Source organism: Brachionichthys hirsutus, chromosome 16, assembly GCF_040956055.1.
Source record: "Brachionichthys hirsutus isolate HB-005 chromosome 16, CSIRO-AGI_Bhir_v1, whole genome shotgun sequence".
Classification (NCBI taxonomy): Eukaryota; Metazoa; Chordata; class Actinopteri; order Lophiiformes; family Brachionichthyidae; genus Brachionichthys; species Brachionichthys hirsutus.
In genome coordinates this window covers 10271040-10390363 of record NC_090912.1, presented here as the reverse complement: position 1 = coordinate 10390363, position 119324 = coordinate 10271040, and the positions used below count along the sequence as shown (strand labels likewise).

The window sequence follows — 119324 nt, the reverse complement described above, 5'->3', positions numbered from 1 at the left end:
GCAGGCACACGCCAACAGGGAACACGTGTGTGCGTCCGCGGCAGCACGACGCAGGGTGCTACAAGCTGTTTCCACAACAACAACAACACAACAGTCATCATTTAAAGCATTCACAGAGACTTGTCCCTCCTTTCAAAAGACTTTGACTCTTCATCAGGAGCCTTTCGCTCGTGGAGATTAAGACATCATTCGACATTTCTTATTGCCAACACATCCAATGAAAAGACTTTCAATTTGTTCATCCATACATTTGTAATTCCCTTTGCAGACGTAAAACCATCATTAAAACATGACTCAAATGTTCTGCTTCAAATATTGTGGTATTTACTAAACCAACCTGGTTTAGCAGCAGTTTTGGAAATTATACATAAACAGTTGTAATAAGTGTATTTTTAGGGACTATTTTAATCTGTGGATGAACACACTTTTGCTGGCAAACTGAATATATGGCAACATCGGCCGAGCTGGTGAATATTTTCATTTAAGATCATTTAAAGGAACAAATCTTTGCTGGAGAAAAGGTCGTCTAACCTCTGACCTTCATGCTGTGAGGCAACAGCACTAACCGTTGCACCACTGTGCTGCTTGGGACATCAATTTGTATTTTATTTCCACTCAGTCAAAAAGAGGCGTGGTTTATTAATGTAGGATTAGCATTCCTGCTAACCTGCTCCGAGGCTCAGGATCATGACTTGATTTTATTTAGATTTTCAATTCATATTATTTTTGACACATTTGCATATAATTAGCTAGGATAGCAAAACAAGACAAATAGAGTGGGATTAGCGGTCGAGCAGAGCCGGATTAGGATTACCACCGTGCACGGATTGGAGCCTCGCCTCGGACACATTAACCATTAACTCTATCAATAAGGATTTAAATCAGGATGTATTGATTGATTGGAGAGCTCTCTACTTAAATGCTGCAGAGAACACAGAGGGCTACGGTTCTGACCCTCACTCCAATCCACTCCGGATTGGATTGCCCCAAATTATGTGTCTGTTTTGGAAACAGTTCCAAAGAATGTGAGTCATCAGCACAAAGTCGACATCCATTAGTATTAGTAGTACTGCTGCGTAATACTGCTGTGTGTTTTGTGAATTTCATTTATTTGTTGTTTTATTTGTAATATACTCCCGGTCAGCTGGTGTGCCCCCCCCCCCCCCCCCTCCCCTTCCCTATTTCACAAGGATGTAGGAAATAGGTTCCATTTGCAGAAGTCTATTATCACATGGATCTTAGCAGGATGTTAGGAAGGCGTTTAGTTCGTTGGGAATGTTAAATGCTAGTTTCATTAGTTGATGCTAGGAATGTAGAGGATCAGCTGACGTGCCGCCACTCGGATTTCTAGCGTATAATATTTTCCAGCATTTTTTTGAACACCTACTGATAAAATATTGCTGACACGACTATTTCAGGTGGCAAAGACAGCAACTAGCCTCTTGCAAATGGCACACAGACACACATAATCGAGTGCACTTCCCACTGCTGTGGAAATGAGTAAAGTCCAAACTCTCTTCTCATCCAGCGTCTTCACAAACACGTTTCAGGACTGCTGCTCATTTCACTGTTTCGTTGAGGCTCTTTCAAGAACTTTTCCACTTCCTGGGAATCCACTGTCACATTCTCGAGTCTGACCTCCTCCACTTCCTCTTTGCCTTTCTCCTCTTGCTCCTTTAACTCCTTTACGACCTCGATTTTTGTCTTCTTCTCTTGCTCCTCCGTTGCATCTTCCTCCTCGTCGTTCATCTCTGGGTGCTCCTTGCAGACGTGCGTCATGGTGTCATCTGTCACTGGGATTTTATCACGCGTGCACTCCGGCACTGAGGGTTTCTTTCTGATAAACAGGAAGTTACAGGTGGCCAAAACCACAGCCGAGAGGACCACCTCAGTCCCTGCTAGCAGGAAAACAAACATGTAGTTTTTGGTGGCGTCGAGAAGCCGGCCTGAGACGACACAGAAAGAAGAGCGATGATAACACACAGAAATCACGCGAGCTTACATGCACATTTATAAACGCCCTCTCTCCAAGAAACCACATGGCCTACAATATTTACATCAGATTTGTCACAACAAATTGCATTGATTTTTGGTCGTGACATTTCTTTTGTTTGATTGCAGGAGCTCATTATTATTTATGCGTGCTTATATTTTGACGAGATATACTGTTTATGATTGTTGCAGCATGTAAAGAGAACACTGAACTCAGAAAGCTAGTTAGACGGAGCAGTTTAAAGGAGGTTGGTGACTGTAAGGTCGTGGTAGGAGAGAGTGTAGCCAGCCAGCGTAGGCTGGTGGTGTGTAAGATGACTCTAGTGGTGAAGAAGAGGAAGAGGACGAAGGCAGAGCAGAGGACAAAGTGGTGGAGGCTGAAGAACGAAGAGTGTTGTGTGACTTTCAGGGAAGAGGTGCTTCCAGAAGACTGGAATACAACAGCTAAGGTGATCAGGGAGACAGGTAGGAGAGTAGTGGGCGTGACTTCTGGAAGGAAAGGAGACCTGGTGGTGGAACCAGGAAGTGCAGAAGTGTATACAGGAAGATAGGTTAGCTAAGAAGAAGTGGGACATTGAGAGGACAGAAGAGAGTAGACGGGAGTACAGGGAGATTATTGATTGTAATTGATTAACTGTTTTACTGAAACGTTATCCTTCAAATTGAGTCCGGAAAAAAAAAAGGAAATCCCCTAAAACGGTCTTTTCCCTGAATTGCACCGGATCGAACGCACCAACGTCAGCCAAATTGGCCACTTCCGCCTGTCGTGGTCAGGTAGTTGCTGCGATTACCGACCTGCACCAGGGGGTCCAACCAGCACAGCAATGGCCTCCATGAGCAGAACCAGCCCAATGGCACTGGGGAACTTCTTAGTACCAACTATTTCCATCAGAACCTCAAACTGCAGCGCCCCCACCATGCCGTAAGAGATGCCGAAGAAGATGCAAAAGACCATCAGTGAGGGGTAGTCCCTCGCCTGGACACAAATACAGCATGCAATGTGAAGGAAGGCCAAAACGTTTCAGGACTGAGCTTTACTGTTCCAGTGCTTAGCAACCATTCACCTACCTGTGATCCAACAAGGTCCGTAATCCCATTGAAGAGCATCGCAAAACTGAAGAGGTAGACACATCGAGGCCGCACCCATTTCAGTCCAGCAATCACACCACACGTGGGCCGTGCAAAAATGTCAACGAAGCCCAGGAGAGTTAACAGCAGAGCTGATTTGGTGTCCTCATTCCCAAGTTCCTTAGCATAGCTTACAACAAAGACGGGAGGAACAAACAGCCCCAGAACCATGATGGACGCTGCCACAGCGTAGATGACAAAGCCTCGATCTTTAAACACAGAGAAGTCCAGCAGTTTGGTCCTGGGCTTCTTTGCCTCTGCGCCTTCGTCTTTGTCTCCTTCTGGGTCTTTAACTTTGAGCGTCTTGGGGGCGACCAGGGGCTTCATAAGAGCCCCACAGACACAGCAGTTGAGTAGAATGCCCCCCAAGATGAGGAAGCCCCCCCTCCAACCATAGTGGTACTGGAGGACTTGGCCCAGAGGTGAGAGGCAGCACAGGGCCACGGGGCTCCCTGCTGCAGAAAGCCCATTGGCCAGAGGACGCTTCTCACTGAAGTAGCGGTTGAGCATTATTAGAGACGGTTGGAAGTTTAGGGCTAAACCCAGACCTGCAGTGAAAGGAGAGGAGGGGTCACCTGTGTTACATTTCTTATACATGTCTACAACATAAATTGATACATGGTGGCCGCCATGCTTTGACGTGTGCAATGCATTCTGGGTTGATGACGTCAAATGGCTGCCGAGCTACGCACAGCAAACATCACAAGTGGACTGAAACGCTTTCCACCGTTGTGGTGCCACAGAGCTTCACAGTCACCCATTCACACACACATTCACACACACATTCACACACACATTCACACACACCCATTCACACACACCCATTCACACACACATTCACACACACATTCACACACCCATTCACACACACATTCACACACACATTCACACACACACATTCACACACACATTCACACACACCCATTCACACACACATTCGCACACACATTCACACTCCAGTGATCACTGGACGACCTGCTCTACCAACCCTAACCCTAACCCTGAGCCACAGCCACCCCATAACATAACAACAACAACAACATAACATGACAACAACATAACATGACAACAACATAACGACAAAATAACACAACAACAACAACATGACATAACAACAACATAAAATACCAACAACAACATGACAACAACAGCTTCTTCAGCTACGGAGGACCAACAGTCACAGGAGTCCGAGAGTGAGACAGAATCAGAGTTCACAATGGAAGAGGCACCAACACAACACGCCTGTCAAGCAGGTGTTCAGTTTTCACCCCGTATGAGACACGCCAGATGTAGCTGCACAGTGGCGAGCTAACGCACGCTCACCAATGACGGACCACAACTACTAAAATTATGATTAACTACTCGGTTAAACATTACCAAAAAAAAGTATTTTAGAGCTCCAAAGGGGGAGAAGGCCAAATGAGGAGGAAGAAGAGGAGCCGACAACCTCCAAGAAAAAGAAAGCCTTAAAACACGGGTTTATCTACGGCTGCTCTGCTAACGAAGCAACGACGCCTTCAGAACGTCTTCGGTTGCTGAGCCCGGCTTTAACAGTCAGATTGGTTAGCTGCTCTCACTCAATGTCCAGAGGCCCCCTACAGGATACTGGACGCCGAGGTGAGACAATCTCAGGGTCACACAGGAGCATGCAAATACACACACACAAGACAAGAGGAACACATTCACTGATGTGAAGGGTGCTGGACATTCGGATTAACCCAAACAAACTGCATGGTCTGAGTTCAACAACACTCAGCTTCAGTGACATTTCATATATCATTGTTGAACTTCACCCAACTTTACACGATCTTTTAATAAAATATATTTCGTCAATGTATATATATTGCGTGCGTGTCTGTCTGTCTGACCTGTGACGACTCCTGCAGAGAGGTAAATGTGGATGATGCTGGAGGAGAACGAAGCCATGATCATCCCCAGAGAGGCGAAGAGCCCCCCCACCATCATGACGGGCCGGCAGCCGAAGCGGTTGACCAACACGCTGCACACGGGGCCTGCAACACAACAGGGTCAGGCTGCGGGTGAGACGGAGCGTCAACCAGGAGCGCTGGAACGCTTACCGGCTGGAACGAACTCATGTCGAGACTTCTTCCACTTCAGGCGACGCCATAAACGCTCAGTTTGTTTTAGTGATTGCTGCTGGGCTGTATTCAGTCCTTCAGCGATTAGTCCTGCGGAGCAGCAGCCTACCTGTCTGTCTGCTGATAGTCCTGCGGAGCAGCAGGCTACCTGTCTGTCTGCTGTTAGTCCTGCGGAGCAGCAGCCTACCTGTCTGTCTGCTGATAGTCCTGCGGAGCAGCAGGCTACCTGTCTGTCTGCTGCTAGTCCTGTGGAGCAGCAGCCTACCTGTCTGTCTGCTGTTAGTCCTGCGGAGCAGCAGCCTACCTGTCTGTCTGCTGTTAGTCCTGCGGAGCAGCAGCCTACCTGTCTGTCTGCTGATAGTCCTGCGGAGCAGCAGGCTACCTGTCTGTCTGCTGTTAGTCCTGCGGAGCAGCAGCCTACCTGTCTGTCTGTTGATAGTCCTGCGGAGCAGCAGCCTACCTGTCTGTCTGCTGCTAGTCCTGCGGAGCAGCAGCCTACCTGTCTGTCTGCTGCTAGTCCTGCGGAGCAGCAGCCTACCTGTCTGTCTGCTGTTAGTCCTGCGGAGCAGCAGCCTACCTGTCTGTCTGCTGCTAGTCCTGTGGAGCAGCAGCCTACCTGTCTGTCTGCTGTTAGTCCTGCGGAGCAGCAGCCTACCTGTCTGTCTGTTGATAGTCCTGCGGAGCAGCAGCCTACCTGTCTGTCTGCTGCTAGTCCTGCGGAGCAGCAGCCTACCTGTCTGTCTGCTGCTAGTCCTGCGGAGCAGCAGCCTACCTGTCTGTCTGCTGTTAGTCCTGCGGAGCAGCAGCCTACCTGTCTGTCTGCTGCTAGTCCTGTGGAGCAGCAGCCTACCTGTCTGTCTGCTGTTAGTCCTGCGGAGCAGCAGCCTACCTGTCTGTCTGCTGCTAGTCCTGTGGAGCAGCAGCCTACCTGTCTGTCTGCTGTTAGTCCTGTGGAGCAGCAGCCTACCTGTCTGTCTGCTGCTAGTCCTGTGGAGCAGCAGCCTACCTGTCTGTCTGCTGTTAGTCCTGCGGAGCAGCAGCCTACCTGTCTGTCTGCTGTTAGTCCTGTGGAGCAGCAGCCTACCTGTCTGTCTGCTGCTAGTCCTGCGGAGCAGCAGCCTACCTGTCTGTCTGCTGTTAGTACTGCGGAGCCGCAGCCTACCTGTCTGTCTGCTGTTAGTCCTGTGGAGCAGCAGCCTACCTGTCTGTCTGCTGTTAGTACTGCGGAGCCGCAGCCTACCTGTCTGTCTGCTGTTGGTCCTGTGGAGCAGCAGCCTACCTGTCTGTCTGCTGTTAGTCCTGTGGAGCAGCAGCCTACCTGTCTGTCTGCTGCTAGTCCTGCGGAGCAGCAGCCTACCTGTCTGTCTGCTGCTAGTCCTGCGGAGCAGCAGCCTACCTGTCTGTCTGCTGCTAGTTCTGCGGAGCAGCAGCCTACCTGTCTGTCTGCTATTAGCCCTGCGGAGCAGCAGCCTACCTGTCTGTCTGCTGCTAGTCCTGCGGAGCAGCAGCCTACCTGTCTGTCTGCTGTTAGTCCTGCAGAGCAGCAGCCTACCTGTCTGTCTGCTATTAGTCCTGCAGAGCAGCAGCCTACCTGTCTGTCTACTATTAGTCCTGCAGAGCAGCAGCCTACCTGTCTGTCTGCTGTTAGTCATGCGGAGCAGCAGCCTACCTGTCTGTCTGCTGCTAGTCCTGCGGAGCAGCAGCCTACCTGTCTGTCTGCTGTTAGTCCTGCAGAGCAGCAGCCTACCTGTCTGTCTGCTATTAGTCCTGCAGAGCAGCAGCCTACCTGTCTGTCTACTATTAGTCCTGCGGAGCAGCAGCCTACCTGTCTGTCTGCTGTTAGTCCTGCGGAGCAGCAGCCTACCTGTCTGTCTGCTGCTAGTCCTGCGGAGCAGCAGCCTACCTGTCTGTCTGCTATTAGTCCTGCGGAGCAGCAGCCTACCTGTCTGTCTGCTCTTAGTCCTGCGGAGCAGCAGCCTACCTGTCTGTCTGCTGTTAGTCCTGCGGAGCAGCAGCCTACCTGTCTGTCTGCTGCTAGTCCTGCGGAGCAGCAGCCTACCTGTCTGTCTGCTGCTAGTCCTGCGGAGCAGCAGCCTACCTGTCTGTCTGCTGTTAGTCCTGTGGAGCAGCAGCCTACCTGTCTGTCTGCTGTTAGTACTGCGGAGCCGCAGCCTACCTGTCTGTCTGCTGTTAGTCCTGTGGAGCAGCAGCCTACCTGTCTGTCTGCTGTTAGTCCTGTGGAGCAGCAGCCTACCTGTCTGTCTGCTGCTAGTCCTGCGGAGCAGCAGCCTACCTGTCTGTCTGCTGCTAGTCCTGCGGAGCAGCAGCCTACCTGTCTGTCTGCTGCTAGTTCTGCGGAGCAGCAGCCTACCTGTGCCGTAGAGCATGGCCAGCAGGATGGAGGAGATCCAGGCAGTGTCGCTGTATCCCACCCCGAACTCCCTGGTCAGCTCTTTGAAAAACACACTGACTGCTTTGGGGAAAGCATAGGAGAAGCCAGTGATGACAAAACAGCCTGCCAGCACCGCCCAGCCCCACCCTCCATCTGGGGCCTTCACCCCGCCTGCATCCACATCCAATGCCACGCCTCCCATGACGCTCTCGGGCTGAGTCTTAATGGAGGCCGACAGAAGCTGGAAGAAAAATGAAAGTGACAGTTCATATTAATTTGATACTGGCCACTAGCATCAGTCGGCTACAACGTTAGCAACATATACGCTAAAGAGAACATTCCTGATTACAAACATTACTTGGAAAATCAAAAACAAAAAACGCATACTCAGATGCTCGTGGAGCTGCGTGTCGGAATGTAGAGAAGTGATTGCTGACAGTCTCGCGCAGCGACGACGAGTTCCTTCACTAATCTTCACACAAGACGATTCCAGAGTCCTGTTGAAATGTCGCTTTGCTGAGCAGGGGAGGAAGGATTTCTGGGTCGCCAGCCGACAGAAACTGAGACAAAGAACCAAAGGTTCATGACCCGTTTCCACCGGTTCGGAATCAGAATAATAATAATTCCAATATTCAGTCGAAACGAAATAATTTAGCTTCATTCAAATAGGCAGTTGTTTAATTCATGTTCTGTACAGTAATTATCATACCACGTGATCGTCAAGTGAAATCAACAACTCTCAATTTAAAAGTGTAAATTGTTTAAATTGACTTTCAGGTTAAAAATGAAAACGCATATTAGATGAAAGTAAAGGTGAATTGAAAACACTTATTGAATTGAATATACATTTTGTTTGTGTGACATTTACATTAACTTTTATTGATCATCCATCCATCCAAAAATGGCTGGATGGCTATTTTAGCATCAGATGGAAGCCCCATAATCCTGTACTTGACCCCTGTGAGCTGGACTACCTGTATGTTGTGTGTAGGTAGCATGTTCCGACAGGCTTCATGCTCTCTCTGGCACCATTATCTTCAGGGCCGGGGGGGGGGTGACAACATTAGCATGCACTTCAGCTGACAATTTGAAAGACAATCGGCTCTCCTCCCCATTTCCCATTTTCATGTTGAAATAAGGTTCCTTAAAGCTTAACAAAGTGATTGTGAGGTTTTTTGCGTGAATGTGACGAAGAGCCGAGAGTATCATCTGAATGCAGCAACACGTTAAACGTCCAGTAAAATCAATACATAGTCATTTCAGGCCTTGGATCGGTCAGATTTAGAATACAATCTGTCTGGAGCACCGTGTCCTGAACAGATGAACCCAAACACAGATTCCAGCCGTCTCCTTGGTGTCCGTCAGGATTTACACGGCAGCAGCAACGAGCCTCAACCTCAGCCAACTGACTCAGCTTCACGTATGTGCAGGAGTCCAGGCGAAGGCCCGGAGCCTGTTGTTTAACACGTCTGGATTTCTGCAGACGAGGCCATGAGCTACCGTTTGGACAGCATCGCCATTCTCTGATTTACTTCCTGTCGAACGGCCGAGGGAACGAGCTCTCTGGGCAGAAAGCAAACTGGCCAGGAAAGCTCGTCGTTCAGTGTCTCTGGGTAACAAGATCTCAGGGATACACTGACGGGAATGTGATGTGTAAATTATTTACATCCACAACCCTGTGTTTCAGACTCCCCAGGGAAATATGCTGCCCAAGCCGCACTGAAAAATAATCTGTTTATGCTGGGTACATTATTCAGACTGTCACTCTGCTCGCCCACGCTGGTAAAAGCTCATACCATCCGATACCCGAGATGTGAGATCCTGGACCCGTCTGTGGCAGACGGACCGATAGACTGGAGCTCCTGGACCCAGCAGCAAAACAAGCGGACGCCGTAATCAATGACCAGTCTACAGCATAGTAGTATTACTGTGTCCGACTCGCTGTACTACTGCAGTACTACTGCAGAACTGCCAAACCAAGGGCCATAACTCCAGTTAAAATAGTTTTTCAGCAGTTTTGTTTTTTTTACAGTACATAATAAAGACTAAAATCACTCCTTTCAACTTGACCAGTTCTGTTCTGGGATAAAGTTATGACAAATCAGTTTTTCCTTTTCCTGGCTTTGATGCTAATTTTGCTTGGATCATTTGGACCAGACTTGTTGAAGTTTAGTGAGATGTTTCAAGCTTCTGAAGGCCTAAGAGTCAGAAATAAAAGTAAGAATGCATTATAGACGGATAGAAAATAGACTGAAGTAAATGGATTGAGTTTCCAAAATGCATTAAGAGGATAATTTAGGAAACGGTTGTTAATAATTCATGTGAAGGTCAGATGCAGTTGTGCGGCTCAGGTGGTTGAGCGGTTCGTCCTATGATCGAGAGGTTGGCGGTTTGATTCCTGGCTCCGGCACATGTGTACACTGTTGTTGTGTCCTTGGGCAAGACAAGGACACAACAAGTCCTGGACACAACACAAGTGAATGTCGGTGGTGGTCAGGAGGGCCGATGGTGCTTCTGTCAGTCTGCCCCAGGGCAGCTGTATCTAGCCCAGGGCGGCTGTATCTACCCCAGATGAGCTGTATCTAGCCCAGGGCGGCTGTATCTACCCCAGATGAGCTGTATCTACCCCAGGGCGGCTGTATCTACCCCAGATGAGCTGTATCTACCCCAGATGAGCTGTATCTGCCCCGGGGCAGCTGTATCTACCCCAGATGAGCTGTATCTACCCCAGGGCGGCTGTATCTACCCCAGATGAGCTGTATCTACCCCAGGGCGGCTGTATCTACCCCAGATGAGCTGTATCTACCCCAGGGCGGCTGTATCTACCCCAGATGAGCTGTATGTACCCCAGGGCGGCTGTATCTACCCCAGATGAGCTGTATCTACCCCAGGGCGGCTGTATCTACCCCAGATGAGCTGTATCTACCCCAGGGCAGCCGTGGCTACAACAGCAGCTTCACCTCCACCAAGTGTGGAGTGAATGAATAATGCACAATGTGAAGCGTCTTTGAGTGTCCAGAAAAGCGTGACATAAAACCAACGCATTATTATTATTATTATTATGATTATTACTATCATTATTATTATTATTATTATTATTATCATTATTATTGTTATAGTCATCATTATTATTATGATTATGATGATGATGATGATGATGATTATTAGTATTGTTATTATTATTATTATTATTATTATTATTATATTACACGTCTCCGTGAATGATTCTGTTGATAAATTTATTTGAATTAAAATAAAGATGAACACATTCTTACCTGTTCTGATAGGACGCCGCGGCTCTGTCACGACATGCGCCCGCTCGTTTCGGGTCCCACTCCACGATGAAAGGGTTCACGCGTGTCTCCGGCTTTGAGGGACCTTCCCCGGTCGTTCACCGGCCCCGTGGAGCTGCTCAGCGGGACGCGATGAGGAAACAAACTGTTGCGTCTCTGAGCGGTGATGCGGTTCTCGTCTCCTCCTCCAGCTTCCTTCCTCAGCAACGTTGGTCTCTGCGCGTCTGCATGCAGACCGTCAGTCCGGCAGCGACCAATCAGCGCGTCGCTGTCTGACGTCACGGGGCTATTGTTTTGTAAGGCAGGTGGAGAGCCCCGTGTTGATGGGAATTTCGCTTTAAATATCAAGTGTGAATGTCGGTCACATGCTGTTGTCACCGGGTTCAGTAGTCCCTAGAGGGACTTCAGACCTGGTTCATTACTGCACCCACTCACCCCAGAGTTAGTCCCTAGAGGGACTTCAGACCTGGTTCATTACTGCACCCACTCACCCCAGAGTTAGTCCCTAGAGGGACTTCAGATCTGGTTCATGACTGCACCCACTCACCCCAGAGTTAGTCCCTAGAGGGACTTCAGACCTGGTTCATTACTGCACCCACTCACCCCAGAGTTAGTCCCTAGAGGGACTTCAGACCTGGTTCATGACTGCACCCACTCACCCCAGAGTTAGTCCCTAGAGGGACTTCAGATCTGGTTCATTACTGCACCCACTCACCCCAGAGTTAGTCCCTAGAGGGACTTCAGATCTGGTTCATTACTGCACCCACTCACCCCAGAGTTAGTCCCTAGAGGGACTTCAGATCTGGTTCATTACTGCACCCACTCACCCCAGAGTTAGTCCCTAGAGGGACTTCAGATCTGGTTCATTGCTGCACCCACTCACCCCAGAGTTAGTCCCTAGAGGGACTTCAGATCTGGTTCATGACTGCACCCACTCACCCCAGAGTTAGTCCCTAGAGGGACTTCAGACCTGGTTCATTACTGCACCCACTCACCCCAGAGTTAGTCCCTAGAGGGACTTCAGACCTGGTTCATGACTGCACCCACTCACCCCAGAGTTAGTCCCTAGAGGGACTTCAGATCTGGTTCATTACTGCACCCACTCACCCCAGAGTTAGTCCCTAGAGGGACTTCAGATCTGGTTCATTACTGCACCCACTCACCCCAGAGTTAGTCCCTAGAGGGACTTCAGATCTGGTTCATTGCTGCACCCACTCACCCCAGAGTTAGTCCCTAGAGGGACTTCAGATCTGGTTCATGACTGCACCCACTCACCCCAGAGTTAGTCCCTAGAGGGACTTCAGACCTGGTTCATTACTGCACCCACTCACCCCAGAGTTAGTCCCTAGAGGGACTTCAGACCTGGTTCATGACTGCACCCACTCACCCCAGAGTTAGTCCCTAGAGGGACTTCAGATCTGGTTCATTGCTGCACCCACTCACCCCAGAGTTAGTCCCTAGAGGGACTTCAGATCTGGTTCATTACTGCACCCACTCACCCCAGAGTTAGTCCCTAGAGGGACTTCAGATCTGGTTCATTACTGCACCCACTCACCCCAGAGTTAGTCCCTAGAGGGACTTCAGATCTGGTTCATTACTGCACCCACTCACCCCAGAGTTAGTCCCTAGAGGGACTTCAGATCTGGTTCATTGCTGCACCCACTCACCCCAGAGTTAGTCCCTAGAGGGACTTCAGATCTGGTTCATGACTGCACCCACTCACCCCAGAGTTAGTCCCTAGAGGGACTTCAGATCTGGTTCATGACTGCACCCACTCACCCCAGAGTTAGTCCCTAGAGGGACTTCAGATCTGGTTCATTGCTGCACCCACTCACCCCAGAGTTAGTCCCTAGAGGGACTTCAGATCTGGTTCATTGCTGCACCCACTCACCCCAGAGTTAGTCCCTAGAGGGACTTCAGATCTGGTTCATTACTGCACCCACTCACCCCAGAGTTAGTCCCTAGAGGGACTTCAGATCTGGTTCATTACTGCACCCACTCACCCCAGAGTTAGTCCCTAGAGGGACTTCAGATCTGGTTCATTGCTGCACCCACTCACCCCAGAGTTAGTCCCTAGAGGGACTTCAGATCTGGTTCATGACTGCACCCACTCACCCCAGAGTTAGTCCCTAGAGGGACTTCAGATCTGGTTCATGACTGCACCCACTCACCCCAGAGTTAGTCCCTAGAGGGACTTCAGATCTGGTTCATTGCTGCACCCACTCACCCCAGAGTTAGTCCCTAGAGGGACTTCAGATCTGGTTCATTGCTGCACCCACTCACCCCAGAGTTAGTCCCTAGAGGGACTTCAGATCTGGTTCATGACTGCACCCACTCACCCCAGAGTTAGTCCCTAGAGGGACTTCAGATCTGGTTCATGACTGCACCCACTCACCCCAGATTTAGTCCCTAGAGGGACTTCAGACCTGGTTCATTACTGCACCCACTCACCCCAGTTAGTCCCTAGAGGGACTTCAGATCTGGTTCATTGCTGCACCCACTCACCCCAGAGTTAGTCCCTAGAGGGACTTCAGACCTGGTTCATTACTGCACCCACTCACCCCAGAGTTAGTCCCTAGAGGGACTTCAGATCTGGTTCATTGCTGCACCCACTCACCCCAGAGTTAGTCCCTAGAGGGACTTTAGATCTGGTTCATTACTGCACCCACTCACCCCAGAGTTAGTCCCTAGAGGGACTTCAGATCAGGTTCATTACTGCACCCACTCACCCCAGAGTTAGTCCCTAGAGGGACTTCAGATCAGGTTCATTACTGCACCCACTCACCCCAGAGTTAGTCCCTAGAGGGACTTCAGATCAGGTTCATTACTGCACCCACTCACCCCAGTTAGTCCCTCTGATGGGTAGAAAGGTTCCCCTTTGTGTGTTCATATCACCACCTGGATCCGTGTGACCGTGAAATAATCCAGGACTAAATAAACTAGGGTGCGGTTGCTATGGAGATAAGAACAGTGCGTTCAGTGGTTCGGCCTTCTTGCCCTCTGGAATAATATACAAGTTTGTAAAAACTACTGGGGGCATTCCTTGATGAAACATCACATCATGGGCTTCCATTGTTCCTCTGATCTGTGGATGTGGCTTTGTACACGTACTGCGGGGTGGGTCGTATGACCTATTGTGTGTCTGCCCCACAGCATCACTCAGTGGTTCAACCCCTTTGATCCCATGAGCAAATTCATTCCAACACGTATGCGCTGAATCTGTAATCTGGGGATCGGTGTAATCCTTGTTTTGGACATATGTTTGGAGGTTAATGTATTCAATAGTAGTGGTACGTTTAAAAAGCTCAATGCAACAGGTAGTAGTATTTTTATGAGCCAACCCACAGGTGTCTCCAGAAAGATCCAGAAGAACCAGACAGGAAGTGACATCGTTCCCAGACGAGATGCGGACCTGCTCCCGTGGAACCCTCCCACCGACTCCTGACCGATTTAAAGATAAGGTCACATTTCATGCGTACTAATGTTTCAGGTTGATGTCGATTGAAGTTTATTTATTTCGAGCATTCACAAAGAAGAATATAATACACGCGAGTAAATAAATTCCAAATCAAAAGGAGTGGGGAAGAAAAACTTGTGTAATCCCTCCCCCATTGTCATCATCAACTTTACATTTTAAACACTCACTCCCGTCCTTCGACTTCAAACTCAGAAAATAAAACAAAAATACAAAATAAACACAATGTTCATCTGAATGTGGATCGAAGACAAACCAACCCCCAAACCCCTCCCCAGCTTCCCGAGGTGGCCAACCAATCAATAAACACAACCAATGCAAGTACTTACTCATTTATTTACACAATTTGAAAATACACAACAGTGGCATTACAAACGAGGAGCAAAGATCTGTGTGGAAAGATAGATTTCCCATGAATCCACGGAGAGAGAGAGAGAGAGAGAGAGAGATGCATTGTGGGACATGACCAAGCATCTCCACTGCACAGTTAAAAGAAGAGTTGGGACAAAAAAAAAAAAGAAAATGCTCTCCTGGGCGGAGCCTCTCATCAGTGACATCATCACTTCTTTTTGAAACCTACGAGTGAAGCACGTCTCAGAAACCAAGCTCTGGGGCGAGGCTTCCTCATTCCTCCGTGCACTCGTTCCCAAAGGTCAGCGGCTATTCACAACATGTACAGATCACCACTACAAGCCCTCCGATGACACGCAGCGTCCTACAATACTCGATCAGAATTAATTCCTGGGCTCCGCCGCCCAGGTCCGTGTGGAGCAGGGCGCGGCTCGCCGCTCCGGTACCGTGACGATTCTCCGGAGCTCCAGTTGCTACCTGGACTCGATCACAGCGGGGCTTCAGTTCAACTCAAGGAGGACGCGTCTCTTTTTTTTTTGTCTTCCTTGCACTGACATCACCATTTAAAAAAAAAAAATCACAATAGAGTGTGGAACACCAACAGTTTAGTGCTACACTTCCATAAAAGACACTAAAAGACCTAAAAGATGGGGGTCAAGATGGGATCTGCCGTTTTCAGCCGAGGCTCCAAACACTTCCGCTTCCGCTTCCCCCCCCCCAGGGCTGCAGAACGAACCGTGCCTGCAATTTGATTTCAGTGACGCCCCACCCAACGAAGCGGCTTCACCACAGCTCACTGTGGAAATCCCGTTTCAACATTTTGGTGCCATCAGACGAGGGTCTGGCCCCGACGAGAAGACAAAACGTCGCCGTGGCGCTCGGGCATCCTCTCGGCTGTGGCTCATGATGTAAACGATGAAACAAACCGCCATCCCGCCGGCAAAGACGGCGAGGCGGATTTCACGCCGTGCTTTCCTAAGGATTAGAGAGACAAAAGGGGCGGGTCCGGGTGGGAAACGGCTGCACACGGAAGGAGACCGTCTTACGAGTGAAGCTCAGGAGGCAAAGGAGTTCAAGACGTGAACGGAAATGACCCATCAGCACCTTCACCCCCACCATCAGAACCAGCACAAGCCCACGACAGAACCACACAAACACAAAGCCACGCCACGATGCAGCAGGTTAGAGACGTCTGGACAGACGGACCTGCCGGCTCGCCCACCCCCAACGCACAAAGAAAAGGTTCCGCCTGCTTTTGGATCACTAATGTCCTGCTTCCAGAATACCAGAGGACAACAAACTCACCTCTAAAGTCCTGTCTGCCCCGTTTCAAAACAAGGGGGCTACCCCCCCCCCCCTCCCAATCTATTTTACACTTAAACCTAGAACATCTACAAAAAAGGGGTGGAAGGATTCTTAAGACACTAAACTACTGGGGCGCCGCTCTTTAACAGCGCCACGGCGGGTCGCCCGTCTTCCTGTCCCACACACCATTTTGACATCGAACACACCCCTGGGAAGCCCCGCCTGCTGGAAGAGGCTTGAACGCTAAAGACAAAGACAAGTTGAAACGCCAAAGGAAAGGGGATCCATGGCTTCATCGACAAGGAGGAGCGTTTTCCACGTCTCCCATGTGAGGAGGAAGGAGGCTGGGCTCCTCCCACCCGGCTCTCACACAAACACACACGCTTCTTTGTGCACGTCTTCCTGGGTAAGTGCACAAGAGCGCAGCGGGACTCTCGAGCAAACAGTGGTAGTCTGGTGTGTGCGTGTGTGTGTGTGTGTGTGTGTGTGAGCGTGCTGCAGGTGGGGTTTGGAGAGGCCTCCGTGGTGCTCAGGTGGATGACAGGGTTTCACCGTGGAGCTGCAGACTGGAGGCCGCTGGGCGTGACCCGGGACAAACCCTGCAGAGAAACATATATTCACTTTAACGATGACATCATCAACCAGAACTAGTCTCCGCCCATTTCCTGTCTCTCTGCAGTCAAAGCAAGCAGACGCACGGTTTGAGTTGATTTTCTAAATTCTAAATAAAACACAAGTTTCAAATTCCCCAAATACCTAAAGTATTTGAAGATGTATGTACTGGCCATTTTGTGTTTTCCCCCAAATACAACACCAAAAGGCTGGAACCAGCACTCTGGTGGACGCTTCATGTAGCGGGCGGGAACAGGAAGCGTTCCCCCAGGAGACGGCCCCCTTCATCGCCAGGGCTCAGATCTCAGAGGCCTGAATCCGTGCGACACAGACAGGAAATGACACGTACATGCACGCTTCCTGCTGCAGCGCTCGGTTCAAAAGGAAACACCTCCAGCCTGAGTAAGCAGGTCGTCCGTAGAGATTTTTAGTTTCGCAGGTTATCTGGCTAAATCCCACTTCGGACGATGCAGAATCTCGGACGATGCAGAATCAAAGATGCTGCAGCCTCACTCCAGACGCACAAGCAGCCTCGTGTAAACTGAAGAGATGTGATGCAGCTAACCTGCTGCTTTCTCCAGCCCCCCCCCCATGCTGGTCTCACTGCTTTCAATGAACAAGCAGGTCCCACAATAACAGCAGCAGAAATGTCTGGTCAGATTCAGATTTATTACTGCGTGACTCAACAACATGGGAGTCGCTGATGAGCGGTGACTTAAAGGTACAGCGGCACCCTAGAGGGACTTCAGATCTGGTTCATTACTGCACCCACTCACCCCAGAGTTAGTCCCTAGAGGGACTTCAGATCTGGTTCATTACTGCACCCACTCACCCCAGAGTTAGTCCCTAGAGGGACTTCAGATCAGGTTCATTACTGCACCCACTCACCCCAGAGTTAGTCCCTAGAGGGACTTCAGATCTGGTTCATTGCTGCACCCACTCACCCCAGAGTTAGTCCCTAGAGGGACTTCAGATCTGGTTCATTGCTGCACCCACTCACCCCAGAGTTAGTCCCTAGAGGGACTTCAGATCTGGTTCATTGCTGCACCCACTCACCCCAGAGTTAGTCCCTAGAGGGACTTCAGACCTGGTTCATTACTGCACCCACTCACCCCAGAGTTAGTCCCTAGAGGGACTTCAGATCTGGTTCATTGCTGCACCCACTCACCCCAGAGTTAGTCCCTAGAGGGACTTCAGATCAGGTTCATTACTGCACCCACTCACCCCAGTTAGTCCCTCTGATGGGTAGAAAGGTTCCCCTTTGTGTGTTCATATCACCACCTGGATCCGTGTGACCGTGAAATAATCCAGGACTAAATAAACTAGGGTGCGGTTGCTATGGAGATAAGAACAGTGCGTTCAGTGGTTCGGCCTTCTTGCCCTCTGGAATAATATACAAGTTTGTAAAAACTACTGGGGGCATTCCTTGATGAAACATCACATCATGGGCTTCCATTGTTCCTCTGATCTGTGGATGTGGCTTTGTACACGTACTGCGGGGTGGGTCGTATGACCTATTGTGTGTCTGCCCCACAGCATCACTCAGTGGTTCAACCCCTTTGATCCCATGAGCAAATTCATTCCAACACGTATGCGCTGAATCTGTAATCTGGGGATCGGTGTAATCCTTGTTTTGGACATGTTTGGAGGTTAATGTATTCAATAGTAGTGGTACGTTTAAAAAGCTCAATGCAACAGGCAGTAGTATTTTTATGAGCCAACCCACAGGTGTCTCCAGAAAGATCCAGAAGAACCAGACAGGAAGTGACATCGTTCCCAGACGAGATGCGGACCTGCTCCCGTGGAACCCTCCCACCGACTCCTGACCGATTTAAAGATAAGGTCACATTTCATGCGTACTAATGTTTCAGGTTGATGTCGATTGAAGTTTATTTATTTCGAGCATTCACAAAGAAGAATATAATACACGCGAGTAAATAAATTCCAAATCAAAAGGAGTGGGGAAGAAAAACTTGTGTAATCCCTCCCCCATTGTCATCATCAACTTAACATTTTAAACACTCACTCCCGTCCTTCGACTTCAAACTCAGAAAATAAAACAAAAATACAAAATAAACACAATGTTCATCTGAATGTGGATCGAAGACAAACCAACCCCCAAACCCCTCCCCAGCTTCCCGAGGTGGCCAACCAATCAATAAACACAACCAATGCAAGTACTTACTCATTTATTTACACAATTTGAAAATACACAACAGTGGCATTACAAACGAGGAGCAAAGATCTGTGTGGAAAGATAGATTTCCCATGAATCCACGGAGAGAGAGAGAGAGAGAGAGAGAGAGAGAGAGAGAGAGAGAGAGAGAGAGAGAGAGAGAGAGAGAGAGAGAGAGAGAGAGAGAGAGAGAGAGAGATGCATTGTGGGACATGACCAAGCATCTCCACTGCACAGTTAAAAGAAGAGTTGGGACAAAAAAAAAAAAGAAAATGCTCTACTGGGCGGAGCCTCTCATCAGTGACATCATCACTTCTTTTTGAAACCTACGAGCGAAGCACGTCTCAGAAACCAAGCTCTGGGGCGAGGCTTCCTCATTCCTCCGTGCACTCGTTCCCAAAGGTCAGCGGCTATTCACAACATGTACAGATCACCACTACAAGCCCTCCGATGACACGCAGCGTCCTACAATACTCGATCAGAATTAATTCCCGGGCTCCGCCGCCCAGGTCCGTGTGGAGCAGGGCGCGGCTCGCCGCTCCGGTACCGTGACGATTCTCCGGAGCTCCAGTTGCTACCTGGACTCGATCACAGCGGGGCTTCAGTTCAACTCAAGGAGGACGCGTCTCTTTTTTTTTTGTCTTCCTTGCACTGACATCACCATTTAAAAAAAAAAAAATCACAATAGAGTGTGGAACACCAACAGTTTAGTGCTACACTTCCATAAAAGACACTAAAAGACCTAAAAGATGGGGGTCAAGATGGGATCTGCCGTTTTCAGCCGAGGCTCCAAACACTTCCGACACCCCCCCACCCCCCCCCCCAGGGCTGCAGAACGAACCGTGCCTGCAATTTGATTTCAGTGACGCCCCACCCAACGAAGCGGCTTCACCACAGCTCACTGTGGAAATCCCGTTTCAACATTTTGGTGCCATCAGACGAGGGTCTGGCCCCGACGAGAAGACAAAACGCCGCCGTGGCGCTCGGGCATCCTCTCGGCTGTGGCTCATGATGTAAACGATGAAACAAACCGCCATCCCGCCGGCAAAGGCGGCGAGGCGGATTTCACGCCCTGCTTTCCCAAGGATTAGAGAGACAAAAGGCGCGGGTCCGGGTGGGAAACGGCTGCACACGGAAGGAGACCGTCTTACGAGTGAAGCTCAGGAGGCAAAGGAGTTCAAGACGTGAACGGAAATGACCCATCAGCACCTTCACCCCCACCATCAGAACCAGCACAAGCCCACGACAGAACCACACAAACACAAAGCCACGCCACGATGCAGCAGGTTAGAGACGTCTGGACAGACGGACCTGCCGGCTCGCCCACCCCCAACGCACAAAGAAAAGGTTCCGCCTGCTTTTGGATCACTAATGTCCTGCTCCCAGAATACCAGAGGACAACAAACTCACCTCTAAAGTCCTGTCTGCCCCGTTTCAAAACAAGGGGGCTACCCCCCCCCCCCCTCCCAATCTATTTTACACTTAAACCTAGAACATCTACAAAAAAGGGGTGGAAGGATTCTTAAGACACTAAACTACTGGGGCGCCGCTCTTTAACAGCGCCACGACGGGTCGCCCGTCTTCCTGTCCCACACACCATTTTGACATCGAACACACCCCTGGGAAGCCCCGCCTGCTGGAAGAGGCTTGAACGCTAAAGACAAAGACAAGTTGAAACGCCAAAGGAAAGGGGATCCATGGCTTCATCGACAAGGAGGAGCGTTTTCCACGTCTCCCATGTGAGGAGGAAGGAGGCTGGGCTCCTCCCACCCGGCTCTCACACAAACACACACGCTTCTTTGTGCACGTCTTCCTGGGTAAGTGCACAAGAGCGCAGCGGGACTCTCGAGCAAACAGTGGTAGTCTGGTGTGTGCGTGTGTGTGCGTGTGTGTGTGTGTGTGTGTGTGTGAGCGTGCTGCAGGTGGGGTTTGGAGAGGCCTCCGTGGTGCTCAGGTGGATGACAGGGTTTCACCGTGGAGCTGCAGACTGGAGGCCGCCGGGCGTGACCCGGGACAAACCCTGCAGAGAAATTCCCTTTGCAGACGTAAAACCATCATTAAAACATGACTCAAATGTTCTGCTTCAAATATTGTGGTATTTACTAAACCAACCTGGTTTAGCAGCAGTTTTGGAAATTATACATAAACAGTTGTAATAAGTGTATTTTTAGGGACTATTTTAATCTGTGGATGAACACACTTTTGCTGGCAAACTGAATATATGGCAACATCGGCCGAGCTGGTGAATATTTTCATTTAAGATCATTTAAAGGAACAAATCTTTGCTGGAGAAAAGGTCGTCTAACCTCTGACCTTCATGCTGTGAGGCAACAGCGCTAACCGTTGCACCACTGTGCTGCTTGGGACATCAATTTGTATTTTATTTCCACTCAGTCAAAAAGAGGCGTGGTTTATTAATGTAGGATTAGCATTCCTGCTAACCTGCTCCGAGGCTCAGGATCATGACTTGATTTTATTTAGATTTTCAATTCATATTATTTTTGACACATTTGCATATAATTAGCTAGGATAGCAAAACAAGACAAATAGAGTGGGATTAGCGGTCGAGCAGAGCCGGATTAGGATTACCACCGTGCACGGATTGGAGCCTCGCCTCGGACACATTAACCATTAACTCTATCAATAAGGATTTAAATCAGGATGTATTGATTGATTGGAGAGCTCTCTACTTAAATGCCGCAGAGAACACAGAGGGCTACGGTTCTGACCCTCACTCCAATCCACTCCGGATTGGATTGCCCCAAATTATGTGTCTGTTTTGGAAACAGTTCCAAAGAATGTGAGTCATCAGCACAAAGTCGACATCCATTAGTATTAGTAGTACTGCTGCGTAATACTGCTGTGTGTTTTGTGAATTTCATTTATTTGTTGTTTTATTTGTAATATACTCCCGGTCAGCTGGTGTGCCCCCCCCCCCCCCCCCTCCCCTTCCCTATTTCACAAGGATGTAGGAAATAGGTTCCATTTGAAGAAGTCTATTATCACATGGATCTTAGCAGGATGTTAGGAAGGCGTTTAGTTCGTTGGGTATGTTAATTGCTAGTTTAATTAGTTGATGCTAGGAATGTAGAGGATCAGCTGACGTGCCGCCACTCGGATTTCTAGCGTATAATATTTTCCAGCATTTTTTTGAACACCTACTGATAAAATATTGCTGACACGACTATTTCAGGTGGCAAAGACAGCAACTAGCCTCTTGCAAATGGCACACAGACACACATAATCGAGTGCACTTCCCACTGCTGTGGAAATGAGTAAAGTCCAAACTCTCTTCTCATCCAGCGTCTTCACAAACACGTTTCAGGACTGCTGGTCATTTCACTGTTTTGTTGAGGCTCTTTCAAGAACTTTTCCACTTCCTGGGAATCCACTGTCACATTCTCGAGTCTGACCTCCTCCACTTCCTCTTTGCCTTTCTCCTCTTGCTCCTTTAACTCCTTTACGACCTCGATTTTCGTCTTCTTCTCTTGCTCCTCCGTTGCATCTTCCTCCTCGTCGTTCATCTCTGGGTGCTCCTTGCAGACGTGCGTCATGGTGTCATCTGTCACTGGGATTTTATCACGCGTGCACTCCGGCACTGAGGGTTTCTTTCTGATAAACAGGAAGTTACAGGTCGCCAAAACCACAGCCGAGAGGACCACCTCAGTCCCTGCTAGCAGGAAAACAAACATGTAGTTTTTGGTGGCGTCGAGAAGCCGGCCTGAGACGACACAGAAAGAAGAGCGATGATAACACACAGAAATCACGCGAGCTTACATGCACATTTATAAACGCCCTCTCTCCAAGAAACCACATGGCCTACAATATTTACATCAGATTCGTCACAACAAATTGCATTGATTTTTGGTCGTGACATTTCTTTTGTTTGATTGCAGGAGCTCATTATTATTTATGCGTGCTTATATTTTGACGAGATATACTGTTTATGATTGTTGCAGCATGTAAAGAGAACCCTGAACTCAGGAAGCTAGTTAGACGGAGCAGTTTAAAGGAGGTTGGTGACTGTAAGGTCGTGGTAGGAGAGAGTGTAGCCAGCCAGCGTAGGCTGGTGGTGAGGAAGATGACTCTAGTGGTGAAGAAGAGGAAGAGGACGAAGGCAGAGCAGAGGACAAAGTGGTGGAGGCTGAAGAACGAAGAGTGTTGTGTGACTTTCAGGGAAGAGGTGCTTCCAGAAGACTGGAATACAACAGCTAAGGTGATCAGGGAGACAGGTAGGAGAGTAGTGGGCGTGACTTCTGGAAGGAAAGGAGACCTGGTGGTGGAACCAGGAAGTGCAGAAGTGTATACAGGAAGATAGGTTAGCTAAGAAGAAGTGGGACATTGAGAGGACAGAAGAGAGTAGACGGGAGTACAGGGAGATTATTGATTGTAATTGATTAACTGTTTTACTGAAACGTTATCCTTCAAATTGAGTCCGGAAAAACTAAATAAAAATCCCCTAAAACGGTCTTTTCCCTGAATTGCACCGGATCGAACGCACCAACGTCAGCCAAATTGGCCACTTCCGCCTGTCGTGGTCAGGTAGTTGCTGCGATTACCGACCTGCACCAGGGGGTCCAACCAGCACAGCAATGGCCTCCATGAGCAGAACCAGCCCAATGGCACTGGGGAACTTCTTAGTACCAACTATTTCCATCAGAACCTCAAACTGCAGCGCCCCCACCATGCCGTAAGAGATGCCGAAGAAGATGCAAAAGACCATCAGTGAGGTGTAGTCCCTCGCCTGGACACAAATACAGCATGCAATGTGAAGGAAGGCCAAAACGTTTCAGGACTGAGCTTTACTGTTCCAGTGCTTAGCAACCATTCACCTACCTGTGATCCAACAAGGTCCGTAATCCCATTGAAGAGCATCGCAAAACTGAAGAGGTAGACACATCGAGGCCGCACCCATTTCAGTCCAGCAATCACACCACACGTGGGCCGTGCAAAAATGTCAACGAAGCCCAGGAGAGTTAACAGCAGAGCTGATTTGGTGTCCTCATTCCCAAGTTCCTTAGCATAGCTTACAACAAAGACGGGAGGAACAAACAGCCCCAGAACCATGATGGACGCTGCCACAGCGTAGATGACAAAGCCTCGATCTTTAAACACAGAGAAGTCCAGCAGTTTGGTCCTGGGCTTCTTTGCCTCTGCGCCTTCGTCTTTGTCTCCTTCTGGGTCTTTAACTTTGAGCGTCTTGGGGGCGACCAGGGGCTTCATAAGAGCCCCACAGACACAGCAGTTGAGTAGAATGCCCCCCAATATGAGGAAGCCCCCCCTCCAACCATAGTGGTACTGGAGGACTTGGCCCAGAGGTGAGAGGCAGCACAGGGCCACGGGGCTCCCTGCTGCAGAGAGCCCATTGGCCAGAGGACGCTTCTCACTGAAGTAGCGGTTGAGCATTATTAGAGACGGTTGGAAGTTTAGGGCTAAACCCAGACCTGCAGTGAAAGGAGAGGAGGGGTCACCTGTGTTAGGGCTGTTTGGTGTCTCTCAGGGTCTAACAAATACAACCATAGAAACCATTGATGAAAAGATATAAACACTTCCTTGCTTTGACGTGCGCAATGCATTCTGGGTTGATGACGTCAAATGGCTGCCGAGCTACACACAGCAAACATCACAAGTGGACTGAAACGCTTTCCACCGTTGTGGTGCCACAGAGCTTCACAGTCACCCATTCACACACACATTCACACACACACATTCACACACACACATTCACACACACATTCACACACACACATTCACACACACATTCACACACACACATTCACACACACATTCACACACACATTCACACACACACATTCACACACACATTCACACACACATTCACACACACACATTCACACACACACATTCACACACACATTCACACACACATTCACACACACATTCACACACACCCATTCACACACACATTCACACACACACATTCACACACACATTCACACACACATTCACACACACATTCACACACACATTCACACACACATTCAGACACACACATTCACACACACATTCACACACACATTCACACACACATTCACACACACACATTCACACACACATTCACACACACATTCACACACACATTCACACACACATTCACACACACCCATTCACACACACATTCACACTCCAGTGATCACTGGACGACCTGCTCTACCAACCCTAACCCTAACTCTGAGCCACAGCCACCCCATAACATAACAACAACAACATGACATAGCAACAACATAACATGACAACAACATAACGACAAAATAACATGACAACAACATAACGACAAAATAACACAACAACAACAACATGACATAACAACAACATAAAATACCAACAACAACATAACAACAACAGCTTCTTCAGCTACGGAGGACCAACAGTCACCGGAGTCCGAGAGTGAGACAGAATCAGAGTTCACAATGGAAGAAGCACCAACACAACACGCCTGCCAAGCAGGTGTTCAGTTTTCACCCCGTATGAGACACGCCAGATGTAGCTGCACAGTGGCAAGCTAACGCACGCTCACCAATGACGGACCACAACTACTAAAATTATGATTAACTACTCGGTTAAACATTACCAAAAAAAAGTATTTTAGAGCTCCAAAGGGGGAGAAGGCCAAATGAGGAGGAAGAAGAGGAGCCGACAACCTCCAAGAAAAAGAAAGACTTAAAACACGGGTTTATCTACGGCTGCTCTGCTAACAAAGCAACGACGCCTTCAGAACGTCTTCGGTTGCTGAGCCCGGCTTTAACAGTCAGATTGGTTAGCTGCTCTCACTCAATGTCCAGAGGCCCCTACAGGATACTGGACGCCGAGGTGAGACAATCTCAGGGTCACACAGGAGCATGCAAATACACACACACAAGACAAGAAGAACACATTCACTGATGTGAAGGGTGCTGGACATTCGGATTAACCCAAACAAACTGCATGGTCTGAGTTCAACAACACTCAGCTTCACTGTGACATTTCATATATCATTGTTGAACTTCACCCAACTTTACACGATCTTTTAATAAAATATATTTCGTCAATGTATATATATTGTGTGCGTGTCTGTCTGTCTGACCTGTGACGACTCCTGCAGAGAGGTAAATGTGGATGATGCTGGAGGAGAACGAAGCCATGATCATCCCCAGAGAGGCGAAGAGCCCCCCCACCATCATGACGGGCCGGCAGCCGAAGCGGTTGACCAACACGCTGCACACGGGGCCTGCAACACAACAGGGTCAGGCTGCGGGTGAGACGGAGCGTCAACCAGGAGTGGAGGAACGCTTACCGGCTGGAACGAACTCATGTCGAGACTTCTTCCACTTCAGGCGACGCCATAAACGCTCAGTTTGTTTTAGTGATTGCTGCTGGGCTGTATTCAGTCCTTTAGCGATTAGTCCTGCGGAGCAGCAGCCTACCTGTCTGTCTGCTGCTAGTCCTGCGGAGCAGCAGCCTACCTGTCTGTCTGCTGCTAGTCCTGTGGAGCAGCAGCCTACCTGTCTGTCTGCTGCTAGTCCTGTGGAGCAGCAGCCTACCTGTCTGTCTGCTGTTAGTCCTGCGGAGCAGCAGCCTACCTGTCTGTCTGCTGCTAGTCCTGTGGAGCAGCAGCCTACCTGTCTGTCTGCTGTTAGTCCTGCGGAGCAGCAGCCTACCTGTCTGTCTGCTCTTAGTCCTGCGGAGCAGCAGCCTACCTGTCTGTCTGCTGTTAGTCCTGTGGAGCAGCAGCCTACCTGTCTGTCTGCTGCTAGTCCTGCGGAGCAGCAGCCTACCTGTCTGTCTGCTGTTAGTCCTGCGGAGCAGCAGCCTACCTGTCTGTCTCCTGCTAGTCCTGCGGAGCAGCAGCCTACCTGTCTGTCTGCTGCTAGTCCTGCGGAGCAGCAGCCTACCTGTCTGTCTGCTGCTAGTCCTGCGGAGCAGCAGCCTACCTGTCTGTCTGCTGCTAGTCCTGCGGAGCAGCAGCCTACCTGTCTGTCTGCTGCTAGTCCTGTGGAGCAGCAGCCTACCTGTCTGTCTGCTGTTAGTCCTGTGGAGCAGCAACCTACCTGTCTGTCTGCTGCTAGTCCTGTGGAGCAGCAGCCTACCTGTCTGTCTGCTGTTAGTCCTGCGGAGCAGCAGCCTACCTGTCTGTCTGCTCTTAGTCCTGCGGAGCAGCAGCCTACCTGTCTGTCTGCTGTTAGTCCTGTGGAGCAGCAGCCTACCTGTCTGTCTGCTGCTAGTCCTGCGGAGCAGCAGCCTACCTGTCTGTCTGCTGTTAGTACTGCGGAGCCGCAGCCTACCTGTCTGTCTGCTGTTAGTCCTGTGGAGCAGCAGCCTACCTGTCTGTCTGCTGTTAGTACTGCGGAGCCGCAGCCTACCTGTCTGTCTGCTGTTAGTCCTGTGGAGCAGCAGCCTACCTGTCTGTCTGCTGTTAGTCCTGCGGAGCAGCAGCCTACCTGTCTGTCTGCTGCTAGTCCTGCGGAGCAGCAGCCTACCTGTCTGTCTGCTGCTAGTCCTGCGGAGCAGCAGCCTACCTGTCTGTCTGCTGCTAGTTCTGCGGAGCAGCAGCCTACCTGTCTGTCTGCTGTTAGTCATGCGGAGCAGCAGCCTACCTGTCTGTCTGCTGCTAGTCATGCGGAGCAGCAGCCTACCTGTCTGTCTGCTGATAGTCCTGTGGAGCAGCAGCCTACCTGTCTGTCTGCTATTAGCCCTGCGGAGCAGCAGCCTACCTGTCTGTCTGCTGCTAGTCCTGCGGAGCAGCAGCCTACCTGTCTGTCTGCTGTTAGTCCTGCAGAGCAGCAGCCTACCTGTCTGTCTGCTATTAGTCCTGCAGAGCAGCAGCCTACCTGTCTGTCTACTATTAGTCCTGCGGAGCAGCAGCCTACCTGTCTGTCTGCTGTTAGTCCTGCGGAGCAGCAGCCTACCTGTCTGTCTGCTGCTAGTCCTGCGGAGCAGCAGCCTACCTGTCTGTCTGCTATTAGTCCTGCGGAGCAGCAGCCTACCTGTCTGTCTGCTCTTAGTCCTGCGGAGCAGCAGCCTACCTGTCTGTCTGCTGTTAGTCCTGTGGAGCAGCAGCCTACCTGTCTGTCTGCTGCTAGTCCTGCGGAGCAGCAGCCTACCTGTCTGTCTGCTGTTAGTACTGCGGAGCCGCAGCCTACCTGTCTGTCTGCTGTTAGTCCTGTGGAGCAGCAGCCTACCTGTCTGTCTGCTGTTAGTACTGCGGAGCCGCAGCCTACCTGTCTGTCTGCTGTTAGTCCTGTGGAGCAGCAGCCTACCTGTCTGTCTGCTGCTAGTCCTGCGGAGCAGCAGCCTACCTGTCTGTCTGCTGCTAGTCCTGCGGAGCAGCAGCCTACCTGTCTGTCTGCTGTTAGTCCTGCAGAGCAGCAGCCTACCTGTCTGTCTGCTATTAGTCCTGCAGAGCAGCAGCCTACCTGTCTGTCTACTATTAGTCCTGCGGAGCAGCAGCCTACCTGTCTGTCTGCTGTTAGTCCTGCGGAGCAGCAGCCTACCTGTCTGTCTGCTGCTAGTCCTGCGGAGCAGCAGCCTACCTGTCTGTCTGCTATTTGTCCTGCGGAGCAGCAGCCTACCTGTCTGTCTGCTGCTAGTTCTGCGGAGCAGCAGCCTACCTGTCTGTCTGCTGTTAGTCCTGCGGAGCAGCAGCCTACCTGTCTGTCTGCTGATAGTCCTGTGGAGCAGCAGCCTACCTGTCTGTCTGCTATTAGCCCTGCGGAGCAGCAGCCTACCTGTCTGTCTGCTGCTAGTCCTGCGGAGCAGCAGCCTACCTGTCTGTCTGCTGTTAGTCCTGCGGAGCAGCAGCCTACCTGTCTGTCTACTATTAGTCCTGCGGAGCAGCAGCCTACCTGTCTGTCTGCTATTAGTCCTGCGGAGCAGCAGCCTACCTGTGCCGTAGAGCATGGCCAGCAGGATGGAGGAGATCCAGGCAGTGTCGCTGTATCCCACCCCGAACTCCCTGGTCAGCTCTTTGAAAAACACACTGACTGCTTTGGGGAAAGCATAGGAGAAGCCAGTGATGACAAAACAGCCTGCCAGCACCGCCCAGCCCCACCCTCCATCTGGGGCCTTCACCCCGCCTGCATCCACATCCAATGCCACGCCTCCCATGACGCTCTCGGGCTGAGTCTTAATGGAGGCCGACAGAAGCTGGAAGAAAAATGAAAGTGACAGTTCATATTAATTTGATACTGGCCACTAGCATCAGTCGGCTACAACGTTAGCAACATATACGCTAAAGAGAACATTCCTGATTACAAACATTACTTGGAAAATCAAAAACAAAAAACGCATACTCAGATGCTCGTGGAGCTGCGTGTCGGAATGTAGAGAAGTGATTGCTGACAGTCTCGCGCAGCGACGACGAGTTCCTTCACTAATCTTCACACAAGACGATTCCAGAGTCCTGTTGAAATGTCGCTTTGCTGAGCAGGGGAGGAAGGATTTCTGGGTCGCCAGCCGACAGAAACTGAGACAAAGAACCAAAGGTTCATGACCCGTTTCCACCGGTTTGGAATCAGAATAATAATAATTCCAATATTCAGTCGAAACGAAATAATTTAGCTTCATTCAAATAGGCAGTTGGTTAATTCATGTTCTGTACAGTAATTATCATACCACGTGATCGTCAAGTGAAATCAACAACTCTCAATTTAAAAGTGTAAATTGTTTAAATTGACTTTCAGGTTAAAAATGAAAACGCATATTAGATGAAAGTAAAGGTGAATTGAAAACACTTATTGAATTGAATATACATTTTGTTTGTGTGACATTTACATTAACTTTTATTGATCATCCATCCATCCAAAAATGGCTGGATGGCTATTTTAGCATCAGATGGAAGCCCCATAATCCTGTACTTGACCCCTGTGAGCTGGACTACCTGTATGTTGTGTGTAAGTAGCATGTTCCGACAGGCTTCATGCTCTCTCTGGCACCATTATCTTCAGGGCCGGGGGGGGGGGTGACAACATTAGCATGCACTTCAGCTGACAATTTAAAAGACAATCGGCTCTCCTCCCCATTTCCCATTTTCATGTTGAAATAAGGTTCCTTAAAGCTTAACAAAGTGATTGTGAGGTTTTGTGCGTGAATGTGACGAAGAGCCGAGAGTATCATCTGAATGCAGCAACACGTTAAACGTCCAGTAAAATCAATACATAGTCATTTCAGGCCTTGGATCGGTCAGATTTAGAATACAATCTGTCTGGAGCACCATGTCCTGAACAGATGAACCCAAACACAGATTCCAGCCGTCTCCTTGGTGTCCGTCAGGATTTACACGGCAGCAGCAACGAGCCTCAACCTCAGCCAACTGACTCAGCTTCACGTATGTGCAGGAGTCCAGGCGAAGGCCCGGAGCCTGTTGTTTAACACGTCTGGATTTCTGCAGACGAGGCCATGAGCTACCGTTTGGACAGCATCGCCATTCTCTGATTTACTTCCTGTCGAACGGCCGAGGGAACGAGCTCTCTGGGCAGAAAGCAAACTGGCCAGGAAAGCTCGTCGTTCAGTGTCTCTGGGTAACAAGATCTCAGGGATACACTGACGGGAATGTGATGTGTAAATTATTTACCTCCACAACCCTGTGTTTCAGACTCCCCAGGGAAATATGCTGCCCAAGCCGCACTGAAAAATAATCTGTTTATGCTGGGTACATTATTCAGACTGTCACTCTGCTCGCCCACGCTGGTAAAAGCTCATACCATCCGATACCCGAGATGTGAGATCCTGGACCCGTCTGTGGCAGACGGACCGATAGACTGGAGCTCCTGGACCCAGCAGCAAAACAAGCGGACGCCGTAATCAATGACCAGTCTACAGCATAGTAGTACTACTGTGTCCGACTCGCTGTACTACTGCAGTACTACTGCAGAACGGCCAAACCAAGGGCCATAACTCCAGTTAAAATAGTTTTTCAGCAGTTTTTTTTTTTTTACAGTACATAATAAAGACTAAAATCACTCCTTTCAACTTGACCAGTTCTGTTCTGGGATAAAGTTATGACAAATCAGTTTTTCCTTTTCCTGGCTTTGATGCTAATTTTGCTTGGATCATTTGGACCAGACTTGTTGAAGTTTAGTGAGATGTTTCAAGCTTCTGAAGGCCTAAGAGTCAGAAATAAAAGTAAGAATGCATTATAGACGGATAGAAAATAGACTGAAGTAAATGGATTGAGTTTCCAAAATGCATTAAGAGGATAATTTAGGAAACGGTTGTTAATAATTCATGTGAAGGTCAGATGCAGTTGTGCGGCTCAGGTGGTTGAGCGGTTCGTCCTATGATCGAGAGGTTGGCGGTTTGATTCCTGGCTCCGGCACATGTGTACACTGTTGTTGTGTCCTTGGGCAAGACAAGGACACAACAAGTCCTGGACACAACACAAGTGAATGTCGGTGGTGGTCAGGAGGGCCGATGGTGCTTCTGTCAGTCTGCCCCAGGGCAGCTGTATCTAGCCCAGGGCGGCTGTATCTACCCCAGATGAGCTGTATCTACCCCAGGGTGGCTGTATCTACCCCAGATGAGCTGTATCTACCCCAGGGCGGCTGTATCTACCCCAGATGAGCTGTATCTACCCCAGGGCAGCCGTGGCTACAACAGCAGCTTCACCTCCACCAAGTGTGGAGTGAATGAATAATGCACAATGTGAAGCGTCTTTGAGTGTCCAGAAAAGCGTGACATAAAACCAACGCATATTATTATTATTATTATTATTATTATTATTATTATGATGATTATTACTATCATTATTATTATTATTATTATTATCATTATTATTGTTATAATCATCATTATTATTATGATTATGATGATGATGATGATGATGATGATTAGTATTGTTATTATTATTATTATTATTATTATTATTATTATTATATTACACGTCTCCGTGAATGATTCTGTTGATAAATTAATTTGAATTAAAATAAAGATGAACACATTCTTACCTGTTCTGATAGGACGCCGCGGCTCTGTCACGACATGCGCCCGCTCGTTTCGTGTCCCACTCCACGATTAAAGGGTTCACGCGTGTCTCCGGCTTTGAGGGACCTTCCCCGGTCGTTCACCGGCCCCGTGGAGCTGCTCAGCGGGACGCGATGAGGAAACAAACTGTTGCGTCTCTGAGCGGTGATGCGGTTCTCGTCTCCTCCTCCAGCTTCCTTCCTCAGCAACGTTGGTCTCTGCGCGTCTGCATGCAGACCGTCAGTCCGGCAGCGACCAATCAGCGCGTCGCTGTCTGACGTCACGGGGCTATTGTTTTGTAAGGCAGGTGGAGAGCCCCGTGTTGATGGGAATTTCGCTTTAAATATCAAGTGTGAATGTCGGTCACATGCTGTTGTCACCGGGTTCAGTAGTCCCTAGAGGGACTTCAGACCTGGTTCATTACTGCACCCACTCACCCCAGAGTTAGTCCCTAGAGGGACTTCATATCTGGTTCATTGCTGCACCCACTCACCCCAGAGTTAGTCCCTAGAGGGACTTCAGATCTGGTTCATTGCTGCACCCACTCACCCCAGAGTTAGTCCCTAGAGGGACTTCAGACCTGGTTCATTACTGCACCCACTCACCCCAGAGTTAGTCCCTAGAGGGACTTCAGATCTGGTTCATTGCTGCACCCACTCACCCCAGAGTTAGTCCCTAGAGGGACTTCAGATCTGGTTCATTGCTGCACCCACTCACCCCAGAGTTAGTCCCTAGAGGGACTTCAGACCTGGTTCATTACTGCACCCACTCACCCCAGAGTTAGTCCCTAGAGGGACTTCAGATCTGGTTCATTGCTGCACCCACTCACCCCAGAGTTAGTCCCTAGAGGGACTTCAGATCTGGTTCATTGCTGCACCCACTCACCCCAGAGTTAGTCCCTAGAGGGACTTCAGATCTGGTTCATTGCTGCACCCACTCACCCCAGAGTTAGTCCCTAGAGGGACTTCAGATCTGGTTCATTGCTGCACCCACTCACCCCAGAGTTAGTCCCTAGAGGGACTTCAGATCAGGTTCATTACTGCACCCACTCACCCCAGAGTTAGTCCCTAGAGGGACTTCAGATCTGGTTCATTGCTGCACCCACTCACCCCAGAGTTAGTCCCTAGAGGGACTTCAGATCTGGTTCATTACTGCACCCACTCACCCCAGAGTTAGTCCCTAGAGGGACTTCAGATCTGGTTCATTACTGCACCCACTCACCCCAGAGTTAGTCCCTAGAGGGACTTCAGATCTGGTTCATTACTGCACCCACTCACCCCAGAGTTAGTCCCTAGAGGGACTTCAGATCAGGTTCATTACTGCACCCACTCACCCCAGAGTTAGTCCCTAGAGGGACTTCAGATCTGGTTCATTGCTGCACCCACTCACCCCAGAGTTAGTCCCTAGAGGGACTTCAGATCTGGTTCATTGCTGCACCCACTCACCCCAGAGTTAGTCCCTAGAGGGACTTCAGATCAGGTTCATTACTGCACCCACTCACCCCAGTTAGTCCCTCTGATGGGTAGAAAGGTTCCCCTTTGTGTGTTCATATCACCACCTGGATCCGTGTGACCGTGAAATAATCCAGGACTAAATAAACTAGGGTGCGGTTGCTATGGAGATAAGAACAGTGCGTTCAGTGGTTCGGCCTTCTTGCCCTCTGGAATAATATACAAGTTTGTAAAAACTACTGGGGGCATTCCTTGATGAAACATCACATCATGGGCTTCCATTGTTCCTCTGATCTGTGGATGTGGCTTTGTACACGTACTGCGGGGTGGGTCGTATGACCTATTGTGTGTCTGCCCCACAGCATCACTCAGTGGTTCAACCCCTTTGATCCCATGAGCAAATTCATTCCAACACGTATGCGCTGAATCTGTAATCTGGGGATCGGTGTAATCCTTGTTTTGGACATGTTTGGAGGTTAATGTATTCAATAGTAGTGGTACGTTTAAAAAGCTCAATGCAACAGGCAGTAGTATTTTTATGAGCCAACCCACAGGTGTCTCCAGAAAGATCCAGAAGAACCAGACAGGAAGTGACATCGTTCCCAGACGAGATGCGGACCTGCTCCCGTGGAACCCTCCCACCGACTCCTGACCGATTTAAAGATAAGGTCACATTTCATGCGTACTAATGTTTCAGGTTGATGTCGATTGAAGTTTATTTATTTCGAGCATTCACAAAGAAGAATATAATACACGCGAGTAAATAAATTCCAAATCAAAAGGAGTGGGGAAGAAAAACTTGTGTAATCCCTCCCCCATTGTCATCATCAACTTTACATTTTAAACACTCACTCCCGTCCTTCGACTTCAAACTCAGAAAATAAAACAAAAATACAAAATAAACACAATGTTCATCTGAATGTGGATCGAAGACAAACCAACCCCCAAACCCCTCCCCAGCTTCCCGAGGTGGCCAACCAATCAATAAACACAACCAATGCAAGTACTTACTCATTTATTTACACAATTTGAAAATACACAACAGTGGCATTACAAACGAGGAGCAAAGATCTGTGTGGAAAGATAGATTTCCCATGAATCCACGGAGAGAGAGAGAGAGAGAGAGAGAGAGAGAGAGAGAGAGATGCATTGTGGGACATGACCAAGCATCTCCACTGCACAGTTAAAAGAAGAGTTGGGACAAAAAAAAAAAAGAAAATGCTCTCCTGGGCGGAGCCTCTCATCAGTGACATCATCACTTCTTTTTGAAACCTACGAGTGAAGCACGTCTCAGAAACCAAGCTCTGGGGCGAGGCTTCCTCATTCCTCCGTGCACTCGTTCCCAAAGGTCAGCGGCTATTCACAACATGTACAGATCACCACTACAAGCCCTCCGATGACACGCAGCGTCCTACAATACTCGATCAGAATTAATTCCTGGGCTCCGCCGCCCAGGTCCGTGTGGAGCAGGGCGCGGCTCGCCGCTCCGGTACCGTGACGATTCTCCGGAGCTCCAGTTGCTACCTGGACTCGATCACAGCGGGGCTTCAGTTCAACTCAAGGAGGACGCGTCTCTTTTTTTTTTGTCTTCCTTGCACTGACATCACCATTTAAAAAAAAAAAATCACAATAGAGTGTGGAACACCAACAGTTTAGTGCTACACTTCCATAAAAGACACTAAAAGACCTAAAAGATGGGGGTCAAGATGGGATCTGCCGTTTTCAGCCGAGGCTCCAAACACTTCCGCTTCCCCCCCACCCCCCCCCCAGGGCTGCAGAACGAACCGTGCCTGCAATTTGATTTCAGTGACGCCCCACCCAACGAAGCGGCTTCACCACAGCTCACTGTGGAAATCCCGTTTCAACATTTTGGTGCCATCAGACGAGGGTCTGGCCCCGACGAGAAGACAAAACGTCGCCGTGGCGCTCGGGCATCCTCTCGGCTGTGGCTCATGATGTAAACGATGAAACAAACCGCCATCCCGCCGGCAAAGACGGCGAGGCGGATTTCACACCCTGCTTTCCTAAGGATTAGAGAGACAAAAGGGGCGGGTCCGGGTGGGAAACGGCTGCACACGGAAGGAGACCGTCTTACGAGTGAAGCTCAGGAGGCAAAGGAGTTCAAGACGTGAACGGAAATGACCCATCAGCACCTTCACCCCCACCATCAGAACCAGCACAAGCCCACGACAGAACCACACAAACACAAAGCCACGCCACGATGCAGCAGGTTAGAGACGTCTGGACAGACGGACCTGCCGGCTCGCCCACCCCCAACGCACAAAGAAAAGGTTCCGCCTGCTTTTGGATCACTAATGTCCTGCTCCCAGAATACCAGAGAACAACAAACTCACCTCTAAAGTCCTGTCTGCCCCGTTTCAAAACAAGGGGGCTACCCCCCCCCCCCTCCCAATCTATTTTACACTTAAACCTAGAACATCTACAAAAAAGGGGTGGAAGGATTCTTAAGACACTAAACTACTGGGGCGCCGCTCTTTAACAGCGCCACGGCGGGTCGCCCGTCTTCCTGTCCCACACACCATTTTGACATCGAACACACCCCTGGGAAGCCCCGCCTGCTGGAAGAGGCTTGAACGCTAAAGACAAAGACAAGTTGAAACGCCAAAGGAAAGGGGATCCATGGCTTCATCGACAAGGAGGAGCGTTTTCCACGTCTCCCATGTGAGGAGGAAGGAGGCTGGGCTCCTCCCACCCGGCTCTCACACAAACACACACGCTTCTTTGTGCACGTCTTCCTGGGTAAGTGAACAAGAGCGCAGCGGGACTCTCGAGCAAACAGTGGTAGTCTGGTGTGTGCGTGTGTGTGCGTGTGTGTGCGTGTGTGTGTGTGTGAGCGTGCTGCAGGTGGGGTTTGGAGAGGCCTCCGTGGTGCTCAGGTGGATGACAGGGTTTCACCGTGGAGCTGCAGACTGGAGGCCGCCGGGCGTGACCCGGGACAAACCCTGCAGAGAAACATATATTCACTTTAACGATGACATCATCAACCAGAACTAGTCTCCGCCCATTTCCTGTCTCTCTGCAGTCAAAGCAAGCAGACGCACGGTTTGAGTTGATTTTCTAAATTCTAAATAAAAACACAAGTTTCGAATTCCCCAAATACCTAAAGTATTTGCAGATGTATGTACTGGTCATTTTGTGTTTTCCCCCAAATACAACACCAAAAGGCTGGAACCAGCACTCTGGTGGACGCTTCATGTAGCGGGCGGGAACAGGAAGCGTTCCCCCAGGAGACGGCCCCCTTCATCGCCAGGGCTCAGATCTCAGAGGCCTGAATCCGTGCGACACAGACAGGAAATGACACGTACATGCACGCTTCCTGCTGCAGCGCTCGGTTCAAAAGGAAACACCTCCAGCCTGAGTAAGCAGGTCGTCCGTAGAGATTTTTAGTTTCGCAGGTTATCTGGCTAAATCCCACTTCGGACGATGCAGAATCAAAGACGCTGCAGCCTCACTCCAGACGCACAAGCAGCCTCGTGTAAACTGAAGAGATGTGATGCAGCTAACCTGCTGCTTTCTCCAGCCCCCCCCCCCATGCTGGTCACACTGCTTTCAATGAACAAGCAGGTCCCACAATAACAGCAGCAGAAATGTCTGGTCAGATTCAGATTTATTACTGCGTGACTCAACAACATGGGAGTCGCTGATGAGCGGTGACTTAAAGGTACAGCGGCACAGATCAGACACACGGCAAAGCTAACAGACACATCGCCAGCATTTGGTTTGAGCGTCGTCACAACAAAGACTAAATGTCTCCCGATCCGACCTGCAGAACAATAAACTACAAACAGGGACAGACAGAAGTAGAGAGCGTCTCCATGGGTTTGATCCAGCAGGACCTGCTCAGAGGCGGGTTCTGTTCAGTTCAGAACCAGAATCATTTTAAACGCTCCATGTTTACACCGGCGTGTCGGCTTGCAGACGGCCACACTGGGGCGCCGTTGCGCCGCCGCTTTGTTCACTGGAAACGAACAAAGGGCAGGGTTATGGCGGAATAGAGCACAGGGTGCGTCTTCGCGTTACCTGCGAGGTGGACATGCGCGACGTGTCCTGCCGTCCCGTCAGGTCCGAGGAGGAGATGTTGACGGGCGCCCCGCGATGAAGACGCATGCTCACCTTCCTCTCCTTCTCCAAACCTGAGAGACAAAGGGTCACATGACAGTGACACGCCCGTCTGAGATAAGGAACACGATAAACGAAACACTCCCTTTCTTCGCGTCATTGCTGGAGGTGTGTACCTGTGTGTGAGGCGGGGTTCAGGGGTGAGGGGGCGGCGGCTTCCTGTGCGGCTCTGGCTCTCCCCGAGGCGGACGCCATGCCCCTGGCGCCGGGATTCCTGCTGTGCCTCAGCCTCTCCTCCCGTTCCCGACGCTCCCGCTCTGCATCCTCCACGCCCCTGTTGGCACCCTGGCACGCACACACACACGCAAAAGTTCTCATTTAAAATGTATCGATGCATTTCAGAATCCGGCCTCAGTGATCACGTGGCGGTCTTGTGCGTGTCGTCGATAACGGCTGGAGCTGATGGCGGGTCCTTTTTATCGACGTGATAAATCAAGTGGATCTTTCTCTGAAACTTGAAAGGGTTTTTGCAGATAAAAAACAGATGGAACTGGGAGGCGTCACTAATGTGCCATCACGATGACATCACTGCAGTGGGCGTGACCTGATCAGTGTGCGCTCTGGCTTTTTATTGTGTTTTGTTGCCGTTGTCTTTCATCTTTCTGCGGTGTTTACAGTTTACCGTGCTTCTTGTGAAGATTTACTGCTGTGTTCTGTAATCTGCTGCCATTTCTTTGATTTTTGATTGTTCAAAATAGCAGCAGTGATCCTTTGAGAGTGTTTTTTTCTCTTGTTGTATATTGTGCTGCTATTTTGCAGAAAGCATGTGACTATTTCCTGGTGATTGAAGATATCATGTTACTGAAAATATTTGTTGCTGGTTAAATTTGAACAAAAACTCTTCTGTGGTACTTCAAATAAACAGAGGCCAACTTCGACTTCAGTTCAACGGTTCAGGTGTGGATTCAGTACGATTTGGTGAAGCTGTACGGTCTGGCTAACTCAGGGGTGGGCAAACTTTGACTCGCAGGCCACAATAGGTTCTAACATTTGACAGAGGGGCCGGACCAAGAACAGATGGATGGAGTATTTGTGTGAGCTAATATAAATGACACACGAAAGCTATTGCATTAAAGGATTTGGCCTTTTACAGGTAGCATTACAGGGAAAAGGTCAAACGAATGAGGTTTAATTATTATACAATTTTATTTAATGATATTATTTGGACAAGTTTGGCGGGCCGGATTAAAAAGACCAACGGGCCGCATATGGCCCCCGGGCCTGGGTTTGCCCGTTTCTGGGCTAACTTGTAAAATTGTTGTAAAATGCAACTTACAAACTTGAGCATGTTCCAATCAAAGACGTAGTCGTAGGAGAAGCCCTGTCTGTGGAAAAGGTTCCTGAACAGCTGGCGGAGGTAAGAGTAGTCGGGCTTGTCGTCGAACCGCAGAGAGCGGCAGAAGTTTAGGTAGGTGGCAAACTCCGCTGTGGAGGACAAAGACGAATGATGTACAGTAAAGCTAAAGGTTACACAAACCGTCAAACCGGAATGTCGGGAGCAGGTGAATGTTGCGTTATTAAATCCAGCTGAACTTACACGGATAGCCTTTGCAGAGGACTTCGATGGGAGTCGACATTTTCTTCTCACTGATGCGTTCATACTTCTGTCTCTTGGTGGCAGCTTTGAGGCCCTGCCAGGGCAGAGACCCCAGGTTGAAGTACATGAGAACATAGCCCAGTGACTCCAGGTCGTCTCGTCTGGACTGTTCTGTAGAGACAGAGTGGACAAAGATCAAGAGCCATGAGGGTCCGTCCACTCACGAGGACGGGGTTGTGTGGAGGCCACAGGGACCAGCCGTACCGATGCCCAGATGCGTGTTGATGGAGGCGTAGCGGGCAGTGCCCGTCAGGTTCTTGTTCTCGCGGTAGGGGATGTGCTGGTGTGTGCGGGCGTCGCGGTATTTCTTAGCCAGGCCGAAGTCAATGATGTAGACCAGGTTGCCCTTCTTACCCAGCCCCATCAGGAAGTTGTCTGGCTTCACATCTCGGTGGATGAAGTTCTTGGAGTGGATGTATTCAATGCGGCTGATCTACAAGCAGGATATGCCGTCAGGATTCACGGACAAACGTGGCGCAGGGAGAAATCATGGATTCATCCGTTTATTTTTCAATATGATGTGGATGAACCGCAAGACATAAGCAATGTTTGAGATTCATGGGTTCATTTTTTGACGGCTGGATGGAACTGGATGAATAAACATCAGAAGATGAGCCATGGTCTAATTTAGATCCACCAAATTCTGAGAGCGATCCGGATACCCGTCTGGATACAGAAACAGATTTTGGCGCGACAGGGCTCAATGGCGACTGAAGACAGCAAGAAAAAAAAGTTACCGGTACATGTTTGTGGGCAACCATCAAATGGTTTCGGGCAGGCAGGTTTTATCTGGTGGTCGCCCGACCCTGAGGGGTCCGATATGAACCGTCATGGAAAATGTCTTCTGGTCCTGATCCAGAATGAGGTCAGGAACAAATATTACATTTTAACATTAAAATGTATCAACTCTGACTCACTCTGACTTTTCATGGTTGGTGTGTAAAGATACCAAGAACAATCTAGAACCTTTTGGTGCTGATCCAGATCACCGTGTGGATCCAGATCCAGTTAGGAGGGGAGTGACTCAGAGTACTCTTTATTTATTTTTACTTTTGTCAGTTTGGGGTTTATTTCAGTGACCATTGTGGGTTTCTCTTTCATTAACAGAGCGGTACCAACGACATCGTCCACAGGTGAAGACTGGAGTCGGACTCGCAACGCCCTGGAGCTTAACGGACAACAAACTAGCCGGCCTTTGCATCCATCCCGGTCGCTGCTGCGTTTCCTCACCATCTGGTCGGCCAGAAGCAGCACCGTCTTCAGGCTGAACTTGCGAGAGCAGAAGTTGAACAGGTCCTCCAGGCTGGGTCCCAGCAGCTCCATCACCATCACGTTGTAGTCGCCCTCAGCCCCACACCACTTTATGGTCGGGATGCCGACTGGAGGCGAGCAGAGAGGAGGAAGACCCCCGAATCACATTCTTTCACTGCTAATGTATTATTACTTTAACATAATGCATCCTGATAATCAAATACTGCACGGCTTTTTAGATAAGTGGATTATTAAACACGGGATTATTTTCACTTGAGTTTATTTGCATGGTTGATCATGAGGAGGAATCGTAGGAAACTAAGTAACACAATAATTAGATACACAGTCAGTTGTGATTGTGCCTTTAAGGACGGGATCGCTCGATCCAGCTTTGTGAGAGGCTGTGATGCAAGCTAATGGAATGCTACTGCAGGCAGCAGGAAGGCCTGATGGCGTCCGTCCCCCCCCCCCCCCCCGAGCCTGACAGGAGGAGCAGTTTAATGCACAGGCCAGCTGGTGAGCGGCTGAAGCTGCCACGGCGGAGGCGCCTCCGGCAGCCGCAGATCTACACACGGCAGCAGCTATTTATATAGATACAAACGAAAACGCACCTTAAAGGCCGAGGCAGCACCACGCCCTACGAAAGCGAACGCTGGGACAAACATTCAGAAGGCGTTCTGCTTGCAGAGACAGATCTGCTCATGGGCGCGTTCGGGCATGCTGGTTCCAGTGGCAGTCGGTGCTGAACGGAACCTTCAGCTGGGACGACGCCACAAACCACCGGGCTGGCAGAACAACGCGTCTCTGCGCTAGTTACGCGAGCACCGGAGCAGCATGGACGCCAGTGTCAGCTTGCTCTGCAGCCGACTGGCGGGGTACATCCTGGACAAGCCGCCAGTTCATCACAGGGACACACAGAGACAGACAATCATTCACACCTACGGGCAATTTAGCGGCAGCAGTTCACCTAATTAGCACGTTTTTGGTGGTGGGAGGAAGCCGGAGAAAACCCGGAGAGAACCTCTGCAGACACGGGGAGAACATGCAAACTCCTCACAGAACGGCCACAAGTCGGATCGAACCTGTGACCTTCTTGCTGTGAGGCAACAGCGCTAGCCACTGCGCCACCGTCCTGCCCCTTTTCCTCACATTCACATGCAACGTGCAGCCAGAGGGAGCAATCATGGCTTCGGCGTCTGGCCCAGGGACACTTCGGCATGTAGACAGTCAGAGCTGGGATTCGAACCACTGACCTACTGATCACTGGACCACCCACTCTATCAAGTGAGCCACATTCTTTCTGAAAAACCCCGAGAGTTATGCCAAAGCCATCAAAATTGTCCCCAGGTAGCAGCAGGAACATGATGAGCGCTTCATTCTCAGGAGCTCCACCTCAAACCGTTCTTTACATCACCAACAACACCTGGCTAACTGACCGGGCGTGCGTGTGTGTGTGTGCGTGTGTGTGTGTGTGCGTGTGTGTGTGTGTGTGGTGCACTAAAGGCGTGCGCCGTACCTCCACCCTGCATCATCTTGTAGATTTTGCTCTCTATGTGGAGCTGTGGGTGTTTGGTCTTCACACATTCCAACTTGATGGCCACTTCGTCTCCAACCGAGATGTCAGTACCTGGACAGACAGGCAGAGACAGACAGGCGGACACAGGCGGAGAGGTCAGACGCATACGATCATCGTGCTTCAGATGAAATCCAGCCTGACGACACGCCGATCGGACGCAGCACTAGCAGCTGGTGCAGGGAAAGAAGGTGAATCAGCGGCCCAGAGGCCTGCTGCAGCACAACGGTGACTCACAGGTGAACACAGCGTCACCGCACGAACCCCCCACGCACTCAAACGGCACGGGGCAGCACCAGAGCAACGTCCTGTCAGAGCGGGGAGCAACAGAAATGGTTCCAGTCCCGCCCGGACTGAAACGAAACGGCATCAGGGAGACAAAATCCAACCGACAGCATCGTCAATAACAATCGGGAATGTCTCGTCTGTCCAAAGAAGAAGAGACACAGACCTTCTCGTGGCCAGAAGACTTCAGAATGTCACAAAATCCTCCTCTTATGATTAACCCCTTCAGTACCAGCCGCCGACGTACGCCGAGTACCGGTGGTTCTCGCTCATTTTGCCTTACATTTTCAAGACCCACAGAATATTATGGCCTATGGCTACGCAGCCATGCTGCATCAATATATGTGTGCGTGCGCCACACAATGATGATCTAAAACAAGTTGGCAGATCAAACACCATCCATAAAACTAATCAAAAAGCATCGATCTGCCCCCCGGCTGGCGAATAAACCCGTTTCTGCCCGTCTGTCGGGAGGACTTCAAAGGGACAGTTCGTCCTGCAGCGAACAGGAGAGGACGTGTGTTCTGCAGCCGAGTCACTGTATGTTCTGGCGTTTTCCGGCCTCAACTTAACTCATGGAACTTGTTGCAAGTTATCCTTCAAGATGTTCAGCGCTAGTTCAAGTCAAATCCCGCTATAAACAGGAAACTTCCTAAACAAATAACACGAGGACTCGTGGAATAAGGTTTTAACCTGCCACAAAAAAACGCATCTAACATGACCCGCTCTAGTTTTGGGGAAATGTCTGAAGAATGAAAACATTTGGAGACTGTAATTAAATACCATTTCCTCTTATTTAACATCCTGGCAGACACAGACGGCTAACAATGCTATCCCAAACGCTGCAGCAGCAGCCTGGAGGAGGCGAGAGCAGTCAGACAGGCTCCTGGTTCAGGACAGGAGCCTCAAACCTCCCCTGGTTCCGAGGGACGCGTCAACTCTTTTCTCCTCACATGGCGCTGCAAGTTTACACCTTTCAGGGGGGCAGAAACGGAGATGGTCATCACGACTCTCTCCGGATCAACCCCCCCCACCCCCTTTTTTTGTCCACCTACGTTGCACATATTAAGTGTCTTTGTAATTTATTGTAATTTATGTAATCTATTGTCATTTTGCATCAGTGGTGTAATTTATTTTAGATTTATTGTTAGTTTGCATCGGTGGTGTAAAATCATTTTATTTTTCTAATGTTACTTTGCATCAATTGAGTTATTGAATATTGGTTTTATTTTTATTTGTATTGTTAATTGTGGATGATTTATGTACGAAGGACTTTCAACGGAAACAAGACCGCAAGGGCTTTTTTGAAATGCTCCTCTTAGACAGGATGTTTGACTGTACTTGTACCGTAATACATGCTACGGTGTGACTGTACTTGTACTGTAATACATGCTACTGTGTGACTGTACTTGTACTCTAACATTCTATCTAATAAATATATTCATCATCATCATCACAACAGAAGTTAAAAGCCCAGGATGGGCATGCTTCCTGAATGACAGTAAACATGGATTCCGGTGACAATTGTCACCCAGAATTTGAACGTTTTACATCAAATGATGTCGAGATATCTCAGGCGAAGCGGGACAGACTGCCTGAGAAAGACATGCAGACCGGTCTCCAGCCTCGTGGACAACATGACCTGGATGCGATCACACAAAGCTAATTCTGTCGCGCTCGCTTTTGTTCCCCGTAGCGAGCCCACACTTCGCACATGTGCTGGTGCTTCCTGTGCCGTGTGTCGGCACATTGTGCGCTCCACCATTTTGCAGGCGACACCTGGTGAGCACGTCGCACTGACAATAGAAACAAATGTGTTGGTTCTACAGAAATAACCAGTCGTGGTGCGTTGGCTTTAATCCTCTCACAGAAACGTGATCCACACAGAACATTGTGTCAGGAAAATTAAAGCAGACACAAGATTGTTTTTATTTCAATCTTTGTTTCCATCCGAAGGTCATAAACACCTTTATCGACACCTTATCCCCCGCAGACGTCAGTCAGCCTCCAGTTAAATCCGGCTTTGCATTAAGGACGTGCTTCTTCCTCGGACATGCTCCACTTATGCAACGTCTAGCTCGATGATGTAACGCCTGAACCCAAGTCGAGAAATACATGCTGCTCTGGTTACCTGAACAGTAGCAAAAGGTACTGTACTTTTCCTCCCCATTACAGAAAGACAAGACATTTATTAAAAACTCTCATGCAGCTGTGTTGCTAATTTTATTTTCAAAAAGACTGTACGCTCACGATTAGGGCTGGTTATCACGGCCAATTTCCCAGAAGCGATTCGATTTCGATTCATAATACTGGGATCAATATAGACATTAGAAAATATATACACTATATATACACAAATACTTACATGAATATAAATAAATATGACATTTCAGCAGTAAATAGATTAACCTACTCTAAAATAATGGAAATGGCCCCATTGTGTTAATTTCTTTTTTTCTCAACCGTCCTAAGGGAACAACAGAGTATTAAACTGCTTTTAAGTGCAAACAAATAATTTGGTTTAAGTGTAAATTCAGTTTAAACTTGACCTGCAACAAAGTGCATGAAGGCATTTCTTAAAGTGCTAAAATACTAATATTCTAACTAAACTATAAACAAACTGTTAAACCAGTCGTGCTACTGGGACAGTGTGGTTGGTTCCGGCACACGAACGAGCCGCCTGAAGTCTTCGCTTTCTACTAGCGAGTACGGGCGTGACTCTTTACAAACCTCTGTTGCCTTTATAGCCCGCCGAGAATCGGGTCGTAAGGCAAAGGGAATCCTTCATGTGCTTTTGTTTTTCCCCCAGACGCCTTGTTGTTACACGATTTTGCAAAACTTTTAAAGGAAATCGATTAAATTGCTTTTTCTTTTAACCGAGCCTTAGTCACGATCCTGCTACAATAAAGCGCTTGTTTTCTTGAGATCCACCTCATCTTGCAGACCAATCGGCAGCAGACATGGCACGGGTTCGGGGTCGTGACGATGGCAACAGAAGCAGCCGTTTGTTGGTCCCAAAAAGGTTAGCGGTGGAGACGTTGCTAAAGCTTCAGCTATGTGCAAGGTGCTACACAATGAAAGAGCACAGAGCCGCACCAAAGCTTCGTCTCCATGGAGATGAGTCCTGTTCTCCTGAACGGGTACTCTCCAGCGCCACCAGTATCACAAAACGACCGCTCTGATTGGCTAATGTATCCATATCCTACGACCTGCCAAGTATTTTATCAAGTGTCTTCCTTTTTCCAAGAAAGACTTGACGGCTTGGTTCTGTGCAACGACCCGACGCATCGGCTTGTTTCAACATGAACGCAACACGCTGGTCACATCACCATCAACACAACAGGAAATTACAGAACGACTCTCGCCACTCACCCAGCTGCTTTGTGTAAACGGGGACACGTCTAATTTAATGATGATGACAGGCGAGAGCAACTACCGGCAGTTAGAGAACAGAAACTGTTCTACCTGCTTGGTGTATTTACCATTAGCAACCATTAAGCTTCCTTGTGTGACTAACAGTCTCACACTGCGGGCAGAAAGCACATCCAGGATGAGGCGAGAGCGTGGGAGAATTAATACGCCGCCTCTCCCGTCGAATGTCGGGACACTGACTGCTCAATCAGTACGCTGTCAATCATTTTATTTACACGATACAATATTTGAAAAGGAAAATGAACATTTTTATATACCGTCTTCAATGTTTCCATCGCGCTCTGGGCGAGGCAGAGGGGTTTTACTGAGGGCCCATAAACAGGCTGTCAGAGGGCAGTGAACAGAGCAGCTGGACATCGGTGGAAGGGTTAGGGTTAGCCTGCGTGTCACCTCACACGGAGACCGATGCGAGTTTCGTCTGCGTCAGACACGACCTGCTGGATTGTTTTCGGTCAGCGTGGCTGACTTGGGGACCGCTGTAACCGGACGCAAGGAGGTTTAGCAGCGCAAAACACTCAGCGGTGTACCGCCGCTCTACTCAGACAACACACGGGTTCGCAAACACTTTTAGATCGAGTGTTTTACATTTCCATCAAAATCAATGTGCTGCCCTCAAGCAAAAAAAAACGCAGAGAGTGAAGCCGAGGTCTCACACAAATATCGACCTACAACACTACCCCCCCCCCCCCCCCCCCCCAAAGAACGCCAGCTCTGACAATAACAACTCCACCATGCGTCACATTCCTGTTAAAGAAACTTGCTTGAGTTGTGAACTCCATCCAGTAAGGCCTTAGTTTCCTGCAATACGTAATAATAATAATAAAGCATAGGTTTTATAGGCACCCAAAGACGCTTTACATTGAGCATTATTCATTCACTCCATACTTGGTGGTGAAGCTACTATTGTAGCCACAACTGCCCCCCGGGGTAGACACAACTGCCCCGGGGGGGCAGCCACCACCACTTGAGGTAAGTAAGACTGGAGGCGACTGCCCTCACCTGAGGTACAAGCAACACTGTGGTCGGGACGCATGACCTCGGCGATACCGTCCATCTTAGACGCCCTTTAGTGAGAGCGTACGTAAACACAACACAATCAATAGCTACATGTAAATCAAACGACGTGATCCAGGCTGCTCCCAACCAAAGACGAGCTTTATTTCATCCACGTCAGTTTGAACAATTTAAGCGCGAAGTGTGGCCATTCCAGATGTTTATTATCTTGGTTTTTGACATTTTCCAAACTAAACTGCATAAACCTCTCGAAGCAATTCTCATTTTCACGAACACGGATGTTGCCAGGAGGCTCCTGGTAATCTGATAACAGGAAACTTAACGGCCATTTACGTTCAGGGACAAACCATTTGACCACTTCCTGGACTCAACACTAAGGTCTGCGGCCTGGTCAGCCATTCTCATCACCTAACCCCGAGTAACCGAGACATTAGCTCGGCTAGCTAATGTCATAAAGGGTTTAGCTGCATTACCCGCAACCTTGTCATCTCCCCGCCTCGTTTTAATATTCACTTTACAAGCACAATGTTACGAGTCGCGCAAAAAAAACAAAACTGTACCAAGTATTGGAAGGAAACAGACGCCCGCTTTGCGACACAGGCTGTTAGCTTGGTAGCTAAAGCTGCTAACACAGAACAGCTGATCGAGCTCGTCAGAAAACCCGGAAAGGCAACCAGCTGGAAAAAAGCCACACAGCTTCCATCTTAGCAGGAAGAGCCAAATAAATGGAAACGAACGCGTCCTCCGGTTCACACTCACCCAGGTAGATGTCTCCGAACGAACCGCTTCCGATCTTCCTGCCCAGTCTGTATCGGTTCCCCACTCTCAACTCCATGTCAAGCGATCTGCCGTTCGGCTAGCAAGCACCCTCGCTAGCTCCAAAATAGCAACAAAAAAAAATGTGAAGTTCGAAGCTCAAACTTGTTTAAAAAAAAAAAAGGAGAGGAGACGAAATATCGGGCACAATAAAAATATTTCCGAGCGACGAGCCGCGTCCTGGGTGAGCCCTCTCCGGACGGTGTTAGCGCTCACAATCTTTCGCCCCTTGTTTTAAAACAATAGTAACGCCATACCGCGGTAATACGATGCTCGTTAAAAAGATCCGAGTGTGTAGTTTATGCTCTCGCTGTTTCAGCGCGGACACGCTTTAATTCACCGCGGATGAAGACGGATTTTGAAAAGGCTCCATTTAGGATTACGCGCTGTCTCCTCGCTCGCTTGCCTTCTCCGCTGATCGCGAACGTGTCTGACGTCACTTCCGGCTGGGTGGTGAGGGAGGACGCGGGCGGAGAGCCTCTCAGCGCAGAGCTGCCGGGAGAGCCTTTGTTATATGAATGTCAGTATGGAACGCTTAAAAAGCCCCCGGACGACATGTTCAATCTACATACAACCACATCCCTCTAAGAAAGAAAACTAGAACGTCAAATATGAAGACAGATTCTGACACAGTGATGGAATGAATACAAAATACAATATCAGCTGCTCCATGGAGGGTTAATGGCCGCCGTGTTAGCCTTCCGCCATCGCCGTGTGTGTGTGTTTCCTGCTCGGGGACATTCTCCTCCTACTAAGAGACTCTGTCCTTACACAACAACAAACGCGCTCCTTTGTCCAGATGCCCCAGCCTACCCTGCTGTAAACAGATTTCCGCACTGTTTCGTCTAAAATAAACAATAAACATGCGTAACGGCTGATTATGTGCACAAAATCTAACTCAATATTTACATCTCTGCATTGTTCTGTATTACATGTTTAAAACATGACTTGTGGTTTTCTATGATATGGAAGAAATTCATATCAATTGCATTTGACATAAATGAACAAAATAATACATGTGCGAAACATTAACACGTGTTACTTTAGTTTTTTGTTGTTGTTGTTTTACGTCATGGAAACTGTGCTTTTATTGTGAAAGGCTGGTTTGTTTATCTGGCGTGACTTCCGGCAGCGGAAACCTGTCTCATTGTTTTTTCGATGGTTTCTCTTGAACATGGCATCGCACGTAGACGTCAACAGTGAGGACAAGACTGATGCCACCAGGTACACTATTGTACTGTACACCAATATATTGTACACTAATATACTGTACACTATTGTACTGTACACGAATATACTGTACACGAATATACTGTACACCATTGCACTGTACACTATTGTACTGTATACTATTGTACTGTACACTAATATACTGTACACTAATATACTGTACACTATTGCACTGTACACTATTGTACTGTATACTATTGTACTGTACACTATTGTACTGTACACTATTGCACTGTACACTAATATACTCTACTGCAATCGACCAGGGCTGTTATTGTTAGCATGTTGTGATAGTGAACATGCAGTCGGGTGCAGGGCTGTTATTGTTAGCATGTTCTGATACTGAACGTACAGTCGGGTGCAGGGCTGTTATTGTTAGCATGTTGTGATACTGAACGTACAGTCGGGTGCAGGGCTGTTATTGTTAGCATGTTGTGATACTGAACGTACAGTCGGGTGCAGGGCTGTTATTGTTAGCATGTTCTGATACTGAACGTACAGTCGGGTGCAGGGCTGTTATTGTTAGCATGTTCTGATACTGAACGTACAGTCGGGTGCAGGGCTGTTATTGTTAGCATGTTCTGATAGTGAACGTGCAGTCGGGTGCAGGGCTGTTATTGTTAGCATGTTCTGATAGTGAACGTGCAGTCGGGTGCAGGGCTGTTATTGTTAGCATGTTCTGATACTGAACGTACAGTCGGGTGCAGGGCTGTTATTGTTAGCATGTTCTGATACTGAACGTACAGTCGGGTGCAGGGCTGTTATTGTTAGCATGTTCTGATACTGAACGTACAGTCGGGTGCAGGGCTGTTATTGTTAGCATGTTCTGATACTGAACGTACAGTCGGGTGCAGGGCTGTTATTGTTAGCATGTTCTGATACTGAACGTGCAGTCGGGTGCAGGGCTGTTATTGTTAGCATGTTCTGATACTGAACGTACAGTCGGGTGCAGGGCTGTTATTGTTAGCATGTTCTGATACTGAACGTACAGTCGGGTGCAGGGCTGTTATTGTTAGCATGTTCTGATACTGAACGTGCAGTCGGGTGCAGGGCTGTTATTGTTAGCATGTTCTGATACTGAACGTACAGTCGGGTGCAGGGCTGTTATTGTTAGCATGTTCTGATACTGAACGTGCAGTCGGGTGCAGGGCTGTTATTGTTAGCATGTTCTGATAGTGAACGTGCAGTCGGGTGCAGGGCTGTTATTGTTAGCATGTTCTGATACTGAACGTGCAGTCGGGTGCAGGGCTGTTATTGTTAGCATGTTCTGATACTGAACGTGCAGTCGGGTGCAGGGCTGTTATTGTTAGCATGTTCTGATAGTGAACATGCAGTCGGGTGCAGGGCTGTTATTGTTAGCATGTTCTGATACTGAACATGCAGTCGGGTGCAGGGCTGTTATTGTAATAAAAGTCCTCTCAAGCCACAGAAAACACTATGAAGCCACCTCCATGCTAATTAGAACACTGACTATGTGAAATATAAAACACTGTTAACCAGATGGGTGAATCTGATCTTGCCACCTTGTCCAATCACCAGGCTGGAGTCTTGTGTGGATCAACCAATGGATTCAGAGAGCATCCATGAAGTCATCCAGTTCATTCCCTCACCGCTACCAAGTTGGTGACGCTACTACTGGCTGGTCATCATTTTATTTTGACCATCCATTGATCTACAATATCATAAATGTCAAACAAATGTGACATTAAATCTCTTCATAGTTTCTCAGAGCCTAAATTTGTCTTAAATGGCTTCTTTTGTCCAACCAACAGTTGAAACCAAATACTCCTCTTTTACGCTCTTTTAGAAGAAATTAAGCAGCACATCCTCACATCTAAGAAACTGTAATGCATACATGCTCAAGGTCTAAAATGACAAATTATGTTCCACAGTCTGAAATGATTTGTGCCGTTGATGTCAGGAGGTCATACCCATCTCTTTGACCCGTTCTTCCTCTCAGCCAGACATTATGATCTCGACACCACCGAGCCAATCAGCTACGGTCTTCAAACTTTGGAGGAGATATTATCATGGAAAGGAAGCGAGGCAAATCCCTTCAACGTGGCAGCCGTCCCTCTCGTGCCTCGGGAGCCTCCTCTGGCCAGCTGTCCATGTCGGACCTTGGTGTCTCATGACATGATGGGCGGCTACCTGGATGACAGGTACAGCTAAAATGTCACTGACTCCACCAGACTAAGCACATTAAACAGCTCCAGGTAATTCTAAATATTCCTTCCACCAACCAACCTAGTTGCTGCTTCGCTAAAGGACACTTCACTGTGTTGAAGGTGAACATGTCGGAGAGAATGAAAAAGAGAGGCAGATTTCATGGTTGGCAGTGAATGTTTGGGTTAGAAAACGTCTTTAGACATTAATGGAATTGAATGAGTTAAGTTACAGAGCAATGTTTGCCACTGATGTTCCTGCTAGTTTGCACATAGAGCACATCGGTGGACGCGATCATGGGATGGGGGTTGAGATCAGAAGTCACGTTCTTCCTCGTCAAACAGTAAAGACACATTTATTAATGGGGGCATTGACACAATAGATCTGGTGTTGGGAGGCTGACTGCAACAAGGCTGGACCATCCAGTGGCGTGCACAGATAGACACCAGGTGGTGCTGCAGCACCTGCCCCTTGCCCTCAGTATCAAGCACGTGCCCTCTGCGTCTCAACTTTGTTGTTTTTTATTTAAACATTAAGCCACATGTGTCAAAATCAAGGCCAGGGGGCCAAATGTGGCCCTCCAAGTCATTTTTTGTGGCCCCCGAGAGCTGTGTGCAGACATTTTTTTTTGTAAAATGCTGCATCTGTCACATGTTCTTAACAGCCCACATTTGTTGGTTGTTCTGCAGTTCTGCCCCTCTCAACTGTGACAAAAGAGTTTTGAACAAAGTTAATGCCATAACTTGTGTTGGATGATATTTTTTATTCATTTATTATTTAATATTATTTACTTGAATAAGTTTGATTATTGATCGATGGAGTCGTGTGGTTTTCTTAACCTGATCAATTGAAAGGATTTATGTTATAATAACAGCAATAATCTATCCATATATTTTTACAACTATACAAGTGAATATTAAATGTTTGTAACTTAAGTAGTGAACTGATCAAATGGAAAAATTCAGCAACACGACAATAACAATAGCAACACGCTGCAGTCAGGAAATCAATAATCTGCTGGAGGTGACTATTGAAAGTTATTTGAACTTTTTTGTTTTTTCCAGCATGTGCTGAAATGTTGACCCCGGCTACATATGGAGCTCAGGATCAGCACTAGACAGCTCCATAGGTAGCCGGCTACATATGGAGCTGTCCAGTGCTGATCCTGAAGGCGAACTTCAGCACTGGACAGCTCCATAGGTAGCCGGCTACATACTCTAAATGGCTGCGCATGCCCCTGGGTCTCCACGCGTTTTGTTAATTCTCTAGACAAAATTCAAAGTGGAGAAAATTTATGAAATACCAGAAATCCTCTCCAACCGTTTCTGTCTAGTGCTTCAAAATAACAACACAATGGAATGTATGCTACGGCTAGTCAGTGTTTATCCCTTTATGCATTATCAACAGACAGACGGATTTTCTTTATTTCCTTGATTCTGCTGTAGACGTCTGTAGTTTGGGTTGCATTTATGTCTGAAGACATGTGTCTTCCAGCGGCTGTGTTGAACGTGCACCCATAATGCCTTGTCCTGCTTTCTCCTGTCATCTAGGTTCATTCAGGGGACAGCTGCAGAGTCACCATTTGCTTTCTACCACTGGCAGCTCATCGATATTTTCAACTACTTCACACACAACTTGGTGACTGTTCCTCCTGCCGTGTGGACCAACGCTGCACATAAACATGGAGTCGTCGTTCTTGGTGAGCAAAGAGGCACAAAATGACAGCACCAATTGTTAATATAGATTTTAAATGGTATCTTCTTCCTCTTTCGGCCGGTCCCGTCAGGGGTCGCCACAGCAAATCAACGTTCTAGTTGATCGTATGCTTAATTCTGCAACGTTTTACGCTGGATGCTATTCCTGCCGCACCCCTCTGCATTTATCCGGGCTTGGGACCGGCTCAAGGAGACACTAGCGTGCTATCTCTGAGGCTGCATTCGATTTTAAATGGTATATTGCTTCACAATTCAATGGAACAGCAATTTCAATTCATTTTTATTTCTATAGCGCCAGATGAGAACAGAAAGTTATCTCAAGGCACTTTACAGGATTAGCAGGGAAAGACAGAACCCAACTAGACCCACAAGAGCAAGCACTTTTGAGATGGAGGCAAGAAAAAACTTCAGTTTAACAGGCAGAAACCTTGGACAGAACCTAAGACTCATAGTGGACGCCCATCTGTCAATTTCACGTGTGTCTTTCTTTGTGTGTCTTTATGTGTGTCCTCAAATGTAAATGTATTGTCTACCCAGGGACTTTGATCACAGAGTGGGAGGACGGAGCAGCGACATGCGAAGCCTTCCTGAAGGACGAGGAATCTTACCGAGAAGTGGCCGATAAACTCGTGCAGCTCAGCTACTGCTATGGGTTTGATGGCTGGCTCGTTAACATAGAGAACCCCCTCAGTGTGAGTCACACACTAGACTAGACAGAAGTAGCTGCTTACCCAGATGTGCTTAGACACAGTTGACGAATAGTGTATAATAATGATAATTTGAATTAATTTGCTGCATTTTAGTTTGCTCCGCCCCCTCCACAAAGGTTGGTGGAAAGTGGATCAGTAGTTTTTGTTAGGAAAAATGTAAATGTCAGGTGAAAGAAAATTCTGGATGTTCCTGTTTATTTATGAATCCACACTGAAATGGTTCCTACCAGAACCAGGACCGGGAACTGTCCGAGAGTGTCATGCAAAGCTTTTGTTCTGGCCTTCCACCTCATTTTGCATAATCCTTGCAACAAACAAATGTAAAATCTACTTGCTAACAAACATCTAATTTCAGAAAAAAATGAGTGTGGATTCCTGTGGGGCTTTATCTATCTCACATTGCGCCCAAATCGAGAGGATCACAAAATTAATGTGCAGATTCTCCATCTCAAGATGAGACCGAATGTTTCTATGAATGTCATGATTTGCACTACAAAAACTACAATCTGACCAGCAGCAGATCAGATAGGCCTCGTTTTTAGCATATCTGATCCACGGAAACGCTTTTTTGCAAAAGGTCTGACAGCATGAAGAACTCAAAGTCACACATCTGGAAAAGCAGAGCGCCATGGATGAAGTGGTCCCCGGGTGGAGCTTCACAGAGTTCATGCTCCGTCTTTTCAGTTTGTGGAGGTTTCGGGACCAAAATATTTGATTTATATTTAGGAACCAAAAGTATTTGGTTAGCTTTCTGTGACAAAATACCGGGTCAGGGTTTGGTAACAACGCTACACTAAAAATCAGGTACTCAAAGTAGCTGGTCAGGACTCGCAGACACTTTCACCAGACCGTGCGTTCCTCTGCGTACAGGAAGGTGCGGTGAAGAACATGCAGTTGTTCCTGCGCTACCTGACAGACCAGATGCATGGGCGAGTATCTGGCAGCCTGGTCCTGTGGTACGACAGCGTGATCGAGAACGGCAGTCTGAAATGGCAAAATGAACTCAATGAGTCCAACAGGTAGAGACGCTTTCTTCATGGGCTTAAAGCGACCCCTGACTGTTTTGACAAATGGGTCTAAAAACACAAGAATGTACCTCTACTACGTAAATACGTAGACAAAAATATATAATTACGAATTTACCTCTACTACGTAAATACATAGACACAAATATATAAGTATTTCTTATAAGATATAAAATCTGTTTTGTTTGGGGGACGCCAATGTTGTTTACGTCGCAAGGCATTCTGGGTGTGACGTGAAACGGCTGCAGCGCCGAGCTCACTGCTATTGATTAGCATGGCAGAGATCTGCTAGCAGCGATCAGCTCCTCCGTTCAGCCTTTACAGTCTGAACCACAGTGTCAGAGAAGACGCGAGGACAGTGAGGAAGAAAGCAGAGATGAAGATGGAGATGAAAATCGACGGTGTGTTCTCTGTGGCGTCTGCGTCGCCATGCCGACAATATAAGCTATTGAAGAGTTATTGATTTAAGAATGTACGTTAAATGACTTTATTCACAGATCTCCCTTCTATCACATCACATCGAAATGTTGATTAACGCAGCGCTTACCGTATTCACGTTCTTGTCTCCTAACTGTGGTGGGGCGAAGGAGAGATCCGTCTTCAGGGCTGAAAGCTGCTTTCCCTCCGGCGCCAAGTCCTTAAATTGACTCCACGCTGGTCAAAAAGTGTCCAACAATACTGAAATAGCACGCCAAGCTTGTTGGAGAGACGTGGCTTTATTATCTCGCTGCACATTAACAGAAGTCTTTGTTTTTTCTCTTTTTCTTTTCTAACTTGTCTGCATTTGTGCTCCACAGTGACGACGTACACAACGTCAGTCTCTGTTAGAGCTCTATGCTTTTTATTCTTATAGTGATTGTGACCGTCACCTGCACTCTTGGCAGACTAGCCTATTCATATTTTATTAGTTTTATTACCTGCTTTCGGCCGTAGAGGGCTGTGCACACCGCAGTGAACATACAACATGGACAGACAAAAAGTGACAAATACACAGTGTTCTGAAAAGAGAGTGCCATGGATTTATTTGTGCTCCTTGATTCTACCCCTTCCACCATCACCAAGAATTGTCCCAGAACCCCAGGTTCACATCCGTCTCTAGAGGAAAGTATGGATCACCAAATTCTCAGATCTGAGGAAAAAGAGAGAGAGCATAGTGAGAGCCACAAACACTGACCCAGCAACCTCCACCGATCTGTGGGCGGAGTTAATCTCAAATCGGGCTTTGATAGGTGCTGGAGTGGTGGACCTGGCATGCATGAAACCTCCACCTAAGAAAGGGGCAGTCATCCCGGGCCCATCAATGGCAACACGAGCCCCCCAGACCACCCCAAGCTGCGACAGCACCCCAAAAACGATGTCTGTCTATGTATTTACGGAGTAGAGGTAAATTCTTGTATTTTTAGACCCATTTGTCAAAACAGTCAGGGATCGCTTTAAAATGACAAGTCCTTACATGGTCAAGCATTAATCGATTTCTAACAGCTGGAACATTTGGTTGCTGTTCCCAGTACGAATCTGTCTGATACTTGATCTCTTCTGAACAGGATGTTTTTTGATGCGTGTGACGGTTTCTTCACCAACTACAACTGGACGGAGCAGAGCCTGGAGTGGATGAGCGACTACAGCGGGGTCCGAGGCCGCCGGGCGGACATCTACGTTGGGATAGACGTGTTTGCCCGAGGCACGGTGGTGGGAGGAATGTTTGAAACTAATAAGGTAGTCAGTGCAGTCCAGGCTTTAAAGGGGACACATGATGAAATATATCACTTTCCCCATGTTTCTACACTAATGTTTGGTGGTTTGGGGTCATTGCCAACTCAAAAACCACTAAATTAAACCAATCCAGCGTAGTTTGCGTATTTTTGTTATCAAGTATTGAAACACGTCTGGCAGCATTCTCTTCCCCCCCCCCCCCCCCCTTGTGATGTCACAAGATGTGTCTGCGCTCTCTCCCGTGTCTGCGCTCCGCACGTCCACGCTCTACCTGCGTCTCCTGCATTAGTCGAAGAAGAAGAAGAACAGAGTAGATAAAGTTTATGTTTTGTGGTAATGTTCTGCCGAAAATTGTCAAAGGTTTAGGTTTTAGTGTGTGCTAAAAAAGCCACATCACCGGTTTCCATGGTAGCGTGCAGTTTCGCGCGCGTCCGCTATGAAATTAGTTTCGTTTTGGACAGAGTTGTTTGAGACAGGAAAGAGGGACGTTGTCCTGCAGAAGCTGTTTGCTATTTGGACCAAAGACTGTCACAGATATTTCAGTTTCTGGGAACTGCGTTAAGAACATGTGCTCTTTAATGATTGTGTTAAGCATCAGCAGATTACTTCCTGCATGCATCCTCTTGTCTTTTTTGTCTGCAGGCACTCAAAGTCATCCGGAAGCACAGCTTTTCTGCTGCCATCTTTGCTCCAGGCTGGGTGTATGAAACCCAGAAAGCCAAAAGTGAATTCCGCGACAATCAGGACAAGTGAGCTCGACACAGTATTACCATCATTACCTCAGGAAGGAGAAGGAATGTTTGTAATGAGGTCGATGAAGAGATTGAGGAAGGGAGGTTTGATCTTTGTCTCCAGGTTCTGGGCCCTCCTCTCTGATGATCTGTATGTCCACGGACTAGCCTCATCGCTCCCCTTCACATCCTCCTTCTGCCAGGGCTTTGGGAATACGTTCTTCTGGAAAGGACAGGTACTTAATGTGTGTCGGGGGGGGGGGGGTTCTGCAGCCTCAGCCAATTGGTGTGGGCTGTAATCAGTCAAAAAGGGTTTGGTGCAGCTGTCCAAGATAAACTGCTAACGAGATCATTCCATGCTCATTAGCATCCAAGTGCTGACGTCCAATCATTTTTAGTCAAAACTTTATTATTGAATTATTGCGCATCTTATATAAAACAACTTTAGATTCCCAACAGGAAGCTCAACCAGTTTTTTTTCTTTTATGTACAAACAAAACAAAAACAAAAGGAACAGGAAGATAATCAATATGTATATAAAATATTCATACAGATTGCAGAAAATCTATGCCTTCAAAGCGTTGACGGTTATCCTTTAGCACATCTTGCTGTCTCCAGATGTGAAGGGCTGGTTGGTTCACGTAGCCGCATGTTAGCACTTGCTACCGCTAGCCCTGTCCAACACATCAGGATCAAGCTGTGGGGCCGCGCCCGAACCCAGCAGGCAGCCATTCTGACCTTGCTCTGCATTTCCTCCCCTCCCCCTAAATTCAGCCTGACTGTTTCTCTTAGTCTGAGCCCCGGCCTGAGCTGCTGAGGGCTTTGAGGGGTGTGTGTGTGTGTGTGTGTGTGTGAAGCGTTCCCCTCTGGCGGCCTGCTGGAGGCTGCAGAGCTCTAGAGAACACAAGATGTCTCGTCTTGTCTCGTGTGCAGTGCGAGCGGAAGCGGTGCTGGTTCAACCTCAGCGCCCAGGAGGTCCAGCCCTTGTACTACCACACAGAACTGGAGGGTCATGGCTGGCTGAGGAGCCGCGGCTGTCCAGAGGACGCCTGGAGCGGGGGCTGCTCTCTGCTGCTGGAGGGACTCATCCCTGCCACACGCACTCCTCCAGTTTGTGCCAAGTGTGTTTGTTCTCTGTTAAACCTGCGGTACCAACTCCCAGGCCCGGAAATGTCCCAGCGTGTCTGTTACTGTCCATTCTGTGTCTCTTAGGATCTTCTCCCTTAATGTAGCTCTGCCATCCAAGACTCTGGTTACGCTCACCTACAAGCCCTCTGCTGGGATCTCCGTGTCCGTGGAGCTGAAGACAAGGGAGGACAGTCTTTGTTTCCCCGGGAATGATCAGGACGTCAAACGTGAGTTCCTCACTAGCCGTGCATTGTTCTGACTCTTTGCAGGTCACTGAGGGGGACCGGAGGACACGCCGCAAGACACCCTGAGACAGAATGCTGGTCCACCCGGAAGACAAGACACCCTGAGACAAACAGCAATGTAGTGTCGGCTGTCCAGTGAAGAATCCGTTCAGCACCTCAGTGGATGCAATGGGCGGGGCTAGTGGACGTAATGGGAGGGGTTAGTGGACGCAATGGGAGGGGTTAGTGGATGCAATGGGAGGGGTTAGTGGACGCAATGGGAGGGGTTAGTGGATGCAATGGGAGGTGTTAGTGGACGCAATGGGAGGGGTTAGTGGATGCAATGGGAGGGGTTAGTGGATGCACTGGGAGGGGTTAGTGGATGCAATGGGAGGGGTTAGTGGACGCAATGGGAGGGGTTAGTGGATGCAATGGGAGGGGTTAGTGGATGCAATGGGAGGGGTTAGTGGACGCAATGGGAGGGGTTAGTGGATGCAATGGGAGGGGTTAGTGGATGCAATGGGAGGGGTTAGTGGACGCAATGGGAGGGGTTAGTGGATGCAATGGGAGGGGTTAGTGGATGCAATGGGAGGGGTTAGTGGACGATGTTCCATCAGTGAGTGTCTTACCCTCACAGAGGATGAGGAACATATGAAGCGTTCTTGAGGTCCATTGTGATGTTGTTATATCTACTCTGATGCAGTGTCTTCCTGCTACTTCCAGAGGTGTGTGTGTGTGTGTGTGTTCACTTTGAACTCAGTGCTGCTGTCTGTGTGTCTGCAGCTACCAGCGTGTCTCCCGTCCTACTCGAGGAGGACCAGGACGTGGTGACCCTGTTCTCTCAGCTGTGTGGGGGCTTGAATCCAGAGGGCTGGACTGTCAGGTAAGACGCCGAGCTGCTCTATGGTCGTCATGACGACGCGTTGTGAATCCCCTCCATGGGTCCCTCAGGTGTTCAGTGCTGGAGCATCGCGGCTGTACTCTGAAGGAAGTCGGCATCAGCATCCGGCGTGACGGGCCGCCGCGGGCGATGCCTTTCAGCTGCAGGCTGGGAGAAATCCGGGTGAGACGGGGAGGCCCAGCTGAGTTCAGTGCGTTGCACAACATTAAGGCGACGCTTCACCTGCACTGCAACTGACACCTCAACACCCCCCCTTCAGATACTTATGAAAGAGTAGTTCACTCAGTCGTTACCTTTTTAAACCCACATGGGGGGAAAGTCAGAGGACGTTTCTTTGTCATCTAAAACTTTTCTAGAGCTTCATAACAGCGTTCTCTTAAACAACAGCAAGAGCAAACCACTGGACAGAATCATGAAGGACTCCATACCAGACGTGAGGCATGATCCGAGTGTGAGATGGAAGGATGGGTCGGGGGAGAAAGCTCTAGATTGAGACGAGGAGCTGGACAGAGAAGCATTTCTCTTACGACATTTACAGCAGCGGTCATCTGTGTTGAGGGAGATTAAATGCATTGAAGCATGGGTAGTAGGGTAGTGCAGTTAGCAGGAGCTAACGTAGCATTGCCAGTTTTCTCCCATGTGCCGATGTCAAGCCCGGATAAATGCAGAGAGTTGCCTCGGGAATGGCATCCGGCGTAAAAATGGCCAAATCAAACATGTGAATCACCTTAAATAAGAAAGGCGTCGTGATTTCTACTGATGGGAAGCATCGTCTTCCAGCATCGAGACATTTCTTTGAGGGTGTCCTTCTGGACGGATGCTAGCAGCTCCACCTGCGACCTTTCATCTCGCCCCACTTCCTGTCTGTGCTCCCCCTTTAAAGGCGCTTCCTTCCAGTGTCGACCCTGAATTTGGCTCCTATATCCCGCCTTTCCTGCCCTAGTCGTTTGGAATGCCAGTTGAAGTGCAGCTCTTAGATGAACATGAATGAATGAAAGCCTCTCCTGCTTCTAAACACAAGGCAGATTGAACTCCTGCCAGCTCATCCCTTTGAAAATCCTCCCTGTCTCCTTTCTGTCTGGAACAGCTCATGGACGTGTCCCGTCTGCAGCGTCCCACCGAGCGGGTTCTGGGCTTGTGTGTTTCTGATGTGGTGTGGCTGCGTGGCGCCGGCCCTGCTCCCGACTCCGCCTCCCCTCACCTGCGCCTCAACGCCACTCTGCGCTGGGCGTTCCCGATGGAGCTTGTTCACCACTTCAGGGTGCATTGGCGTCGGTTGAGAGGACCTGATCCCAGAACCCCCCCGGGCCAGCTGTCTCTGGCGGGCCAGGCCTACGCTCCCCTCTTTAGAGTGACGGAGCTGGTGGTTCCGGAAGCACCCAGCCTGCTGGAACTGGTGGTGGAGCCGGTGATCAGGAACGGCTTCCTGCTCCCAGAGAGCCAGTGGGGAAGACGACGCCTCAGCTACGCGGAGGACATGGCACAGTAAACGGTAGCTGGCCGTGTCCCTTCCACACGCTGGCTGATTCTAAAAGAGCAGGCTGGACCTCGGCACTTGAAAAGATAAGAGAGGCGCTAATTACCGCTGTCAACCCATCGGCTTTTATACTTTAGAGCTGAATCCGAAGAAAAAAAAACAAAGACAAAACAGCAAGTTGAACCTGAAGGGAAGGTTTGGGAACAGACCTTCACTTATTTTCTTGCACTTCCAGAAGACAGCGCTCACATATAAGGTGCATCTGGAACAGCCTGCAGACAGAGGGCAGCAGCGGGCGTGGCTCCATCCTGCCGGCTGGAAGCCACACGATGTTCACGGCGCTGGCATCAGAGCTTCAATCCTCTCATCTCACGATTCCCCTTCAATGTTTCTCAGAAAGATTCTTCTATTTTTGAGCAGGTATTAAATATGGATGAAGACAGACGTTGTCACTTCGGTTTTCCCACTTCCATCCAGTGACGCTCCCAAAGGACACGCCAGGAAAACCGAAACTGTTCTTTATTTTGTACTTATATTTTCATTTTCCTCCACCCTGCCCAAGATGACCATGATTAAAAGTGCAAAATGAACTAATGCTGCTTTTGAATGAAGCTTAACTTTATTAATGACGCTGTCGATGGCAGACGATAGCACTGAACGATTTACACAGACAGCATAGCTGAGGATTCTCAAACATCGGCCCCAGTGCTGGCTTGTGGTATATCAAAATGCTTGTGTTTCTCATTTGAGGCAAAAATATTCAGCTTTCAATATTTGTCCAGAGCTACTACTGTACTTCTTGTCCTGTGAGGGGTCTCCACAATAACGGTAAAAGTACTTCATTCCAGATAGTCTTTGTTCAGATTTATATTATGCTGTATTACTAATGATTGATGTCGCGTTCCTTTTTTCATCGTCACGGCCACAACACCAGATGAAGTCACAGATTTTGCGTGCCGGTCTGTGTTGATTGAAGAAATGATTCTCAATCAGTTCTCAGTTGCACCAGCTACTGTCCAATCACATTAATGCAATCAAAGGCAGATGTAAAGATGTTTTATTTGGTCTTGACAATCATTAATCTCACACTTGGTTAAAATAAATCAATACAAAATAAGCAGAACCTTGCTGTTGGTTCTGCCCCCCCCAGAGAATGAACCTTAAGCTGATGTGCAGAATTCATCCAGCTCCAGTAAAATGTCCCGAGACACAAGGACTCGGTCTAGTTCCATTCCTCACAGGATGAATTCTAGCCAAACATCTGGATGCTAGTGCTAACTAGCAGTCTGGGGTATAAACAGCACAAAAAGTGTCTGAACTGCAATCCTATCTAATACCTGTATGTATTTCACCGTCTTAGCTTAGTAAGCCTGCAAATGGCCTTTAGTTCAGCTGCAGCAACATCTGGAGGATGACCGGTGGAATCTGGATGTACCGGAGCTCCATTCTGAGGTGAAAACTTATATACATTTGCAAACATTTGAAAAAGGCTTTTCCACATCGTCATTATGGGGAGTTATGTGTAGCACGAAAAAATGAATCCATCTTGGAATGAGGCTGTGAGGGTTAGGGGCGTGTCCTACACCCTCAGCACATCAGTGGAAACGAGGCCACGCTGACTCACTGTGGATTCAGGGAGGGAGGAGGAGGAGCCAGAACGGGCTTTAGCCTCTGAAGCTACAATGACCAGCACAACACTGGTCCAGAACATTTATCCGGTCGTCCACAACTGCTGGAAAGGACCTGATTTAGGACCTTCTTTCAAGAACTCGGCTGGCTTTGCATAAACCTCTCACATGCTTACGTTGTTCCAGCACCGATATGTGATTGAAGGGAAGGGAAAAGTCTTCATTTGGTTCAGAAGGAACAGGAATATGAAAAAGCTGAGGGGGGCCAGTGATGGTCAGAGTCGTTCCAAAGGGCAGTCGAGTGGCCGATTAATCCCGCTGGGTGATCATCTTCATCATCTGTAAGGCCATGGGCCCCTGGTCGGAGGGAATCTGTGGCGGCAAGACAAACACAAGCACTGAAAGGAAAGCCGCGTTCAAAATGAAGCCACGTCTCAGTCTGCTCCTCCACACGGTCTTTCTAGAGAACCGAGAGCACGTCTCAGGTGTGATAGACATCATCCACCACAACCATCAACCGGGACGGACGCCGCCACCGATGAGCTTTTTTGAAAGACAGAATTTGCTCTTTGAATGGGATGCTGGGCTCCGCCTCTATCCTGACTGGATCACACATTGCAACACGTTAAACTGCTTTCCAATCAGTTTAACCCATGTGAGAAGATGCATTTACTATCCATAGAAAAGGACCGTCAGTGCGAATTCTTATTGCAGCCGGTGGAGACGCCACCTACTGGCCCTTAAAAGGAATACAGGTTTAAATCACTTGCGCTTCGGCTGCACTTTTCAGAACCTCAATCCCATCTGATCAGGATGCGAATATCCAGAAGGCTGGACCTAATCAGTGCGGCCGCTGGAATGCTGCAGGTGTTCTATCCTGCTGCTACGTTAGCCAGTGACTTACCATGTGACCAGCTTTGAGGATCCAATAGAAAGAAAGGTTCTTGTAAGACTTGTAGAAAGCGCCGGTGTTGCCGGGGGCACTAGGGTCCTCCAGGGGGGTCCACTTCAGCTTTGTGAATGCAGGTAGCCCACCCCACTTTAGTTGCTTCAACCACAGCTCCTGACCTGTGACAACAGGAAGAGAAGTACCACTTTCACACAAGATTCCTTCCACGAACAGCGAGTTTGAGGCTTCACCCGGCCCGGTGCACCCGCTAAGCCAGCTGGACCTCCAGCCATGCGCGTGGATATTCAACAAAGATTTTCAGATGATAAAAATAGAGTCTTCATGACAGTAAATCAAGTTACAGGAATTAGACAAAAGCAGGTTGAGGAAGAGATCAGCGCTGAGGTTCTTCTAGCATCTGTAGCAGGTCCGGAAGAAGAATGAAGAACATTCCAGAGCAAAGGTTTTTAAGGACTTGTTGCGGCCCCTTATTTCAGGGGCAGACTGTAACCCTATTCTTCGCCTGCTGTGTATCAGTTGTGGATCTGTCCTGCGGTGTCCAAGGTATACTTCTTTGGATTACCTGCTAATTTCCTGCTCCTTTTTCAGTCTGGATTAGGTCACGTGTAACATTTGTCCTGCGGTGTCCGAGGTTTACTTCTTTTAAAATGTTAGCTGAGCCGTAACTCCGTCCTGTTGCAAGAGCAACAGCCTCCCGTTTTCTACGCAATGCTGAACCGCTCGATATGAAATCAATACGGATGGTTAAATGGGGGCGCAGCCTCCCGGGAGTTACCCATGGTGTCCACGATCAGGTCCAGCTGGCCGTTGTAGACGGAGACATTGACTCCAGCAGTCAGCAGCTGATCGACTATATCCACCACCGGCCTCATGAAGTCTCCGGCCATGCTGCTGAACACGTCTGCTGCCTGGCCTGGATACACAGGGAAGGAGGAGCAAGCAGGATGAACCATTTCTAAAGGGGGGGGGGGGGGGGGGGGGTAAAGAATGGATGTCAAACCAAGTACCTCCCCAGGTGACATTTTGGGGGATGATGCGCAGCTTCTTCCTGACTTGTCCATTCATCAGCTCGCTCAGAGACTCGCCATGGAAGGGCTGAACATGGCGACACATCAGCAGCGCTGGTGGGAGTTCCATCAGTTACATTTAGACTCAGCACCCCTCCTTTGATGTCACCAAGCCCAGAGATGCTGCTTTAAACCTCAACAGCTCACCAATGTGGTCTCCTCCTGCCAAAGGGTGGCGCTTCTCATCCGGACCCGGGGAGAGGATGTTGTAAAAGTTGACTCCATTTGTGTTCTGAGACAAAAAAGACAACATCAAACGACACAATCAGGCCATTGAGAGAAATCACACTTCACAAGTGGACGCAAAACGATTCAGTCCGTATGGCCGGATCGGGATACTTTAAAGCAACCTCCCAGACAAAGTCTCCGGATCAGGACACTTGAAAGCAATCTCCGAAACAACGTCTCGAGATCAGGACACTTTAAAGCAACCTCCCAGACAACGTCTCCGGATCGGGACACTTGAAAGCAATCTCCGAGACAACGTCTCGAGATCAGGACACTTGAAAGCAACCTCCCAGACAACGTCTTGAGATCAGGACACTTGAAAGCAGTCTCCCAGACAACGTCTCTGGATCAGGACACTTGAAAGCAATCTCCGAGACAACGTCTCGAGATCAGGACACTTGAAAGCAACCTCCCAGACAACGTCTTGAGATCAGGACACTTGAAAGCAGTCTCCCAGACAACGCCTCTGGATCAGGACACTTGAAAGCAATTTCCCAGACAACGTCTCCGGACATATGGAGTTGTCCAGTGCTGATCCTGAGCGCCATATGTCGCCGGCAAACTTCAGTAATGAAATCATGTCTGTCTGGTAGCTGATCGGCACTGACAGATTGCACCAACCTGCTCCACCACCGCCTCAGCCTGTGCCCACAGCTCTGTGGCCTTCTCAAAGTTCTGCGTCTCCACGGCTTTCTTCACCTCGTCTGCCACAGCGCTGACTTCAGCCAGGCCGGAGTCATCCAGCAGGGACTGCAGGGTCAGACAGAGCTGATGCCGGCGGGATCACATGATGTGGCCTTTCATAAAACCGTGTTTTTACTTACAGTGCTGTAGAGGTAAGGCCCCCATGTCATGACGGAGTCTGCGGAAGGGGCACAAGGTCAGACAAGTTCGTTGAATTAATTATAGAGAACAAGCACTAAATACGCTGGATCCCCTGCAACGGGTTCCTCTCACTGAAGATGGATGTTTTTCCGTTAGATGATTGTTGTGGACCTGAGTTCAAGCTAAAGTCATATCGTTAGCAGTGGTCCATCGCCGAGAGGATGCGCGGCAGCAGGGAGTTAGCCTGTAGCTCTCGCTACTTCAAATATAAATGAATATCTCACCACCGAGTTTACAACGTTCAGACCTGCCGGATTCCAGTGGGGCTGTAATAAAGGATACTGACCCACCGGAGAAATCCACGAGTCCCCGAGTGCCACACCAGCAAAGTTGCATTTCACCGCCCCCTGTGCTACGGCCTGCCAGAGAAGCCATTCAAGTAAAGGGGTTAGTGGTTCGGTACCAACTAGACATGCCTACGCCGCCACTGTGGTTCCAATAACTGGATGGTCTTTTGGAGCTCAGTAATGTGCTCACTAATGACCTACTGTATTCGGCTCACCTTTGTGAGCTCCAGAGCGATAGCAGCCGCCATCTTCCCTCCATAGGACTCGGAAAAGATGTAGAAGGGGATTCCCTACAGAGAAAACATTTCCAATCAGTGCCGTGGAAAGACGATTTGTTACATGTGTACGGTTCTACTGATGGGATATGATTTGTCTTAAACAGGGTATGGCTCTTTTCATCCAACATAGGCTAATGGCTCATGATAGGCTAGCTGTCTGTGATTAGAACTTAACTTGTCAATTTAGCTAATAAGGTTAGGAGAGAGACAAAGGCGCTGTCAGATGCAGAATTCAGGAGAACAAGTCCTTACTGTAGGCAAGGAGACTGCCAACTACCCTTACTGTAGGCAAGGAGACCGCCAACTACCCTTACTGTAGGCAAGGAGACTGCCAACTACCCTTAATGTAGGCAAGGAGACTGCCAACTACCCTTAATGTAGGCAAGGAGACCGCCAACTACCCTAACTGTAGGCAAGGAGACTGCCAACTACCCTAACTGTAGGCAAGGAGACCGCCAACTACCCTAACTGTAGGCAAGGAGACCGCCAACTACCCTAACTGTAGGCAAGGAGACCGCCAACTACCCTAACTGTAGGCAAGGAGACTGCCAACTACCCTAACTGTAGGCAAGGAGACTGCCAACTACCCTTAATGTAGGCAAGGAGACTGCCAACTACCCTTAATGTAGGCAAGGAGACTGCCAACTACCCTTAATGTAGGCAAGGAGACCGCCAACTACCCTAACTGTAGGCAAGGAGACTGCCAACTACCCTAACTGTAGGCAAGGAGACTGCCAACTACCCTTAATGTAGGCAAGGAGACTGCCAACTACCCTTAATGTAGGCAAGGAGACTGCCAACTACCCTTAATGTAGGCAAGGAGACCGCCAACTACCGAACATCGAGTTGGTTCATTGGTTGTTTACAAAATGGCCGCTGATGTCTGTCCCATTGCAGGAAGTAAGAATTTGGTTCGGTTTGGTAAATGGACTGCACTTTTTCCACCTTTGCGGTGCTCAAAGTGCTTTACATTAGACCTCACATTCACCCATTCACACACATTCACACTCCAGTGGGTGACTGAGCTAGGAAGTGTTTGACACTTTCAAGACTTACTGCTCAAAGTGTCTGAACAAAATATTGATCAAGTAGCCGCCTGAAGCTTCAGGCGCCGTATTAGTTCATTTGAACGAACCTTCAGAAAACCCAGAGGGTGATGATTCATTTAAAAAACAGGTGCCGCGTTTCATTCAAGGCATTTCTTTACAGACCTCTCTCTTAACCAGGACATCACTGTGCCTTGAGATGACTTTCTGTTGTGATCTGGCGCAATATAAATAAAATTGAATTGAATTACTAAAACTAAATATGTCTTTACTTGAACCTTTCTTGGGTTTAATACTAAAAAAAAACTTTACATGGCCTGAAATGACTCAATCTAAATTGTGGCATCCTGCCCGATTCACTTAGCCGTGTTTCTACCCCCACGTGAACGTACCCTACTCAAAACGCCACCGTTACCCTGCATGGATCCAATAAAAAGAGGAACTGATATTTTGTAATCATTCCTGTTTCCATACAGAGAATGTAAAACAGATTGCAGTTTGCATCACTTCAGGGAAACGTACTTGAAAGTCCGGCGTCTCTGTAAAGAAGCGTTTGAGCAGCACCAGCATGTCTGAGGCCACTGTAGCCACATTGGTAGCATAGCGGTCCGGCTCGTCCGTGTAGCTGAAGCCAGTTCCGACAGGGTTGTCCACAAATAGCACACTGGCTGCCTGGACCTGAAGATACACCAGAAAACCTGCATTTCTGTCATTTGATCAGTTTCGATTACAGATAGAACAGCAGCATCTTTAACACAACAGAACTTTAGCTGTAAAGCTTGTGAAACTCAACCAATCTCACCCAGCTGGTCTTTCTGGGTCTCAGGTCCCTGTTCAAAGGCCCGATCTCCTCAAAGTTTCCAAAGCCACTTCCTGACCCTCCTGGGCCCCCCTACGCGTTCCATCAGTAAATTGACAGTTGACACAGAAACGTAAAGTCAGCCACATGTCAATGGAAAGTGGCTCGAAGCTTCTTGAGCTACAAAACATTTCTGAAGCTTCACAGTTGATCTGCTCTTCATCATAAGAACCTGAAGACAGGGACCGCCTTAAAACACGAACCGACCAAACACAAGATTTAAAGCTGAAATCCTCGCTCTAATTCAACACAGGCTTCCCTGCCGCTGTTCAAGCCATCATTTCTGGAGTTAGAAACTACTTCCTCCTTTGCACTTTAAAATATAAGCAACTCTAATGTTAGTCATTCGGTCACAACGGGAACCTTCTTAAGTAGTCATGTGTCATGCTCCCCATTTTGGGAGTCCTGGCTTCTCCATCCTGTTCCATCCAACATTCAGATATGAAATATGGGGCTGGTCCCGCCTCCACTGAGGCCAACCACAGAAACGGCCCAATAGTCCTGCCTTGCTAGAGTCGCTGAGAAAACACAGAAGTCGAGTCATTTAGATTTATATACGATCTGTGGTTCTACAGACTCGGCTGATTCTGTCTGAGCCGTACGAGTCATTCAGGTTTGCTCTTAGTCGTTCTTTAAGGCTTTAAAACAAGTCCAGATCTTCTTTATTGCTTCGGGAGAGAAATAAACCAGTTTGCTGTGAAACTTCAGAAATGTTTTTGCAAACTAAGAAAATCGTGATGGGCGGAGCAGATGAGGGAACCTGATCCGGTCCTACCTGCAGCCACATAACCAAGGGCAGGTTCCTGTACTCTGCGGGCTGGCCTTCAGCATAGTACAGCCACCAGAACATGTGGGCCCCGTCCCTCACCTCCACATAGCCCCAGGCTTCTCCCCCCGTCAGCGGAGTGAGCAGACCTGCACGCGGTTCATTTACATCCTTCGCTGTTACTCAAATACCAAGAACTAAACATTTAAAGCGCTGCTGAGACACGAGCCATTAGAACCAACAGCAACTTCCTGATTAAGATCATATGAAACCTATACATCTGTGGACTGAAATATAAACAATCTCACCTTTATGAGCGATGATAGAAAATAAAAACACGAACTTGGACAGCAAAACGGCCCAACCCATAGTTACAGAACTCTTCCTGTCCTTCTGCCAGCGTGGAGCCAAGGTTTCACGTGACTGAACCTCTGATCAGCTGACAGCCCCCCTCACGTGACGAACCTGTGATCAGCTGATAGGTTCCCCCTCACGTGACCAAACCTGTGATCAGCTGATAGGTTCCCCCTCACGTGACCGAACCCGTGATCAGCTGATAGAAGTCCTCCTCACGTGACGAACCAGTGATCAGCTGATAGAAGTCCTCCTCACGTGACCGAACCAGTGATCAGCTGATAGGTCCCCCCTCACGTGACCGAACCCGTGATCAGCTGATAGAAGTCCTCCTCACGTGACCGAGCCAGTGATCAGCTGATAGAAGTCCCCCCCACGTGACCGAGCCAGTGATCAGCTGACAGCACCCCCCCCCCCCCCCCCCCCCCCCCATGTTGTTTTAATAGGATTAAACACAATCAAATCAAATGCAGGTTAAACCTCAGTCTTCAAAATAAAAGCTATTCAAAATCACACTTAAAAAAGAGGAGTATGTGACGCATGCTGCTAAAGTTCGGTAAGGAGATTTGTAAAATCGCTTGTTCTCCCGAGATATTAGCATCTCTCTAAGGCAGCAGATCAGGCAGAACATCACGTTCATTCAAAAAGCTCCTACTTTGATTTAAGGCCTACTGAGAGACCAGGTCCGGAGCAGCAAAACTCATTCTAACATCTGGCGTCCACACGGTGAACTAAAAAGAGCAAACCGATGAAATAAACTGTAAAGCAGCTCTCCAGACCTGGTTCTGTTCTGTTCTGTTCTGACTCTGCCCGGTAACATCATGGTCTGAATGAAGTCACACGAGCAAATTCAAAGAAGACACAGGACTCGTTTTTTATAAGCTTTAAATGTTTTATTTCATTTTCAAGGTTTATTTTAAACTGAATTTCTTTAGTTGGTTTTGATGTTCTTTTCCTTTTTTTTAATATATATTCTATCAGTAGGCCTAAAGGCTGCTCAGGTAATTCAGCATTCACAGTCAAACCTTCGTACGTTTTAACAACAGAACTGCTTTTTTAATATATTTTTCACAAATGTGGTTCAATTATTACAGTTTCACCTTTTTGTTCTTTACATGTTTTAAAAATAGAAAAGGTAAATAATAAACATTCCATTGAAATATATTTTATACAGTTCTTATTCTTTTTATTTCAGTTTTCTCTCTCCAGTGTTGTGACAGTAAAATTGATCCAGCATCAATCTTTATAGATGAAACCCTGTTCATTAATGAAGGAAAGCCTCTCGTCTTTTTTAGTCTCCGTCATCCTTCGTTTTTCTCTGCCTCTTTCCGTCATGAACTCACATCAACCAACATCAACCAATCAAAGGATGTACAGTTTAGCACACAGCTGCCTCCGGCCTGCACCGCTATGGAAGTAAATGAGCTCAGCATCCATTGCTCTGGCAGCAGCAGCTTGTCTGCAGCACATCAATGTGTTGATAGGATGTGAAATGTTGGCACGTAAAAACATGAACAAGGGCTGCTGGAAGCTTCCAGAACCATCTGAGGAGAAACAAAACAACAGCCTCAAGCCATTTTGGCCCCAGAGAATTTTCTGCTCTGTGAAAATGCGCATATAATAGAATAAAGAAATGTTGAATGAGAGTTTTTGTCCCAGACTACTTGCAGGCAGGAAGACAGAAGGACGACGAGCATCTCTGCTTTGTGTCTGACAGAGAAGAGGCTTCCCTTCACAAGGACGCGTACAAGAAGTTAGTGTCATCGTTTCAGAGTTTCCCATGCAGCAATTTATAAAAACAAAATGAAACTAATGGACCAGGGGACACAGCAAGGGATGCAAAAAAAAAAAAAGCGTCTTCCTCAAGAGAACTGTGGGAAGAAAGAGACCGAGACAGGAGATGAAGGGCATGTGATGAAGAGGAGAGTCACTTCAAGCTACCCAGACTGGAGTCTTAGAGGACATCTAGCCCAACATGAACTACCTCGAGCGTCTGTCTTCATTTTCTCTGCTGAAATGAGATGAAATATGGTTTTGAACAAAGTTTAACTCCTGACGTTTTCTTGACTTTGACGCATGCTCTGCTAAGACTTTCTCTTAACCGTGGAGAACCACTCATTTAGAGAAAAGCGGCACCAGGGCAGACAAGTCGCCTTCCTATCACCTGCACGATCTCGTGTTACATAAGTTACGTCTAAATGACACCGACAGAAGTATCCACCGTGGTATCGCTGCAGTACAATACACGGAAGGCCAGTGGTGTTTTTACATTTCTCAAGTTGTACTTTATATAATTAGGAAGGCAAGTAAGAGCAAACATTCGAACCACTTCCTAATCTGATCACATACAACATGACAAACAGACCTCCTGCTCAGAGACCCCCTCAGAAATGGACATTTACATACAGAAGTAATCATAAACTTCATTTGAAATTCATACTGCAGCATCATAACATCTCAGGTTTTTGATACGGAATATTCCTGAGATAGGCCCTGCTTTCTCATCGATTTTTGGCTCGTTGCTATTCTTCAAAACTCCAAAATGCTAAGATACAGAGAATAGTGTGTGTATGTCTGAAGATAATTAACCCCAAAAACAACTCAAGGGAAAAAGCAACCCTTCTACGGATGAAGTCTGACTATTTACTTCAGGAAACAACAGCCGACTGTCACGTGGAGAGAAACTCATCCAAAGGCCCGTCTTTTGTTATAGTCTGGCATCGCTGACGTTCTTCAGATCAGTGGCGAGTACTTCCTACAACGTGTGCATGATACTTTGACCCTGATGTTTATACAATAAAATCCAGCTCAGTTCATAAATACCTTCAAAGGAAGCTACAATTCTGTGCAACACTAATAAGAAAGTGATTCTTTTCCTGAGCGGTGTTTGAAAATCAAAGCCTAAAAATGATCAGTACGGCGGGCTTTAAGATACGACTGCAATAGTCAAGGATGCATAATGAGGATGATGATTGGCTGACTCTTTAGATTTTGCAGACGCCATCCCTCCGGTTGTCTGTCAGGTCCGTCCCGCTGACTGAGCGGCTTCATGAAACCAAAGAGTCCCGTCAGGAATGTGAGATGAAGGACAGAATGATCCATTTTCTGGGTTCATGCAACAAAACAAAACCGCAGCGGGTTAATGTAGGAAACAGAGCTTCTGTCTTACATTCCTGACACCAGACAATAACGTACGCAGATGAAATACACAGAGAGCCCGAAGGCACCGATGACACGTCGGGGTTTTCGTGGATTGGGCTGAATCCTGGCATTAGTTCCTCCTCCGGCTCCAGGACGTCTCAGGAGACAGTCCACACCTTCAGCAGCGATTGTCCTGTTCCAGACTGGGACACTCCGCTGCCGCTGGACAGAGTTTTGTATAAAGGCTAGACGAAGACGAAGAAGAGGAGGAAGATGAAGCAACGCAGTAGCCGGGACAAAAGTGCAAATCGGAGTAGAAGTAATAGCAGACAAACTTGTAGCAGAATAAATACTTGAACAGGGGAAGAGGAGTCTTTTTGGATTTGAAGTCAGAATGTTTCTTAATTAAAGAAACATCAAAAGAAATAAACATAAAACAGGGTTGATGTTGCAACATTTTTTTCTCGTTTGTGTTTTTTCATTTAGAACAAAACCTGTAATCTTTAATAAGCATAACCTTTACATTTAGAATTATTTATTTATTCATTTATTTTCTACAAATGTGATGCATATAACATCATCTTTGATAGATTCTCCATTTCTAGCCCTGTTTTTCATTTGGCGGGGGGGTCAGAAGTCATGCAGAATATTCATGCTGGTAAACAATGTCATGAGATACATTACTAATCCCATCTAATCTGTCCCGGGGACGTCGTCCATGGTGTTTCTCCCACACCTGCTGAATCCTTACATCCGCAGAGGCACCGAGTGCAGAGCGGCCTGCAGAATCTCGCCCCCTCCCTCGTACCCTGGGGGGGCTCCTCATCCATCATGCCTTCCGAGGGAACAGTTTGGTGCAGAAGTTGCTGTTTTGCAGATTTTAGCAGCCAGTTTGAGGATTAAATATGACGACATCATGATTTAGGTCATGTTGGGTAAAAAAAAAAAAATACAGCTCTGGTTTCTGCCCCCCTTTGTCATTCATCGGTCCCGCCACTCTCCCTGCGTCTTTGAATCTGACACGTGTTTCTGACCATCTTTCTTTGGGATTTAATTAAATTCATTCATGCCATGCAGTTTCACTAGAAAAGAGAAGGAGCAGCAGCGATGCAGGGATACGTTAAAAAGGGAGGGCTGTCCGGACCAGGTTGCCCGTTTTTGGGTTGAGCCCCTCGTGAGATGTCCTAGCCAGGCTCTTTTGAAAGTCAATGTCAACTGTCTCCAGTGAGATTGAGATGAGATCAAGTAGATAGGATCATGTCCAATATGCACGTGATATGGCTGATGTTTTCTGATATGTGTGACTCGATGTCATTCGGAGGTCTTGTAGCTCAGCAGTGTAGCGTTGCAGCGCGGCCTGGGCGTCGCCGGCTCTGCATGCAGGCCTCAGGCATCACCATGGATCAGCCCTCAGCTTGCATAGTGCTTTGAAGTCATGGGACAAACCATTGCAAATCAGCCTCCCGGGACAGAAAGAGTGGTCATGAAACCGAGAACAAGGACGTCCAAACAGCTGTGGACGTCCTCGCTGTCCTCTGCTGCTTTGCAGGAAGCGTCCCCACTGGGGGGGTTTGCGGCGGGGATGTCTTCACTGTCTTCATCAGAAGGGTTGCATATGAATGGATCACACGGGTGATGACGAGGCTCAGCGTCCGTGCATGTGATGATGTCCACCTCTTTTCTCTTTCTATCCCTCCCCTCCTTACTACTGGGACTCCTTTTGGGAGAGATGGAGGGAGGAGCAGCGATTTAAGCTTTGTTGTTTTCCTCTTCTTGTGGGGAATTAGGGGTGGGGGGTTAGAAACTCAACACTGAAATGGAAGAAGAACAGAGATGGCGGTGAGGATTTGAAGTGAACAATGAGCGACTCTCGACTCTCGACCCTCAGACACCAGACTGGATAAAGGATGAAGCTGAGAAGCCAAGAATCAAACGTTCATCCGAACATCATCATCTGATTGAAAACTCAACATTCGGTGATAAAGGCTCGACACATTTCAGATAAAACTAGTGGCCAATCAATCTTTCATCAGCATCCGGGTCTGGTGTGGGTCAAGGTCGAGGTCCAGTTTGCAAACTAGTGTGAGGCCGCTAAAGAATGCAGGTGGGGAAAGTAACGTGGGTTGTGCTCAGGTAAATGATTAGCCCCCCTGAAAGACGACGCTAACGCGTTAGCAGCTAGCACAGTCAGCATGGCTAATCTGAAACTTCCCTGAACACAGCTGATTGCTCTGGTAAAAAGTCTGTGAAGTCTTCTCGTCCAGTCGGAGGATGAATGTTTGACTTCTTTACCACTGAGTAGAACTGACCATTACTTTACCCACCATCACAGACAAATAGGCCTTCATCCATCTGCTCTGATTTCCTCAGTCAATAAAGCTTTTCATGTCCACTGTGGAAATGCTTTGCTACGAAGGCCCGTTCACCAAAAGCATCGGGGCTGTGTAAGTGAGCGGTTTTGAGATAAAACACATGAATGAGAACGGTGTTTCTATAACCTCAGTCGCTTTAAGGCACATGTGTCAAACTCAAGGCCCGGGGGCCAAATGTGGCTCTCCAAGTTATTTTTTGTGGCCCCTGTGTGCAGACATTTGTTTTTGTCACACATGTTCCTAACAGCCCACATTTGTTGGTTGTACTGCAGTTCTGCTCCTCTCAACTGTGACAAAAGAGTTTTGAACGAAGTTAATGCCATAACTTGTGTTGGATGATATTTTTTATTCATTTTTTATTTAATATTATTTACTTGAATAAGTTTGATTATTGATCGATGGAGTAGTGTGGTTTTCTTAACCTGATCAATTGAAAGGATTTATGTTATAATAACAGCAATAATCTATCCATATATTTTTACAACTATACAATTGAATATGCAATGTTTGTAACTTAAGTAGTGAAGTGATCAAACGGAAAAAATCAGCAACATGGCAATAACTAGCAACACGCTGCAGTCAGGAAATCAATAATCTGCTGGAGGTGACAACTGAAAGTTATTTGAACTTTTTGGTTTTTTTCAGCATGTGCTGACGTTGATCCCGGCTACATATGGATCAGGATCAGCACTGGACAGCTCCATAGGTAGCCGGCTACATATGGAGCTGTCCAGTGCTGATCCTGAAAGTGAAGTCTTTTCCGCGGCATTGACTCGGGGAATGTTCTTTATCTTGCCCACTTTGGTCGTTTTTTTTGGTTTTGCTTTGATTTTGTATCGATTATCTTTGTTCCTGCGTGATGATTGCATTTGAATGGAACTTTTCCACATTATTAGATGTGTTAATTTATTCCCATCACAAACTTTGGTTCATACTTATGATTTTTCTCATTTACAGTATGGCTTTATCTCTAACAATTTTTAAGTTACAACCTTTTAAAAAAGTGATATCAAAACTGAATATTTTATTGTAATTACTGTGGTGGCTAAAGAGTTAAATAACAAATAAATAGTTATTTAACAGCATGTTAAGGAGTAGTTACATTTATTTTACATTAAATGACATTACATTTAGTTACATTTTTTACAGTGTTACGGTTTACATTTGGCCTTTGGAGGGCAAACATAATGCTAATGTGGCCCTTGGAGAACATGAGTTTGACACCCCTGCTTTAAGCCAATAGATGCTGTTGGTAAAGAGACCACATGAAGTAGCACCGCGTTCCAGAGCACTGCTGTGTCGGCCATTGTAGAAAGCCCTGCTCGACTCCTCATCCTAAATCCTCTCAGCTTGTACTAAGAAAGAAAAAGGGCAAAGCGTTCTCCAATGGCAGACAAACTGTCGTTTCCAGGGGTGCTCAGTATGAAACAGCTGTTTCTGCTTATCAGTGCAGGAAACGACGGGACACCACTGAAGCAAAGGAAAAAGAGCTGCAGCGGCACAGCTGGCATGCAGGGAGAGCGGCGAGGCTGGAGGTGACACGCACTGACGGCACCAGGAGGCTGCGCCGTCCTCCGGCCTGACCCACGGCAGAGCAGCAGAGGACAGACCGGAGGCTGGGAGCGAGTCCCGGTTTGTCCTGCTGCTGCATGTGCAGACCAGACCTCGGCCAGAGAGCGGCCGGGTTCATCGTCCAGCATCTGCTCTGTTATCTTCTCGTGTATCAGTGACCGTGTTTGACCCAGGAGAGGTACACAAAATAAAGGGCAGCGCACAAAGCACATGAAGCACGTCACGCCGACACACAACCGCACACGAGTTAGCAAACACAGCAAAACGGTGACGCTCACATCCTTACATGGAGAAGAGGGTTTGCTTCCTTTTTTCCTCCTCCTCATCACCACCACACTTTTCTGTCTTCCTCCTCCTCCTCCTCCTCCTCCCTCTGGTGCTGCTCGGCTCACAATGCACTCAGAACACATGGCTTCACATTTCTCCCTCCTCCCCACAGAACTTCAGCACAGTCCATTCAGGTAATTGTTCGTTCCCCCGCCTTCCTTCTCGGTGAAATCGAGTCATTCTCAGCTATGAAGGCTCTGCAATGCAACTGCAGAGCCTTGGTTCTGTTTTTGCTGTGAGAGACTCTCGGATCAGGGGACGCCGGTGTGTCTCACGGACAAATGGACGAATGGTGAGGGAACAAGAAGGAAACAGGAAAGACAGTCTCCTGGTCTAACGTACATAGAGTAAACGCGGGTGGACGGAACATGAGGACGGGTGAGAGAGTGATACCTGAGTAGTGAAAGGACGCAGAGGACAGTGAACTTTGTCCAAAAACACCGCTGTCGGGAGGGATTGCTGTGACTGCTGCAGTGTGGTTTCTGACTGACGGGTGTAGAATCACAGCCTCACAGCATTCGTTCACGCCGCTAAAGACCCCGGATTTCATTAAGACCAACCAGAAGCGCTGGGAAGGCTGAGCTTGTTAGCGGAACATTTATTTCATTGCAATAGTCATTTTACTTTAAAGTCCAACGAGCATGCTCAGTATTTTGCGGTGGATGAGACGATGAGGGGGGGCTGAGGTGTGTGTTGCAATGATTGCTCCTGAGTCTGAAAAAGAAGATGAAAATAATAAGCTTTAAAAGGCATTTGACAAGCCTTGGTGTCCCAAAAGGACTCCGCCGTGAGTTCAGGTTGACTTCAACTTGCATGCTGGGTGTTTGATCGGGGAACTGAAAACGCGACCTGCAGCTCGTCATCGTGCGTGGAGGTTGCACTGAAGCGCTGCACGCCCGCATTGGCTGAGGCAGAACGGATGCACGGCGCAACCCGGCGCCAAATGCCAAACAGGAAATGAAACACGATGGAAGCTAATGAGGAAGGGGGCTCCTCTCTCATGCACGAGAGGAGCTGAAACAACAATGGAAGAAGCTGGATTTTTTTTGTTTTTGTTCCTGTCTGAGCAGCAGTTCACAGCCACTGCTTCTTTTTGCATATATGTGAGAAGCGCACGGCTTTCAGAAGAGCTCGCTGTAAAAAGAGAAGCAAACCAAAAACGTCAGCTCCATCATCAACAGGTTTCTCACATCATGAGTCAGTCGGGATCAATAAGAAAGCGGCTCTACAAGTCCTACTACAAACATAGCCCCCCCCCCCCCCCCCTATTCCTGGAAAAATACACTTTCCCACCCCCACCCAGCCCGTTACAGTACCTAACTTGGTCTCTTTCGACCAATAGCGTCATAGCATTTTGGCATGCATTAAGTCAGCCCATCCCACCTCTTGCATTCAAAGAGGTGAATATTTTTTGTCCTGCATGCGTTGTTAGTGCACGTGTGTGTGTGTGTGTGTGTGTGTGAACACACACGCCCACACCCAGTCCTAGTAGTCTACATGTTAAGCACACATTGATTAAAGGCTAAAGTCTGAAAGGATGTTAGTCATCTTATTGCTCGTGATGGAACCCATGCAGATTCACCTACAACACAATCTTTACATATGTACATCATCATGACAGAAGCGAGTGAGGAAGAGGAGCTGATGAACGGTGAAGGGTTCAGGAGACCGAGCTGTGTGTGTGTGTGTGTGTGTGTGTGTGTGTGTATGACCTAGGCTACCTTTCAGGTACGCACGCCAGACTAATTGGAGACTTCATTCCCGTCCCCGTTTCTCAAACAGCTGATTCTTCAGTGGTCAGAATTAAAAGTATAGTCTGAGTGATCTACCCAAAAGTACCCTAAGATAGTTTGTGTGAGTACATTTTGAAATAAAACATTAACTCATTCATTTATAAACAATTCAGAAAATATAACATTAAAAGAATGGCTCGACATTTTTCGGAAAAAAACTATGCTTGACGTGATATAAAATAGGAAGTAGGGCAAACTTTGTAGTGGGGGCTGAGCCAGCGTAAAGTGCTTCAATCGTCTCCGTTGTTCAAATTTAGTCATAGAAATATCCAAATATGCTCTCATGAAAGTGATGCAGTGTGTCAGCGATTCAGAATAAACCACTCCCAAACCCAAATCCTGCTCAATCTGCGCTGTCAACTCGCACCAATCCCAGCGTGAACACCAAACGGAAGGAGGAGGAGCAACGTTGGAGGAGCGATGCAGCTTACCCTCCCAAAATCAATCCTTTTTACAAGATCAATGACTCAAAGAGAGCTTCAGAAAGTTCCTCTGCTTGTGTCTCTGTCTTTTGTCCGATTGGCTACACAGAGTCTGAGACCACTGAGGAGTTAGCAGCAGCGTCTCGTGTGGTTAAAGGAAAAGAAAGGACTTCCTGCTTGTGTTCTCCTGGGAGAGGGACGAGGACAGCAGCAGATACCTACAGACGACAATCCTGTAAGCAGCATCACAAAAATACAGATGGAAAGAAAAATAATTATACAGGAAAAACAATCCAGAAGAGGATTCAAAGCAAAATCACAGGGCTGACAGAAAGATGACATCGTCATGTGATCACACACGTTTAGAATCAACCCAGGAAGGAAAGGCAGCATTTTGTCCATTTCTTTGCACAAAAGGAAAATCCAGCGTGTTTTTTGAGTTACGGTTTGTGCATCTTAGTACAGAGGTAGATGCAGCTCTGTGCACACACACACACACACACACACACACACACACACTGTTCCTGCGTGCTGCTGTGTGTGAACATGCACACACCGATCCCACCACCACTGCATCTACATTGCATATGTCTACGTTGGAATGCTGCCTCTTGTGTCCTGCTCTCTCTGGTCGCTCTGTGAGGCTCTGGTTCGCTCTTCTTCTACCATGGGCTGTCGCTCCAGTAGCCGTTCATGGCGCCTCCTACTGAACCGCCGCCAAACAAAGAAGAGATGGACAAACAGAGGAGGAGGGGAGGGTTGGGGGGGATCAGGAGGGAAAGAAAGAGAAGCCAAAAGGGAAAAAACTAAAAATATTGCCACTGGCTGCTGAGTCACACTGGAGTCAGTGCTAGTAGTGACGATGGAGGTGGAGCTGCAGGCGGTGCAGTGAAGGGGAAAATTCTCACGCTGAGCTGAGCCGCTATGTCCAAACCTTTTTCAGTTGAAGAGATAGACATGCTGATTTCAAGGATGATGTGAAAAGATGAATATTATCCTCATGCTTGTGCTTTAAGTACTGATCTGGAGTCAGGACGTGGTTAGCCTAGCCTAGCATGAAGATGGAAAGCAGGGGTAACAGCTAGCCTGGCTTGCTGGGTTGTTATAACCAAAATGTAAAAGACTCTTTGGAAGAACTTGAGTTACGTGTCGGGGTTCCAGGTTACCCTACAACAATCATGCTTGTGGTGTGAGTGTGTTGTCCTGCACAAATGTGTTGAGCATTTTCTCTGTACAGGTATGAAGTTGGCAAACCTGGCAATGAAAACATGACAGCAAAGTGCTGCACCCAGCAGGTGTTCACACAGAAACACACCTGGCCAGGCTGGCGGTTCCTCAATGCTTCCGGTCCTGACAGGAAACTGCAGACGTTAGAGTGAAAATCAATCTCCCCTCTCGGTCTCAAGCGTAACGCTCATGAGCTTCCTGTGCGCAATGCAGAAATGAGAAGTGATATTTTTTCACCTTTAGGTGAACACAGAGAACAGGTGAGGGGTGACGGTGTTGTTATTGCTCTGGTTCCTATGACAACCGGAGGTTTTTCATTGTCCTATCGCTGATTGTATCCATTTGTTTAAATATCCATTAAATATCTCCAAAGAAACTCAAACAAAAGCAAAAAAAAGGGAAAAAGTGTCACCGGGACTTACTTAAGGTTCGTTAAAGACGGTTCAAATCTCGTGACAACAGGTTTCGTCTGTCTTCCCTCTGGTCATTGTTGTTTCTCTTTTTGACAAGGAGAGGGAAGACAAACAGAAACCGAAACCTGTTGTTGTCCCCTACATCGTTGATGTTCCTGTCCCTTCAAACCTGGAAACCCCCTGGGACAGATGCTGGTCCACCCGGAAGACAAACCACCCCGAGACAGATGCTGGTCCACCCGGAAGACAAACCACCCCGAGACAGATGCTGGTCCACTCGGAACACAAACTACCCTGAGGAGTCTAAGTATCTGGACCCTCCAACAGGAGTCTAAGTATCTGGAAACCTCCAACAGGAGTCTAAGTATCTGGACCCTCCAACAAGAGTCCAAGTATCTGAACCCTCCAACAAGAGTCTAAGTATCTGGATGCTACAACAGGAGTCTACGTATCTGGAAACCTCCAACAGGAGTCTAAGTATCTGGACCCTCCAACAAGAGTCTAAGTATCTGGACCCTCCAACAAGAGTCCAAGTATCTGAACCCTCCAACAAGAGTCTAAGTATCTGGACCCTACAACAGGAGTCTAAGTATCTGGGCCCTCCAACAAGAGTCTAAGTATCTGGACGCTACAACAGGAGTCTACGTATCTGGAAACCTCCAACAGGAGTCTAAGTATCTGGACCCTCCAACAAGAGTCTAAGTATCTGGACCCTCCAACAAGAGTCCAAGTATCTGAACCCTCCAACAAGAGTCTAAGTATCTGGACCCTACAACAGGAGTCTAAGTATCTGGGCCCTCCAACAAGAGTCTAAGTATCTGGACGCTACAACAGGAGTCTACGTATCTGGAAACCTCCAACAGGAGTCTAAGTATCTGGACCCTCCAACAAGAGTCTAAGTATCTGGACCCTCCAACAAGAGTCCAAGTATCTGAACCCTCCAACAAGAGTCTAAGTATCTGGACGCTACAACAGGAGTCTACGTATCTGGGCCCTCTAACAAGAGTCTAAGTATCTGGACGCTACAACAGGAGTCTACGTATCTGGAAACCTCCAACAGGAGTCTAAGTATCTGGACCCTCCAACAAGAGTCTAAGTATCTGGACCCTCCAACAAGAGTCTAAGTATCTGGACCCTCCAACAAGAGTCCAAGTATCTGAACCCTCCAACAAGAGTCTAAGTATCCGGACCCTACAACAGGAGTCTAAGTATCTGGACCCTCCAATAAGAGTCTAAGTATCTGGATCCTCCAACAGGAGTCTAAGTATCTGGACCCTCCAACAAGAGTCTAAGTATGTGGACCCTCCATCAAGAGTCCAAGTATCTGAACCCTCCAACCGGAGTACAAATATCTGGACCCTCCAACAGGACTATAAGTATCTTGGGCCTCATGTACAAAGACTTCTGTGGATTTCCTACTGAAACATGGCGTACGCTCAAATCCAGAAAATGTTATACGCACAAACAAATCCAGATGTATGAATCTGTGCGTACGCATGAATCGAAGCACATTTCCTTCATACGTCCCAATTAACGTGGAACTGAGCACACATGTTGGAGTAGCCAACCCCATCCTGTCCACACCTCCATTTACATACGCAAATCATATTTAAATGATCCCTGCACCTGAGATACCCTTGCCTGCACGATCAGAAAATTAAAACAAAAGGATGAGTAAGCCTGGAAATAAGATAAACTTTACAGAAAGCGAGTTGGAGATGCCCACAGATGTACTGTTTGGAACGCTGTCCTCCGGTACTAGCAGGAAGCACCAGAGGAGTGAGGCACGCTGTCCTCCGGTACTCTGAGAGGAGTGAGAGGGAGAGCGTGTGAGAGGCTGATTAAGACGTCTCACTCTTTACGCTCGGGGTTATTAACACAAGTTCTTTGCACACAGAGACAATCAGGATCTTTTGTCAGAAAGATATGAAGCTGTATTTTAACCAGCAACAAACAGCAAGTCGCTAACTTTAACCACTGACTAGTAGTGATGTTGTATTTGGGGGAGCACACGTGCGCATCACGGGACTAACTTGAAAGAATGACTTTACTCAGCAAGGAGCCGTCCATTGCCCACAACGCCAGCCTGTACTCGGTTCCAGCCATGCTGTTACTCAGAATGTAGGAGTCATGTGTCAAACCAGGCCACCTCCCTCCTGATCGGTCTGCCAGCTCCCTCTGGGATGCCCCGGTTGCGAGGAACCCCAGTGTGGTCAGCACCTGCATCGGTCAGCGCTGGGTCATGCTCCAAGGCCGGCCGCAACTCTGCCCACAGTTCCAGGAGGATTACCCCCGGGACCCTGATGCGGCTGATGAGGCCCTGGTCATCATGTGCCGGTACACCCTCCCAGTCTCTCTTCCAATAGAGTCAAGCCATTGGTGACGTGTTTACTGTTTTCAGCACCACTTTGCGCATGCTTTTCTATCCACTCCTGTAATTGCAGACAGCTGGGTGCGTTGATTGTTCGTCAGCGTTCATTGTTCATGTTTCTCTGATGTGTGTGTGTGTGACATTTATTTAATACAGCATTCTCCCAGCATCCCCTCTAGGTGTCGCCAAAGGGCCAACATCTGTGGAAACGTGCGTACGCCAGCTGTGAAGTTGGCGTGAGGCACCGCACATTTCCACGGTCATTTCACTCTTGATACATCTGAACTTTGGCGTGAGGAAGTACGCACAGGAGGTTTTTGTGCGTACACACCTTTTGTACATGAGGCCCCTGGACTTTCTACCAGTCTCTCAGAACTGAAGAGCTTCTTGGATGAGGTGAAACGTCTTCAACCAAACTCGAACAAGTCTCGTTGATTCTTCATTTGCTATTTTTGACTGGATGACTGAGAACCTGCTACTTCAGTGCCGCAGCACTCTGCTTGAGGACAGCTTTGCTTTTTGATCTCGTCCTCCCTGATATCCCATAATTCCTCTGACAGTGATTCCCAGTGTTTCTCAATATAACATAGAGCTTTACGCCTGTAATGATGATGTCATCGCCTTGTCCTAGACCCAGGACTTGACTACAGAATTGTTATTTGCTCTATTGTAGTGGCTCACAAGGACAATTCCATATATCACATTGAATCTTCCTCATCACACTTTGATGCAGCAGCTTCACCTGGGGCAAATTAAAACTACTAGCTGAAGCAGGACAGCGTGTTCTGGTCCAGGTAGCAGCTGATTCCAATAAAGGCTGCTACCTGAGAATCAGCTGTACGTTCCTATATAATGACTTTATTTGACATGATTTTAATCAAAGGGAAGATTTCAGCTTTCATTGATCAATTGAACATATTTTCATGCGATTTAAATGACTGCAGCTCTTTTCCTTGGGACCTCCAGGATTCTGGCACCCCCCCAGACTGGCAGTATTACACAGCTTCTTTCAGGCCTCCTGCTGGATGTCCTGTGAGTGAAGGGTTTGCACGTGGAGCTTCAGGAGGACGAGGCGGACGCCACTAAAGACACTCAATGAGAACAAATGCACCATCTGACGTGTTTCGCAGCTGCTTCACCCAGATAACTAAAAAGCTGCAGTTGTTGTACGACTACTTCTTAGTTTAGTTTCTAGTTACTTTGACTTTTTAGACATTTGCGTTTCATTTGAAGGATCTAAAAATGTCTTATTATTAACTGTGTAGGAACAGAAGACTGTTCTTAATCCGGGGTTCACCGTGAGTGGACTCATGCATGCTACAGTCAAAGGTGAGTGTCTGTTTTTCATGCAGACCTTCTGGGGCTCAGTATTAGAAAACCTCTCTTGTTGTAGCTAGATTAAAGCATTCAAGTTGCAAGAGCTGTCAAGACACAGGCTGGAGGTTGCACAGGAAGGCCGGGGCTAAGTCATCTGTCACGTCAGGTTGCATCCCTGCAGGCAAGGCAGGGTGTGTTTGTAGCTTTAAATGCATCCGCTTCATCAATATCCATGACCGAATTCTGGGATTTTAGCCTTTCAGCCCCCCAAATGTTTTAATGGATAATGAAAGCAGCTGTTGTTGTTGTTGTTGTTGTTGTTGTTGTTGACATTTTTGTTTGTTTGTGTTGTTACAAGATGGAGGGGATGGGGGAGTGACAGCGCCTGAGGCCAGGTGGCTCGAAGCGCTCGAAGGTGGAGTTGGTGATGGGCGTGAGCCGGAGCGGGGCTCCCGTCACCCCCGAGATGTTGTTGAGGCTGCGAGACTTCTCGTAACCCGGGGCTACGTGAAGATGACAAGCACAGGGAGCACAGCCAGCATTTATGTTGACATGATGTTCAGTGGATGTTCAGCGGGAAAGCGATGTTATGAGGTATATATAGATATTTATGATATGTGGTGACAGCATAGCACATCAGAAATAGCAAATATAAACCATTTATATCACAGTTGAAGCATTTAAATAAAAGTTAAGAAAAATAAAACCAGCCCAAAGCGAAAAAGGAGGAAGAGAAAGACAGACAGACGTATACAGACACACAGACAGATGGACAGAGGGACAACAGGTGGACAGACAGACAGAGACAGGACAAAACAGCAATATTGGTTACAAACATCAGCTGCCACAGTTTCCCTTAGAAAGGGTGGCACTCTGCAGCACCGACATCAACCGTGTTAAGAAGTCCAGCGGGCCGGCCTAAATCCAGCCCATCAGAACTTTGGATCGCGTGTCCACTGGACTGTCTGCTCTGAGATACCTGAAGCCCATCAGAACTTTGGATCGCGTGTCCACTGGACTGTCTGCTCTGAGATACCTGAAGCCCATCAGCGGTGGGTCAGCCGCTCTCAGGGGTTCCTGAGCTTTAGGAAAGTCAGAGCCGCAGCGGTGAGGAATCATCTGGAGCTGAGCACGATCACAAACACACTCACGGTCCCTCATCTGAACAGCTGTGGGCGCGGCCGTGTGTTTCAGCCAATAAGAGCAGCTCGTTTCCAAGAGTCAGTCAGAAAGAAGACAGACAGACAGACGGTGTGCTTTAAGCTACATGCTCACTAACGATGCTAAAATGCTGCTGTTTACTAGGTATATACGAGGTATATATATATATCCTATCCGTATGTACATTTCTGTCAGTCGTCTCCCTTTGGGGCCTCGTCACGACCTCGCTTTGGGATCCGCTGTGTTATTTCATTCATTTATTTCTTTATTTCAGGCAACGGCAAAATGAAGCAAACAAAACAACCTGTGCCACATCGCACCAACCGCTACCCAACCGACACCAACACTGCCTGAAAGGAGGAAACCGTCTTTCCCCCGCCCCTGTACCATGGTAACATGCTACATACACAGAATGCTACGCATGAAGTCTGGCGCCAGCGCTCACTGAATCGACCAATGACAAGCTCTTTGTGTGGAACTGCTTAAACGTCAGGAGGAATTCTGTGTACTGGATAATAGATCAAAGATCTGGGTCACCATGTTCTATGGACCTGGCCATTCAATGCAGTGTGTGTGTGTGTGTGTGTGTGTGTGTGTTTGTGTGTGCAACACTACACATTCTGCTCTATTTAAATAGCTGTGTTTGCAGGATCAAATCCCATAAATACAAGAATCTACGGCTCGTTTCGGACACACACACACACACACACACGGAGCAGTGCTGGCAGATTAATTGGGATCAATGAGCTACAGGACTGCTCACCGTCAGAGATCCTGTGATTCTAATCATGACTAGCATTTACTCCTAAAAGACAAACAAAAGCAAATCACAGTATTGATCAATGCTTCTCTGCCTCAGGGATTTAAACCTTCAGCGTCAGTGGCTGGAAGATGGTGGGCCTGAAAGGTGCTTAGCGTCTCTGATGAGCTGCTCTCTGCAGCTGCGGGGATGATATACTATTGCTGTACCAGTCAGGCTTTGGTGACTCCCTCGAGGATCATTAAAAGTACTCCTTCACGTTTTGCTATCGGCTGCTTCAGATGAAACGTCTTCATGCTCCGAATGGGTGTCACCACTTTCTGCCCAATGCAGTAGGACATTCTAGGGAGCTGCATGTCTGTAATGCGACTCATTTTCAGTAAAGCTTCCGGCCCTTGTTGTCGTGTAAGCGTTTGCTAAGTGAAGATCATTTACTAACCAGTAGAGGCTAGCTGGTTCTTTTACAGCGGGTCACTGCCAGATACAACAGAAACACATTGCCCTCTGCCAAGCTTCTGTGGGACTTCAGCTCCTGGCTGACTAACCAGACAGAGTGGTGCGGACAAAGGACAGAAGAGGACAGTGGTGATAGATGTGATGCCAGCTGAGAGCAGCATCAGCAAAGCGGAACATGAAAAGGTTCAGAAGTACCAAGGGTTGAAAGAATACCTAGAACAGATGTGGACGGTAAAAACCTGTCATGGTCCCTGTGGTAGTGGGAGCACTCAGGGCGGGGGGGGCCACCAGACTAGAGCGGCTTCCAGGAAACCCAACTCAAGCCTCAATCCGAGGCTAACAGCTAAGATACTGCAGAACCCCTGAACTCCAGGCCTCTGGTAGAGGAACCAAGCTTGAAGAGGCACAGACGCCATTCCATCAGTGGTGTGAGCGGTTTCTTTCTTTTACACATTGTATATACATCTTCTTCCTGTTTTCTTGTTTTTGCTCTGCTCAGTGCCGGTTCCACCATCTCACCAGCTGCAGGTTCTCTTGTCTTGGCTCAGAGTTCTGGTAGTGTTTTTTTGGCTATTGATTTTATTTTGCTGCCTACCCACCAGTTATTCTGTAGTGATGTCTTGTTGCATGTTTATGTTTGGTTCGTTTTTATATTTCTATATTGGGATTAGGGTTGTTGTCTCTATTGCCTTGTTGTTTTTAACTCATTAACCTGGAGACCACCATCGGGTCAGAACGTCCATCAGCTTCAATGATCCATTGAATAACTAATAATGATATCAATTTGAACTATAGATAAAATAAATGTAAGGCCATTATTTTTGGTGTAAATCACAATATAGGGGGACTGAGGTGCTTGGTGGAGGTCTGTGCTCTCCGAGTATTTTCCTAGTTTTGCTAGTGTTTTTTGGTGCCTCCCCATCAGATTAAGTTTTTGAGTGAGTTTTAGTTTTGGCAGAGTTTTGGGTTGTTCTGTATTTTTTGGTATGCTTAGCCTACATATTTTGTGAAATTGTATATTGGTATATATTTCTGTTTGGAGGATTTCAAGTATCTTGGGTTCTTGTTCAGGAGTGAGGGAGGGATGGAGTCTGAGGTTGACAGACGGATCGGTGCAGAGGCTGCAGTGATGCAGTCATTTTATCGGCCTGTCGTGGTGGAGAAGGAGCCGAACTGGAAGGAGAAGCTCCCGATTTACCGGTCAAGCTACGTTCCTACTCTCATGAGCTTTGGGACAGGACCGAAAGGACAAGATCCCAGATACAAGCAGTCAAAATGAGTTTCCTCCGCAGGGTGGCTGGGGACCCCCTTACAGACAGGAGGAGGAGCTCAGTCACCAGGAGGAGTGACTGAGCAGAGGAGTGAGCTGAGGTGGCTGGGGCATCTATTTAGGATGCCCCCTGGACGCCTCCCTGGGGAGGTGTTCTGTGCATGTCCCACTGGAAGGAGGCCTCGGGGAAGACCTAGGACATGCTGGGACACGTGTCTCTGCAGCAGAGACACAGACATGCTGGAGAGACTAAGTCTCTTGGCTGGCCTGGGAAAGCATCGGGATTCCCCTGGACGAGCTGGAGGAGGTGGCTGGGGAGAGGGAAGTCTGGGAATACCAGCTGAGACTGTTGCCTCGGCCTCCGGCCCTGGATAAGCGGTGGAAGATGGATGGATGGATGGGTGGATGGATGGGTGGATGGATGGCTATGCCTACTAGAGACATGAAAACAATAAAACCAAATCTTGGCCTGAAATGCTTCGCAGCACTAAATCCTGGAATTCCGTTGTCCACTGTTTCCATAGCAACAAGGGCGAGGTGATAAGAGAGAGTCGGGTAATGATCAACCAATGAGGAAATAGACACAGAATCATAGGCTCGTGATATGCAAACATAAAAGATAGATGGATAGATAGATAGATAGATAGATAGATTGATAGATAGATAGATAGATAGATAGATAGATAGATCGATAGATAGATAGATAGATCGATAGATCGATCGATCGATAGATAGATAGATAGATAGATCGATAGATCGATCGATCGATCGATAGATAGATAGATAGATAGATAGATAGATAGATAGATAGATAGATCGATAGATCGATCGATAGATAGATAGATAGATAGATAGATAGATCGATCGATCGATCGATAGATAGATAGATAGATAGATAGATAGATCGATAGATAGATAGATAGATAGATAGATAGATAGATAGATAGATCGATAGATCGATAGATAGATAAATAGATAGATAGATAGATAGATAGATAGATAGATAGATCGATAGATAGATAGATAGCCTTATATAAAACCATTAACAAGCTACAAACTATTGGAGTTCCTCTGGCAGGGGCAAAACTAAGATTTTAATTTCAGTGCTTTGATTTTGTAAATCCTATTCTGTTTTACTTTGCTTCTTGTCGACCTTAACTTGAAGCTCGTGGCCCTGGCTTATGCTTTGCTTGTGTAGAGAAAGCAGCAGCTGCATAATTAACAGAGAGGAAAAAGGGGAGCGCAACGGCTGTCTTTAGTAATGATTCCTCAACGCTTGAGTCGTTCGTTCTTTCTGCCCATCGCAAGCACAGATCTGATCTTGCTGGATTACGCTGGCATGACAGACCTTGAGATCTGTCATTAATCCCATAAAGACGAGCACAATCTGTTAAAATGCCAGCGAGGGAGGAAGGAAGGAAGGAAGAGTGTTGTGTTGCGTTTTACCTTGTGGCACCTGTGAAGCAAAAGCCGGGCAACATTTTTAATCATGCATGAATGCAGATTCTTGCAATGTGTTTGACTTAATAGTAGAAAATGTGAAAAGAAAAGCTAAATAAAGTACGCATTTCCCAGATACAGGTAGCAAATAGCTTTTCTATTGAATCTAAAGTATTTTAGGAACAACGCGAGAAAGCTTGGAGGCCATCGCAGAATAGCAGACAGATGCTAATCGCTACAGCCATTGGACGTTGTTAGAGCATTTACCTGCGTGTGTCTGGGTGTCTGTTTGGGTTTGTCTGTCTCTCTTTCTACCTGACACTTGTCAAACAACTGGATTGTGTTCTTTAGTACTTTCCAAAATGAAAACCGAGCTTTCTCATTGCCTACAGTTGACCTTCGAAGCTCTACAGAGGTCAGTGTTCCAGCCCAGCTGAGCAGAGACAGATCAGCCACACAAGAAACGACAAATGGATCGCGACAAAAACGCTTCACTTTTGGTCAGATGTGCACAATGTCTTATCAGGATGCAGAGAGTTCCATCCCATAATGCAGTGGTTAGAGCCAAGTGTGCTACAGTGCTCTCTGTGGGCTGTACTGCAAACGCTGACCTGAGCTCAGTTCCAGTTGAGAGGACAGAAGAAAGTGTCCAACCAACCAATCAGCAACCACCTCTCACTTGCCTGGTGAGAAGCAACCAGTTCATCGCAGTCCGTTCCACTCTGGCACCCGCCCCAAACCAAACGCTTTTAACCGAATCACCATTTAGTCCTTCACTTTTCTTCTGCATGTATAGATTTGCATCAAAAATGTTTTTATACAAATAATTTTCATTGTGGTTTTGATTTCAAATAATCTTATATTTGACAGCTCACAATCAGACCATAAATCAAACTGTGCTGAAAAATCTACAAAGCAAAGATGCTGTTTCATAAAAGTTCAGGCGTCTGATGGGGAACGTTTAGTCCCATTATCTGTAAGTACCAGAGTGAGAAGCGACTGGGCGAGAGGAGGAGCAGGAGGAGGAAGAGGAGAAGCAGGAGGAAGGGAAGACAACTACACACAAAATACATTCACACAGACAGAAACAAAGACAAACAGACAAATAGACAGGATAGTGTAACACAGACCGACAAGAGCCAACACACGATCACATAACCTGACACAACCTGGGGCAGGAGACAGTAACACAACAACAACAACAATAACAACAACAACAACTGCAACAGCACCCATCGGACATGTGAACCTTCAGCTCATCACGGAATCTAAAGCCTCGCTAAGCTAACGTGTTCGATTTGATCTAATCTAATATCTCATGATTATCGATTCAATGCAATCTAAATGTAAAACTAATGCCATTTAATCTAATCTGATCGAATCTAATCTAATCTAATTTAATCTAATCTAGTCTGATCAACTGAATTTTGGTTCCATCTAATTCAATCTGGTCTAATTTGATGCATTTAATTCAGTGTAACATAACCTGATTTTATTGATATCCTATAATCTGGTCCTGTCATCCAGTCTAGTCTCGTCTAATCAATATTTGCTTATTGTAGTCTAAAGATTACAATACTGTCCGAATTCAGCATAAGGACGAGGTGGAGGATTTAACAGTGACTCCCAGGGTCCCCTCCGACTTCAACCACTCCTCCCCAAGGGAGGACATCCCACTGCTGGACTTGGCTCCGTCTGCATGTCAGGGTGTTTTAGACAAGAGTTTTTGTGAATGTCAATCGGGGTAAATATCATGTGGAGGGCGTCTGGAAGAGGGCATTGGGTGGTAAGGGTGAAAAGTGTCGCTAAAACAATGTTAGTGTTAGCATGTACAATGTTAGTGTCAGCATGTACAAAGCATGTATAATGCTAGTGTTAGCATGTACAATGTTGGTGTCAGCATGTACAATGTTGGTGTCAGCATGTACAATGATAGTGTCAGCATGTACAATGTTAGTATTAGCATGTACAATGTTAGTGTTAGCATGTACAATGTTAGTATTAGCATGTACAATGTTAGTGTTAGCATGTACAATGTTAGTATTAGCATGTACAATGTTAGTGTTAGCATGTCATGGTGGCAGCCGGCAAAATGATAAAAGGAATATAAATGTAAGACAAGAAAAAATCAGATAAAACAGACAATAGAGATTGAAATAAGAAAAACTTGATGCGGTGAGAGAAAAGTCATGAAGGAAGATACTAGAGTAGAGAGTAGAGCGTGTGGGGAGTAGAGACAAACAGAATAATGAGATCATGAGTAACAGCATGGGAATGTAAGAGAACAGAAAGGCAGGCAGACCATAATAATAATGAAGCCTGATGGGGCGACAGGACAGAACTGAAACCGCTGAACATTCACACATGAACAGTTTCATTTCAAAACATCCACCGATGAATATTTAGCACATTAACATTGATTCTGTCCAGTGTTGGGAAGAGATGGACAGGGATACCCTGCATGCCCCCATTGGTGGGGGATGCAAATCAAAGTTCCCCTCGTCCTTTGGCTGGGTCAGTGTACATTAAGCCCCCCTAAAGCATAGGACACGTGTCAAACTCAAGGCCCAGGGGCCAAATGTGGCCCTCCTGAAGGTGAACTTCAGCACTGGACAGCTCCAAAGGTAGTCGGCTACATATGGAGCTGTCCAGTGCTGATCCTGAAAGTGACGTCTTTTCTGCGGCATTGACTCGGGGAATGTTCTTTATCTTTCCCACTTCGGTTGTTTTTTTTGGTTTCTGCATGTCCATGACAAGACAAGGTGGTGGCTTTTTGGTTTTGCTTTGATTTAGTATCGATTATCTTTGTTCCTGCGTGATGATTGCATTTGAATGGAACTTTTCCACATTATTAGATTAGATTAGTTATTTAACAGCATGTTAAGGAGTAGTTACATTTATTTTACATTAAATTCATTACATGTAGTTAATTTCTTTTACTGTGTTACGGTTTACATTTGGCCTTTGGAGGGCAAACATAATGCTAATGTACCCCTTGGAGAAAATGAGTTTGACACCCCTGGCATATGACAATAGAAAGGTTAATGACATGAGAGCTTGTTGCAAACCATGACATTGGACAAAACTTCCCAAACCCGTCTTTGTACCAAATGTGAGTGTGTCGAGTTTCATAGGCCAAGTGATGCTTTTCATCTGACTGATATCCAGAACAGCCCCAGCAAAGGCGTTTCTTATGGGAGTAAGTCTGAGGCAGGTTTACTGACAAGCAGCAAAGGGACCCGTATTTGTCCTTTGCTGGATGCTAGTGCTGGTTTATTGAAAAAGTGAAAGGAAATAACTGATTCATGTCTCTTTAAATAGTATGTTTTAATATTATCGCTCACGTTCATGTGAAATACCCTCCTTAAATGTAAGACTCCAGGTCTCACCTATGATGAATAAAAATAAAACAGATATTACCATCCTGATTTCCGGTAAAACTTTGAACTATACTGAAGGACTGTTTTGAAATGCAACCGCATGCACACGGTTTTAGTGACAGAACTGCATCAGCTCACAGCCCAGAGGTGTCATCCTGCATGTATGATGTCCTCCTCGCCTCAGTAGGAGACGAGTGGAAGACCTGCTTGAATGCCTTCGTGTCGGCCCAGCAGGCAGCGCTGCAGCACCGCTGCAGCAACATGCGGCATGGATGCACAAAGGCAGGTTTGAAGGCACATCAGATCAAATATCAATGCTTAATCAGACATTGATACGTCCTCATTGGTCAAACTGAAGGTGAGGAAAAGTCAAACAATGTTTTGTTTTTGGGGCTTTTTCAGGTTTAGTTTCGCATACATGTGTCATAAAATGTGGTTGCAGACTATTTGTTCTTGATACTGTCTGTTTGGAGGTTGCATGTCTGAAGCATTTACCGTCCGTCAGTGGATAGGACGGCATACGTGAACACTCACTGTCAGATTTATGTGTCGATGATTTTGGACTCTATACAGTACATATAAATCATGATCATACATCCAGAGACAACCCACTGCTGTCCCTCAGGTCCCACCCTACCCCACTCGTTATCCTCCCAACACAATGCGTCGCCCTCTCCCCTCTGCTTTCCTACCTTTCCTAACATTCCCATCTGTTGTGCGCTGGAACTCTCCAGCACTTAGCAGGAAGCAGGCCCGGTCATGAGGGTAGCGGTCGCGGCTGGTGGTGGAGCCGAGTCCCCCGGTGGCCGGGCTACGATCGTCCCCGAGGACCTGATCAATGGTGGGACAGTCCTCATTGGCCAGGGCTGCCGCATTGGCAGCTGCATCGCCGTTCTGCTTGGTGTCTGTGAGAGAAGGTGCCGGGAAATGGGAGGAATGAGGGGAAGCCATGACAACAAAGAAACAGGATGGTAGAAATGAAAGATAGCAAGAGTTGAGCATGGCAGGAAGAAGGGAATCAATGGAGAAAATGTGAAGAAAGGGAGGACAATTTATAGGTGAAAGGGAAATGGTAACGTGCATAGGAGAGAAAACATTGAGCAGATGGGGGAGTGAAAGGGTAAGGAGGGGGGGGGGGGGGGGTGTTAAAGGAAGAGAAGATGAATGATCCACAGAGGCGGAGGAACATTGGTGGAAAAACATTGAGGAATAATGGAAAAGAGAGATAAAACCATAGAATAAGAGAAGAAAAGAAAGAATAGTAGTAAAAGAAAAATAAAGAAGTAAAATAAAGCATGACATGAAGACAGGAAATGAGAAATGAGGAGAGAGAGAGAGACAGACACAGAGAGACAGAGAGAGAGCAAGAGAAACAGACAGAGAGAGACAGAGAGAGAGAGAAACAGAGAGACACACAGAGAGAGAGAGAGAGAGAGAGACAGAGAGGTAAGGCAAGTTAGTTCCTTCCTCTCATGACCAACACACTGGAGTAGAGTACTGATACACACTTACACACACACACACAGCATTAAGAGCACAAAGTCAGAAAGACAAGGTACACATATGTAGAGGCACACACACACACACGCACACACACACGTGCACACACACACACACACACACGCACACACACACACACACACACACAAACTCATTAAGGGAACAAACTCTAAATCAATCGCTGCCAAATTTCAGTCTTGGTGATGAATGCTGGTGGTTTGTGTTTTTTTTATGACTGAAATTACATTTTTGTTCCTTCAGCTACAGTAAAGTACAGATAAAGTACACACAAACTACAGCTGAAATACTAATTGTGCTGCTGCCAGTTTTAAAGCTGTTGCAGGTATCCTCCCAGTTCATGTGATGAAGACTCAGCTTTTGATGTTGCGTGTCTGTAGCTCATCTCATCCTCTTCCGCTGAATTCCAACGCGCTGCCTTTGCACTGCGAGCAGCAAGAAGCCACGACATGACGGCCTGGCTCGTGTTACGAGTGCGGATCATGGACAACGTGTGTTTGTTCCTCACTTCTCACATCAGCGCAATGTGCTAAATCTGAACTGTGATCACGTTTGATGAGAATGTGAGGAATCATTTTTACTCTATTGATTAACGTCAGACTTGGAATCTAAACTGAACAAAAACTTCTGTTGACTTTTCTTTTTGAGCTCAAACGGGGGGTTATGATTCAGTTAAATGTATTGATTTGGTCCGCTTTGCGTTTTCCCTCACACGCGAGGCCCGGTCAGCTTTACATGAAGTCATTTCTCTTAAGGCACCCACCTGCCCTGTTGATCTCGATGATCTCCTCCTGTGCCAGTGGGCAGTCTCCAGTAGCCATCGTACTACCAGACCCCACCATGCCCGGCCCGAGTACATTGCCCATCAGCCTGTGTGGCGAGGCCGTTGCCATGGCCAGGGCATCCGGCTTGCAGTAGTTGGGGCTGCCTGGTTGTGGCGCTCGGGGAATGTGCTTGTTCCTCTTCTTGGGGAGCTTCTGCTTGGCCATTGCCAGGGAGTAGTACATGCCGAAGTTGTTGACGATGACGGGCACAGGCATAGCGATGGTTAGCACGCCGGCCAAGGCGCAGAGGGCACCCACCAGCATGCCTGACCAGGTTTTAGGGTACATATCCCCATATCCCAATGTGGTCATGGTCACCACAGCCCACCAGAAGCCAATGGGGATGTTCTTGAAGTCGGTATGGGCCGCGGCGGTTGGGTCACCTGGGTCGGCACCAATGCGTTCAGCATAGTAGATCATGGTGGCGAAAATGAGGACGCCCAGTGCCAGGAAGATGATGAGCAGCAAGAACTCGTTGGTGCTCGCCCGCAAAGTGTGGCCAAGGACCCGTAAACCGACAAAGTGGCGGGTGAGCTTGAATATACGCAGGATACGTACAAAACGCACCACACGCAGGAAGCTGAGCACATCTTTGGCTGTTTTGGAAGAGAGGCCGCTTAGTGCCACCTCCAGGTAAAAGGGCACAATGGCCACAAAGTCAATGATGTTGAGGGCACTGCGGAAGAACTCTGCCTTGTCAGGGCAGAAGATGACGCGTAGCATCACCTCAATGGTGAACCAAATGACGCAGACGCCCTCCACGTACGTCAGCCAACCATCCGTGGCCACCTCAAACACTACCTGCAGGATGAAAAGAAACATATGAAAGGTTAGTTTGCTTTGTCTTTAACGCATTCATCAAAACGCCTCGACTCGGAGCATACTGGTTCACTGGTCTAGCACCTGTTCCTGCCCAAGCAGGGTTCCTCTAGTCTCTGCTCCTAGTGCCAGCAGTGTGATGGGGTGCAGATGGCCTTCTCTGAGCTGAGTGCTGCATGTCCAGCGACAGTTGAAAAATACTCCACAGTCTAATCTCAGCGGAGGAGGCCTGGGAATAAGAGAGTACTCCTGGAACTGGGACCCAGCTAACTTGTGTCCTTGTCAGCTAAGTCTCCTGAACCCACAGAGAACCGGGGGCCCCCCTCTCTTTCCCTTGGTCCGTTAGGCTTCCAGACCAAAGGACAGAGCAAGTACTTTTCCTTGTACCACTATTTTTACACAGTATTTGTTGATAAAGCAAACTGTCTGCAAATTATCCACTTGCAAGACAAATAACTTCTGTGAGCATTCTGCACCGTAGCATCAAAAGTGCTTTCTCCGAAAACCCCTCTCAAGCGGTGAGAAACGGTCTGAAGCGCTCCCAGTGGGGATTTACAGAAGAACACCCAACAATATCAGCTGTGGAAGAAATACAGGCTCTAACTGGTATCCGTTTCAGCATTATAGTCCCACTGTCTTCACACTTCATGTCCAAAGTCCTGTCTTCCCTGCCTTTAGTGATTCCTGTTAAGCTGCAGCAACAATCCCTTTCTGAGATTTTATTATTCTTTCATCATATGTCACAAATATGATGAAAGAGAAGCCAGGCCTCCTAAAGTCCATCCACAATCGAGTAGATCCTGCTATTCATGCTGCGCTGCTGTATTGACTGCGCTACGGACACATATATTGACTATATTGACGAGCTGTGTCAAGTCTCAGCTTTTGGTTTTTGTCTCAGCAATGATGAAATTCAACCACTGAATGATCTTCTCTAACAAAAAAAAACAATCAGTAAACATTTGCTGCACCTCCTCGTGTGTTGTGTTGCCAACGGTGACGTTCTCTGTTTTGTTGTAGATGGTGTTGAAGACTTCGTGGGTCTCCAGGCAGAAAGTAGAGATGGAGAGAAGGATGAAGAAGAGCGAGCCAAATGCCACATACTGCAGAGGAAGAGAGAGAGAGAGAGACAGGCAGGCAGACAGACAAGTAGGAGGTGAGATGTGTTATATTTCACACCTGCACATCATCACTGATCAGTTCTGGTGTTTGTCATTAGTAATGTATATGATTGTTGGTGGAGGAGGGGGTGTCCGTCCCACTGCAGTAAAAGCACAGCAGCTGTTCTGCCAAGAGAGTCAGATAGAGGGGGCTATAGCACACTGGAAAGTGGAGAAATGTTCATAATTCAGTATAAATGTCCAGAATACTGCAATCCCATTGATGCCAGCACAGAGGGAGAGAGCCATGGTGTGTGTGTGTGTGTGTGTGTGTGTGTGTATTACTTGTTCCTTTCTCTATGTTTCTGCAAATACTGAAACACCTTGAACAATCTGAGGTCAGGAGATTGTTTTCATGCTGAAGCGGCACAAATGCCATGAAATAACTGCAGATACATAAATGCATATATGTCAAACTCGACAAGTTACCGTATTTTTTGGATTATACGTCGCTCCGGACCAAAAAATGCATAATTAAGAAGAAAAAACCATATATAGGTCGCACTGGAGGATAAGTCGCATTTTTGGGGAAAATTTATTTGATAAAATCCAACACCAAACAACATATAGCACAAAGAACATGCTAACACGTTTACCAAAATATCAGGTTTTATTCCGAATCACGAAATCCAAGGAAATCTTCATCCTCGGTGTCACTTTTGAACAACTCCCCCAACTCGGCAGGTAGACAAGATGCCGCTTCCTCTTCTACGTCGCTTACATCAGACTCGTCGTCAGTTGCAGTTCCAATTATTCCAGCCTTTCTGAATCCCGACAGGATGGTTACGGTTGTCACTGAAGCCCATGCTTTGTCGATCCATTCAATGACTTCCAGGAAAGTTGCATGGCGCATTCTCCCGGTTGCCGTGAAGCTGTGCTCTCCATCCGTCATCCACTGCTCCCACAGGTTACGCAAAACTGACTTAAAGCTCCTATTCACGGAGATATCAAGTGGCTGGAGTATTTTGGTTAAGCCTCCAGGGATGATGGCAGGTATGGAGTTGAGAACTTTTAATTTATTTTTTAACTGTGGTGTGATGTGCGCTCTCATGCTATCCATCACAAGCAGAGCTTTGCGTGCTCTAAAGAAGCCATCCGGTCGCTTATTGTAGCACTTTGTGAGCCACAAGTTCATCATTTCTTGATCAATCCACCCTTTCGCGTTCACGGCGACTTCAACTGAGGAGGATTGGATTTTTGGCATGGTTTTTCGTTTGAAAATGACCATCGGTGGCAGTTTTGATCCGTCTCCACAACATGCCAGCACCACTGTGAAGTGTGATCTCTCATGACCAGTTGTAACGATATTCACACTTTTTTGCCCTTTCTCTGCAACACTTCGGCCCATGGGGATGTCAAAAGTGAGGGGGACCTCGTCCGTGTTAATAATATGATCCGGTGTCACGTTGTGATCACTTACATGCTTTTCAATGAACGCGCGGAAACTGTCAACCTTGGCTTGGAAGTCCGCTGGCAGTTTTTGGGACAGTGTCGTCCTAGCTCTGATAGAGAGGCGTTTGCGCTGCATGAAGCGGTAACACCAAGAAGGTCCTCCCGCAAAGCCGTTTATATTCACCGCCCTGGCAACCACTTGGGCGTGGAGACGCAACTGCACCGTTGACAAACCTCTCCCAGCAGCACGTTGTTCAAGCACCCATGCGTGAACTCGTTCCTCCAACTGCGGCCACCTAGCTTGTCGCCCGCGATTAGCTTTCTTTGTTTTCTTCATTTCAGTAAGCGTAACCTCCGCTTTTCGCCAGTCCCTTACAAGTTTTTCGCTCACTCCAAACTTTCTTTCTGCTGCTCGATTGCCGTTTTCGGCTCCATATTTCATTATCTGAAGCTTGTAAGCCGCGGAATATGACTTTCTTTTCGGCGCCATTTTCATTCAGCCCTTCTAATTTGTGTTTTTAGATAACAGGTGTGACAGATAACTCTGAACCTCCAGAAACCGCGACAGATTCTGACGGGTCACAGAGTTCCCTGTAACACCTGTTATAGAAATGTGTAGGCTACTGTCTCTGCGCTCACAGATTTTGTAAAAAAAGCATATATAAGTCGCTCTGATTTATAAGTCGCACCCCCGACCAAACTATGAAAAAACCGCGACTTATAATCCGGAAAATACGGTATATTTGGCGGTGCATGTGCTATCAAGTGTGTATCAGAGGTGGCCCGCCGGTATATAGCGCATGCACTGGTAATACTACAAATCCCAGAATGCTTTACTAGTGCGTTGGTGCGTCAATCAAGACCAGTTAGCACCCCCTCCCATTCTGTTGACAGTCATTAGCAACCATGCTACCAGTCACCTTGGAAAAATTGAAACCAACCCTCCCCAACAATGGCCGAACGAAAGATGGAAAACAGGAGCTGGGAGGCTGATCATCTGGTAAATCATCTGGTAAAGGACAGACAGGTCCTTTACCAACAAGCCAATGTGGCTGTAACCAAAGAATAGAACATAAGAAGACACTATGAAACGAAACACCACGAGAAATACAAGGACTTGGACATGAATCAGAAGCTCCAGAAGGTCGAGGAGATGAAAGGAAGTCTGGTTTCACGGCAGACTAAGTTCACAAAAGCTAAATCACAAAGTGAGGCTGCTATAAAGGCGAGTTTCATTGTGGTGGTAGAGACCGCAAGGTCAGCCCGGCCCTTTAATGAGGGAGAGGTTGTCCAAAAGTGTACGGTCAAAGTCTGCGACGTCATGTGCCCAGATAAAAGGCAAGCATGTTTAAATGTGAGCCTGAGCAGGAACACCGTGGCTGAGCGTGCACGTGAGCTCGCCACCAAAACAAGAACAGCTGATGGAAAAGGGAAAAGATATCATTGCGTACTCCCTTGCTGTGGAGGAGACACATCTCATACTCCCCAGCTGTCAATCTTCATCCGTGGAGTGGACTCGAGTCTGTGCGTAACAGTGGACTCCAGTCTGTGGGGGACAGTTGAATCGAGTCTGTTGGGGACAGCGGACTTGAGTTTATGGGAGACAGTTGACTCGAGTCTGTTGGGGACAGCGGACTCGAGTCTATGGGAGACAGTGGACTCGAGTCTGTGCTTGACAATGGACTCGAGTCTATGGGAGACAGTGGACTTGAGTCTGTGCGTGACAGTGGAACTTTGAGGATTCAAATTGATGTATGGCACAAGCACCGGAAAATACATCTTTGAAGAGGTATCCCAGTGTGTAAATGAAGTGAGACTATCTTGGGATAAACTGCACAATTGCAGTGAATCCTTCACTAGATATCGAGTCTGGTCTGCGTCTTTGTCCCAGTTTGTAATTTTGGCCCGCTGTGACTGAGTTTTACACCCCTTCATAAATGCATATTTTGCTCCTATGAGCTCTGTTTCGCATGTTGATGGAGGAAAGGATCATCGCTCTGGATGTTACCATGGGGATGTTTTAAAGCTTTACGTAGGGCAGCTGTTACATTACCGAGAACGAGGCAGCAAGGGGGTGCTGTTACGTTACAGAGAATGAGGCAGCATGGGGGGTGCTGTTACGTTACAGAGAACGAGGCAGCGTGGGGGGTGCTGTTACGTTACAGAGAACGAGGCAGCGTGGGGGGTGCTGTTACGTTACAGAGAACGAGGCAGCGTGGGGGGTGCTGTTACATTACAGAGAATGAGGTAGCAAGGGGGTGCTGTTACATTACAGAGAATGAGGCAGCAAGGGGGTGCTGTTACGTTACAGAGAACGAAGCAGCATGGGGGGTGCTGTTACGTTACAGAGAACGAGGCAGCAATGGGGTGCTGTTACATTACAGAGAACGAGGCAGCATGGGGGTGCTGTTACGTTACAGAGAATGAGGCAGCAAGGGGGTGCTGTTACGTTACAGAGAACGAGGCAGCGTGGGGGGTGCTGTTACATTACAGAGAATGAGGTAGCAAGGGGGTGCTGTTACATTACAGAGAATGAGGCAGCAAGGGGGGTGCTGTTACATTACAGAGAATGAGGCAGCAAGGGGGTGCTGTTACGTTACAGAGAACGAGGCAGCAATGGGGTGCTGTTACATTACAGAGAATGAGGCAGCAAGGGGGTGCTGTTACGTTACAGAGAACGAAGCAGCATGGGGGGTGCTGTTACGTTACAGAGAACGAGGCAGCAATGGGGTGCTGTTACATTACAGAGAACGAGGCAGCATGGGGGTGCTGTTACGTTACAGAGAATGAGGCAGCAAGGGGGTGCTGTTACGTTACAGAGAACGAGGCAGCGTGGGGGGTGCTGTTACATTACAGAGAATGAGGTAGCAAGGGGGTGCTGTTACATTACAGAGAATGAGGCAGCAAGGGGGGTGCTGTTACATTACAGAGAATGAGGCAGCAAGGGGGTGCTGTTACGTTACAGAGAACGAGGCAGCAATGGGGTGCTGTTACATTACAGAGAACGAGGCAGCATGGGTGGTGCTGTTACATTACAGAGAATGAGGCAGCATGGGGGTGCTGTTACGTTACAGAGAAGGAGGCAGCGTGGGGGGTGCTGTTACGTTACAGAGAAGGAGGCAGCATGGGGGGTGCTGTTACATTACAGAGAATGAGGCAGCATGGGTGGTGCTGTTACATTACAGAGAATGAGGCAGCGTGGGGGGTGCTGTTACATTACAGAGAATGAGGCAGCATGGGCGGTGCTGTTACATTCATACCAGCAGCTTCTACATTCCTCCACTGGTTTCTGCTGGAGTTCGTTCATTCGCTCCAAACCAAAACAACATGTTGAAGAGGTTAAAAACAAGTACCACCAGTCAAATCATGTCTAAACCATTTTCCGTGTTACTATATGTGTACATTATCACAGAAATGTGTTAGGCCATGGTGAAGGTTGTCTCTCTCTGCTGTGTGTCTGATGTCATCGATGAGGACAGACAGATGATGTCTTTCTCTAATCCTCAGTGAGCACATCAAGTCCCTCAGCTTATTATCATGGTCTAATTTAACCCTGCTATCTAGAGCTGTCCTGGATACTCACCGCCTTTATTAGCCACCAGGGACACAGCAAAGTGTCATTTGACCTTTTTGCAAAAATATATTTTTTGCTTCTTTAACAAAACTCAAATGTTCTCATCGTGTTTCATTTTATTCATTTTAAACCCTTGACAAAAGTGTCACACGTAGAAAAGCACATTCTACGTGTGACACTTTTGTCACTCTTACGAGAAAATTAGTTCATCTCTAATGTGCGTTTTTGGACTGTGGCAGGAAGTTGGAGTGCCAAGAAGGAACCTACGGGTACGCCAGGAGAACACAGAAACATCAGAGTCCTTTATTTAGACCAACAACAGGATGTATTGCGTGTTGGCTAATGGCAGCAAACATGCAGAGCTCGCATCCAACAAAGTAAAATGCCTGTTATCACCAATATTGACTTGTTCAAGCAGCTAATGAATCATTTGAGGAAGCCGATGGTGCCTGACTTTGAGTTTCAGCTCTCCGCTAGGATCATGGTGTCAACGTTCACGCGGCAAATTCAGCAAACCTTCCAATCCAGTGATCTGGCCCTGCGATGAGATGACGCCTCATCCGGGGTGTACCCGCCCTCCAGCCGTAGTCAGCTGGGATAGACTCCAGCAGAATCTGTGACCCGTAACTTCAGGTAAGCAGCTGAAGACGACACCATTACAGGCATCTCTTCTTCAAGAAGATGAACGAATGATGCTTGGCGAGCTTTACCAACGTGTCAAGCATCATGAGATACTATGTTACACGGAAATCCAAATCATCATCACCACCATCACGTTTACAGTCAGGTATCACTATTCTAGCTGTCCTGCCTCGGCCTTGTGGCAGCACCTGTCCTCCTGCTTCGGCCTTGTGGCAGCACCTGTCCTCCTGCCTCGGCCTTGTGGCAGCACCTGTCCTCCTGCCTCGGCCTTGTGGCAGCACCTGTCCTCCCGCTTCGGCCTTGTGGCAGCACCTGTCCTCCCGCCTCGGCCTTGTGGCAGCACCTGTCCTCCCGCCTCGGCCTTGTGGCAGCACCTGTCCTCCCGCCTTGGGCTTGCATAAAACTCTCAAAGCACTCCGCTAGTAATTGTCCTCTGGCCTTCACCAGACATATGCATAAGCAAAGCTGGACCGCACTGAATCAGCAGAGGGGGGGTTGTTGGATGAGAAACCAAAGAGCCTTGATGTCTTTTCATTATAAATCAATAGATTGAATTCCATCAATCAAAACACGTCTCCATAAGGCATAAATACACTCTGGCTCCTGCTTCCCTCCAGTGCTGCAGGACACCCCAGCGTCCACATGAAGAATAATTAACTACTGCTGGAGCTCACTTAGAGAATAAGACTTATCTTTCTGGCTTGTTTATTTTGCTAAAGAAAGCATTTTTTGGTGGGGAGGGAGAAATACAGGTGGTGGGAGGACAGACAAGTCAAAGGCTGACATAATGCCTCGAGCTCCCTTCTGCACAATCATGATACGGGCCGACGGATACTCAAGGTAGAACACTGAAAAATAGGGATGGGCAGGTGCTGCCACAAAGCTGGGGGGCATCCATGCAGGCAGTGGCTGCAGCAATACAGCAAAACAGCCTCGAGCCGCACTGCAAAACCTGGTGCAATGTGTTTTATCCAGATGGAGGACTGTGTATTTGTATCACAGACACATTCTGAGGACATGAACCAAAAAAAAGTAAGTAAGGCTTAACTAATTTAATGATCAAAAAAGTTTTTCTATGATCAGAGCGGGAGTGCAGCGCTTCCTCCTCTCCTCTCCTCTCCTCCTGTAGTGCTGCTGCAGTATTTCTGCCATTGCTGAACTACAAGAAGTGCTGCCAAACAAGGCTAACAACAACAACAACAATATCAGCATTATTATTATTTATTTCACTGCGGTTTTATGTCGAACCATTCAGACTAAATACATTATAAACAATACATTACTAAGACTATGAATAATAACAACATATAATAAGAGTGTCTACAAACATACATCGGTGACGTACAGAGAGACCTCTCCAGCACCCTGGAATAGACTTTCCCTGGGAGGCTGAGGAGCGTGATCCCCTGTAGTTGGAGCACACCCTCCAGACCCAAGGGTGGAACTGCTTGACTCCTGCCCTCAAAACATGCACACCTCGATGGCCTCCTTCAAAACAGCCCTGAAGATTCACCTTTCAGGGGGGCAGAAACGGAGATAGTCATCACGATTCTCTCCAGATCACCCCCCCCCCCCCCCCTTACCTTGCCCCCATACCCCCTTTTTTCTCCACCCACGTTGTACATATTATGTGTCTTTTTAATTTATTGTTATTTTGCATCAATGGAGAATTTTATTTTTATTTTATTGTTAAATGTCGATGATTTATATACTAAGGACTTTCAATGGAAACAAGACCGCAAGGGATTTTTTGAAATGCTCCTCTTAGACAGGATGTTTGACTGTACTTGTACTGTAATACATGCTACTGTGTGACTGTACTTGCACTGTAATACATGCTACTGTGTGACTGTACTTGTACTGTAATACATGCTACGGTTTGACTGTACTTGCACTGCTCTAAAATTCTATTGTTTGACTGTACTTGTACTGCGCTAACATTCTATCTAATAAATATATTCATCATCATCACCTTGTTCTTGTTACAGAGACACGTCAACCAAGACAGTCCCTGCACATCCAGATACTTAAGAAACTCAGGGAGAATATCATGGTGTTTAATGTTGTTCCACTTCGCTGTTATTTGGAACATTTTCCATCCCATCATTTAGACAAGGTGACTTTGTCAGCGCTAAATGTTCTTTAGTTCAGCGCCTGCAGTCTGACGTTACTCCTGCGTTTCATCAGCTACACCAACACACATCAGGGAATACGCTAGGTTGCTGCTATGTATTTTCATCTTTCACTTCTATCACTTGTTTTTGAACTCTTCCCAAATTTGACCTCCATCTGTCCTTGGTATTCTCCTACTTTTGTTTGAGGACAAAATCTTTTATTTGCATTTTATTCTCTCTGTCTCTGTTGTCCATGCATTCAGCACGTGAAACTAAACTATATCTCATTTCTATATCTCCTTCTCTTTATATTTCTTTAAGTTGTTAACTACGTTTCCATTGAAAAACAGATGAGAAAGTATCACAATAATGCACTGCTTACCGCAGACAGCGCCGAAGTCGCAAAATTGCGACAAGCAAAATATGGGGCCTCGTGTAGTTAGCACTTTACACTTAAACCTGAGCCACATATGTGGGTGTGTTTCCATTTAAAGTTACGTAGTCACTAGTTTAGTGTGAGGATTGCCGCCTGGTCGAGGAGACGAGAAAGTAGTGCTTGGAGTAAGACGGCTAGAGAGCACATTTTAGCGAGAGAAAACGAACCATGCCGGGAGTTCTGGACGCCTAATGGCTGACTGATTCTGACGAGGAGTATTCACCCTCTGATGAATATGTTCAGTCGTCCAGTGAGACGGAAAGTTCCGCTGCATCCGTGCGCCATGACAGTCCCCAAGCAGGACATAACGGAGCCGCTGCTTAACTTCGTCCTGTCCAGGGTGGATGGAGGGGACCTCGGGGGTGTCACAGGGTTGGTAAAAACAAAAAAGGTAGCGTTTTGACTGCTCGCGGGGATGCAAAAAAGCCGTGGAAAAACCGCCATACGCGGTAGAGATCACAGGAGAAAATACACAGCAAAGCATCATGTATGAACCTCACTTCAGCCTCATGTATGATCCTCACTTCAGCCTCATGTATGATCCTCACTTCAGCCTCATGTATGAACCTCACTTCTGCCTCATGTACAAACCTCACTTCAGCCTCATGTATGATCCTCACTTCTGCCTCATGTATGATCCTCACTTCTGCCTCATGTATGAACCTCACTTCTGCCTCATGTATGAACCTCACTTCAGCCTCATGTATGACCCTCATTTCAGCCTCATGTATGAACCTCACTTCTGCCTCATGTATGAACCTCACTTCAGCCTCATGTATGACCCTCATTTCAGCCTCATGTATGAACCTCACTTCAGCCTCATGTACGAACCTCACTTCTGCCTCATGTATGAACCTCACTTCTGCCTCATGTCCAAACCTCACTTCAGCCTCATGTATGACCCTCATTTCAGCCTCATGTATGAACCTCACTTCTGCCTCATGTATGAACCTCACTTCTGCCTCATGTATGAACCTCACTTCTGCCTCATGTATGAACCTCACTTCATCCTTATGTATGAGCCTCACTTCTGCCTTATGTATGAATCTCATTTCAGCCTCATGTACGAACTTCACTTCTGCCTCATGTACGAACCTCATTTCAGCCTCATGTACGAACCTCACTTCTGCCTCATGTATGAACCTCATTTCAGCCTCATGTACGAACCTCACTTCTGCCTCATGTACGAACCTCATTTCAGCCTCATGTACGAACCTCACTTCTGCCTCATGTATGAACCTCACTTCTGCCTCATGTATGAACCTCATTTCAGCCTCATGTACGAACCTCACTTCTGCCTCATGTATGAACCTCACTTCTGCCTCATGTACGAACCTCATTTCAGCCTCATGTACAAACCTCACTTCTGCCTCATGTATGAACCTCATTTCAGCCTCATGTATGAACCTCACTTCTGCCTCATGTACGAACCTCATTTCAGCCTCATGTACGAACCTCACTTCTGCCTCATGTATGAACCTCACTTCTGCCTCATGTATGAACCTCACTTCTGCCTCATGTATGAACCTCATTTCAGCCTCATGTACGAACCTCACTTCTGCCTCATGTACGAACCTCATGTCAGCCTCATGTACGAACCTCACTTCTGCCTCATGTACGAACCTCACTTCTGCCTCATGCATGATCCTCACTTCAGCCTCATGTATGACCCTCATTTCAGCCTCATGTATGAACCTCACTTCCGCCTCATGTATGAACCTCATTTAAGCCTCAAGTACGAACCTCACTTCTGCCTCATGTATGAACCTCACTTCCGCCTCATGTACGAACCTCACTTCTTCATTTTATGTGCATCCAAGCACGCAACATGCACCTTTTCAGACAATACAAATATTTGGGTGGCACCCAGCTGCCAATGTCTCTGAGATTGGATTTGACATCTGCAAGCCTGAGCCAACTTCTAACCAGTTGCATTTTCAATTAATCTGATTGATTTGTAGTGTTGTAGATATAATGAAGTGATCAGCTAGGTACCGAGGTACGTCAGGAAGGCAAATTGTCGCTTCTACAAATCCAAGCAAAGAATACCATGTGTAAGATGCACAGTACACCAATGATATTCAAAAAAGAAAGAAACTTCTCTGTATCCGATCTGATCTATGATGTTCCGAAACAAACACAAGCGTGTCCTCTGATGTGAAGAGTCCACATCTGACACAGCTTTCAGAAATCTTGGCCAGCTTGACCTCCAAGCCAGAGGAAAAGTTAAACTGTTATCAGAACGATCATCTGGATTTGACTGGGAATGTTTCATTGATGTGTCCATCAATTAACCAGTTGCTCAGATTGTGATGACCTTGCTATCGTCCCAGTCCTGCGTAGCTGCGGTGTGTTCAATGTAGCAGGATATAATGGCTGCCGTCGGCTGTTAGGGTGCTGAGAGAGCTAATGCAGGGTGTAGGTTCCAGCCAGCAGAGCTGCCTGCTGTACAATAAAAAAGATGCTGCATGTCCCCGAGGGTGCTGTCCAGCACCGCATAAGCTAATGTGGGTCGCTGGCAGCAAGGAGTGACATGAAAATAGAAGCATTGCTGGAGGTTAAGAAATGCTGAATCAACCCAGAATGCAGCATTCATTTGAGAGCGCTTCTTTTTCCGGCAGCCATTTGTTGGCACATTCAGATGTTGAGGTTTAGGTTCGTTCTTCCCTTAGAAATCCATCCATAAAAATCCTTTCACGAAGGACGGGGTATTATATACTGTACATGACATTTCATTCCTGTACATGATGCACGTCTAGTGGAGGAATCCTATTCTAGACAGAGACTGACGCCAGCCTGCCTCAGTGTTTCCTCCAAAAGGAATTCCTGCAGTGATTTGGTAGCAGCCGTCTCCACAGCAGCGCCGTGTAGATTCTTTTAGTCGCCACCACCAATGAAATATGATTAAACAAGAATAATTATAGATGCATCAATACAGATTCACTGAATGTAGCATACACAATAATACATTATGATACTGTATGGACAATGATGACATACCTAAAGTTATTCTTACAGTTCATTTTCACATTTTCAGGTAAGTATAGGTGAGTGCAGCTAATTGGAGTAACCGCAGTATTTTATACGCACCATAAGGCAACATCTAGTATATAACATGTACAGACAGGGTGTCACATCCATAACAGGGCCTCAGCAGTTTGGGTTCGGGTTATGTATCGTTTTATCAGAGATATCATTCTGTTTTATTATTATTATTATTATCATTACATGATACTAAGACAGCTAATAAATGCTGCCATTATAGTCTCAGGAAATTCTTAAAATAAAAATACCCATGCTTTTTCTTTCCCTTGAAGGGAGTAACATTTGATTTATTTATTTGTATAGGGAAAGATTAAAAACATTTAAAGGGCCATGTTTTGTTTTAATTCCAAAAAAGTGATTGGTTTATTATTTAATCAATTCATTTTAAAATTGGAAATTTTAGTCATACCTTAAATGATTCAATGATATCTATAATAAAGTGTGAAAAGCTTTATTTTTGGTTCACTGTTCCTCAAGAAGATGAAATAGAGACCGCGATCCCATCATGCTTTCCATGATGTCATTGCAACCTTATCCGTAATACAACTTAGAAATCATTATGTCACAAGGATATAGTGCACCTGAACACATTACGGGTTCATGAGTGCATTCTAATTGACTCTGGTGCCTCTAACTTTACTGTGAAGGGTTGTCTTATTAAATCAAGAATATTTAGTCGGTACTGTAACGTTTGATGAGCTGTCAGAAAGCTGTAAAGAAGTAATGTGGTAAACCACAGCTTCTCAGCAGGCCTGAACTGGCACTCCAACTGAGACCAGCTACAAACATGGAATACGAAATTCAACGAAATGCCGCTACGCTGCACAGGGAAAGCTGTGGTCAGTGTGGCGTTACTTATTCATGATGAACGAGAGTTTTCCTAAGGGAGATACCCCTCATAGACTACACCAAACCAACAGGATAAGATGTGAAGGTGAGGGCTGGATCAGGCCTATCCGCGCCCGAAAGAGTCTGTTGTATTTGGGACAGGGCATGTGCTGGACATGTGCTGGGCTGAACTAGGTTGAGTCCACATGGAGCTGAACAAGCGTGTGAGTTTCTCAATCCGTCTTTGGCCAGCAGATACGTAGACCTCAGCTGAAATGGAGTCAGCACCGTCTGCCATGCCGCAAGATAGGATCCTGATGTATTTTATTACTTCCTCTACAGTTGGGCGGTTGGCCAGCGAGTCATCAACTGGAGCCTTGCTATGGCTTCATTACTCACGGCTGATGGTTGATTGAAAACGTTGTTGAAATGCTCTACCCAGCGCCCCAAAAGCTTCTCCTTGTCCGTGTTTTTTCTCCAAAAGACTCCTGATGCGAGTGTTGTTATCATCGAACCAGCCCTGGTGATTGTGAGTGGTGGGACCCATGATACCTAAGGCGGTGGTGTAGAGAACATCATGAAGAGACGTCCACTCGTTCGGATCTGTGTTGGGAGGTGGACGCTTCTTCTCTAGCTTTTAGTAAACACGCTGAAAATCAAATGCCGACTGAGGGATGCATGAAAGGGTTCATTACGCGGTTTATACTGTTTGCCTTCTGATGGCAGTTTCTGACTACTTAAATAGAGTTGACTGAGATCATTCCCCCGGAAGGCAATAAATATTTGCTTCCTGGGTGTTAGACGAGTAAATAAGAGCTATATCTGCAGGTCTCCTGCCGGCACTGAGGTTTGCTCAGAACAGGAAGGGAGCTGCACTAAGTTAACATCATTTCATGGATCTATCTTTCTCAATGGGTATCAGACCTTCTCACACATGCTGAAGACATGAAAACATCTGAACGTGTCCAGTAAGCCAGCCACGTGTCACATGGCTGTCAGTCTGAAAAGCTCAGTACATAATGTCAGTAACGCAATGCATGCATAGTACTGAATGCACCAAACTACCCACAACCTCTCTGCTTAACCAGCCCAAACCCTTTAGAGGATACGTTTTTCCTCACCAGTCTCACACCCCCTTTTCCCTTTTCCTTTCTAAATATAGTCTTTCTTTCAGTCAATGCATCACAGACACATGCACACGCCGGACGGCGTTGCAGCACTCTCATGGAGACGAGCTCCTGGTGCAGCCTCTTTCAGCGCCCCTCATGAGGAACACCCTGCGGCAGCGTTCACGATGGCGCTCTGCAGGGTGCGCTGGAGCACGCAGCAGGAGAACAGGAGCCGTGTTTGCATTCACATTGTCAGATGGAATGCTGAACTGATGTGAACCAGCTGGGGCCAGTGTGGCATTGTTACACCGTGTGACCCACGACAATTTGACATTTGTGAGTGTCTTTTTTCCATGCTGCATTAGCGCAAATGTTCAACCAATTGTCATGTCATCTAATGCCTGGACAAATACAGTACATGCATATGCAGGGAAGTTAAGTTTTGTCTGGTGCTACAGTGCGTCACAGTCCCTTAATAATAATGACCTGATAATCAATGAGCTACGTTCAGACACAGGAAAAGAGCAGTTCTTATAGAACTAAAATGTTTCTCTGGTCTTAAACAAAATGGTTTGACTACCAAACCTCAGTTATAACCTCAGTTATAACCTTAGCTGTAACCGCAGCTGCAACCTCAGTTATAGCCCTAGCTGTATCCTCAGTTATAACCTTAGCTGTAACCTCAGTTATAACCCTAGCTGCAACCTCAGTTATAACCCTAGCTGCAACCTCAGTTATAACCCTAGCTGTAACCTCAGCTGTAAACGCAGCTGCAACCTCAGTTATAACCTCAGTTATAGCCCTAGCTGCAACCTCAGTTATAGCCCTAGCTGTAACCTCAGTTATAACCCTAGCTGCAACCTCAGTTATAACCCTAGCTGCAACCTCAGTTATAACCTTAGCTGTAACCTCAGTTATAACCTCAGCTGTAACCTCAGTTATAGCCCTAGCTGTATCCTCAGTTATAACCTCAGTTATAACCCTAGCTGCAACCTCAGTTATAGCCCTAGCTGTAACCTCAGTTATAATCCTAGCTGCAACCTCAGTTATAACCCTAGCTGCAACCTTAGTTATAACCTTAGCTGTAACCTCAGTTATAACCTCAGCTGTAACCTCAGTTATAACCTTAGCTGTAACCTCAGCTGTAACCTCAGTTATAACCCTAGCTGTAACCTCAGTCATAACCTCAGTTATAACCTTAGCTGTAACCTTCTTTCTGTAACATTGCTGGATGGGATTGTTCCATTTTGGATCTGGTGGACTGAATTAAAGCGGATTGGTTGTTGGGCCTTGGGGGAAATTGTAGAGTTCTCAGTCAGAAGTAAAGAATAATAATGAGAGAATGACCCTTTTGCTTATGTTTCATTTGGTTATCCTGAAGTGCAACATGCTGGTTCCAGTTAGCGTTTACCAGTGAGGGTCAAATCCAGTCACACCGAAAGAAGACCCTCCATATCCCTCACCTTCATCACACACTGCACAGAACTTGATCTTCATGCAGTAAACTGCTGCGTGTGAAGGCTGTCCAACGGCGGAGGCTAACTGCTCATGCTATTTGGTATCCTAATTAGCTCTTATGCAAAAGTGTGAGTGTCTTTGCATTTAGCCAGGGTGGACATGCAAGCGTTCACTGACTGCTATTGAGCCCTGTGAGGTGGGAGGACGGAGGAGATCAGACAGCACGACGCCCCTCTTACTGCCCTGTCCTCTCCCGAGGTCTCTCCATCCGGCGATGGGCGACACGGTAAAAGAAATCTCTGTCGCAGCATCGCCCTGAAAAGTACAGACTGGAAGGGGGACCCTGGTGGACATCTTGTCTATAGCGCAGCTAGAGGGAGGGAGGGAGGGGATGGACCGAGAACAAGACGGGAGCATGCATTTTATCTTGTGGCTTTTTGGTGCAGCAGTAGGGACATCTGACAGCAATGTTAGCATCTGAAGACATTCTCACACTGAAGGTCAGAGGTCTCTGTGTGAGGGGCCAGGTCAGTATCGGACTAAAAGGCCAGTTCAACCATCTCATCACAAACCGCAGATATGAATCCCCAGGTTGACAAGACTACTTTGCAATAAAGAATAAAGGAAGCAGGATTTAGCAACTCGTTCTGGCTGGTGTTCGCTAAAGGTTCTGCTCATCATCCACCGAGTTCTGAATGCACTCATTTCAGAAGAGTCCTTTATTCAGCACTGTTGTCATGTAAGTTATCATCATTATAAAACCTTTTCATGCAAAGATAGTAGGCTCGTTTGGACATGTTAACCATCACGCAAATTACTCTTAATTATGGAGTTCAAATATATTTTTACAGTATTTACTCACACCTGATCAATCAGTTATTTAGCTGTTCCCATCTGGGATTTATATCAACGTATTATGTATCACGCAAGCTTTCGCTAAACTCGCGAGAACTCTTTCACATTTCTGTTGGCTTTGCAGGGACGTGCATCTCCGTCACAATTATTAGCTTTCATTGATTCAATTGTTAAGAGTGACACAAGTGCTGTACTGTGTGTGTGCGTTTTTTTGTGTGCGTTTGTGCTTTCTGTGTGTGCATGTTCTCTAAGTGTGTGTGCATGTGTTTTCTGTGTGTGTGTGTATGTGTTTTCTGTGTGTGTGTGTGCGCGTGCTTTCTGTGTGTATGTGTTTTCTGCGTGTGTTTGCGTGTGCTTCCTGTGTGTGTGTTTGTTTTCTGTGTGTATGTTTTCTGCGTGTGTGTGTATGTGTGCGTGCATGTGCTTTCTGTGTGTGTGCGTGTGCTTCCTGTGCGTGTGTTTTCTGCGTGTGCTTTCTGTGCGCGTGCTTCCTGTGCGTGTGTTTTCTGCGTGTGTGTGCGTGTGCTTCCTGTGCGTGTGTTTTCTGCGTGTGCTTTCTGTGCGTGTGCTTCCTGTGCGTGTGTTTTCTGCGTGTGTGTGCGTGTGCTTCCTGTGCGTGTGTTTTCTGCGTGTGCTTTCTGTGCGCGTGCTTCCTGTGCGTGTGTTTTCTGCGTGTGTGTGTGTGTGCTTCCTGTGCGTGGAGGAAGGATTAGCTTACAGAGGAGCACCATTCAGCTGAGACTCCTGCCTGATCAATGGACGGATCAAGCATCCCAACCTGCCAGCTCAGCAAAGAAAGACAGAAGAGGGGCAGCAGCACCAAAACGAGGGGCACACAAAGTGACCCCCATCCTCTCCTGCCTTCTGGCTTTGCTGCTGCTTACTCTGAATTCCTCATCCCAGCGCCCCCTCCTCCGTGCCGGCGTCGCTCCCTCCATCGCTGCGGCGGACTAGAGCGCAGTCAGCTTGTAGCAGGACTGCAGTGCTGCGCTATAGCACAAGGAGAGAGCTGGAGAGGAGCAGGGGAGGGAGGAGGGGAGGGAGGAGGTGATGGAGGGGGGGGGGGGGGACGCGGATGGGCTGAACAGCGACACTAAGCGCGAGCTGCCGGCGCTGATGATGGGGAGGAAAAGAACTGAGTATGGAAGAGGAGAGGTGAAGAAAGGAAGCAGTGAGAGAGAAATGGGACCCCTGTGTTTCCGGCACAGACGCAATCGTTTCCATCACAAAATTCGCCCTCTTCAGTCTAAACTGAATTTATCAGCTAAAATGAGGGGGGGGGGGGTCACGTGACTTGAGCCCACCTGAACACTATTGCTCCCCCCCCCCACCAACCCTGTTCAGCCTACCTTTATATCAACCTGCTGGCACCAAAACTATTCACTGCAACATTTTGAAAGTCACCTCAGTCGTCGTCGGGATGCTGAAAGCGCCGAAGCCACGGCCGCCCCGCGTGAACGCTCACTGCTCTGTGGTTCGGGTTCCAAATGAAAGAGCAACACATTTAGCTTTAGGAGCTGCAGTGAAGGCCAATATATAAATGAACAAAAGAGAGAATAGGTTGGAGCTTTTAAACATTCATCTTAAAGCGTTTCGGATAGTGCTGCTTTGTTGGACAAAGAAATTGAGTTCGGTGAGCCCTGATTTCTCATTTAATTATTATTTGGAAAAAATAGTCAATGATGATCAATAACAATTCTTGAATAATTTTTGTTTGCATCATGGAGGACTAATTAAATATGAATTGACTTTCAACATGTGATGCAGATTAAAATTATGGCATGTTCTAACCACATTTAATGTAATTGCTAAAAAATAAAATCATTAAGATATACATTTTCAATGACTTTCTTCATAGGTCAAAATGTGACAAATGGCGTGTCAGCTGTGTGTCTCTGCACGGCTTCAGCGATGAATGACCCGGGTCAGCACCAGTACAGTACCTGCCCCACTCCGGCAGGGGAGCGGAGAAGACTGGAGTTTACAAATATGAACATCATAGGGCAAAAGAAGTACTGAAAGTACACGAGACAAAATATATGAACCAACTGAAGATATAAACTCATTGATACTATATATAGGACATTTTCCAGTTCCACACATATTAATTATTTTAATTAATTATGTGCGATACAATAAACTAATGGATCTGAACTAAGACTAATCTTAAGGTTCCTGCCCAACTGCAATGGCATTGAAGACGTATATTAGTTTTCCAAATAGGTCAGAAAGCTAAGAGTAAATCCCGCGTTGCTTTCCACAGAGACTAGAATGACATTAGTAGCAATACTTAGACCCTAAATACATCTGGAGATAAAGACTGAAAAAAGAATTACATTTACTGTCACACCTTTATGATACTTAAGGCTGGAAATAAACCAAAAATTGTCTTGAAACCAACATCAAGAGTTTCTGACCTAATATCAATTCATCTGATTAATATTTCTCAAATACGTAATAATAGTAATACTGTGTATTCCTCTCTTTAAATACACAAAGCCCCATCCTCCCTGTTAGGTCAAACAACACCATGCCGTCTCCATCTCGTCTCTTCGTCCCTGTCCTTTCACATGCCTGGTCCCTCTCCCTCCTGCAGCTGCCTGTTGCTCCACAGTGTCAGGTAATTGCTGATGAAATTGAAACTTTAGCAGCCCCCCGACCCCACCACACACACACCAGAATACATACTATAATAAAAACTGCACCCCCCCCCCCCCCATAGCCAAGCCTAATAGCTGTCCTCAGTGGACTTTTCCGCACTCCTCCTATTAATGAGCTGAACTTGAAATGGTGAAGTGCAGGCTCAAGATAAGCGGCAAGGTATACGTGCGGTGCTTTCGTTTTCTCATCTGAGCGATGACCCCGATATAAACGAGGGCTTCATTGTGGCAGCTCCAGATGGAACCCTACAAAAACCGTCGGAGAAGGCAACAAACACACAGACAGACTACGAAGCGGACACAATGTTCTTGTTGTGTGCTCACCTAAACACTCAGAAACAAGTAAACTCAATTACCCATTGGCTGAGATCTAAGAGTGACGTCATGATTGCAGGAGAGGGACATCAAAGGAGAGGCGATAGGACAACCCTCCAGACTTTGGAGCCGAACTTACAGTTAGTTTCTTTGCAGAACAGCAAACTGACTGATAATGGAGGGAACTGGATCTCACACGAGGGCAACCAACACACGCCTCATGAAAGGTGCGCGTTCATAAACGTTGTGGGAAAACCGTTGTATTATTTACAAGACAGAATCATTTGGCGCGCACACCCGAACAGAGAGACGCAGAGAGAGGCGAGGGATGCTGCACGGAGACATGCTGAGTCAGCAGGACAGATTCAGAGACGCCTGCTCAATATGATCTATCCATCTGTGGAAAGAGTGCGACGCTGAACTTTACGCGCAACATTGCGCAGTGGCCCGATAGTGCCGACGAACGGGTATACGTGACCGCGGGGCTGCGGAACGCTCCGTCACCTACCCGGGCATATTTGGAGGAGTAGGGGTCCTCGAACAGCGCCCATATATTCGGCTGCCACACCTCCCACCACGTCGCCCTGCGCCCGTCCTCCTGCATGCACAGCCGCTTCAGGTCGCCGTCTGCGCCACCGGTGAGCGCCGGATCGTCCTCCGGTGCGTCGGGCTCGGGGTTCTCAAAGCTGTCCAGAGCTTCCTCGGCGTCGCGGTGCTGTCGGTAGTTCATCCAGCAGCACGCCTCCACGTCCGTCTCATCGATGCCCCAAAAGGCCAGCTCCTCTTCGAAAAGCGGCCCGCACACATCGTTGGGACAGTGGAGCTTCCCGGTGCGGTAGTAGTTGAGGATGAAGGCGAAGGTGGCCGGGTGGCGGTCGAAGAAAAACTCGTCCGCCTTGGGATCGTAGTCGAAGTTGCTGTAGGCGTCGGGATCGGTCAGCCAAGATAAGCGCGTCCCCGGTAGCGTCTTCAGGGTGCTCCGGTAAGTCTCGTGTCGGATCCCGCCGCAGTTGATGACGATCTTCTCGCTATCTGACGCCGAGCAAGTCATGGCTGCGCTGGAACATGCTTCGGTCGGTGCGCCCGACTTCTGCTGCTGCGGCTACTGGCCCTCCCCATCCACCAGCGGGACCCGCTCTGGAAGCTACCGTTACCCCGTCCCGGCAAGGAGTCGAGTCACACGGGCTGCTGAGAGGAGACGAGAGGAGGAGAGAGGAGAGAAAGGAGGAGTCGCCTGTGTGTGTGTGTGTGAGAGAGAGAGAGAGAGAGAGAGAGAGGGGGGGCAGAGAGAGAGAGAGAGAGGAAGTGATAGACCGAGGGGGGAAGAGAGAGAGAGAGAGCGAGGGAGAGCACAAGTGTGTGTCAGAGACACTTGAGGGGACAACATGCGAATAAGATTTTATGAATCAATAGATTTGAGAACCCGATGGACGGTTCTCCAGTGTTCCACGACCAGGACTAAAAACACATCGTTCCTCCTGCATCCGAGGGCCGACTATCGGTGTGATTCTCCTCTCCAGCACCCTGGAATAGACTTTCCCCGGGAGGCTGAGGAGCATGAACCCCCCTGTAGTTTGTCCGCCTCAGAGCTCTGCCACTGATTCCGCAATGGAAGACATGGTAACGGGATTGACGAGATCCTCAAAGGATTCTTTCCACTACCCAACGATGTCCCCAGTCGAAGTCAGCAGCTCACCGCCTTCACTATAAACAGCTTTCCCCTCCTTTTTCCAGCATGTGCTGAAATGTTGATCCCGGCTACATATGGCGCTCAGGATCAGCACTGGACAGCTCCATAGGTAGCCGGCTACATATGGAGCTGTCCAGTGCTGATCCTGAAAGTGACGTCTTTTCCGCGGCATTGACTCGGGGAATGTTCTTTATCTTTCCCACTTCGGTTGGTTTTTTTGGTTTCTGCATGTCCATGACGAGACAAGGTGGTGGCTTTTTGGTTTTGCCTTGATTTTGTATCGATTATCTTTGTTCCTGCGTGATGATTGCATTTGAATGGAACTTTTCCACATTATTAGATGTGTTAATTTATTCCCATCACAAACTTTGGTTCATACTTGTGATTTTTCTCATTTACAGTTTGGCTTTATCTCTAACAATTTTTAAGTTACAACCTTTTAAAAAAGTGATATCAAAACGGAATATTTTATTGTAATTACTGTGTCGGCTAAAGAGTTAAATAACAAATTTTTGTTATTCGTTGTGGACACGCACACGCCCACACACACACATCTTGACCAATCACGTTAGACTTTAACAGACTTTTTTTTTGGCTCACAATGACGGAAACCAGCTCTTGTCATTCACTTCAAAGTCTGAAGAGCGATCTACGGGCGGCACACACACTTTATTACAGCGCGGACACCCGACAATGTTAATTACGTGATATTAGAAAAATATTAGAAAAAATAAAAATAAAAAATATTGTAGCGAGCGAAGAACCACACCGGAATCGAGCTTGTGTCAACAAGTGCCTTTATTGCGACACAGGACAACTTGACTGCACATGGATGTCGCGCTGGGGTCTTTTAACGCCACCCCCTCTCACTCATGGTGCTAACAGCACAACCCAGTCACTCCCATGATGCATTGCGCCTCACGTGATCTCGCGCGATCGCTACATAGCCCCCACCTGAGGGGTCAGACGCCCTCGGCGACCCCATCACCCAACACAAAGTCTCTTAAATACCCCGGCTGGCAACGGCGGCGAACAGGCCATCTAGGATTGGCAGGAGCCGTGCCAGGCGGAGAGTCACAGGGGCCGGCGCACGGACTACCGCCACCACTCGCCTCACCAGCATCCGGGGCGAGGGGTCGGTACGGTGAGAGTCTGTCCTGGTGCAGCACCACCATGCGTCTCTTGCCGGACATCCGCACCCGATACACCACCTCAAACAAGCGGTCTATGATGTCACAGGGGCCTTGCCAGTGGCTGTGAAGCTTCGGAGAAATCCCCTTTTTGCGGACAGGGCAGTAGACCCACACCTTGTCCCCTGGCATGAAGGCCCGTCCTCTGCAACGGACGTCGTAGCCCCTCTTCTGCCGAACGCCAGAGTTCGCCTGGGCCTGGCGGGTGTAGTCGTGTACTACCAGCAGGCGCTCTCTCAGCCTGCAAAAATAGTCCATCTCCTGCCCCCCAGGGATTTCCGGCTCTGGCGGGGCACCAAACACCAAGTCCACCGGTGTCCGGAGCTCTCTCCCAAACATAAGAGCGGCAGGCGTGCACTGGCTGGACTCCTGAACAGCAGACCGATAGGACCACAGGACCAGCGGCAAGTGACGGTCCCAGTCTTTCTGGTGTTGACTGGTGAGGATGGCAAGCTGGGTGGCCAGGGTACGGTTAAACCGCTCCACCAGCCCATCACTTTGCGGGTGAAGCGGAGTTGTTCTGGTCTTACTCACCCCCAGCCGTCGGCAGACCTCCCCAAAGACCTGGGACTCGAAGTTCCATCCCTGGTCACTGTGGAGCTCGTTAGGGACCCCGAAACGGGTGAACATCTCCTCCACCAGTCTTTCTGCGGTCGTAGCCGCGGTCTGGTCTGGGACCGCATACGCCTCTGGCCACTTTGTGAAGTAGTCCATGGCCACCAGAACATAGCGGTTGCCAGAGTTGGTGACTGGAAAGGGCCCCAGGATGTCCACTCCAACCCTCTCCATCGGGGCCCCCACCAGATACTGCTGTAGCGGGGCATGGGAGCGCTGGGTCGGTCCCTTCTGGGCCGTGCAGGCATCACAGCAGTGGACATGCAACTCCACCTCCCGCCGACAGTCCGGCCAGTAGAATCGCCTCCTGAGGCGGTTGAGGGTCTTGGCATTCCCGTAGTGCCCCGCCCCCACCGAACCGTGGACCGCCTGGAGAACTTGGGGCCGTAGGGCCCTTGGCACCAGCAGCTGCAGGAGGTCGTACCCTCGTCCTGGCGTTTGCCACCTCCGGTACATCACTCCGTCATGGACCACGAAGTTGCCCCACTGGGAGTGGTAAGCCTTCACTTCGGGCCCCAGGGCAGACACCTCGGCCCACTCAGGACGGCGTCCCACCTCCAGCCAGCCCCCCACCAATGCAAGGGTCACATCAGCCTCCTGCTGCTGTTTCAGCTGCTCAGTGGTCAGCGGAAGCCATCCTTCTCCATCGTTGGAGGGGCTGGCGCTGGCCACGCTGAGTGTCATCTGGCTCCGTTCCTCCTGCCGCCGGCAGTAGCGACACTCTACCGCTGCACATGGACGCCGGGAGAGCGCATCAGCGTTGCCGTGAAGTCGCCCCCCCCCGATGCTGGATGTTGAAGTCATATCCCTGGAGGACCTCCAGCCAGCGGGCCACCTGGTCTTCAGGGTTCTTAAAGTTTAGAAGCCAGGTGAGCGATGCGTGGTCAGTACGGAGCAGGAAGTGGCTCCCAAGCAGATACGGCCGGAACTGCCGCAGGGCCAGGACCACTGCCAGTAGTTCCCGACGGGTGACGCAGTAGTTCTTCTCTGC

General features: G+C 47.8%; 6 protein-coding genes across 10 annotated transcripts; 1 reads left to right on the top strand and 5 right to left on the bottom strand.

Annotated features, from left to right (window-relative positions):
• Positions 1–1176: 1176 nt before the first annotated feature.
• On the bottom strand, positions 1177–7813 carry LOC137905336 (monocarboxylate transporter 4-like). 3 transcript variants are annotated; one of them, XM_068749562.1, is made up of 6 exons: positions 7591–7813; positions 4989–5132; positions 3061–3668; positions 2788–2968; positions 1795–1946; positions 1177–1674 (listed from the first exon to the last, which is right to left on the bottom strand). In XM_068749562.1, the coding sequence occupies exons 1-6, from the start codon at positions 7811–7813 to the stop codon at positions 1534–1536; spliced, it is 1449 nt and encodes a 482-aa protein (XP_068605663.1). In that variant the 3' UTR covers positions 1177–1533. The 3 variants fall into 3 exon arrangements, with proteins under 3 accessions (XP_068605663.1, XP_068605664.1, XP_068605662.1); XM_068749563.1 differs by having other exon boundaries at positions 1825–1946; XM_068749561.1 differs by having other exon boundaries at positions 1177–1946.
• Positions 7814–21797: 13984 nt separating this feature from the next.
• On the bottom strand, positions 21798–28927 carry LOC137905312 (monocarboxylate transporter 4-like). 3 transcript variants are annotated; one of them, XM_068749536.1, is made up of 6 exons: positions 28705–28927; positions 25908–26051; positions 23660–24267; positions 23387–23567; positions 22393–22544; positions 21798–22272 (listed from the first exon to the last, which is right to left on the bottom strand). In XM_068749536.1, the coding sequence occupies exons 1-6, from the start codon at positions 28925–28927 to the stop codon at positions 22132–22134; spliced, it is 1449 nt and encodes a 482-aa protein (XP_068605637.1). In that variant the 3' UTR covers positions 21798–22131. The 3 variants fall into 3 exon arrangements, with proteins under 3 accessions (XP_068605637.1, XP_068605638.1, XP_068605635.1); XM_068749537.1 differs by having other exon boundaries at positions 22423–22544; XM_068749534.1 differs by having other exon boundaries at positions 21798–22544.
• Positions 28928–34229: 5302 nt separating this feature from the next.
• Positions 34230–47714, bottom strand: csnk1da (casein kinase 1, delta a). The gene is made up of 9 exons (XM_068750282.1): positions 47283–47714; positions 41736–41846; positions 40199–40347; positions 39173–39401; positions 38909–39079; positions 38648–38796; positions 37488–37656; positions 37273–37385; positions 34230–36194 (listed from the first exon to the last, which is right to left on the bottom strand). Exons 1-9 carry the CDS (start codon positions 47356–47358, stop codon positions 36144–36146), a joined length of 1218 nt encoding a protein of 405 aa, XP_068606383.1. The 5' UTR covers positions 47359–47714; the 3' UTR covers positions 34230–36143.
• A 799-nt stretch (positions 47715–48513) lies between these two features.
• engase (endo-beta-N-acetylglucosaminidase) lies at positions 48514–60471 on the top strand. Its single transcript, XM_068749871.1, has 14 exons — positions 48514–48563; positions 50109–50188; positions 50530–50731; positions 52286–52434; positions 52988–53142; positions 54031–54179; positions 55730–55901; positions 56541–56647; positions 56754–56865; positions 57563–57750; positions 57842–57984; positions 58765–58864; positions 58933–59044; positions 59970–60471. Exons 1-14 carry the CDS (start codon positions 48514–48516, stop codon positions 60369–60371), a joined length of 2121 nt encoding a protein of 706 aa, XP_068605972.1. The 3' UTR covers positions 60372–60471.
• Positions 60472–62227: 1756 nt separating this feature from the next.
• Positions 62228–68693, bottom strand: scpep1 (serine carboxypeptidase 1). The gene is made up of 13 exons (XM_068749733.1): positions 68622–68693; positions 68323–68462; positions 67491–67580; positions 67211–67366; positions 65580–65654; positions 65364–65436; positions 65017–65054; positions 64814–64942; positions 64112–64196; positions 63905–64018; positions 63673–63810; positions 62892–63055; positions 62228–62359 (listed from the first exon to the last, which is right to left on the bottom strand). Exons 1-13 carry the CDS (start codon positions 68680–68682, stop codon positions 62297–62299), a joined length of 1326 nt encoding a protein of 441 aa, XP_068605834.1. The 5' UTR covers positions 68683–68693; the 3' UTR covers positions 62228–62296.
• Positions 68694–83973: 15280 nt separating this feature from the next.
• Positions 83974–115904, bottom strand: LOC137905325 (voltage-gated potassium channel KCNC1-like). The gene is made up of 6 exons (XM_068749551.1): positions 115347–115904; positions 96222–96353; positions 94371–95232; positions 92782–92994; positions 89864–89878; positions 83974–84125 (listed from the first exon to the last, which is right to left on the bottom strand). Exons 1-6 carry the CDS (start codon positions 115887–115889, stop codon positions 83974–83976), a joined length of 1917 nt encoding a protein of 638 aa, XP_068605652.1. The 5' UTR covers positions 115890–115904.
• Positions 115905–119324: the final 3420 nt, after the last annotated feature.

Coding starts and splice junctions, on each gene's coding strand:
- LOC137905312 (XM_068749534.1), bottom strand. CDS start 28,927: ATGGGAGGCGTGGCATTGGATGTGGATGCAGGCGGGGTGAAGGCCCCA. Junction 23,568..23,659: donor CGGACCTTGTTGGATCACAG/GTAGGTGAATGG, acceptor ATTTGTGTCCAG/GCGAGGGACTACACCTCACT. Junction 22,545..23,386: donor GGTTGGACCCCCTGGTGCAG/GTCGGTAATCGC, acceptor GTGTCGTCTCAG/GCCGGCTTCTCGACGCCACC.
- LOC137905336 (XM_068749561.1), bottom strand. CDS start 7,813: ATGGGAGGCGTGGCATTGGATGTGGATGCAGGCGGGGTGAAGGCCCCA. Junction 5,133..7,590: donor GGCCATGCTCTACGGCACAG/GTAGGCTGCTGC, acceptor GTTGTGTTGCAG/GCCCCGTGTGCAGCGTGTTG. Junction 1,947..2,787: donor GGTTGGACCCCCTGGTGCAG/GTCGGTAATCGC, acceptor GTGTCGTCTCAG/GCCGGCTTCTCGACGCCACC.
- scpep1 (XM_068749733.1), bottom strand. CDS start 68,682: ATGGGTTGGGCCGTTTTGCTGTCCAAGTTCGTGTTTTTATTTTCTATC. Junction 64,197..64,813: donor CTGAGGCGGTGGTGGAGCAG/GTTGGTGCAATC, acceptor TTTTTGTCTCAG/AACACAAATGGAGTCAACTT. Junction 64,019..64,111: donor GGCAGGAGGAGACCACATTG/GTGAGCTGTTGA, acceptor AACTCCCACCAG/CGCTGCTGATGTGTCGCCAT.
- engase (XM_068749871.1), top strand. CDS start 48,514: ATGGCATCGCACGTAGACGTCAACAGTGAGGACAAGACTGATGCCACC. Junction 56,648..56,753: donor TTCCGCGACAATCAGGACAA/GTGAGCTCGACA, acceptor CTTTGTCTCCAG/GTTCTGGGCCCTCCTCTCTG. Junction 59,045..59,969: donor GCAGGCTGGGAGAAATCCGG/GTGAGACGGGGA, acceptor TGTCTGGAACAG/CTCATGGACGTGTCCCGTCT.
- LOC137905325 (XM_068749551.1), bottom strand. CDS start 115,889: ATGACTTGCTCGGCGTCAGATAGCGAGAAGATCGTCATCAACTGCGGC. Junction 96,354..115,346: donor ACTCCTCCAAATATGCCCGG/GTAGGTGACGGA, acceptor CTTCCTCTGCAG/TATGTGGCATTTGGCTCGCT. Junction 95,233..96,221: donor GCAACACAACACACGAGGAG/GTGCAGCAAATG, acceptor TTCATCCTGCAG/GTAGTGTTTGAGGTGGCCAC.
- csnk1da (XM_068750282.1), bottom strand. CDS start 47,358: ATGGAGTTGAGAGTGGGGAACCGATACAGACTGGGCAGGAAGATCGGA. Junction 39,402..40,198: donor TGCTTCTGGCCGACCAGATG/GTGAGGAAACGC, acceptor TCCTGCTTGTAG/ATCAGCCGCATTGAATACAT. Junction 39,080..39,172: donor CAACACGCATCTGGGCATCG/GTACGGCTGGTC, acceptor CTGTCTCTACAG/AACAGTCCAGACGAGACGAC.